Below are 141,317 nucleotides of genomic sequence, written 5' to 3' on the forward strand. Positions count from 1 at the left end.
AAGACAACCTATGGATTGGGAGAAAATATTGGCAAGTAGTGCGACCGACAAGAGCTTAGGTTCTAAAGTGTACAAACAGCTCATACAGCTCAATATCAAAAAGAACAAACAACCCAATCAAAAAATGGGCAGAGACCCGAACAGACATTTCTTCAAAGAAGACAGACAGATGGCCAACAGGCACATGTAAAAGATGCTCAGTATCACTGATTATTAGAGAAATGCAAATCAAAACTACAGTGAGGTATCACCTCACACCAGTCAGAATGGCCATCAATAAAAAGCCTCCAAATGGGAATTCCCTGGTGGTCCAGGGGTTAGGACTCTGCGCTTTCACTGCAGGGGGCGCGGGTTCAATCCCTGGCTGGGGAACTAAGATCCCACAAGCCGTGCGGCACGGCAAAAAAAAAAACAACCAAAAAAAAAAAAAAACCAGAAAACTCTCCAAATAATAAATGTTGGAGAGGGTGTGGAGAAAAGGGAACCCTCCTACACTGTTGGTGGGAATGTAAATTGGTGCAGCCATTATGGAAAACAGTATGGAGGTTCCTTAAAAAACTAAAAATAGAGCTACCATATGACCCAGCAATCCCACTCCTGGGCATATATCCAGAAAAGAGGAAAACTCTAATTTGAAAAGATACATGCACCCCAATGTTCATAGCAGCACTATTTAAAATAGCTGAGATATGGAAGCAACCTAAATGTCCATCAAAAGATGAATGCATAAAGAAGATGTGGTGTGTGTGTGTGTGTATATATATATATAAAATGGATATATAATGGAATATTACTCAGCCATAAGAAAGAATAAAATATTGCCATTTGCAGCAACATATATAGACCTAGAAATTATTATACTAAGTGAAATATTTGTCAAAGACATATATGATATCACTTATTCATGGAATCTAAAAAAAATAATACAAATGAACTTATTTACAAAATAGAAACAGATTCAGACATAGAAAACAAGCTTATGGTTACCAAAGGGGAAAGGTGGGGAGGGATAAATTAGGAGTTTGAGATTAATAGATACACACTACTATTTATAAAATAGATAAACAGCAAGGGCCTACTGTATAGCACAGGGAACTATATTCAATATCTTTTAATAACCTATAATGGAAAAGAATCTGAAAAGGAATATATATACATAACTGAATCACTTTGCTGTACACCTGAAACTAACACAATATTATAAATCAAGTACACTTCAATTAAAAAAATAGATAAGGTCTGTGGAATGAATGATCATTTCATTGAGAAAATTAAGGGCCTAGTTAAATCCCAAACTTCCTTCACTCTCCCTCACACCAAGACTATTTTCCAAAGTGGTTGCACCATTTTATATTCCCAGTAGCAATGTTTGAGAGTTCCAATTTCCCTACATCCTTACTAACACTTTTTATTGTCTGTCTTTTTGGTTATAGCCATCCTACTTTGTGTGAAGTAGTATCACATGGTGATTTTGATTTGTATTTCTCCAGTGGCTCATGATACTGAACATCTTCTCATGTGATTTTTGGTCATTTGTATATCTTCTTTGAAGAAATACCTACTCAAATCCTTTGCTCATTTTTAAACCGGGCTTTCTGTTGTTGTAAGTTCATTATATTCTGGATATTATTAGGCTCTTAGCAGACAAGTGATTTGCAAGTATTTTCTCCCATTCTTAAGGTTGTCTTTTACTTTATCAATAGTGTCTTTTGAAGTACAAAAGTTTTCAGGTTTTTTTTTTTTCGGTACGCGGGCCTCTCACTGTTGTGGCCTCTCCCATTGCGGAGCACACACGCCGGACGCTCAGGCTCAGCGGCCATGGCTCACAGGCCCAGCCACTCCGCGGCATGTGGGATTTTCCCGGACCAGGGCATGAACCCGTGTCCCCTGCATCGGCAGGCGGACTCTCAACCACTGCGCCACCAGGGAAGCCCAGTTTTCAGTTTTGATAAAGCCTAATTTATCTTTTTTCTTTTGTTGCTTATGCTTCAAGTATCACACATAAAAACCCATTGCTTGACCCAAGTTCACAAAGATTTACTACTGTTTTCTCCTAAGAGTTTTCTAATTTTAGCTCTTACATTTAGATTTTGATCTATTTTGAGTTAATTTTTGTATGTGGTATAAGCTAGGGGTCCAACTTCTTTTGCGTGTGGATATCAACAAATCCTAGCACCATTTGTTGAAAAGACTTTCTTTCCCCAATTGAATGGTCTTTTTTTTTTTTCTTGGCCATGCAGAGCAGCATGTGGGATCTTAGTTCCCCGACCAGGGATCAAACCCGAGCCCCTTGCATTGGAAGAGTGGAGTGGTAACTACTGGACCACCAGGGAAGTCCCCACCAATTGAATGGTCTTGACACCCTTGTTGAAAATCAGTTTCCCATAAATATGTGGAGTTACATCTAGACTCTCAGTTCTATTCCCCTGATTTATGTCTATCCTTATTCCAGAACCACATAGTCTTAATTAATGTAACTTTGTAAAGTAAGTTTTGAAATTGGAAAGTGTGAGCCCTCTAACTTTGTTCTTTTTCAAGATTGTTTTAGCTATTCTGGATCCCTTGCATTTCCATATGAATTTTAAGATCAGCTTGTCAATTTCCGCAAAAAGGCAGCTGGAATTTTGATAGGGACTGAGTTGAACCTGTACATTAATTTGGGGAGTATTACCATCTTAACAATAGAACAACAGAAGTCTTACAGTCCATGAACAGCTATGTCTTTCCATTTATTTAATTTCTTTCAATGATGTTTTGTAGTTTTTTATGTAAAAGTCTTGTGCTTTTCTTGTTAAATTTATTCCTAAGTATTTTTTTCTTTTTGATGCTATTGTAAATGGAATTTTCTTAATTTCATTTTTGATTGTTTACTTCTATTGTATAAAAATACTGTTGCTCTTTGTATATTGATCTTATATCCTGCAACCTTGCTGAGTATATTAGTTTTCATAGTTTGTGTGTGTGTGTGTGTATGTGTATTTCTTCGGATTTTCTGTGAATAGAGATAGTCATCTCGAATACCTGTAAATAGAGATAATTTTACTTCCTCCTCTTCAATCTGGATGTATTTTATCTATTTTTCTTGCCCAGTTGCTCTGGCTGGCACCTCCAGCACAATGCTGAATAGAAGTGGTGAGAGCAGACATCCTTGTTCCTGATTTTAGTGGGAAAGCATTCATTCTTTCACCATTACACATGATATTATCTGTGGGGTTTTTGTGTGTGTGTGTGTATGCCATTTATTAGGTTGAGAAAGTTCACTTCTATTCCTACTTTGGTGAGTATTTTTATCATGAAACGGTATTAGATTTTGTCCAATGCTTTTTCTGCATCGGTTGAAATTATTGTGGGTTTTTTTTTGTCCTTTATTCTATTGATATGGTGCATTATGTTGATTGATTTTCATTGTTAAACCAGTTTTTCATTCCTGGGATAAATCCTACTTGGTCATATTGGGTAATCCTTTTTGTACGTTGCTAGATTCTATGCATTCTTTTTTTCTATTTTAGGTCATATACCTACTTTTTTCATAGATTAGTTTTTACCCAGCTTCTTAAAATATACTTACATTATAACAATAATTCATATACACAATACAGAAATAGTAATTCTTTCAGTATAACAAATTATAACATGAAATATCAATGTATTCTGCTTTATGTTCCACAACCCAGAGGTAATCATTTTGACATCTCTGTTTTGTGGCTCTGTCTTGGGGCCTTTGTTTTTTTGGGTTTTTTTTTAGAGCAGTTTTAGGTTCACAGCAATACTGGGCAGAAGGTACAGAGATTTTCCACATACTCTTACATCCTGCACATGCATAGGCTCCCCTATTATCAACATCCCCCACCAGAGTGGTACATTTGTTACAATTGATGAACCTACAGTGACATCATAATCACCCAAAGTCCACAGTTTATATTAGGGCTCACTTGTGGTGTTGGACTTTCTATGGGTTTAGACATATTTATAATGACATGTGTCCACCATTTCATATTTCTTGATTTATCAATGTTTGACTATATATAGGGTAAGTACTTTTCAAGCTCACACTGTCAGCTCCCTTCCCACCTTTCCTCTCCCCAGTGTTGATTATTTATTTGTCTTCTCCTAGTGGTATGATAGATTGTGTTTTCAAAGTTGATTGCAACAATATCTCCCATCCCACATGCTCTCTGGCAATATTAATTTACCTTTCTTCCATAAAGAGATGGAGTCTATTTTTCCCTTCCTTTGAAGTTTGGCTGGCCTTGGGACCTATCTTGACCTATAAAATGCAAGCAAAGTGATAATGTGTATCTTCCAAGGCTGGACATTAAGAGATCTGTAACATCTGTCTTCACCTCTTGAAATGTTCCTTCTTGGAACACAGCCGTCATCCTGTGAGGAAGCCAAAGCAGACGTTAGAGAGGCTGACATGGGGAAGAGGGGCCCCTAGCCGGGGCCCCCGGCTGAGCTTTAAGCTGGCAATGAGCGCCCACTGCTAGTCATGTGAGGGAGGCTATTTTGGAGCACCAAGCTATCCCAGCTCCTCAGCTAATGCCATGGGAAGCGGAGCCGCCCAACCTCGCTTTGCTTGAATTCATGACCCATAGAATCACGAGCAAATAAAATGATTGTTGTTTTCAGCCACTAAATGTTGCAGCCGTTTGTTATACAGCAATAGGTAACTGAAAGACATGGTTAATTTATAATTTTAAATTCTATCCTTAAACTTCTATTTATCGATTCACTTCCCACTACGTAAAATTTGCTCATCCTGTTGTGGACAAAGAATGTCGCCTGCCATTTCATTAAACAAAGGATATTGTGGCCATCAAGCCAGCAGCCACCGCAGCAGCTCCCGAGGGTATAGTCTGAGGGGATTCAGGCTGGAGAAAAACAGGATACTGACTCTAGATAGTTAAGACACATGTCAAAAGAATGATTTCAATAAGCCCAGACTCTTGCATGTTTCCATAAATAGAAAAGCACCAAAGTCATTAACATGAGATGTCTGTTTTTATGATTAGCAGTAATCTTTTGATGTTCCACAACATGGTTGGGTTTTTTTTGTTTGTTTTTCAGAAAAACTGCTATATATCCTGGCTCTTCCCTTACCTCTTTGGAATTGTCCCTCAAAGCTATCTGAAACGCTATATCCCAGGCTAAAGTCCTCAGTAAGTTTAAGTTGTGCACTTTTTTTTCAGACACTGATCTTTCCCCTGCATTTCCCAACCTCTGTGACTGTATCATTATTTCTACTTTGTCAATGTTTAAAAAAGGTACGTTCTATTTTATAATTATGATAAACTATTCTGTGCATACAAACATACTCTGTGCAGTGTATTCTCTGCATTATTTAGCTTTGCTCTGTCAAACATGGTAGCCATGAGTCACACGTGGCTACTGAGTACTTGAAATGTGGCCAGTCTGAATTGATTTGTGCTATATGTGTAAAAACACACCAGATTTCCAAGATTTAGAGCTAAAAAAAGAAAAGTGAAATATCTCATTAATAATTTTAATATTGATTAAATGTTGAAGTGGTATTTTGAGTATGTTTGATTAAATGAAATAGATTATTAAAATTAATTTTACCTGTATTAAGCAGTTTGGGCTGCTATAACAAAATACTAACAGACTGGATGAATGGCTTAAACAACAGATATTTATTTTTTCACACTTCTGGAGGCTGGCAAGTCCAAGATCAAGGTACCAGCAAGCTTCATTCTGAGGCCTCTTCTCTTGGTTTGTAGGTGGCTGCCATCTCTCTGTGTGCTCATATGACCTTTTCTTTTTTTCTTTATTTAAAATTTTAAAATTTATTTACTTTTTTTGGCTGCATCACTGACATGTGGGATCTTAGCTCCCCGACCAGGGATCGAACCCACGCCCCCTACAGTGGAAGGGCTGTAAGACACCGCTTGGTTAAGCAGTGTCTTAACCACTGGACCACCAGGGAAGTCCCACATGACCTCTTCTTTGTGTGAGTGAATAGAGAGAGACAGAGAGCTCTGGTATCTCCTCCCCACACCCTCCTTTTACTGAGATATAATTTACATACAACACTACAAGTTTAAGGTGTGATGATCACCTTATCATCAAATCATCAATGTCATGATTTGATACACAAATATATTGTGAAATGATTACCACAAAAAGCTTAGTTAAAACTTTTATCACATCACATAATTACTTTTTTTTTTTCAATGGGCGAACACTTAAGATTGACTCTTTCAGCAACTTTCAAGTATGTGATACAGTATTGTTAACTAGTCAACATGCTGTACATTATCCCCAGAACTTATCCATCTTATAACTGGAAGTTTGTACTCTTTGACCACCATCACTCATTTCCTCCATCCCCAGCCCCTGGCAACAACCGATCTACTCTCTGTTTCTATGAGTTCAGCTTTTATTAGATTCTTCATACCGAATTTGCCTTTCTCTGTCTGACTTATTTCATTTAGCATCATGCCCTCAAGGTTCATCCACGTTGTTGCAAATTGCAAGATTTCCTTCTTTTCCATGGTCTAATAATCTTCCATTGTATATATAAACCACATTTTCTTTATCCATTCATCTGTTGATGGACACTTAGGTTGTTTCCATGTCTTGGCTATTCTGAATAATGCTTCAGTGAACATGGGAGGGCAGATATCTCTCTGAGATAGTGATTTCATTTCCTTTGGATAAATATTATACCTAGAAGTGGGATTGATGGTTTATAAGGTAGTTTTACTTTAAACTTTTTGAGAAACCTCCATACTATTTTCAATAGTGGCTGCACTAATTTACATTCTAACCAAAAGTGCACTGGTATCTCATCCTCTTGTAAGGACACAAATCCTATCAAACTAGCGCCCCACCCTTATGACTTTATTTAACTTTAATTACTTCCTTAGAGGCCCCATCTCTAAACACAGCCACACTGAGGATTAGGGCTTTAACATATGAGTTTTGGGGGACACAAGCATTCAGCCCATAATATCACCCATTTCTTTTTACTTTTGTAATATGGCTACTAGAATATTTAAAATTACAAATGTTGTTCACACTATATTTCTTTTTTTTTTTGCGGTACGCGGGCCTCTCACTGTTGTGGCCTCTCCCGTTGTGGAGCACAGGCTCCGGACGCGCAGGCTCAGCGTCCATGGCTCACGGGCCCAGCCGCTCCGCGGCACGTGGGATCCTCCTGGACCGGGACACGAACCCGTGTCCCCTGCATCGGCAAGCGGACTCTCAACCACTGTGCCACCAGGGAAGCCCCACACTATATTTTTATTGGCAGCACTGGACTAGATATTGGGTTTAAAATTATAGCGGGCTGAATAGTCAACACACCCACCCAAATATGTCCATGTCCAAAACCTGTGAATGTGACTTTACTTAGAAAAAACTGCCTCACAGATGTAGTTAAGCTAAGGATCTTGAGAGGAGGATATCATCCTGGATTATCTGGATGAGTCCTATTTCCAATGACAGGCATCCTTATAAAAGACCCACAGATGAGAAGACACAGAGGAGAGGAGGAGACAATGTTACCCATGGATCCAGAGATTGGAGTGATGCAGTCACGTGCCTGGAACCACCAGAGGCTGAAAGACACAAGGAAAGATTATCCTCTCGGGCCTTTGCTTACACCTTGATTTCAGACTTCCGGCTACCAGAACTGTGAGAGAACAAATTTCTGTTGTTTTAAGCCACCAAGTTTGTGGTAATTTGTTACAGTAGTGCTAGGAAGCCAATACATCAATAAATATCATTTACAGTATTAGGACACAAAATTATGATTGGATCCATAAAGAAATAAATGTAATTCTTTGTACTACACTTGTGCTGCTTGAAGGAGATGTTCTAAGAATCAGGGTCAAATGGATTCTTGTTTATGACGCTCCATCTATTTCTCAAAATGAGCTTGTTTCAGATCAGTGGCTGCTTTTGGTCAGAGAGGACTGACTGGGACGTGAGGGAATTTTCTGGAGTGATAGAAATGTACTTTATCATGATAGTGGTGTAAGTAAGTGATGTTAAACGAGATTACACATTTGTGGCAGCTGATTGAGTGGTACTGTTAAGATCTGAGTACTTTTCCAGATGTATATTATACCTCAATTTTAAATGAAACAAACAAATAAATAGCTTCTGATGGGGTTCAGGGCAGGATGCCCCAAAATATGCCACTGTGGCATGTTGACTGAGTTAAAGTTACTTGAGAAACAGCAGGTGCAAGGACACTCTGACCCTCCTCTCTGTGCCCCTGAAAGCAGGAAAGAAATCTCCCACACAAAAGGTCCCTTCCCTGCACCAGGAGGTTAAGAGACACCCTTGTCGCCAGAGATAAGGAATTCAGCGCCCAGAAGGCTGTGTAAACAAACTCTACTTTGTTTCTTCACTAATTAGTACCCAAGCCTAAATTCCTTTGTCTTGTCAGTTCTTCACAAATTTATTGTCTCTTTGTCTAAAAGATATAAAAGCTGACCTGCTTTGGTCATTTCTTTGAGTCTCATATTTCTATGAACTCCCATACATACCAGATTAAAATTAGATTTTTTCCTGTTAATGTCACATGTTAATTTAATTATTAGACCAGCCAGAAGAACCTAGAAAGGCAGAGGGAAATTTTTTCCTCCCCAGCACTTTATGTATGGATCACGACTGTCTTATACCACTTTTTGTTTTCCCTAGAGCTTTAAAAATTGCTTCCCCTTTTTTTCATTGATGGGGAGCAAAGAGCATCTCTTTCATAAACATTATCTGTTGGTTGAAATCTACTTTCTCCTTGAAAGCATTCTTCATGTAACTCCTGGACCTCTTGCTCTAACTGAGCCACTAATTTACAGGTCTGTGGACAATTGTCATTCTGGGATTTTTTTTCCCCCATTGTGCATTTCTTTTTCCTGAATTCCTTTTTCATTTTGCTAGAGTTTGTCCTTGAATTTTTTTTTCTTTTTTCCAGAAAAGGTGCATGGGAAGTCAATAGTCTGAGTCCTTGCATATCTGAAAAAAAATTTTATTTGGGGCTTCCCTGGTGGCGCAGTGGTTGAGAGTCTGCCTGCTGATTCAGCGGACATGGGTTTGTGTCCCGGTCCGGGAGGATCCCACATGCTGCGGAGCGGCTGGGCCTGTGAGCCATGGCCGCTGAACCTGCATGTCCGGAGCCTGTGCTCCACAACGGGAGAGGCCACAACAGTGAGAGGCCCACGTACGAAAAAAAAAAAAATTATTTGATCTTTTGGCTGGGCATACAATTATAGAATCAAAACAACATTCCCTGAGGACTTGGAAGGCATTGTTTCAATCTTCTAGAATCCAATATTGCTGATGAGATGTTTGAGGCTAGTTGGATATTTATTCTTTTGCAGGTAACCTGTTTTTCCCTCTCCAGAAACTTAGGATTTCTTTCTTTCTTTTTTTTTTTTCATTATCCTTAGAGTGCTGTAATATCATCAAGGCTGTGTCTAGGAGTTTTGTTGGGGTTTTGTTTTGTTCCTTTGTTTATCTTGCTTGACACATGAGTCTTTGCACGCTGAAGATTCATGCCTTTCTTCAATTTATGGATATTTTCTTCTATTATTTCCATCCTCTCTGTCTCCTTCCTTCCTTTCTCCTTTTTCTCTGGAATTTTCATATGGACTTCTCTCCTGTCCCTTACTTTTTTTTTCCCCCTGTTTTGGAATTTCTTTATTGGCTAGCCCTTCAAGTGCTGGAGTTTCCCCAGCGACCAGCCAGAGGGTCTCTTGTCACTCACCACTTCCTCTCGGGATGATTACATCTACTCCCATAGCTTACCTCCCTCCTGTATTTTGAGGCCTGTCCAAACTATAATGCCGTAAGTCTCAGGAGTTCAGACACAAATTTCCTTCTACCTGCTCAGTCCACACGGTATTTCACAGGTAACTTAAAATCCTAATGAAAATCACTTCCTTCCCACTTGTAAAGAAAAAAAACACACTCCTGTGTGTCTCCTTTACTCTCAGTTTGCTACTACAACACTTCTGACACTTCCGGTCACCATATGTGTGTTTGTGTTATTGGGGTGGGAGGTTCTCATATTAAACAATTCTGTGACACCAGCCAGATGTCCTACAATTAACTCAGTTCTGACACTATCTACCTGGAGATAACATCAGATCCACAGGTTAAGCACCGCCCCCCCCTTTAGACACCCATTGCCAGTCACATGTCCAGGTGGTCACCTGGGCTTCTGACCAACCAGCTATAAATTGGAGGTTCTCGCCACCCCTTCCTCGAGTTTGATTCATTCGTTAGAGCAGCTCATAGAACTCAGGAAAACAGTTTACCTACTAGTTATTTGTTTATTACAAAGGGTAAAGGAACAGCCAGATGAAGAGACTCATAGGGCAAGGTGCAGAAGCATCCTGAACACGGGCGTCTCTGACCCCGTGGAGTTTGGAGTGTGCCACCATCCTGGCACGTAGATGCACTCTTGTTCATCAACCCATCCTTTTGGCTTTTTAATGGAGGTTTTATTACATAGACACAATTGATTAAATCACTGGCCATGGGCAATGGAACACACTTTGCAACTCCTCTCCCCTCTGCAGAGGTTGGGGGTGGGGCTGAAAGCTCCAATCCTCTGATCACAGGGTTCGTTCCCCTGCCAACCAGCCTATCCTAGGGGCTTTCCAAAAGTCTCCTCATTAATATAAACTCTGGTGTGATTGAAAGGGGCTTGTTATGAATAACAAAAGGCATCTTGATGGGTCTTATCACTTAGGAAATTCCAGAAGTTTTAGGAACCCTGTGCCAGAAAAGGGGGAAGACCAAATATATATTCTTACCATAAATCACAATATCACACTATCCTTTCGCCAACTGTCTCCACATCCTTTGTCCCCTGTGTCAGTTAATGGCTTCACCGCCCACCCAGCCTCTCAGACGCTGGCAGACACCTGCTTCTGTCCCCTAGGCCTCGGGGGAGTCTCCTACACCCACAGCACCTGTCCCTCCCTTTCTGTGCCACGGGGTCTGGCTCTGTTCCTGCCCCGGTTCTTTACTATCACCTCCTCCAGGGCTCCCTTTCTCTGTCCCACTATTTCCATTGTCCACACTTTTGTGGAAATGAGAGAAAAGATGGGGAGGGAGGAGCGAGGAGGAGAAGGAAGTAGGACGGGAGGAAAGATTAGAGGCTGGAGGGGTGGGTCATTCCTGAAGGGGGAAGGCTGTCGATGGGCCTTGGATCCGTACACTTGTTTTTATACTGCTGGAATGAGGATAAAATCATTCTCACGGATAGCCTTAAAGGGGAAAAGAGGTCAGCAAAGGGCGACAGGCATGCTGAGGGGTGAATGTGGAAGGGGGACATAGAGAGGTCCAGGAGAGGAGGTTCTGGAAGAAGGGAAAGAGTTCCCCAGCTCACTCTGTGCAGGGCTTTTTAGAACAAGTTGGGGGGGGAGGGGAGCCCCTCCTTCTTCTCGAAACCCCCCTCACATCCCTAATGTGAACCAGGGGCCTCAGCCCCAGCAGCCCCACAGATAGTGAGGATGGCTCGGATCTGGGAATCCAGGAAAACCTGGATTGGTTCTGGTTGGACAGGAACAGGGTGGCAGAGAGAGGGACTTCTTTTTTTTTTTGCGGTACGCGGGCCTCTCACTGTCGTGGCCTCTCCCATTGCGGAGCACAGGCTCCGGACGCGCAGGCTCAGAGGCCATGGCTCACGGGCCCAGCCGCTCCGCGGCATGTGGGATCTTCCCGGACCGGGGCACGAACCTGTGTCCCCTGCAACGGCAGGCGGACTCTCAACCACTGCGCCACCAGGGAAGCCCGGGATTTCTTTTAAGGAATGGGTTGATGGGTCTGAAATTTCTAGGACAGCTGGCAGGCTGGAAACTGGTGCCGCAGAAGTTTTTCTTACCCAGGAAACAGATTTTGCTCCTACAACATTCAACTGATTGACCGGAGCTGACTCACAGGATGGAGGATCACCTCCTTTACTAAAAGTCAACTGACTCTAGTTAATCATGTCTACAAAATATTGGGCTGGCCAAAAAGTTCGTTCGGGTTTGCCATACACCGTTACAGAAACCCAAACGAACTTTTTGGCCAAGCCGATAGCTTCACAGCAACTCCTAGATTCATGTCTGATTAAATACTGGATACTCTACCCTAGCCAGGTAGACACATAAAATTAACCATCATTGTAGGTAAGGTGGGGAATAGAACAAGCAGATTTTGTGTTGCTATTTCAAGGCAGCAGAGAATCACGTGGAGTGGAAAACAGCAGTGTCTTCACATGACTCACCATTTTGAATGATAGTCAAGCAGTTTCCTGAGGTTTAGCTCCTGTTGATTTGAACGCCGGTTAGTTGGTTTCACAGAAGCCCTGATGCTTTTCCAGCACCAGTGCTTTCCAACTGGATGTTGGATAATGATGGAATGGAGACTCAGATTATTTCCGGTGTTTGAATTTTAATAGGAATAGGAAGGATAGGCCAATAGGCAAGCCATAACACCATCTTGGGGGAACACTGCTGGGTTAGTCAGCTTCCACTTGGTTATGATGCAGTAACAAACCACACCCACATCTCAGTGGCTTGGAACAGCCTTGGCTTGTTCCTCACTCACGTTACATGTCTGTGGCTACAGCTTTATCCATGTGACTGCTCATTCCAGGACCCACGCTGAAGGAGGATCTCCTATCTGGAACCTGGTATTCCCACGACAAAAAAAAAGAGCAAGGTTGCTGCAAGAAACACGCAATGGCCCTTCAGGGCCCTGCTCGGAGGTGGCATCAGTCACTTGCACTCCCATCTCACAGGCGGTGCTAAATCACAAGGCCGCATCTGACACTGTGGTGGGGAAGGTATCCTCTTCCCTTCATGGTGGGGATAACAATCCTTTCACAGGAAGGGAGGGCAGCAGATAATGGGAACCACAGCACAGTATCCCAGGCCCTGTCCTCTTGCTTCTCATAGTTACAACTGGCCTCTTTAACAGCATAATTTAACCAACACAGCTGACAGTGAAGAAAATCGTTTTATGCCAGGGAATCCATGGGAGGGAGCACAGTAATAAAACCAGGTGTTACTGACCTGGGTCCTTGGACTCTTTAACCAATAGAAATTGATAAGAAGCCAGAGAGAAATTTAGGCAAGTCTTTACTGGGACTCTGGCTGCAGCACGAGGGAGAGAAAACAAGCAACAGGACCCTTGCTTGCTCCCTGGAGGGAGGGGGACGAGCTGGTCCCTTAAATGGGGTGACTGTAGGGGCGGATCAGTGGGTCTGGCTGGAGGGACAGCTTAGGGGGTCTGCCCACCTTCTTTGTGGTGCTGTGTGCAGGGATCACGCACAGGACCCAGCTTTTGCTCTCAGCACCTCACAAATGGCAGCTGGGTTTTGGCCTTTCCATATCTCGTTCATAATTTACCCTAACTGTGCATGTATACAGTGATTTTTAGCCCCTTATAGTTCTTTGTGTTTTGTTGCTCAAGGAGATGTTTGTCCAGGTGCAAGCACTGCAGTGAAGGGTCCCAGGTCCCAGGTCCCAGCCTACCTCACAGGCACTGGGTGAAAAGGTCAGAACTTGGGCAGAGGGCTCTCTTTCCGGGTCCTGATATTCTGGTCAGGTTGTCAGAAGGAGGCCCAGCCCTCCTGGGGCTACTGGGATTTCCCTCTGGTCTGGGCTTAGGGCACTGCCCTCCCTGGGGTTATGGGTTCAGTCTGTCTGGGACCCTGGTGGTAGGATTCTTTTGGGTGTTTTGTTCCCTGATAAACAAAGTGAGGGGACAGAAAGGATGAGCTGGCCACACTGTCTGAAACCTCAGGAAGTGCTGTGGTTTGGACTGCTGTAAACATCTGGATGCAGTTGGTGGTATGGGCAGATGCAGACGGAGAGGAGAACCGCACTCTTTGGAAGCCACAGGCCCCGATTTCTCTATTTATCGTTTCCCCCTCACCCCTGCCCCTTATTTTGGTAAAAGAATCAGATTGTTAGAATAGTAGAATTTCAGATCAAAAGCAGAATTATATAATCATAAAAAGTAAGATTGGAAGGGACGCTGGGTGCAGCCTATTGAAAAAAGAAAGCCCAGATATGGTACATGACCAGCCTGAGGTCTCCCAGGGAAAACTGAGCATGCTGCATCCCGTCACCCTGGGGACCCAGCATGCAGTGGGTACTGGGTCTGTGTTTGCTCAATGAGAGAAGAATAACAAGGTGGACTCATCCATGGATCCCACTCCAGGACTTCCAGGCGACAGGGCTCCCAGTGAAGGACCAGGCAACTGTGTAGAGGTCTTCAAGATCTGAGAGTCCTCCTTTTGTTTACCTAGTGGTGGGGAAGGGCACCGTGATGCCTCCCTGATTTGTGACTCCAGCTTTTCAAGATTGTGTCAACTCGATGGAAAAGCATTTTTGGACGTCCTGTGAATAATCTATGACCCACATACCCAACAAGCAAATCAGCACATTAACTCTTGGGCCTATGGGTCTGGCATTTCTGGTGGGGAAATGGCAGAAGTGTCAATGCTGTGGTCTGGGGGAAGTGAGACTCTGAGACTTTACTTCTATTTCCTTCATCCAGACTTTCCCAAAGCTGGTGCTCTGAGATTCCACTTCAGAAGGTGAATGCGTACAGGTGGGAATGGAATGTAGGAAATGCCAAATTAAATAAAATTCAACAGGTTGTGTTAACAGTAACAAAGCCTATCTTTATTGAGCCCTTACTACCTGCCAAGCACTATTCCCAATGCTCTAAATGTACTTACCTAACAAAATGCCCATAAGGTAGATACTGCTATGAAAACACTGGGGCACAGAGAGGGTCAGGAAATTGTCTAAGGTCACACAGCTAGAAGGCAGTGAGAGCTGAGATTTGAACCCTGACAGTCAGGCTCCAGAACCCACACTCAGCCTATATCACATTACCTCTAGCAATGATTATCACTATTGATTGAGCGCTTACCTTGGGAGTGGGAGTGGGGGAGCATTCGGCTAGTGCCTTAGAGCTACCTTATTTCATTTACTCCGGAACAATCCCTTTAGGTGTGAGGTAATAGTTCCACTTAATGCATGAAGAAACAGGCTCAGAGAGATTGAACAACTCACCCAGGGTCCCAGCATTAATTTGTGGTGCGACTGGGATTCCAACATCGACTTGATTCCCAGATCCCTGCTTTCCCAGGTTCTTAAATGTTGATAATTGTTGAAAGTGGATGATATATCCAAAGGGTTTAATTTTACTATTCACTTCACTTGTGTGTATATGAAAATTGCCTTAAAACAACAACAACAACAACTATGCCCTTAGCCACTGTGTTGTCCAAATTCCACAGGTTCCGGTGTGTTTCCTTGATGGGTCAGGAAGGGAAAGAGGGGAAGGTTAGACCTGGGTCGGCAGAATTTCTTTTCCAACCATAGAACCCCTTTTTTTATTCTTTGAAGCATTGTGTGAGACAGGGATTCTTTTTTTTTTAAAGAATTAAAAAATTTTTTAAATTTATTTTTGGCTTTGGATCTTCGTGGCTGTATGCAGGCTTTCTCTAGTTATGGCGAGCAGAGCTACTCTGCGTGCCGTGCGCAGGCTTCTCATTGAGGTGGCTTCTCTTGTTGCAGAGCACGGGCTCCAGTAGTTGCAGTACATGGGCTCAGTAGTTGCAGCATGCGGGACCTAGAGCACGAGGGCTTCAGTAGTTGTGGCGCATGGGCTATGTAGTTGTGGTGCACAGGCTTAGTTACTTCGCGGCATGTGGGATCTTCCCGGACCAGGGCTTGAACGTGTGCCCCCTGCATTGGCAGGTGGACTCTTAACCACTGCGCCACCAGGGAAGTCCCAAGACAGCGATTCTGAGCCCTTTCTTTGGGAAGCGGATCTCTCTCTCTGTGGGGACACTCAGCCCTGCCTGGGTCTGTGCCATCAGAGAGCTGCCTCCTGGGTGGCTCTGGTCCTGGGGCTGGGTATCAGCAGGAAGTCAGGAGGAGTGAGGGAGCTGGGTCCCATGGAGCTGGCTGTCAGAGGATGTGCTCTAGACACTGTCCAACCAGGCACTGAGGAAGCCTCGCTGAGCCGTGGCCTGGGATGTACCGACACACCCGGGGTACAGGAGAGTGTCCCCGAGTATTTCCAGGTCACTGCGGGAGGTGGATGTGTCACGTCAGGCTGGGAATCTATTACCACAATGTGTCTTTGTCACACACCTTTTCATTTGCAAGGCACTTTCCCACACAGCAACTCACTTCATCTTCATGACACTCAAGTAAGGTAGGCCGGGTGGTGTCACTTCCTCCATTTTATGGCGCTGAGAGAGGAATGTATGTGACTCACCAAGGTCACACCATCAAGGTCACACAAGGGAGAGGGGGATGTGAGCCCAGGTGTCAGTGCCCTTGCCACTGTCTCACCCAGTATCGCTGGGTTGGAATCTTTACTTTTGGGGGATCCCTTTGGTCTAGAAAGTGTGGGTGCAGCTGGAGATCAGGTGGGCATGCTTGGAAGGGACCACACAAGCAGGAGGGGTGGACAGAGCTGGGTGTGAAATGCCTGCCTTCGGGAGAGATGGGTTCTTCATGCAGGCTCTGGTTTAGGATGGCAAGAGGCCGGATTCTTGAGCAAGGGAGGCTGGAAGTGGAGGAGGGGCCATAGGGAGGGAGAGAACAGGTGTAGGAAGGGATTCCAGGGACCCTTGGATCCTGACCGGTTTACCAGGTGTGTCCCTCTTGTGAGCCCAGCCTCCACTAGGGGCCGGCGGGTGGAGGGATGCTGAGCCTCCAGGCTGACTCACTGTTGGGCCGCCCCTCTCCTGCGTCCTCCCCTCCCACATTCCATCAGCCACTGTTCCTTTTACTGTTGTTTACTTCTGCTCTCAAACCTCCTCATTATTGTCTTGTGTTATCACCAGGGGTTTTACTATGAGTGACAATGACCTTCTCTGGTTCTTCGTTCCATGACTTTCTTAAAAAAGAAAAGAAAGAAAAAGAAAAGAAAAATAAGACATTTGGATGTTTACAAAAGACAAAAGCAAGGTAGGGTCCTGTCATCTAGGATTGGAAGGGCATAGCCACCAATTACACTTCTGAGTTGAAGGAGCAGAATTGTGATTCTGGTTTGATATTTTTTGTTTGTTTTGGTAAAATACGCGTAACATAAAATTCGCTATTTTAACCATTTTAAGGTGTTCAGCTCTGTAGGAGTTAGTACATTCCCAGTGTTGTGCAACCATCACCACTGTCTGGTTCCAGAACATTTCTTCACTCCAAATGGAAACCTTTTATCTCTTAAGGAGCCACTCCTCATTCCCCTGTCCCCTAGTCCCTGACAACCACTCATCTGCTTTTTTTCTCTATGGATTTTCCTGTTCTGGATATTTCATATAAACAGACTCATACAATACGTGGCTACTCGCGACTGGCTTCTTTCACTTAGCATAGTATTTCTAAGGGTCATCTATGTTTCAGCGTGTATCAGTACTACACTTCCTTTTATCGCTGAATAATATTCCATTGCATGAATATACCACATTTTGTTTATCCATTTATCAGGTGATAAACATTTGGGCTGTATTCCACCTCTATGGTGAATAGTGCTGCTATGAGCATCTGTGTACGTGTCTTTGAATACCTGTTTTCCATTCTTTTGGGAATATATCTAGGAGTGGGATTGCTGGATTGTATGATATTTCTCGGCTTAACTTATTGAAGAATCCTGGTTTGATTTTTGATATGTAGTTCGAATCCTAATTTTAATGTCAGTTCCCCATAGAATACATGTAGAGTGATGCCAAGCCAGGTTTCAGGACAGGGGTGCCAGGTCATACTGCTAGCAGAGTTGCCTGCCAGGCCAGGGCTAAGAGACTATCTCCCCCATGGGCCTGCCAGCACCCCCTTCCTGCCTCTGGCTCCTGGGAGTTTGGACAACAATAATGGTAACAGCTAGCATGCATTTAGTGCTTATTATATTCTAGGCACTGTTCTGGATAAAAAATGTGAATGAAAGGACACTTACCCTTCTACTTGAACCCCTGCCCATGGCTACCTACATTGTCCATTTTAATATGACTTCAGTTGTTCAATAAAAATGTCTAGGTGTGTATGGGGTTGCGAGGTTATTTCACAAGCTTTGGCTTACTATGTCCCTGCCCCTCAATCACTGTCGGAGGATCATGTGTCTGAGGTCCTGGGACCTACAGGAGAGGTAACATAGTATAGTGATTGCTAACATCTGGGTTCAAATGTGGTCTGCACCACCTCCTAGCTGTGTGATCTGGGTCAGCTTCCTTAAACTGTCTGTGCCTGTGTTCTCCATCTAGAAAAATAAGCACATCTTCACAGGGTTGTCGTGAGGTTGATAAGCCTTAATACATGTAATATACATGTGTTCGTCCTAACCCCCAGAACCTGTGAATGTGACCTTATTTGGAAAAAGGGTCTTTGCAGATGTATTTAAGGTAAGGATCTTAAGATGAGATCATCCCTGATTATCCACAGGGGCCCTAAATCCAGTAACAAGTGTCCTTATAAGAGACAGAAGAGGCAGAAACACACAGGGAAAAAGCCATGTGAACATGGAGGCAGAGCTTGCAGTGATGCAGCCACAACCCAAGGAATGCCTGGAGCCACCAGAAGCCGGGAGAGGCGAGGATGCACTCTCAACCGTGAGCCTTTGGAGGGAGCGTGGCCCAACCAACACCTTGATTTTGCATTCTGGCTTCCAGAGCTGTGAGAGAATAAATTTCTGTTGTTTTAAACCACCAAGTTTGTGGCTTGTTATTTATATTTATTTATTTATTTATTTGTACAGTCACAGGAAACTAATACCACACTTAAAAAACAGAACTCTTGCTAAGTGCTCGGTGAGTTAGCGACTATTATGTAAGGGTTAGCTATGATCTTGTTTGCTAGGTGGTGTGAACTGCAGTCCAGGGTGTGCTGGGCCACAGACCCCTTCGGGCCTTACTTTGAGACTAGGGAGGGCTCTGCAGCTTTGGAAAGGATGTGGTGGCCCACGCTTCTATCCCCAGAGGACACCCCTTCCCAGGGAACCAGGGATTGACCCAGAATTTCAGTCGACCTCTGGACTTGGGTCAGGTCCCCCAGCATCATGGAACATCTGGTCACAGGGAGATGCTCCGAGGAGCTCTTCTATCAGGGCCCAGGTCTGGGGCTGCTGCTTTGAGGGCCTTTGGGACAGTGAGGACGTTCAGCCCACACTGCCCAGGGACAGAGGGGGAGCTCTGACCTGGTACGCCCGAGGCCGGCTGATTCAGGGACCTCACTCTTGTCTGCTCATCTCCTTGGCAGGCCATGCACGAGGCCCTGGCCGGAAATGCGGCCTCCAGCTGTGTTCAGTTGTGGTGGCTTTGTTCTTGGGGGACCACGAGGCTGAAATTCAAGGAATTTCCAAATGGAAATTGGAAGCAGCTGCTACACACAGTCAGGGCTTTCTATTGTCAGACTTGATTTTAAGTCATTAAATACATTACCTTGTTAATCTTTACGACCACCCCATGCTGTGCGTGCTATTACTTTGTTGCTCTTCTTAGGCATGGATCCAGGTTTGTGAGGCTCTGAAGCTTATAAAATTGGGGGGCCCTCTTTAAAAAAATTAAATTGCAATTATATAATAATAAATACAAAATTAGGTCCAGAACCTTGACAAATGAAGGGTGGCAAAGCTTCCTTAGCTTTGCAAATGCAGAAATTAAATCTACAAGAGGCTATTTGCTCAAGGTCACGCAGCCTGTAATCAGCAAAGGGGGAATATAAAGCCAGCTCTGCCTGACTCTTCACCATCACACTGTGCTTCCCTGCAAATGAGAACACACACACGTAGCATCGAGTATGTGCCAGTACTGTTCTAAGCACTTTACATATTTTAAATCATTTAATTCTCACAACAACCCTGTGATGTACAAGTTATTTTTACTCCACACTTTTGTATCTGACATTGAGGCACAGAGAGGTTAAGTAATTTGCCCGAGGTCACACAGCAGTAGATGGGAACCCTAAGAGACTGGTTTGCTGAGACATACAGTTGGAGTTTGTGGTAAACAGAACCTAGAAGGTGACCTTGGGTCATCTTCAGTACCAAGTGCTCTTGAAAAACAAAACAAAACAACAACTGAACCTGAACCTCTTGTTTTATGGCTTCTCTAAGGCCTTAACTTGTAACCCCAGCCAAAACCTTGGGTCTCAGCCTGAACTTACGGCAACTTTGTCAAGATCCAGGGTTTAAAAGAGAATAAACTGTACCTTAAAGAGATAGGGTGGTGAGTTTATCAGAACTCATCTTATTAAATGATATGTATCATATTCTTTTTAGTTTTTAAGATTTTTTTTTGATGTGGACCATTTTTAAAGTCTTTATTGAATTTGTTACAATATTGCTTCTGTTTTATGTTTTATTTTTCTTTTTTGGGCATGAGGTATGTCGGATCTTAGCTCCCCAACCAGGGATCGAACCCTCACCCACTGCACTGGAAGATGAAGTCTTAACCACTGGACCACCAGGGAAGTCCTTGTGTCATACTCTTTTTTTTTTTTTTTTTTGCCGTACGCGGGCCTCTCACTGTCGCGGCCTCTCCCGTTGCGGAGCACAGGCTCCGGACGCGCAGGCTCAGTGGCCATGGCTCACGGGCCCAGCCGCTCCGCGGCATGTACGATCTTCCCGGGCCAGGGCACGAACCCGTGTCCCCTGCATCGGCAGGCGGACTCTCAACCACTGCGCCACCAGGGAAGCCCCTGTGTCATACTCTTTGACCCAATCATTCTTATGGTAATCTGCTCTGAAGAAATCATCTTAAGGATGATGCTTTATGCATAAAAGTGTCAACTACAGAGTAAAAACTGGAAAATAATTCAAATGTTCCACAATAGCAGAATGGTTAACAAATCATGGATGAAGAATTGGACAACAAGCCGACATGATGTTTACAGAGTTATGATAACATAGGAGAATACTTACATCATTAGTTTAGGCTTTAAAAATAGTTTATAAAAGTATATATGTAGTTTATTAGTTATATATCAAGGCATAACACATTATTATAAAACATTGTGGCTTAAAACAACACAAACATTTATTATCCCACAGTTTGTGTGAGTTGGGAATCTGAGCACAGCTTAGCTGTGTCCTCTGCTTCTGAGTTCCTTGAGAAGCTACAAAGTGTCAATCAGAGCTGTGGTTTCATCCAAAGACTCAACCGTGGCAGGATCTGCTTCCAAGCTCACTCACATGGCTGTCGGTAGGACCTCAAGGCTGTTGGGATGAGGCTGCCCTCAGTTCCTTGCTGGGTGGCCCTCTCTATCAGGGCAAGCATATGAGAAGAGCCAGAGAGAGAGAGTGCCAGCAAGATGCAATTCAGTCCTTTATAACCTAATCTTGAAAATGACATTCTGGGAATTCCCTGGCGGTCCAGTGGTTAGGACTCCATGCTTTCACTGCTGAGGTGTGGGTTCAGTCCCTGGCTGGGGAGCTAAGATCCCACAAGCTGAGTGGTGCGGCCAAAGTAAAAAAAAAAAAAAAAAGAAAATGACATTCTATCACTTTTGTCATACTATATTCATTATAAGCAAGTCACCAGATCCAGTGCACACCCAAGCGGAGGAGATTACACAAGGGTGTGACCACCCAGAGGTGGGGGTCAATGAGGGCCATTTTAGAAGGCTGCCTATCACACATGGCACAATTTTTAACTTTGTCAAAATTGCATCCATAGGACAAAGATAAAAAGAACACAGGTGGCCGAATGATGATATGGTTCCTTCTGGGTTAGAGGATTAAGATATTGTTTCTTTCCTTCTTAAAATGCTTCCATATTTTCTAAAGTCCTGATAAGGAGCATGTAATTCTTGTGAAAAGATGTTGCTCAGTTTTATTGACTGCCCAACCGGGGAAGAGTCTGACCACTGTGAAGCCATGCTCCTGTGTGGGGTAGAGTCAATGCGAGGGCAGTGGGCACAGGATCAGGCCACCTGTACGCATTGCCTTGGTCTTGCCCAGGAGTGGGAATGGAACATCCTGACTCTAAATTTGAGCAGCTGGCCCCAAAGGGAAGAGGTAAACTGACACCAATGAGTTGCGAGCAAGAATTCTGGGTGACCTCTGGCCCATCCTGGATGCTGCTAGGGGAGGACTGCAGAGGCTGGCTTTAGACCCCAGTACTCTCATCTGGAGGATGAGGGGCCAATTCCCCAAAGACAGAGCCTGCTGCCTTGGTCTCCCCAGCCGAATACACCAAACTCATTCTCAACTCATATCTTTGCTGTCATTGATCCTCCTTTGTGGAAGACCCTCTCCTTCTTTTCTCTGCTTCAAGGCTCAATTTAAGATCTACTTCCTCATGGGGCTAGATCACCCCTGGGAATCCCAGCTATACAGTATAGACTTACACCAGTCATCCAACCTTTGGTCCTCTCTGTCTTGAAATGCCTCTTCTCCCCTTCTCTCTTGCAAAACAATAGTAGCTGATAGAGCTATTGGTCAGGTGCTTCCTCTGGACAGTTTACATGCCTTCTATGGATTATCTCATTTAATCCTCAAAACAAGCCAGGCAGCTGCTTGTATCAAATCCATTTTCCAGACAAGGAAGCGGAAGCTGAAAGCAGTGTAGTATCTGACTTGAGGCCACATAGCTGGGAAGCGGCAGGGCCAGGACTCCAAGAACATATACTAGTCTGCGTTTAACCTCTTTGTTCCTGACCTATCTTCAGATTAAGCTAGAAGCTCTAAGAGGTGCCTTAGACCTCTTGATGTCCCCAAGGCACAGCTGAATGGCTAGAACTAACTGGGCATGCAATGTCAGTGGAGAAGTGGGGAAGGGAGTGTGGGCATTTTGAAAAGGTTCATCTCCAGCTGATGCCGAGCTTGGAGTTGGGAGGAGAAACCACAGATAGAAATGTGTTCCCTCTGCAAATGGGCCTCTGGGGTGAACCTGGTCTGTCAGGAGGCTAGATTCTGGATCCAACCTCATTGCCGTTAGGCCCCAGCCCAAAGTCCTGCCTTGTTCAGCCAGGGTCTGGGCCCCTTGCTCTTCTGAAGGCTGACCTTGAAAGCCAGGTCATCATGGAAGGGTCTGACTTTTACTTGGTGCCGGTGTCTCCAAAGATCTTAATAGTTTTTCTAGTTTCTACAAAGGTTCCCAAGGCCCCTGGCAACAGGATTCCAGTCCAAGATCTGCCATCCATCACTTTTAGCTGTGAGACCTTGGACAGGTCCCTTCTGGACCTCAGGGTCCCACCCGTGCCTGCTCTGCACCGTTCCTTGTTCAGCAGTGCGAGCCAGTGCACATGCGTGTGTGTGTGCATGCGTGTGCTTTGTAAACCCCACACTCTTAACACCACTTCCTGTCACGCACTGGGCATCCTGCTGGCATTTTATTTATGTTAACTCACTTTATCCTCACAGCAATCCAGCGAGGTACTCACTGCTACCCTTGGGTGTTGTTTTCTAATTCAAATTCTATTTTTTAATATATAGTAATTGAAACAATTCAAAACTTTAAAGTTCCAAAAAGTACACTCTGAAAAGTCTCCCTCCCTCCCCTGATCCTCAGCCACCCAATTTCCTTTCCTAGCGGCAATTTTTTGTTTATCCTTCCAGAGTCGCTTCATGCACACACAAGCAAACGTGTGTAAATATCATGTCCCCTCCCCCGCCTTCTCCAGTGGCGTCACACTATCCATGCAGTCTGCTCCTCACCTCCTTTACTTTGCAATATACCCTCCCCTCATTATTTTAAATAAGAGGACCCTGAGATTCCCGGGGTTACAGAGCCTGGATGGCTAATCAGGTCTCTTTGAATGCAAAGCCTGTGCTGATTCTGGGAGGGAGCATCCACTGGCCTGGGCCTCCTGGGTGTGCCTATTCAGGGCTTTTCCTCAATGGTCCTGGGCAGCTCTGATTGCCATACGTCCCGGTGCCAAGAGAGCTGGGAAAGAACCAACCAGTGGCCCAGCCTGGCAGAAGGTTCTAGGACCTGGAGATAAAAGGGTTTTGTTCTCCTCCCCCTGAAGACTGGCAGAAGTTGGCCTGTCCGGCCATGCTGCCTTTCTCTCTGCTCTCTATAAGAGCAAAAACGTTTTCTCTTCCTGCCAAGACCTGATGGCAGTTCGGCGGGTCCTGTGGTGGTCCCTCCAAGGGCCCGGCTCCCACGCCTTACCTCCTTTTGATGGCCTTGCCGGCGATGGGCAGCCACGGGGATCCCTGCCAAGGCCTGGGGACCTGGCCTCCCTGGGAATGTGCATCTGCTCCATGTCTGGATCTAATTGCTGTGCTGGGAAGGAACTCTCCGTGCCCATGGTCTGCGCCAAGCGGACTTCTGGGGTTGGCATGGGGGTAGGAGGCCAGAGAGAGCTGGCTAGCCTGGCTGATGAGGAAATGTCATTGGAGTTAAGTGTGTTTCTCTGCTTTTCCCTACAAAGAGCCCCATTGGTGGCCTCTCTGTCACCTGCTGCCCCTCAGGCTCTCTGCTCCTCAACAACACTCAGTCTGAAAGGTCCACTGGGAGGCTGCAGGCAGCTTCCTTCCGGTGCACTTGCTTCCCAGGGAGCCTGCTCCCGTCCAAGCTCGCTGGCTGAGGGAGGGTGGCCGGGCTGGAGCCTGGGAGCTGCCCACTGCTGACGGTTCTGATGAGGTTTCTTCCTAGGAGAGCCAGTGTCGCAAACCAGGATCTATTCTTTTTGCCCTCAGAGCCTGGGCTTCCAAGCAAAACACCAGCAGCTATGTGCCCAAGCAAACAGCAGGTGGGAGGTTTGTCTGGGTTGTCCTCCCAACTGTGAAATGGGCACAATGAGGAGATCTGATGACTGCGGGGGAGGCCAGATGAAGCGGGGACGGGGGCAGGCTACAGCCCGAGTCTCTATGGGGGAAGTTTGGCTGGAAAAGCAGAAATAGGGGGCCTGCTGGAGGGTGGGGAGAGGAGAGGGCTTTGTGTTGCCTGGGGTCCACACTCGCCCCCGGGGGAAGCGGGCCCTTAAACTGGCATTAGGGAGACATACCCCTAGGCATCTTCAGCAGTGAGTCTGTCCTTTGAGGGATGGCAAGGAGGGGCATCCAGTGTTTGGAGTATAGGGCCTGCCCCCTGACAACTGAGCAGCACGATGTGGTCCGAGCCCACTTCAAGGGGCTGCTGGTGGCAGCTTGAGGTCACGCAGGCCGGAGATTTCAGTAGCAGCAGTGGGGAAAATGGTCAGGGTGATTGGTGTGGGCAAGAAAGGCCCTGTCGATTCTCTGGTTGGGGGAGGGGGGATGGCAGTGGCAGGACAGCAGGTTTGCAAGAATTCTCTCGGAAGTGCTGGGGAAGCCAACTGGGGACTGTCACTCTGAGGACACAGGAGCCAGGTGCCAGTGCTAACGTTGAAGGGGGAGGGCTTTGAGACACTCTTCCCTCCACATTCATCAGGGAGGTCTGGCAACTAGTGGGCATCCACTTGCTACTTCAAAGAGGAAATGGGTTCTCAGAGTTCTGCTGAGATCCCTGGCGTTGAAAGGCTTTAGAGCTGCAGCTGGGAGGCCTTATGGAGACAGGCATGGAGTGTGCGGTGTGCGATTCCAGCTGTTTGTCCGGTCTCTGAGACCCACTGTGGTCTTTGCTAGAGTGTGTCACGGGGTCCCTGTCACCATCTGCCTTGTTAGCCTTGGATAAGCTTGCTTTCCCACTTGGCTTTGAGCCCCTTCTGGTCGCGTTTATGTCCCTTTGGAACTCAGGACCAGCCTGGAAGTTACTAAATGCTCAGCGTGAGGATGGAGAATTCAGTGAATCATCTGTAACTTTCCAGGGTCACTTTGCAAGGGTGGATAAGTAATCTGGATCAACTGTGGCTAGTAATTTGAGGAGTCCCTCCCCTCCTAATAGAAAAGAGGTCTTTTAGTAAATATAATAAGGCAGCAAAGTCAAGTTTAGAGGTGATGCGAAAGGTCTGCCTAAACAGCTGACTCTCACCTTGATGAATCTGACGGGGTCTCCTGCAGGCTACTAGGCCCCGCACATCATGTAGCTGGTCCTGGTTACCCCACCACAAAAATGGCAGAGCCACAGGTTCCATCTCACTTTGGAGGACTCAGAATTCCATGGCCTTCTCGTGTGCTAATGTTGCCTTGGGGCCAGCAGGCACTCAAAACCTCTTAATTTCCTCCTGCCCCTTCTTCTCCAAGTATCTGGGGAAGCTGGGCTGAGGTGAGGGAGAGCATCTTTGCAGAGCTGGGCAGGTGAAAGCACGCAGGTTCTGCCTTCTTCCTGCGTCTGCCCCCAAGTGAACGTCCCCATTTTCACATCCTGGGTTGCCACCTTAGAGCTGATGATTTTCACATCTATCTGTATGGATCAAATGGCTCTCAGGAGCTTTATTGCCAACTTCCTGGATGCCTTAGGACATCTCAGCTTTACATTCCCAAACACAAAGATCACCGGAAGAACGATCTCCCCCCTAACCCCCCCTCCACCCCCGAGATAGAGGGGCGAAGGAGGAGGAGGGCCACCCTCCGTTAAGGATGCAATTGCGCCTTTACAAGCAGTCACTTCAGAGCTCCAGCCGGCTCTTTGTGTGTGTAGCTGAGTGCAGCCTTTAAGGAGTCTGTTCTGGCTGGGACGCTTGCTTCCGCATCCTGGCAGCCCAAGGGGCTGGGGGCGGGGTGGTGTGAAGTTCTAACTCAGTATCTGAGGGTCCTTAGGGACATTGTTTTGTCCTCCTTAAGGGTTGGGTGGTGCTATTTCTGAGAACGAATGTTTGCCCTTTGGAAACCTGGGAGTATCTGATTCAGTAATGATGCACTGGATTAGTGGGAAAATGAAGAGGCTTTTCTGCAAGTCGCCTTGCTCGTGAGACCTTGAACAGGTCTGGGCTTGGTGGGCCAAATCTTCCCCAGCCAAAGGCCACCACACTGTCAGGAGTCCCCAGGGCATTAATCAGTATTCTAGATTCTAGAAAGACAAATAGACTCTAGAATCTTAATTCTAGAAAGACAAATAGCTTAGACCTGTGGAAATGCTGGGGAAGGAGTAGATTCTGGCTCCAGGCCTGTGTCTCAGGGAGTTCCTCAGCTGAGGTTAGCAAACACTTGGAGAGTGAGGATGGGAGGGGTGCAAGGCTAGGAACTGGCACACACACCCCCACACAAGGGTCCCCTGAGAAGGATTTAATGTTTTAGGATCAAGAGATTGGCAGTGCTAGGTAAGGGCTTTAGGAGCTCCAGGTCTTGTTGAGAACTGGAGGGTAAAACAAGATTCATTAGAAACCATTGTTGACAAGGAAAAAAACTTTTCCTCTATCCTTTTATGATCTGTTTCTGAGGGCCTGTGAATTAAACTGACAAAAGACAGATTAACAAGAATTTATTTACACACAGGAGTGCCCAGTGGTGAGTAACTCAAAGGGGGGTTACAATTAGGGGTTGTGTATTAACTTAGCAGGGGAGAGGGTAGAGGGAGAAAAGACTCCTATGGAAGGAATAGGTTTCTCTAGGAGAACTAAGGGGACATAAGAATGTTTGTGATATATTTGTCTGAAAAGGTGTGAGTGGTCTTTCTGTCTTCTTCAGAGCCCTAAAACTCCTCCAGAGAGGGGTTTATGGTAGGTTTACTCTTGGTCTCTTCCTGGGAGCAGACCCACCCCAAAGAGGGCATTTATGGCAATCCTCATTTCTCAAAATTTTCTGCTTTTAGTCATATCGGGAAGCTCCAAGAAGGCTTCTTTCTGCATCTACTGAGTTTCAGATGTCTTCAGCTTAAAATAATCTCTATACCAACTCTGAGGTTCTGAATGGGCCCTCACACCACCTGGCTTGGCAGTTGCTCAATAAATATTTTTGAATGACTGAATGAACACAGTAGGGATTAGGTAGGGAGGATGTTGATTGGTGGCAAAGCACGTGTGACACCGGGGATTGGGGCAGGAGATGTGGTCCAAATTCCCCTCTCTGGTGAGAAGGTTGCCCCGTACAGCTAAGCTGGGGTCCCTCTGGGCTCAGCAGCATACTTAGAGCCTGGCAAAGACTGGGTAGACCAACTTCTTCACTTGGCAACTTTACAAAAGTTCATCTGACATCTGCTAGGACTTGCGAGTTGAGTACTAAGAGGTTTTGGGGCCAGAGCTACAGAGTAGTAGGTTTGGAGCAAGCAATCAGAAATTTTAAGTCTGCTACTCAGTTCATTGAGAGTTAAATAACAAAACTCAACCAAGTAAATTTTAAAGATCTAATTAGCTTTATTGAACGATTCATAAATTGGGCAGCATCCCAGGTAACAAGTAGAAAGGAGCTCTGCTGAGCTGGAGAAAAGGAAAGATTTTGAAAGGCAGAGAGGGGGCAGAAAAAGGAAATTATTAGCAAAAAATGCATTGTTTCAGGCAAGGTTGCCCTCCTAAGGGGAACGGAATATCTCATTAGTGCTGACCAGGTAATTTCAGGTTGGTTAAAGATTACATTCCTGGGGGAGGTTGTAACTGCAATTAGGTTAGGTATTAAGTCTTGGCTTGCTAAAATGGGGCTTTAACACAAGTGATTCCATTTTGGACCTGTTGTCTCATTTTTTTTAACAAGAGGGTTGACTTTTTCTTGGAAGAAATGGCAAAATGAGTGTCTGACAAATTCTCCTGGGGCTGCTGACTTGAAAAGGGGGCAGCAGTAGGAGAAAGAAGACAGGTCAGAGACAAGGAACCCCTACCCTTAAAGGGAGGTCCTTTCAGCTGGAGGATGAGAGAGTGTTGCTTGGGGGTGGGGGATGGGGGTGAGGTTAGCCCGTGACAAACCCTCCTGGGCCTGTGCTTTACTAACCACCCCTTGACCCTGCCCAACCTGGGGCTCTGGCTTCAACCATCCCTGGGTTGATTTCCAAGAAAGGACTTGATATTCTTCCGGAAATGGCCTTGCTCTAGACGCAGGCAAGAGATGGGTTGTCCAGATGTCCGGCTGGCTTTGAGCAGAGCCCTTTAAAAATAGATCTTTCCAAGGCATTTCTTCCACGTCCTTTCTGCTCTGCAGACCAAATCCCCAACCCCGGTGTGGGTGTATTTCTTTTCCACACAAGATGCTCACTCGTAGAACTGCTCTGGACCAGCACGGCAACTTCCTTTCATGCCACTGACCTCCTGGGAAGGAGGAAAGGAAGCAAACTTTGAATGAAGAAAATAAATGTGCCTGATTAGCAGCTTAGTAGAGTCACCAGGCACCTAAGATGGGAAGCTGGAGCTCAAATCCAGGTCCCAGGTCTAAATCTTCTGTAAAACACCCAACTGCCTGTCTCAGAGGAGCAGACAAACCAGGTGGGGAGGCATCACAGGGTGCCACTCAACTGTGCACAGGACCATTGGCTGCTCTGAGCGTCGGAGCTTCAGGAGTTCAGAGAAGGGGAAATTAGTTAGGGTGGAGGGAGTCACCAGGGAAATTAGTGAGCAAAGTGGTCAACAGAAGTCCCAACAGAAGTGAGGAAAATCACATAAAGGAACCTCAGAATTTGGCCCACCCATTTGGTTTCAGAGAGAAAACACTTTTACATTTTTAAACTGAAAGCATATTTATTCTCCAGCGCTGGCCCCTGGCCCTTGGCCTTTGGCTTAAAAACAAAAGAAGGTTGTTCATTCCCTGGGCTGAGATATTTGCTCATAGATCATGATGTGTGCTTTGAGCATGTGGTCTTGGAAAGGGGGTGTGCATTTGGAGAGTGTGAGGACGGGACTGCTGTGCTATTCTGCTCCAGCCCATGTGACGCCTGCATTCACAGATGCTGGAGAGCAGAAGAGGAGGGGCTGGACCAGGCAAACTCTTCCTTCCTCTCCACCTGGATGGAGTTGGGCAGTGTTGACAAATACGTAATTGTAAACCGGCATCTTAGAGAGAGCGTAGACCTCAGAGATCACCTGTCCTCACTGTGCCTCTCAAACACTGTCCCCCTGACACATGCCCTTTGCTTAAATCTCTCCAGTCACAGGGACCCCACTGCCTATAACACCAATCTGTCTCCCAATGCATACATAGCTGCTGTCATTGGAGAGCATTTGAGCACTTTCTGGATGCTCCAGGCTCATCTTACATTCTCCCTGTCCTAGAAACAGCCATTTCTCCAAGGAACTCTCATCCCTTTTATTGGCGAATGGTATTGGAGACCAAGGTCTGAGCACTGAGGTGCTCATTGCTACCGGGGTGTCACTGTTTCTAGTCCCTCTCAGCAGACAGAGCTAGGAAATAAACATATGTATTATAACCCTTGTATACACACATATCTATAATAATTTCTGTACCTACCCGTCTGTATCTAGGTTAAGTTAAACACGAAGTCCTACTGGTATCTCTGATTAATGTAGTACCATGTGGATTATTCCAGCCTCCTCCCTTGCTTATCTGTAACTTCCTTCTCCAATAGTGAGAAGTCTGACTCCTATCAACCATCCATTTACTTACTTGTTTAAGCCCCAGCATACATGTGCATGTTAACCAGAATCCCCATGAAAAACAGTTTTAGTGACTTTTATTGACTTTACTGACTAGGTTTCAGGGATTATGTACAGTTCCGTTTGTCTTTAGCCTTATAGTTTCCAGTCAAAACACTGTTTTCCAAAGTTACTTAGGTCAGTTCCTCTCCACTCCACTTCTCTCCTCATATAACAGCAACTCGCACTGATGTTTTGTCATACATTTGCAATAAAGTTAGATTCTTTTGTCACAATCTGGTGCCCCCCAGCATCCTGGTTGATTTTTTTTAATTTGCATATGTTAAATTTCACTCTTTGTGCTATAGTGTCTATGGATTTGGCAGTTGGGTAGCATCATGTATCTACCATCCTAGTATTATACAGAATATTCCATCACCTAAAAACTCCCCCATACTTCCCCTTTGCAGTTAACCACTCCTGCTTCCCCAAACCCCTGGCAACCACTCATCCATTTTTCATCCCTATAGTTTTACTTTTCCCAGAACGTTATGTGAATGAAATCATATAACATTTAGCTTTTTTGGTCTGTCTTCTCTATCTTAGCAAAATGCGTTTAAGATTCATCCGTGTTGTCGTGTGAATCAATATCTCAGTACTTTTTATCACAGATAACTATTCCATCATATGGTTACGCCACAGTTTGCCAATTCACCTATTGAAGGACATCTTGGCTGCTTCCAGTTTTTGATGACTATGAATGAAGCTGCTGTAAACATTTGTGTACAGGTTTTCATGTTGACATATGTTTTAATTCACTTGGGTAAGCATCTAGAGTGTAACTGCTCCTGGGTCATATGGTAAGTCTATATTAAACTTTATAAGAAACCACCAAACTGTCTTCCAAAATGGCTGTACCATCTTGCAGCCTCATGGGCAGTGAATGAGAGTTCCTGTTGCTCTGCATCATTGTCAGCATTTGGTATGATCAAGTTTTGTTGGATTTTAGCCATTCCAGTAGGTCTGCAGTGGTATTAAATGGTTGTTTGCATTTTTATTTTCTTAGTGAAAAATTACGTTGAGCATCTCTTCATATGCTTATTTACCATCCATTTATCTCCTTTGTCAGTTTAGATTTTTTGCCCATTTAAAAAGCTGGATTGTGTGTTTTCTTATTTTTGAGTTTTAACAGTTCTTTATTCTGGATACATGTTCTTTACAACATATGTGATTTGCAAATGTTTTCGTAGTGTGAGGCTTGTCTTTAATTCTCTTAACAGTGTTTTCACAGAGCAAACTGTTTACTTTTGATAAAGTCCAACTTATCAATTTTTCTTTCATGGATCCTGCTTTTAGTATTGCATTTCAAGCTCATCACCCAAACAGAAGTCATGCAGACTTTCTTCTAGAAGTTTTCTAGTTTTCCATTTTAGAGTTAAGTCTGTGATCCATTTTGAGTTAAATTTTGTATAAGATGTGAAGTTTAACTTTGTTTTTATTATTTTTTTGGCATATAGACATCTGATTCTTCCAGTACCATTAATTGAAAGAACCATCCTTTTTCCATTGTATTGCCACGGCACCTTTGTCAAAATTCAGTTGACCATATCGGTGTATACATTGTGGTCAATTTCTGAGCTCTCTGTTCTGTTCCTTTCTCAGAGCTTTTGCTTCCTCAGATCCTTCTAAGGCTGGCTTCTTATTCAGGGTCAGTGTGAAAATTACCTTTTTAAAGAGGCCTTTCTGGGCCACCCTGTTTAAACATGTCCCCCTTTCCTCCTCCTTATTCAAATCACATCATATTGTTGTGTTGTCTTTGCAGCACTAACTAAGACCTGAAATTATCTAGTACTGGGTAAGAAGGTATTCAGGCCAAGGAGATACCATCCCACTGAACTCTAATCACATTTTTGTATTGTTCATTTCCCGTGTAAAAACTACACAAGGTTTTTGTACATTAACCTTGTATCCTGTGACCTCGCTCAACTCATTTATTGGTTTTAATAGACTTTTTTTTTTGGTGTGTGGATTCTTTAGATTTTTCTATATATGAATGTGTAATCTGTGAATAGAGACAGAGATAGCGTTACTTCTTCCTTTCCAACCTCGATGTCTTTTATTTCTACTTCTTGCCTAATTGTCCTGGCTAGAACGTTCATTGCAGTGTTGAGTAGAAGGGGTGAGAGCAGATCTCTTTATCTTGTTGCTGATTGTAGGGGAAACATTCAGTCTTTCACCATTAAGTGTAATATTAGTTGTGAGTTTTTCATAGATATTCTATATGAGGTGAGAAAGCTCCCTTTTACTCCTGGTTTGTTGATTGTTTTATCACGAAGGGGTTTTTTACCAAATGCGTTTTCTGTGGCTATTGAGTTGATCATAGGTAGTGATTTTCCTTCTGAATAGTTTTAAGAAGGGCCTCCTGCCAGTAGTTATGTCTGACTCTAGTCCCAACTTAGGTATCAACATACCTGGTAGGGGAGATATCTGGCTGCTCTTTTTTTTTTTTTTCCTGTGTCTAGTCTGACTAGAACACTATTATTAAAATTATTATTATTTTTTGTAAATATGTAATACCTGCACACGATAAAAAAGAATCATTTAGGAAAGGGTCAACCATGACAAGCAAGTCTCTTCCCACCCTAACACCCTGCTTACCTTCCCCTTTAGCAACTGCTATGCTCATTTCCTGGAATATTGAGGTGCTTTCCTGCTACAAGGGCCGAGGTGAATAGTTGCCCCAGAGACTTTATGGCCTGAAAATCCTCAAGTATTTTCTATGTGGCCCTTTACAGAAAAAGTATGCTGATTCCTTTTCTTTTTTTAGTCTCTTACCATTTCAAAGGATGCCGCTATGATATACTATGATATCGTTGTGTATGTCATTTTATACGTGTGAGTTTTGGTAGAGTGAATTCCTGTAAGTGGAATTGCTAGGTCTTACTGTCTCAGCATTTGTCATTTTCATAGATACTACCACACAGCTCTCTTGATAACTTGAACCAGTTTACATTTTCTCCCTTGAGCCTGTTCCCGTAGCCTTGCACTAACGGTGCGCTAATAATTTGATACTTGCCAATCTGATAACTGAAACATGGTACTCGTAGTTTGCATTTTTCTTATTATGAATAAGGTTTAGCATATTTTCTGAAGCCAACAGTCAAAAAATCAAAAAGCAAAGAACAAACAATTCCTTCTGAGCCCTTTCTAGCCCAGTCGACTCAGGACTCAGGGCCTGGTGACCACCAACACCACGCGGGATGCCGAGCGTGGCCGGAGCTGGAGTGGGTGGCCGCGGAGCCCTCGGTTCCCCCCCATCCCCTCCCAGCCGCGGAGCCCCGCCCCGAGTCCGCCTCTGGCGGGCCTGGGCGGAGCACGTGGCCCAGTGGGAGGTGCTGCGCTGCCTGATTTATTCCCGTCCAGGAGAAGGAGTGAGAACCGCCGGGTCTGAACAGCCCAAGCGCCGGGTCTCGGGCCCGCATCTCCACACCATGCCGTGCCCCCGTGTGCTGGCCGCGCTCTGCGGCGCGCTCCTCTGCGCCTCGGGACTCTTCGCCTTCTCCGGTGAGTCGATCGCGCCGCCCTCTCGCCCTCGCCCTCTCGCCCTCGCCCCTCCTCTCCGCGCCGCTCGGAAGTTCGCCGCCGCGCCCTCCCTCTACTTCCACTGTTTACAAACTTGGTCAAAGAGCCGGCGCCAAGCGGAGGGGCGACCTCTCCGGCTGCGCCCGGGAGGGAGGCGGGGGTGCTCTCGGCCTCTCCTGCTGTCTCCGCGCCGGAGGGCTTTTGGCGGTGATAGAGGCTTGAGCGCTGGGCGGGGACTCGGGACACTGGGTGACAGCCCAGCCTCCCCCAGGGATGTGGCTTACACAGAACAAAGGAATCCGCTGTGTTGGGCCTCTCTTTTCCCATCTGTAAAATGAGGCCATTGAACTGTGTCTGACTCGCGCGCTCCTTCCACCAGGAAGTTTCTAGGACTCTTGTATTGATAAGTCTTCTCCAGCCAACTTTCCCTGGTAACTCCCTTCCCAGCCCTGGCGGCTGGTCAGTTCACTGGAATTTTTATCCTCTGCTTCAAAGTAGGTGTCTGGTCAGATAAGCGAAGGGCTGGGGAGTCGGTGGAATGGAAGGGCCTCCAGCTGGGACCCAAGAGGGGGCGAGGAGCCTGGGGAGGGACTTGGAAAAGGGCTCCCTCCTGAGGTGGCGGCTCCTGACTACCCCCCTCCCCCTGCGGCCTTGGGCTGCTGCTTTATCTTCCTTGGTCCTCCTCCCCCGCCTAGGACGCATCCTGCCGGCAAATGGGCCTCCAGCAGGGTGGTCATGGGGATGCCCTATTCGCTTCACAGTGGGCTGAGGAAAGGGTGCCCACGGGGTGGGGGGAGATGACAAAGACTCTTCAGGCACCCCCTCCATCATTTTCTCATAGAAATAGGATTGGCTGAAGCAAGTTGGGGGTGGGTGGGTGGGTCCCAGATGAGCCCTGGCTGTGCCATCCGGTGCCAGTCTGACCCCCAGGCTTGGAGTGGAAGCCTAAGGCCTCTCCAAGCTCCCCTGAGACATGGAGAGCTGGCTGGGTCTTAAAAGTCCCTTGCCACTCCTCTCTGGCCCCAGAGCCTGAGCCCTGGCAAAATGTCTCTGGGGAAATCTCCCAAAGAGGGTAGGACACTGAAATCCCAAAGGCGGTTTTGTGGAGGGTGACCTGGCTTTGTGGGAAGGGGGAAGTACCACAGCTGCAGTGCACAGGTGAGTCAGTCAAGGGCCTGCCAGATAGGGGAGACCTTTCCCTTTCCCTTTTGCCCACTCACCTGCTTTGCCCTGGAGCAGTACAGGGAGAGGGCACTTTGGGAGGGGGAGAGAGGGGAGTTGGACCTTGCCTGGTCGGGAGCCCAGGGCTCTGGCCATTCTCAAGCCTCTGCCGTGGCAGTGCCCACCGCCTGTCAGGTCAGGGAGGGGATTAACCTGCTATTTAAAGCCAGTGACTAATAGCTCATTGGGAGCCTCCTTAAGCTCCCGAGGCCCACGCTGAGGTGGAGCTCTGAGGCCTCCATTGCTCATTAACAGTGTTCCCTTCCCTGGAGCCCCCGCCCTGGTCTCTGGGGCTTTGGGATCTCAGGAGGGCCTCCAGCCTGGGATGGCTTGACTCTGCAGTGAGGAAAAAAGATGTCTCATGTTTTACCCCAAATGACAGGTTTGGGTGTGGGGTCTGAGGCAGCCCTTCTGGGATGCTAAGTTCAGCTAGAAGGTGCTCTGCAGGCCTGGCTGACCTAGTGGGCTGAAGTTCACTCGAGTCAAGGGATTGGGGACAGGCTAACAGTACACATCTGTCAGCCAGGCCCCCAGCCAGAAGCTGTGATGTCCTCTTTAGCCCTCTTCACACCTCTACTCGTTGTCCAGTTTTTCTCAAATCTGTCCTCCTTCCTCACCCCTTCGCCTGACTTCCTGTCTTACCAGGAGGCCTGTGACAGCCTCCCTGATGCTCTCCTGGTTTCCTACCTCACCTGCTCCTGTCCTGTTTCCACACAGAGCCAGAGGGATCTTTGTGTAGCTACAGGATGCCTCCCCACCCTGGGCAGTGCATCCACATCTCTGCAGATGGCCTTTGCTTGACATTCTCCATCCCCAACTAAGAAATGGCTTCCCCACTCCCACCTCATGCTTGAGAATCTCTGACTTTTTTTTCCTGGTGGACAATGGTGGGGAGACTAAAGGAAGGTTAAGAGCCCTTGTTCTGCAGGCTGAAAAGTCTAAACTTGTCATTCTTAAGAGTCCCTACCAGTCTCCCTTTTCAGCGATGTCTTACTGTTCCCCAGCATACCATGTCCTCTGTGCTTCTGCTTTTCTGAAGAAAGTTCTTTCCTCATTCCCCAGGCTGACACCCTCCCACTCTGACTTTTTTTTTTTTTTTTGGCCATGCCACAGGGCATGTGGGATCTTAGTTCCCTGACCAGGGATCGAACCTGTGCCTCCTGCATTGGAAGCACAGAGTCTTAACCACTGGACCGACAGGGAAGTCCCTCCCTCTCTGACTTTTAAAGTAGCTCAAATGTCCCCACCTCTGAAACTTCCTGCTCCCTGGCAGAAACCATCCTCCGCTGGCCCCTCATGCAGGCTTCCGTCAGAGCTCATGGCCCCTCTTCATTATGTGGTGACTTGTCTGCGGCTTTCCTCTGGCTTCTTGAGGCCTAGACTGCATCTGATTTCTCTGTCTCAGGGGCCCAGGACGTACATGGTAGTTGGCCCCCCAGATATTTACTCAATGAACGACTTGTTCCTGACTCAGAGCTGTTATTGCAGGTGACTTCTGTGACTCCAGCCAGTGCCTGCATGGTGGGACCTGCTTGTTGGACCAGGACAGAAAACCCCCCTTCCACTGCCTCTGCCCTGAAGGCTTCACGGGCCTCATATGCAATGAGACTGAGAGAGGTACCCGCCCTGGGACATCCCTGCTGCTTCCCACTGGCTCCCAGTTGCAGCCCAGGCTGCTGGGCTGAGCTCCTCCCGAAGTGGACACTGGTCCCCAGCACCCCTCCTGTTGCCCGCCAGCTTTTCCCTGGAAGCTCCCAGGTCACTTGGAAAGCTGGGTGCTTCCTTCACTTGGGCTGACTCACCTACCCATGACCCTTCTTGGCTCCAGGCTGGCCCAGGCCCCATCGGGCAGATTGGGAGGGGGGAGGGACGAGATGGTTGGAGGAAGCGGGCAGTGGGCCAAGTTTGGGCGGAGGGTCCTTTTGGGCTTGGCCCATCTGCTTCTGCCTGTCTCCAGCTCCTTCCTGATCACCTGCCCATCTCACCTGCCTCCCTCTCCCCAGGTCCCTGTTTCCCAAATCCCTGCCACAATGATGCCGAATGCCAGGTGATTGACGACTTCCACCGAGGGGATGTCTTCACCCAGTACATCTGCAAGTGCCCTCATGGCTACACAGGCATCCACTGTGAGATCGGTGAGTATCTGGGGGTGCCTGTTCCAGGAGGCAGACCCTGAGCCACAGTCCTGGCAGCCCAGGCAGTGTGCTGGCCTTATTCCTGGGTCAGGGTGCATTGAGGCAGGGGACAGAGCCTCAGTTAGGCCAGGGTGGTGTGGGGGGGAGGGGCAGGGGACCCTGTTGTCCCTCCCCAGGCTTCTTCCTGCCTGGCCCTCTCTCCTGGGACTGCAGGCCAGGCCTGATGTCTCTGCAGGGGAGTGAGGGCTGGTGGTAACCCCAGAGGTCGTGGGAGTGTTATTTTATGTCACCATGAACCAGACACACAGCATTAGGGTAAAGTCTTTACATTTTTCTACCAAGAGGGGAAAACCAACAGATTCTTAATCTTTTGGGGCCCAGGAGATTAGTTAATAAGGTTTGAGCCTCAGGGTCTGACAGTTCTGGCCCAGGTCTGACCTCTGGCTTCATCACAGAGCTCTGGGAAGAGGGAGAGGCCTGGGCAGGCTGGGTCATCCCCTCACGGTCAGGCGCTCAGAGGCCCTGCGTGTGCAGAGGGGCTGACCCGCCTGGCCTGCTTGGTCATCCACGTGGCCACAGACCGGTGCTGGGCGGGTACCTGGCAGACCTGGCCAGCATTGTCTGTGCACGGCGTCTCCCTCCTGGCCTGGCTGGGGTCCCTCCCACAAACCAGGACTCTTCTTCACCTGCTGTGGGGCACGTGAGGCCATGTCTAGGCGCAGGGGTAGGGGGAGTAGGGGGGGCGTTGCCAGACGTCTGCAGTCCAGTGGCTCTGTCACTGAGCACTGCGGGCAGGGGGCTGGTGGTCCTGCTGTAGGCAGATGTGGGGCTGGGCTCCGGGAGGAGGAGGGAGGGCAGGGCCAGCCCAGTGGGAGCCAGCTCCTGGGGGAGAGCAGATGAAGTGCCTGTGACGCCCTTCATCTTAGAGGAGACAGCCCCGGGGGCCTGGGCCCTGGGCCCTGGGCTGAGGCCGATGTGTCTGAGATACTGGGTGAAGGAATGTGGGGGGGGCGGGGTCGCCAAAGCTGACAGAGCCCTGGGTGGGGCCAGGTGGGCCTACTAATTACGCTGCTGGGAGCCCAGGTAACCCTGGGTGTGCCTGAGTGGGGATTACTCATCTAGCCTCCTTCTTCTTCTCAGCCTGGGGTCTGTCCCAGGCTGGATATGGCAGCACCAGGGGCAGAAGGCAGGAGGCAACCACAAAGCTGGAGGAACACCCCCAGAGAGACCTTTGCAGCCCCTCCTTATCTGTTACATGGTGTGTTTCCTTGGAGCCCACCAGGACCCCACAGGCCCAAAGAATGCACGTTTGGGGCCCTCTGGGTGTGGGCATGGGGGCTGTGAGGACAGAGCAGAGCAGACCTGGCTTCAGGTCTCTGCTTAGCCAGTGGCCGGCTCTGATCTCGGGTGTATGGCCTCCCTTGTGCCTCACTCTCCCTGCGAGAATGTCAGACACCGAGCTTGGCGTGAGCCTGGGATTTTGGAATAAGAGTGGATCTGTCCCGGGTTCTCTGCTTGGGAGCTGAGCCCCAGGCACACAGGCTCAGCCCCCAAGGACCACATCGCTTGGCCAGGGGCAGCTTCCCAGATGGCTGGGTCAGGACCAGTAGCTAGAAGGGGCAAAGGGTATGAGGGAAAGCAGAATGGCACTCACACCCCATCCAGAAAACTCCTGCCAGTGGGATTCTAGAAACCTCCAGGCAGATGTGCTTCTTGCTTTATGTGCAGTACGAGTACCGTTCACTGCTGTCTGAGGCGTCGCTTCTTCCGCAGCCATCCTCCTGGGGGAGCCAGGGACCAGGCTGGGTGTGGCGGTCCTGCTGATGGGGCGGGGGCACGAAGGAAGAGGAGGCCACGCTGCTATTCACTCAGCAGCCCACCCCCACCTCGAATAATTGCTGCTCCATATCCTGTAAGAACGAGACCACCTCCTGCAGCCTGCTGGGGGACACCAGCTGCCAGTCATGGCAGTACCATGAGTGCCGGCCTGCCCTAGAACCTTCTGGCAGCCCAGGGTCCCAACCCCCAGTGACTCTGCCCGGCCCCTCTCTTCCTCACTGTGCACCTTGTCTTGGTATCTCCTCCTTGGCCTTCATTGTCCCTTCATGGTCTCAGCTCTGGGTCCCCGGCAGAGGCCACACTGTCTTGTTCTTGTGTCCTCTGGGCCCCGGATGCTCGGGTGGCCCTCTGACTGCCCCCTCCCCCCTCAGTCTGCACCTCGCCGCTGGGTATGGAGACAGGCGCTATCGCCGACTCCCAGATCTCCGCCTCGTCCATGCACTTGGGTTTCATGGGTTTGCAGCGCTGGGCTCCGTATCTGGCCCGCCTGCACCTCACGGGCATTGTCAACGCATGGACATCCAGCAACTACGACAGAAGCCCCTGGATCCAGGTATGGAAGGGACGGCTCAGGGGTGCGTAGCGTGATGGGAATGAAGAAGGTGGGATGGGGGTCACCACGGGAGGATTCATAACCGGGATCCAGGTAGCATGGTAGCAGATTCCCACGGGTGAAGTATCTTTAAGTAGAGGGCAGCTTTGGGGGGCCTGGAGTGCATGGGCAGGATGAGGGGGAGTGAACGCTAGGCTGTAGAGGGGCTCTTTGCACTGTGCGAGGCCTCTGGAAGCTTGTCCTTGTGTGCTTCCCTGAGCACTGGGCCCAAAGCCTGGAGAGGGCCGGATGAGAAAGCTGCCCTTATTTGTCCTGCTTGGGTTGTTCTCCTTCTGGGCTGGGGGAGTGATGGCGGTGAAAAGAACCTGGGAGATAGGGGTTCTGTCCTTCCTGTCCTGGTCCAGGTGAACCTGATGCGGAAGATGCGGGTGACGGGTGTGGTGACGCAGGGTGCTAGCCGTGCAGGCAGTGCTGAGTACCTGAAGACTTTCAAGGTGGCCTACAGCACCAATGGGCGCAAGTTCCAGTTCATCCAGCGTGCAGGGGAGTCAGGAGATAAGGTGAGGTTTGTCGTGAGCCCTAAAGAAGGGCTGTGGTCAGCAACCCCTGGGGCTCCAGCGCCGTTTGAGGGCCCCCAATGAGGTGAGAGTGCCCTGGATGATTGGCCATGAGGTGGGTTTTCAGGTGTATCTTGGTTTGAAGAATTTGGGAAACCCAGATTGTGCCCGTGCTCTGTGGTTAAAAGTAATAGCCCCACTTTATAGATAAGAATAGTGAGACTCAAAAAGGTTCAGTGACTCGTTGAGGGTGGCGGTAGTGGTAGATATGGGATGCATTCAGAGCCGTCAGGGATACCATGTACAGTCATACAGGTTGTATACTGGTGTCATTATTAAGTCAGCACCATTCACGTCATGTTTGTGTACTTCTATCTGTGGGAAAATTGTTATAAAAACGTCTTTTGAGAAAGGAGTACCTTTCCCTAATTTGCACGGAGGCACCCTATAGATCACAGGTGGCCCTGTGCAAAAGACGGGGCTTTATGCCCAGGCCCCATGGTGACCAAGGAAGATCTGAAAAAGGGAATCTGTGTTGAGGGCTGTGAGGTGGCCAGAGGAAGGGCTGAGCCCCTCCTGGCTCTGCTAAGCCCACCTCTGCCTCCAGGCCCAAAGAGGAAGGGGAGACCACCCCAGGAAGTGGGACTGCCCACACTGACCCACTCCTCCAATCTGCCTCTTCTCTCCTAGATATTTATGGGTAATGTGGACAACAGCGGCCTGAAGGTCAACCTGTTTGAAACCCCTCTGGAGGTGCAGTATGTGAGACTGGTGCCCATGATCTGCCACCGGGGCTGCACCCTTCGCTTTGAGCTCCTTGGCTGTGAGTTGAATGGTGAGTGCTGGAGGCTCTGTAATCCTCGGAGATGGCTTTCCCTGCCCCCTCTTTTCTCAGCCAGGCTGAGCTGAGTAGGGTAGCAGCAAGGCCCAGGAACCTGGGCTCTCACAGGAGATGGCCACAAGAGGGATCATCTGGCCATCAGCAGTCCTGCCCAGGTGTTTGCTCTTTGCTGGTTGGTAGAGGAAAAAAGACACCACTTCAATTTTCAAAATATTTTCACTTAATTAACTCTGATTGGTTCCTTGAGCTTCTAGAACATGTAGCATTAGTTCTCTTTTGCAGATGTCAGTTCCACGAGGGCAAGGAGTTTGTTTTGTTCACTGCTGCATTCCCAGTGCCTAGAACAGAGCCTGGCTCATAGGCACTCAGTAAATATTGATGGATGAGTGAGTGAATGAATGAATGAGGAAAATGAGGCCCAGATAAATTGTTTATCAGGGGCACACCAGCTGGTAGGTATTAAAAGTTGGTCTGAATTCCTGGGCTTCTGACACCTACCCATCCACTGTTTCTTCCCCCAAACCTGTAGCCTGCATTCAAGAGAAACATGGGGACTTCTAGGGTCATAGGGCTGGAGATGGTGCTTTTATTTTAAAGATTTTTTTTTTGATGAGGACAATTTTTAAAGTTTTTATTGATTTTGTTACTATATTGCTTCTGTTTTATGTTTTGGTTTTTTGGCTGAGAGGCATATGGGATCTTAGCTCCCTGACCAGGGATCGAACCTGCATTCCCTGCATTGGAAGGTTAAGTCTTAACCACTGGACCTCCAGGGAAGTCCCCTGGGGATGGTGATTCTTTTTTTTTTTTTTTGCGGTACGCGGGCCTCTCACTGTTGCGGCCTCTCCCGTTGCAGAGCACAGGCTCTGGACGCGCAGGCTCAGCGGCCATGGCTCACGGGCCCAGCCGCTCCGCGGCATGTGGGATCCTCCTGGACCGGGGCACGAACCCGTGTCCCCTGCATCGGCAGGCGGACTCTCAACCGCTGTGCCACCAGGGAAGCCCGGGGATGGTGATTCTTGTTGCTCTTTCCGGAGAGATTCTCAGATGGAGGGATGGGGGACCAGAAGGGGATAGGTTTCTTCTGAGTCATAAAAAATCTCACCACTGGAGAGGTCAGGGTGCAGAGGTTGGGCTGAGGGCCTTGTCTCTGCCCAGCTCAGCCCAGCCTTGCCTTCTCTGAGGTCTGGATATTTCCCTCTTTTTGCAGCCACAGTGCCACCTGCTGGCCACCGGCAGAACTGTAGGGCTCACTAGGCAGAGCTGCAGAGCAGAGGTGCTCGCTGTCTTTCTCATCTTAACCCAAGACCCACCCTCTGCTCCCCCTTCCACTCCCTGTGGCACCTCTTTCTGTTATCCCGTTTTAGTTACTGCCCAATACCACTCAGAGCTCAGTTCAGTGACTGTCTGGGTTTAGTCTTTTTTTTTAAGTATGAACTTGAGCCAGCATATTCTTGCTCCCAGGGTCACTGCTTTTTGAGCTTAACTGTTCTTTTTTTTTTTAAATATTTATTTATTTTGGCTGCACCAGGTCTTAGTTGCGGCATGCGGGATCCTTAGTTGCAGCATGCATGTGGGATCTAGTTCCCCCACCAGGGATCGAACCCAGGCCCCCTGCATGGGGAGCATGGAGTCTTAACTACTGGACCACCAGGGAAGTCCCCCAAGCCTAACTGTTTTAAGTGGGGAGTTAAAGACTTTGCCTTTTGCTAAAAGGAAATTCAGGCGATTGGTAAAGGACACAGACAGGTCTGGGGCCCCCCAGCCTGGGCTCCTCTCCCTGGAGTCCCTCACTACTCACTGTCATAGTCTGAAGCCTTTGGCTAATTTCCAGCCTAGGCCTGTCACAGCCAGTTACCTCCAAGGCCAAGAGAGGGTGAGTCTGGCAAGCCGAGGAAGTGAAGTTTTTCTGTCTGCTTCCCTCAAGGACTGGACCATCTCCTTTCCCTCGTAGGCATTCCGGTCACCTGGAGAGAGTGTTGGTGTGTGCCTGTGTGCACGTGCGTGGGGCTGAGGTCTGGGCATTTCTGGGCATGCCCTGCACCAGGATTCCTCTTCACCAGCGGGCAAGGTGTCCTTGGTGAATTGATTAGTTATTTAACTCAGTAGATAGACATTTATTAAGATATTTATTAAGCTCCTTCTGAGTGCCTGGCTCTAGGGAGCAATATTGGTGAGATCCCTGACCTCATGGAAATTGCATTCTAATGAGGGAGGCTGATGTGAAACAAGGATCAAATAAAAGAAAGGTCAGATAGCAGCAAGAACTATGAAGGAAACATTAGAGGGAGATGTGATGAGGGTGACTTGGGGTGAAGAGAGGGAACGGCATGGGGACTGCTGTGTTGGATGGCATTTGAGTAGAGGCTTGAATGATGGAGATCAAGCCACGTGAAGAACTTGGAAAGGGCATCCCAGGCAAGGAATTGACACATGCGAAGGCCCTGGGGCATGTGAAGGATAGAAGGGAGACCAATGGAGCTGGAGCCTAGAGAATGAGGGGTAGCTTGGTGGGTGATGAGGCTGGAGAGGTAGGCAGAGGTGGACCAGGCAGGGGCCACGTAGACCATTTTAAGGATTCAGGTCTTTATCCTGAGAACAAGGGGCAGCCATTGTGGAGGGAGTGCTAATAGGACACGATTAGAGTTGGGTCTAGAAGAGCTCCCTTATGCTGTATAGGGAGAATGGGGGCAGAGGGCCGCTGTGAGTGAGGGGAGAGACACGTGGGAAGATAAGGTGGCTTGGATCAGGGTGGTGGGGTCAATGGATTGGGCAGATTAGAGCCTTCTACTAAAGTGAGCTCCATGGACCAGCAGGATGAGCATCACCTGGGAGCTTGTAGAAATGCAAACTGCCAGCCCCACCCTTGACTTTCTGAGACTTTCTTGACTTTCTCATATTAACAAGGTCCCCAGGTGATCTGTGAGAAGCACTGCTCTGGTACCTCATTTTATAGATGGGGAGTCTGAGGACCAGAGAGGAGAGGGACTTCCCAGGGCTGCATAGCAAGTGGTGGAGCTGACAGTCCTGCTCTCGGCTTGGCGCCCCGCCCAGGGCATTTTATGTGGAAGGCTGTCTGACATGCCGTAAGTGATGGGGGCATGAACTGCTGGAAGCAGTTGATCTGTAGAAGGGTCCCCCATGGGCAAATGATGCCTTGGTGTCCTCTGCAGAGTGTTCCAGCCTTGGGCCGGCCTCATGGCCCTCCAGGTCTGGAGCCGTGGGATGAGCCACCTCCCAGCCCAGCAGCCTCTCTTTGTGGGAGCAGGGTAGAGGTTACCTGGTGCACCACCGTCACGAGGAGATGGTACGATTGGTCGGCATCAGCACACTCTGGAGGCAAATGTCTTTACTGGCAAGGGAGTGAGCGTGTGGGGAGACAGTGAGGTAAAGCACTGGGTACTATAGTCAGCTCCCAGATGGAGCCATCACTTTCCAAGCCCACTCTCCCACTCCTGACTTTGCAAAGGGACAGGCAGTTGTACAGTGGTGATTCTGCCACGTGTGAGACACGCCCTTCGTTCTTTTGGGAGTTTTATCTCCTGCCCGTTCCCAACTGTTCTGGCCATCTGCAGGTGCAGAACAGCCAGCACATTCCTGAGTGTTTGGAGCAGGCCTGAGTGAAACCAAGGCCAGCTTCTCAGGTAGCCCTCCCAGGCCTCTCTGACAGCATGCCAGGTAGTGAGTGTGTGAAGGCCCTCTGGGAGGGGCTGTGGGGCAGAGATACAGGGTTGTTCCTGAGCCCCAGGAATTCTGACTTTTCTGCTTCCACCTGCTAGAGAGCAGGAATATTGTCCTGCTCATCGCTGGGTCACCACCAGGCAGGCCTCCACGGCTCTGGGTTGGTGCAGGAATGGTGGAGATAGTGTCACAGTGTGACATGGTGATGAGGAGTGTGTGTGTGTGTGTGTGTGAGACTTGGGCACAATGCTTAATGTCTCTCAGCCTCAGTTTTCTCATCTGTGGAATGGGGTTACTAATATCCTCTTCGTTCCGGTTTTTGTGTGGTAGATTAAATGACTGAAGTCAGCACTGAGTCAGTGAGATGATTGTTATTAGCACTCTTGATGGTTATCCCAGGACTCAGCAGTGTGAATAGCAGCTGTACTGTAGGAGTGACAGAGGAAGTGCTGTGAGTCCAGAGAAGGGAGAAGTCCCACCCAAGTGAGGTGGTCAGGGCAGGCTTCTTGGAGGAGGTGTCCCATGAGTCAGGCCTTGAAGGAGGGTGGAGGTGGTGGGTCAGGGCCTGCCGTGGTGCAGAGGGAGAAGAGCGGTGGGTGATCTGTGCAGAGCAAGTGAGGGGCGCTGGGTGGGAGCTGAGCTGAGGAGTGGGTGGGGCTGTCAGTAAGCTAATAGAATGGTTGGCCCTAAAAGGTGGAAGGATCTTCCGTCTGTTGTCTAAGAGGATGCCAGAGGTCGGTCAGGAGCCACAGAGTTCTTTCCCCTTCACCACCTCACGCTCATACCCCTGGGAGGCTGTGGACCCCAGATCTGGGTGACAGCACCCGCCTTGTTGGCAGGATGCGCCGAACCCCTAGGCCTGAAGGACAACACCATCCCCAGCAAGCAGATCACAGCCTCCAGCTTCTACAAAACCTGGGGCCTCAGTGCGTTTAGCTGGTATCCCTCCTACGCGCGGCTGGATAATCAGGGCAAGTTCAACGCCTGGACCGCCCAGACCAACAGTGCCTCTGAGTGGCTTCAGGTGGGTCAGGCTCCCCCTGGGGTGCAGGGCTGGGGTAGGTTGGCGTTGGGTGGGTTTGGGTGGGGCTGTTGGATCTATGACCCTGGCCCAACCCAGGCTTCTGCTCCCCAAGAGGGAGTTTCTGCACGGCCTTGTTTGTGTTCGGCTTTGCTCCTTCTTCCTCTCATATCCCCACCTTTCTCCTGATTCTGTAACTCCAGAGGGGGGGATGGTGGGGGAGCTCAGTGCTGCTTCCACCAAGGCCCCCAGCCCCAGGTGGTGGTGAGTGTGTGTGTGTGTCTGTGTGTGTGTGTGTGTGTGTGTAGGGGTAGGGCCACCTCCATTGGCTGCCACAGGGTGATAAGGCTGAGCCCACGTACAGCAGGGCAGGATGGAGGAGGGACAGACACCTCAGGATTTCTCTGCCTGCACTCAGAGGATGCTCTCTAACTTGCTGTCTGAGAACACACCATGTGACAGCCCTTGGATTTCATTGAAATTGGGAAGCACAGGAGAGTCATGGAAAACCAGAGCATCCGCTCATTTTATAGATGAGGAAACTGGGTCCCGGCAGGGTGAGGATTTGCCTGGGGCTCACCCGCTTGTTGGCAGTGAGTTGGGTTTGCAGCCTGGGTCTTCGCACTGCCTGCCCAGGGGCAGCCGGCAGGCTCCCTGGGATGGGCAGGGAACTGGGGGGCAGGAGGGGCATCTCTAGGCCCCAACAAGCACATTAGCCTGTGGGGCAGGGTTCCGTGAGGAGCTGCCTGCCTTTGGAGTCCCTCAGGACCAATGTCAGGCTGTGGACAGCCCTGCAGGGGCCTCAGGAGCAGTTCATGTCCCTGTAGGCTATGGCCTCCCCTGTCCCTGTTCCTATCCTATAAGGGGTTGGCAGTGAGTTGGCTGGAGCCCAGGCTCTGAAATCTGAGCTTCATTGCATCAAAGTGCTTAACAGTGTCTGACAAAGTAAGTGGAATTATTTATGCCCATTTTATAGATGGAAAACTGAGGCTCTGCCAAGTGAAGTAGTTTTTCCAAAACTAGATTGTATGCCCCAGTGTGTCTGCCTTTTCCCACCTTACTGGAGATGGTCCAAGCAAAGAAGATGGGGTGGATTTTTTTTTTTCCTGTAGATTGACCTGGGCTCTCAGAAGCGAGTGACTGGCATCATCACCCAGGGGGCCCGAGACTTTGGCCACATCCAATATGTGGCAGCCTACAAGGTGGCCTATGGTGACGATGGTGTGAACTGGACTGAGTACAGGGACCAGGGGGCCGTGGAAAGCAAGGTGAGTGTGTGTCCAGCTGTCCTTCCCTCCCCACTCCAGGGATGCCCTGCGAGTGGGATCCGGGGCCCTGAGGGGAGGAAGGCTGGCTCTGGGGCCCTCCTGACCCCCTCTGTGTCTCTAGATCTTCCCTGGCAACATGGACAATAATTCCCACAAGAAGAACATGTTTGAGGCGCCTTTCCTGGCTCGCTTTGTGCGCATCCTGCCTGTGGCCTGGCACAACCGCATCACCCTTCGCGTGGAGCTGCTGGGCTGTTAGTGGTAGGCCCGGCTGCAGTGACCGCAAGGGCCGTGGGGGCACCTGCCCCTTTCCTGGTTCTCCTGGCCTTCTGGGGACCTGCTGCCTTTCCCACCCGTCCTCCTGATTGTAGCTGACCTGGGGGCGGGGGTTTCAGTCGTCTCTCCCTCCCTCCCCCTCCCACGTGCCCGTGGTGCCTACCCCTCATGCCATCCCATTTTCTTAGGCACGGTGGGAGTTGAGTGGGTCTGGGATGGACAGGGAAGGGCGAAGTAGGGCGCGTGGGTCTTCCGTAGCGCCTCTCCCACGCCCCCCATTCCCAAGGCCCTGGAGGAATAGGCCCTGAGGCCTCAAGCTGGAGAGTGCTGGTCTCCTGCCCCTCAGCCCTGGGGCATGATGCTGCCACTCTGCTGCTTCCACCTAGCCCCCCGACACTTCCCCCTCATCTCCCTGGAGACCCCTCTTGACCCTCCTCCTGAAGCCTAGAAAGAGACAGAAGCGGGTGGGGTGGGTCTGTGGAGAGATGGGGGAGGAGGTGGCTGGGCCTGGGCGGCCCTCTGTGCTGGTTCTTCACCCCCGAGTACACAGGCAGCTTCCAAAATATATTTATATCACTCCCTGAACTCTCGCTGTGGTTCATCGTTGCTCCGTCAAAATGGGCTTTGACTTGGGCTGGTGTCCCCACCCTGAGTCCTCCCCAGAGTCCCAGCATTCTTGTGTCACCTGCCCGACTATAGAGAGGGAGGAGACTACTGGGGGGGGGTGTCCCACTGGAGGGGCCGGGACTCTTCCCCTCAATTCTCCTCCTCTAGACCCATGCAGCCCCAGGGCCATCGCTGCTGCCAGGTGAGTGCCCGGGGCGGGGCCTATGCAGAGGCTGTCTTCACACATGCCTTTGCTCCCTTCCCACGCCAGGAAGACAGGCAGAGGCTGCTGGTTTTCCCCTGTGGCAATTGCCATTTTCTCTGCAACTGGAGCGGTGGGCTGGAGAAACTATTAGAAACTCAGTGAACCTGGGCTGCTTTCAGAGCTGCAGGAGCCCCAGGACGGGGTACAGTGTGGGATGGGAGGGGCCAGGGCTCTGCCAAGTGGGTGGGGCGTTCCTGGCCCAGCACACTGGTTCCTGAGAGGCCACTGGCAACTCCACTCCAGGGCTGGGAGGAGAGCTCCAGGGGTACCCCTCTCCCCCCACCCCCTTACACCATGCAGGGGCCATCAGGAGGTGGCCAGTGGGAGGCAGTGCAGGCCAGTGATCTGGAAGTGGGGCTTGCAGATAAAAGAGGGACTGACTAGCTGGGAAAGGGCATATGAAACCACCCTAGTATTCAGCGCCTTGGGACACAAGATGGATTTTCCAGAACAGACTTTGGGAGCCATGCCTTTGTACACATAGGCACCTCTAGGCAGCAGACCTGGCCATGTGGCTGCCAAAGGGAGGGTGTGGCTTTGTTGGAAGTTCATCAGAGATATTAGTCTGGAAGTGGCTCCCCCTGCAAGAGCTCCTGTTGCCAGGGCTTCTTGGCTGGGCAGGGATGGAATAAAAGGCCCAGGCTGCGGTCTCTGAATGAACTGGGTTTGTGGGGCTCCCCACCCCTGGGGGTCTATTGGCTCACTCCTTCCTGTCTCAGAGCTCTCCTCTGTGGAGCTGCATGGGTTGGGTTTGAAGTCAGTCTTTCTGGGTGGTTGCTGGCTTTAGGACTCCCTCCTGGGAGCATTTCCTACCACCCAACCTGTTCAGACCTCTCCTGGAAACTTAGCAGACAGTGGGAGAAACAGCTTTTTCCCTCCTGCATCTCTTGGATGCCTCCTCAATAAGTAACTGCAGTCGAGCCTTGTTAGAAGCAGGAGTCCCACTTGCAGAAGGGGAAACCAAGCATCACTCCCATCTGTCAATTTGTCCCTCTTTGTGGCGTTGAATATTTTCTGTGGGCCAGTCTCATTGGCTGGTTGGCTGGGTGGGCTGGTGTCACAAGCCCCCCACCTGGACCAGGAGATCCAAGGTGACTATGGAATTGCCTCAGCCACCTCTCAGTCCCTTCTTCCTGCTAATCTTTGCAGCCTTGGATGTGTTGGCCACAGCCTTCTGAAAGTCCCCTTCCTGGGACCCTGGACCTGGGCCCCCTCCCTCTTGACCCCTTCTGTCTTTGGCTTCTCTCCCTGAGCAGCCCCCTCCACTTCCACAGTGTTCACTATCACCTCCACAAATTTACTTTTTTATTCCTGACTGCAGTCCCGAGAGCCAGCTCTGAGATTCCACCTGCTGGCCAGCCCTGCCACTGGCTGGGACAGTAAACGTGCTTAGCTGTTACAAAACTGACCTTCTCTGCGGTCCATCCCTCTCCCTACACGTGTGGCTGTCAGCACTGGCATCTTTTGACCCGCCTCTCCCAGGAGTCTAGATTGCTTTCCGTTCCTGGTTTAAATATAGCGGAGTGATTGGGAGTGCAAGGCCTCAAGTTGAAGAACCTGGGTTCAAATCTTGGCTCTGAGTGACCTTGGGCAATTTACTTAAATCTCTCTGGGTCTCAGTTCCCTATCTGTAAGGTGGAAATAATAGAACCGACTCCATGGCCTTGAGACTGATGGAGAGAATGTACATAAGCACTGATGTAAAGCCTGGCCCATCAGAGGCCTCAAAAACTTTGGTCATTGTTGTTAGAAAAGCTTGCAACTTTCCTAATTGGAACTCGTGTCCTATTTATTTCCCCCTCCAATCCGTCCTGCATCCAGTGCACAGACTGGTCTCTTCCTTATGGAGGAACTTTCATTGGCTGCCTTTTGCTCATCAAGCTGGCATTCACTTTGTGCAATTTAGCCTTGTCCACCACAGCTCTTTGTGCTCTGATTTACTCCGGGCTGTGGGTGTGTAATGCGTGCACACACACACACACACACACACACACACACTGTCAAGGTGTATTTAGGAAGAGGCTCTGGGTTCAGTGACCACTTGGCCAAGGCTGAAGGACCTCCTTAGGCTTTGCTGCTGAGGAGACGAAGGGGCTGTCCAGGCCAGGCCTCCTGTTTGTCTGGAGGGGAAAGAAAACACCCTGTCCAAACAGAGGCATCCTGGGAGGTGGCTGCTTGATGGCTGTGCTGACAGATGTCAGGATTCTAAGGTAGGGTCACCCCTGTTGGAGGACCAGTCAGAAAGGCTTCTGACCACCCCTGTGGGCTGCTGGGGTTACCATCCCCCATCCTGTGCTCCCCCTCCTCCCAGGGCTCATTCAAGCCCCACCTACTAGGGGCAGCACCCCCGTGCCTGACACTGAGTTAAGAGGCGGACTGGTGATTTCCTGACGGTCAAACTCAGAGGCAGGAGGGATGTCAGCGCCCCCTTGCCTTCTATAGGGGGAAAGGCGGGTATACAGAACGCTCACCCCTCCCTCTCCTGAAGGTGGGGGGCAGCCATAGTCCACCTGCAGTGTGGAGAGGGGCTCCACCTGCTTAGTCCCAATGCTTTTAGTAAACCGGAGCGTGCTAATGAGACCCTCCCTCTACAAACGCTCCGCTTCCATCCTCCCCCACTTCCTTCCCCCAGATGTGACAGCCTCAACTCCTGGATACTCCCTTCACATCGCGGCCAGCAGCTCTGCGGGTTGGGTGGTTTCCAGCCGAGTCTGGAGACAGCCCAAGTCTGTAGCACCTCCTCCCTTTGGGCCCAGCCCGAGGGAGGGAAAGGGGCGTGTGTTCCTTTAAGGGGCTGGCCCGCCGGGAGCGCGGGGATTTGTCCGCTGCAGCTTCCTTTCTGGCCATTCAAGATCCCCAAATCCGCCTGCTTCCTCGGACCGTGTCAGCCCGCAGCCTGGAGCGCTCGAGCCGTCGAGGAGCCGCCTGGGGACGGTACGTGGCTCAGAGGTGGCCGGGCTCCTGGGGTCCCCTGTGGGCCGGTTCCTCCTTTCCCGCTTTGGGTCTCCTGCAGGCCCCACGCCTCCCGGGGCAGGGTTGGGGAACCGGCCGGAGGAGTGAGCTGCGCACCGTGGGGCCAGAGCGGAGCTGGGTTGTGATCGCCAGCGCCGGTGGGGGGGCTCCCCCGGCGCCAGTGGGTTGAGAGCAGCGCGGGGCGCGGTCTGACTTGCCTGGGACCCATGTGCATAGACCCCTGTTCGCGAGGAGGCAAATGCCGAGGGAAACCAGTGGCCTCCGAGACCACTACCCGGGTCCGCTCTTTCCCACCGGGAGCCACCGGGTCCTTTCCCGTCTCGTCCTGCCGCGGTCCTGCAGCCTCCAGCACAGCGCAAGGCCCGCCAGGCTCTGCCCCGGGGCATCTGTCCGATGCTTCCGGGGGCCGCGGGAAACCTGGCAGGGGCTGGGGACAACTCGTGAGGCAGCGGGCAGGCGGACCTGCGCCTCTCGGCCTCTTACGGCCTGCTCTGGCCATCCCAGGGCAAACGCAATGGATGCCCGTCGGTTTCAGGCCTGGGTTCACTGGGGTTTCTGTCTTAGGGACAGCAGAGGGGCAGGGAGGGCTGAGGGTAGAGCCCTGGGTGGGAGATGGGATCGCTCAGGGAGGAATTTAGGGCTTTTGAGCAGACAGGAAAGAAACAGCCCCGGGCACTTGGACCCAGCTCTGTCACCAGCTCGCTGGGTGGCCCCCAGCAGCCTGTGACCCGGTCTGGGCCTTGGCGTCCAGCGCCGACCTCCGGAGTGCCTTTGCCCTCAGCAACGAGGGGAGGTGATTGAGAGGGGCCCTGACCCCTTTCCCGCGGCCTTGCATGGGCCAGTGGGCTGGGAATGCTGGTAGGAAACACCTCCAGCTTCCACTTTCCGGAAACCGCAGGTTTCAAAGGCCCTTGTAAGCCTTGCCCAAACAGGGGGCACCGAAGTCAAATTCCTCTCAGGGAGCCGGGGCTGCTGCAGACCTGGAGGGCAATGCTGCCCTCTGCTGGTGTCTGGGAGACCTGTACTCCACAGCTGTGTAGTCGGGGTGGTCCGGTGGAGCTCCAGCTTCCTTCCAAGTCAGGGTTCAGCTTATTCGGGTGTGTGGAGGGGTCCCAAGGCAAGTGGTGCTAGGAAAAGCAAGGAGATGGGCCGTCAGGAGACCTGAATTTTCTCTAACCTGTTTTCCGAAGATAAAGCCTTGGGTCTTCACCTCCCTTGGCCTCAGTTTCCCAACAGTGGCTGCTTGTCTTCTAGACGATGAGACAGAACAATCTACTGAAATCTTGTGAGACTCACTTTGTAAACTGTTAACAGTAGTAATCGTAGCTAATATTTTTTGGGTGCTTGCCCCCTCCAGGCAGTTTTCAAAGAACTCAGTAGCCATTCTCTTCCTTAATCTTCACAAAAAGGTTTTCTGGTTGGTATTATTGTTGACTACCACTTTACAGATGAGGAAACTGAGGCTCTGTGACTTGCCCAGCGACAGACTGTTAGTAAGTGGGTGGAACCAGAACTGATTCCAGGTGGCCAATCTGATTCTAGAGCCTGAAGCCTGTCACTGTGTCTTCCGCCAATATGTATTAGCTACTATTTGTTGAGTGCCTGCTGTGTGTCAGGGGCTGAACAAAATTCATCTTTATAATTCTCACCACAGGCCCATAGGGAGGTGCTACTATTATTATTTTTTACAGGGGAGGAAGTGGAGGCCCAGAGAGGTTGAGTAACTTGCCCAAGGTCACACAGCAGGATGCAGGTGTGTCCAGCCCTAATGCTGGGCCCAGACCTGTGTGCCCAAGTCTGGGCGCCTCAAATCAGCTGGAGCCACTCACTGCCAAGGTGACTGGGCTGGACTTGAACATGGGCCTTCCAGCTGGTGACATCTCTGTGGTGGTCCTGAGGGGCTGATGGCGGGGTAGCCAGCCTCAGGGAGCAGAGGCCATCCATCGCTCCCCTTGGTGGTTGTGGTTGGGGATTGGCCCGGGGCAGGGCAGCAACTAGGCAGCAGTTGCCACCCCTGATTCACACCCAGGACTCTGTTCTGTGTTTTAGCCTTGACATTCAGGGTGGTCCTTGTCCTCAGGCCCTGAGCCTGTTAGTATTCTGTTAGTATTCTCTGGAGACAAGGAAACTTCTGTGCAGATGAGTCAAATGACTTGCCCAGGGTCAGTACTCCTAAGGAGGGTCGTAGCTCCTGGACACAGGCTGATCTTTTCTTCAGACTCATTTTGTTTTTCCTGGCATCCCCCCCACCTATTCTAAGGTTGCTTAACTGCTGGGTTGACATCCCAGAGGGATGTTAACCAGATCACACCTTTCCATTTGCAGCTGTGTTAATAAGCCAGGGAGTGAACCAAGGTGGGTGCTCAGACCGGAGGAGTAATGGAGAGAACTAGGGCTGTTTGTAGCTGAAAGAAAGAGCCAGGATGAGGACATGCACTTGACTGAGGTAGGAAGATAGCCAGAATGATCCTTTTAGAATGTAAATCAGATTCATGACACTCCTCTGTGGAAAACTCTTCTGTAACTTCCCTTCAGGGCTACAGCCTGGGGCCTGTGACTGCTACTTGGACCTCATTTCCTGCCACCCTCCCTTTCTCTATCTCTGGGCTCCAATCTTACTGGCCTTCAAGCTGCTCCTGCCGTAGGCTTTTGCCCTTGCTGTTCCCTCTTCCTGCAAAACTTTTCCCTGGGATTTTCAAAGCTCATGCCTTCACTGCCCATCTGCTTCTTAGGGAGGCCTTCCTGACCCATCCTGTTGACAGGACACCCCCACCCCCTGCTTCATCCTCTTCTGTCACGAGCCACATGTCCATTCACATCACATTATCCCACATGGTGTTTATTGTCCGTCTCCCTGACTAGAGTGTAAACCCCACAAGGACCCCTGGTTTGTAATCCCAGTGCCTAGAACCATGCCTGGCACATGGTAAATGCATGATAAATATCTGTTGAGTGAATGCGGTCAAGTCCCAGCTCCTTCATCTATTACCTGGGTAACCTTAGCCAAGCAACCTAGCATTTCTGAACCTCAGTTTCCTGGTCTGTACAATGGGGATAATTCTGACATTGTGAGGCCTATAAGCAATGATGTTCATGAAAGTGTGTTGACAAGTAGAAGGCAGCCCTTCAGTATGATAGATTGTTAAGGAGATTAGCTAAAAAGAGTTCAACAGAGTCCTGCCTCTACCACCTCCAGGCTGTGTCACCTTTAGACAGTTGCTTCATGCCTCGGTGTCTCTGTTCACTTAATTCACTTGTGGATTAATTGGGGAGAATGAAATTCTCCTTGCTGATCAGGGTGGGGGCGGGGAGCTCTTGGGAGGATCAAGGGAGCTGTTGGATGTGGAAGCCCTTTAAAAGCCAGGGAGAAAGTGTGGTGCCCAGGCTCAAGGTTGTGAGTGTGTGCCGGGGTCTCTGAGGCTGGGAAAGGGTGCCTCGGAGACTTACACTCTGCAGTTCTGGAGGGCAGAACTCTGGTTCTGGAGACACCAGAAGGTGCAACGGTCTGTTCTGCCTCAGCTCATGTTTCTGAACTGTAAATTACCTCATCCATGGTTGGTAAGAACCCTGGGGGAACAATGTCGGTAAAACATGGAATCGCATTTGTCTGGTGGTGATTTTTTTTCCAGCTTGCTAATGTATTGGAGTGACTGAAACAAGAGTTCTCACAATTAAAGAGAAAACCTTAGCAATGTATGAATTCCTTAAGATAAATGCCGGCAGTCCTGCAGAAAGTGCTTTTCTTTAATACAGATGTCCCTCGCTATCCAAATGCTTGCTATTCACTGTCCAACACAGAAACCAAATAGATTTGAATAACACAGCATCCCTCCCTATCTGGATCCCCCAAATTCTCAACATCCAAACTCTTGCCATCCCAACTCAAGGATGCAATAGATTTGGTGAGGGAGGAATGCCTGTACAGCTGGTTTAGCTGCTTAACAGAACTTAGCGTAAAGTTTTCTGATAAAAGTTGGAACCAGCTGAAGAAGTTGCAAAGACATTTCCTCTGTGTTAAAACAAAACAAAACAAAACAAAACAGAACATTGAAGAAGGTGACTTCACCCTGTGTCAGATTTTTAATTTTGGTAAATCCATTGGAATTTACCAAAATTGGAATCCAATGCCCCCTAGGACCTACATGTTGAAGGAAGAAGCACTTGCCCCAGTGGTGGGTGAAGTCTGCAAAGGACTGATTGATGGGACGTGGGTGCCAGTGTCAGTGGAGTGTTAACGATGCTGGTGTTTTTTTTGTTTGTTTGTTTGTTTTTAGAATTGCTCTTGTTTTTGTTAGTGCTCTGGTTATAAAGTTGCATATGTTTTGAGTAGTTTGCCCCAAACTTATTTTTCCCCTAACCTTGTTATTTTTTAATGCATGATTTTACAAAAATACACATTTTTTTTCCAGGCAGACGAAGATCACTTTGTGGCAGAAATGCCTGCATTTGCTCATCCTGGGGAAGCTGTTTCTCACTGGGGAGCATCTGTACTAGATGAGGTGCTGGAAAGAGGCTGGAAACGTTGCAGGCGGAGGCTGGGGAGCCCCTCTGCTCCAGGAGGCTCTGGGTGCCCAGGGACAGGGCGGACCCTGGGACATCCAGCCTCTCCAACCTCATTCCACTTTTCTCTGCATTCTAAACATGGAAACCAAGGAAGGGAAAGGAAACTAACTCCTACGAGGACCTGCTGTGTGCCAGGCAGTGGACTATGTGCTTTATACATGCCACTTTCCCTAGTTTGATATTGTGGTTCCAGGCTTTGTAGCTGGAGTGCGTTCAAATCCTAGCTTTGCTGCTTCCTAGCTGGATGACCTTGGGCAGATTATTTAATCTTTCTGTGCCTTGATTTTCCCATCTGTAAAATGGGGATACCAATAGGTCCCTCTCTAGAGGTTGTGGTGAGAATTAAGTGAGATAGTAAGTGCTCATTAAAGTCAGCTGTTAATATTTTTATGCCGATCATAGTAACCCTGTGGAGTTATTTTTTAGGCCAAGTGTGGCTAAGCTACGTTCATGAAGAGACTCAGATGTGGTGGCTTAAATACAATAGGACTTTCTTTTTCTCTCATGACACAGTGTAGGTAGGGGAGATCCAGGGCTGGTGGGGTGGCTCTGTCATTAAGCCTGTGGTTTCCATCTCTGAGTCTAAGGTGGCTACTCTGGCTGCCAACAGGTTGGGGGAAAGAATACCAAGGAAAGGCATCCCAGGTCGTTTTCAGTGTAAGACCTGCATGTGGCATGTATTATTTTTGCTCACAAGCATGTTAACTGTGAGCATATTAACTGCACAGCATACATATAACAGAAAATTATTATTTTGCATTATCAGGGGTCCAAACTTCTGTATTGGGTTGTTTGTGCTTAGGCTGCCCAGATCCAAGTCACCAAGAGGCTTTGTGGGTGTCACCTGGGGATTCCTCTTGGACAAGAAGCAAGGCTCATGGTGTCCTCCTGTTGTGCAAGGCACGGAGGGCAAGTCTGGGCCTTGGGCTCTCTGCAAAGAGGCCTAAGGGAACAGTGGATTCTACCCCTCAACTTCCTTCACATCCATTCCTTCCTCTCCAGCAACAGCTCCTAACTGTTCTGGAAACAAGAATGTTTCCCCCACAATCCCACCACCCTTACAGGCCAATGCATTTCTTTTCTTTTTCCTCCCTCCCTTCCTCTCCCTTTCTCTCCTTTTGCTGCTCCCTCCCCTTCTGGTTCCTGTTCACAGGCATTCTTAGGGCCACACACTTACAATCATAGCAGAGTGGCAAGTCTATGTTCTGCCTTGTCTATTCTAAATGATACCCTAAGCACTTTCCACGTTGCTGCATGGTAAACAGTCATACTTCCAAATGCCTGCTGTCAACTCTGGTCTTGCTGCCCTACTTTCCACTCAGCCCCCAGAGGGATATTTCTAAGATGTAGGTCTGATCCTGTGGCTCCCCTGCTTAAAGCCATTACTGGCACCCTAGGGCTTTGGGGACAAAGGACAGGCTGCTGGGTCTGACACACAAGGGCATCTAGACTCTGGTCCTGCTGTGCCCTCTCCCCTCCTTTCCCCTATATCAGCCAGGGCCTTGGCAGGAAGCAGAATTCACCCTAGATGTTTCCAATAAGAGATTCTAATGATGCGATGACATTTAGAGAGGAGAGTAAAGTCAACAAACTAGGGAGTTGGGGCGCAGAGACAAGCAATGGCAGTCGATGCCCCCCTGGCCTCGAGGGGAAAGGGGAGGAAAGAGTGTTACAAAGCCATGAGAGCAGTGTTGGGGAGAGGAGCCGCTCGGCGGAGTTGTGATCGTGACGGGACATGGGTACTGCAGAGACACAACCTCTCTCCCCTCCTGCCCATCTCCTGTGTGTGCCTCCTGTTGGCTGAATCTAGCTGGAAGCCAGAGGGCCTGGGGGCCTGGGAGGAGTGATCAGTGCAGGGCAGAAAAGAGCAGAGATGGACCAGGGAGTGTCGGGGGGGGGGCACAAATGGACACCTGGCAGCACACCCCAGCCCTCCACATGCTCTCTGGCCTCTGAACCTTTGCACTTGCTGTGCCCCCTCCTGGGCAAACCCTGCTGTCCTTTTCCACCTGGCTACCTCCTGTGTCTTCAAGTCTAGTTTTCTGTACCTTATCTTTGTACTCACCACACGATATCTCCTGCCTATGACTCTGCCCCTTCCCTGGACGGGGCTTCTCCAAGGTGTGACCCGGCCTTTTAATTGTTGAGAGTACTCAGTAAAAGGCAATGAGCAGGGCAGGGATGGGGGGAGGTGAGTGAGGCACTAGCTTCATGTGCAAATTTAAGGGAGGGGAGTGTGTGTGCAAAAAAACTCAATAATCAAGAAATAATATTTTGGGACTTCCCTGGTGGTGCAGTGGTTAAGAGTCCGCCTGCCAATGCAGGGGACACGAGTTCGAGCCCTGGTCCGGGAAGATCCCACGTACCGCGGAGCAACTCAGTCCATGAGCCACAACTACTGAGCCTGCGCTCTAGAGCCCTCGAGTCACAGCTACTGAAGCCCGCACGCCTAGAGCCTGTGCTCTGTTACAAGAGAAGCCACCGCAATGAGAAACCTGCACATCGCAATGAAGAGTAATCCCTGCTCGCCACAACTAGAGAAAGCCTGTGCAAAGCAACAAAGGCCCAACGCAGCCAAAAATAAAATAAAATTTAAAAAGATATAATATTTTGATGCAATACAAAAAAATAGAATCAACAAACTACAGCCCATGGGCCAGCTGCCTATTTTATTTGCATGTCCACTGAACCTGGAATAGCCCCCCAGAAGTACTCTAGCATGGTATTAAATTTTTTTTTTTTACCTTGACCCAGGATAAGAAATAATTTCACACTGTGACCCCCCCCCCCACCAACCTCATCCCCACAGATATTTCTGGACTGAAACAAAAGCTCTGCAGTGCAGGACTCATCTTCACTAACCATGAATGCAACCTGTTGTTTTCTAGTCTAATCTAGTCTCTTGGTTGTCATTAAAAAATGCTGCTCACAACTTTTCCAATTCAATCCCGGTGTTTGAAAAATGGTGATACTGTCATATTATCCTGCTTAATTTTCTCCATGGTCTTTTTGCTGCCTCCTAACTCCTGTTTAGGACTTGTTGGCTTGCTTGTTGCCCATCTTGCCTGCAGGGTGCAGTCCCCTGAGAGCAGGGACCTTGTCTAGCTCATCACCACTGTCTCCTTGGCCTCGAGAAGGGTGCCTGGCACACAGAAGATGCTCTACAATTTCCTGTCGATCGAGTGAATGAGTGGGTGCTGGAACCCAGGGGTCCCCGGCCCCCCGCCTCAGGGCTTCTCTCACTGGCTTGTTTTTCTCCTCTTCCCAGTTTGCCCCAGCCCCCAGCCTTCCCCGACGCCTGGGCGCTGCCACGTGCGGGACGCCATGGGCCTGCCGCCGCTGGGCCTGCTGCTCTCGCTGTGCTGCGTCTCGGGCCTGCCCTTCTACAACGGCTTCTACTACTCCAATAGTCCCCACGGCTGGAACCCGGGCAAGGGCCACGGCGAAGGTGGGTGGCCTCCTGGGTCGACTTCTGGCTTGGCCAGGTGACGAAGACCTGTCCTGGCCCCTGCTGTGTTGTGTAGGTTCCAGGCTGGGACAGGGGCGAGGGTAAGAAGCCAGCAGCCCCTCTCCCAGCTGTGCAGTGGTCCAGCCTCGTTTCTAAGATGAGCAGAAGAGGTGTGGTTCTGTTACTCCGTGTTTGCTGGCCCCTCAGATGTGGAGCCAAGTGCACTGTAGGACAGTCATTTTTGCTTTTTATACTTTCCCCAAAGTCCTGCCGAATTTTCCAAGATTCTGCTTAAACATGACCTCCCCAGGTCTCCCCATTGGAAAGGGGGTTTGGGGTTAGGGAGATGTGAGTCTGAATCTCAATTTTGCCACTTCTTCGCTACGTGGCTTTGGGCAGGTGACTTTTTATCAGTGGTTTTACACACCTACTATGTGTCAGGCATGCTTCTAGGTGCCTTACATATGTTACCTGGTATGATCCTCACAGAAACCCTGACATAGGCGAGGCCTTGTTAGGTGTAGCTGTTTTTCAGCATGAGCTCCTTTGCAGGGAGCCTCCCTGTCTGTCTCCTGCTTACCCCCGAGGCTACCCCCTGCCCCCACCCTGTGTACCTCCAAGGTCTCAAGTCCAGACCCAAGGTCCTGAGACCATGAGGCCCCTATAGAGGGGCTCAAGTTAGAGATGGGCCAGCCGTAGCCCATAAACCTGGTTCTTGTGGTGCATGGGAGGCTGTGTTTGTTTGTCCCCCTGAGCCCTGACTATAATCTCTAGAAGTCCTACCCTAATCTCACTTGTGTTTCCGGGTGTTTGGGAAGAGTCGTGGTGGACAGTGGACAGAGAGTGAAGGGCAGGCTGTGGTCTCCTGTGGCCAGTGTGTTCGGGAAGGAGACTCAGGGGGATTAGAGTCCCAGCCATCCACCCATCTGGGGTGCTGCCTGCTACACCAGTTTGCTTCTTCTTTTTTAAAAAGATATTTTCTATTTTATCTTTTTTATTTTTGGCTGCGTCGGGTCTTAGTTGTGGCACGTGGGATCTTCCTTGCAGTGCACGGGCTTCTCTCTAGTTGTGGTGTGCAGGTTTTTTCTCTCTAGTTGTGGCGCGCGGGCTCCAGAGCACGTGGGCTCTGTGGCTGTGGTGTGCAGGCTTAGTTGCCCCACGGCATGTGGGATCTTAGTTGCCCGACCAGGGATCGAACCGGTGTCCCTGGCATTGGAAGGAGGATTCTTTACCGCTGGACCACCAGGGAAGTCTCCCAGTTTGGTTTTTTTTTACATCTTTATTGGAGTATAATTGCTTTACAATGGTGTGATTTTGGGCTGGGCTCCATCTCTTCAGTCTTGGCTGTGCTACTTAATTGATCGTGCCTGCGGTCGGCAGGCAGATCAGCCGGGGGCTGGTTGGTCTCGGACGGCCTCGGCTGGGATGGCTTGTCTCTGCTCTGCGTGTTCTCACCCCGCAGATGAGCCCAGTCTTGTTCTGATGGTGGTTGGCAAGGTTCCGGGAGAAAGAGTAGCCTCAGCAGGGCCTCCTGGAGCCTCGGCTCAGAGCAGGCACCACAGAACAGTCACTTCCACCATATTCATTCGGTCAAAGCAAGGGGCAGGGCCAGCAAGGATCCAAGGTCGCAGGGGGGCGGGGCATAGAGTCACCTCCTGATGGAAGGAGATGTAAAGTTGCGTTGCAGCGCGTGTGGATGCAGGGAGGGGTGCAGCACTGCAGCCATTCTTGCAATCTGGAACTCCTGGGCCTGGCGGGAGCTGAGAGTGAGGGTGGGTTGGCCTTTGCAGGGGTACAGATGTGCTGCAGCGGGTCCCCATCTGCACCCGTCTCTCCCCCCAGGCATCTTCAATGGAGTGAAGCTGGTGGTAGAGACGCCTGAGGAGATCCTGTTCTCCTACCGTGGGGCCAACGTGACCCTGCCCTGCCGCTACCACTACGAGCCGGCCGTGGTCTCTCCTCGGCCCGTACGCATCAAATGGTGGAAACTGTCGGAGAATGGGGCCCCGGAGCAGGACGTGCTGGTGGCTATTGGGCTGAGGCACCGCGCCTTCGGAGACTACCGAGGCCGGGTGCATCTGTGGCAGGAGAGGGAGCGTGAAGTGTCACTGGAGATCCGGGACCTGAAGCTGGAGGACTATGGGCGCTACCGCTGCGAAGTCATTGATGGGCTGGAGGATGAAAGTGGCCTGGTGGAGCTGGAGCTGCGGGGTGAGACCCCAATGGGGGCTGGGTCCTGGGAACTACAGGGAAAGGGCTCTGAGAAAGCGTCCAAACCTCTGTGCTTTCGGCAGATAAACATTTAATCCTCAGAACAACCTCAGGAGGAAGCTGCTCTTATTCTCACCCCCATTGTACAGCTGAAAAAACTGAGGCACAGAGAGGTCAAGTCACTTACCTAAGGTCACACAGCTCATAAATGGCCGAGTAGGGGTTTGACCTCAGGCAGTCAGGCTCCAGAATCCACTACTCTCTACTCCCTCTTGCTCACATCCTGTTCAGAGAGAGGGGGACAAGAGCGGGGCACACAGCTGATGGAGACAGAGCTGAGATTCATGCAGGGTTGGCAGGCAACACAAGCAAATGAGGCAGCCCCGGGCGAGTGATAGGCAGTGGTGGGGACTGGGGCACACTCCTGAGCCCTCATCCATCCGAAAGGAGCTGCTCTATTCAAGCCCAGCCGATGATGCCACATCAGAAGCAGGCCTAGTGCAGCCAGATTTTCTGATTTGAAAAGAGAAGCTTATATTTTTATGTGAAATCTAACTAAAGAAAAAGCAAACCAGTGCTATGCAAGCCAGCCAAACTCTACACACTAGATCTTATGTATGGGTCCCTGTTGTGATCTCTACATGACTCCTACCTTCTCTGTCCCTAGGATGGGGCTCTGTGTCCTCATATATCTCCCACCTGTTAGGGAGGCAGCTGGGGGGTATGTAGAGAAGGGTGACCTGACTCCATGTCCATCCCATCCCAGCTGTGGTACCCTGGGTCAGTGCTTCACCCCCAGAGCTGCAGTCCCCTCACGTGTAAAATGAAGAACAAGGGCAGTTCCTCCTTTGCCTCCTTTGAGGAGATGAGGATGAATGTGAGTCAAGGGCCTATCAATCAGTGCAGCTCTTTGCCATCAGCAGCCACATCCCCAGTCCACGTGGCTTAGATGGTGGCCCAGAGGTGGCCTATGATGTTGGGGATGGTGGGGAATGGGAGGGAGCCTGTGAGAGCCATTTGTCTGGGGACCACAGAAGCAGCCTATAGAAACAGGGAGCCCTCACCGTGTTCCTGCGGCTGGAAGGGCTGGGAATTTGGGACGGAACCAGGCATGAAATAAGCCCCCTGCAAACACACATGGAGGTTGTGCGCTGATTGTCAAGGCCCTGGGGCCTCTCTGCCCCCTCAACCTGGCTCTGCCCAGGGGACTGGCTTCCTGCCCCAGGTGATATTGGGGGTGTGGGGCCCAGATGTTCCCAGGCCCCTGGCCACAGGAAGGAGATTCTAAGGACTCCAGGCCCTGCTTCTAAACAACGTCAGTCTGAGGCACTAGGGACACCGCCTCTCCTTAAGGTTTCATCTGACTTGGTAGAGACTGGATCTAGGGTGTTTAAATTTTTTTTTATTATGGTAAAGTTTCAAACATGAATGGTGACTTTTGAGGGAGCCTATGGTACCTAAAAGCCTCTGGCACCAGAAAGGGAAGCCCCCTGCCCAGGACCTCCCTGACCTTGAGCCTCCCCTTTATTAAGACCTTTTACCATCCCTCCTCTTCCCCTGAATTCCGTCTGTCCCACATGGAAACTTGTATTCTCCTAAGAAGCTTCCACATTAATGTTAGTGTTAATGTAGATGATGAGGTCTCAGCTACCGACAGGGAGAGCCAGAGTCCAACAGTGCACCCTCTCCTGTAGATGGCAGTACCTCCTCACTGGTGTCTTGGCTCAGGCTGCTGTAATAAAATACCGCAGTGTGGGCACCATAAACAACAGCAGCAATTCATTTCTCGCAGTTCTGGAGGCTGGAAGTCCCAGATCAGAGTGCCAGCGTGGTCAAGTGAGGGCCCTCTTGACCCTTGTCAAGTCTTGCAGACTTCTCGCTGTGTCCTCACACGGTGGAAGGGGCTGGGGGTGGGGGCTGGTCTCTGGATTCTCTTTTAAAAGGGCACTAACCCCATTCATGAGGACTCCACCCTCCTGACCTAATCACCTCCCAAAGACCCCACCTCCTAATACCATCACATTGGGCGTTAGGATTTAAACATCTGAGTTTGGGGGAACACATTGAGACCATAGCACTGGGGTTCTTGCAACAGCCCTGTGAATTAGGCCTTAGTCTCATTCTGTAGCTGGGGATATTAGTTAGCTGATTAATTCATTACCTTAACAAGCTAATAGTTTTCTGAGTACTGCTGTGTGCCAGTCTAGCTCTGGGAGGGAGGTGTAAAGCAGATATAGGCTCTGCCTCAGATTTGGATATTGGACAAGAGATGACAGGTTTACAGAGTTTTTCTGAGGGATTTTGTGTGTGTGTGTGTGTGTGTATATGTGTGTGTGTGTGTGTGTGTGTGTTGAGGGGAGCATCTCTCCCAGTAGATTTGGGTCTTCAGTCAGCTGGGCCCGGCCCACCCATTCAAGCTGCTTTTTCCTCCCTCCCCAGGTGTGGTCTTCCCTTACCAGCACCCCCAAGGGCGCTACCAGTTCAACTTCCACGAGGCCCAGTGGGCCTGCGAGGAACAGGACGCAGTGGTGGCCTCCTTTGAGCAGCTGTTCCGGGCCTGGGAGGAAGGCCTGGACTGGTGCAACGCAGGCTGGCTGCAGGACGCCTCTGTGCAGTACCCCATCACGCAGGCCCGACACCCCTGTGGTGGCCTGGGCCTGGCACCTGGCGTGCGCAGCTACGGCCCACGCCACCGCCGCCTGCACCGCTATGATGTGTTCTGCTTTGCTGCTGCCCTCAGGGGTGAGTGGAATGGCTGAGCACAGGCCTGCGGGTGGAAGGGCAGTGTCTGGGGAGCTTTCAGACCTCTCTGCCCACCCTGCTGGCACCTTCACCTGGAGGTCTGGAGCACCCGCACATGTTGAAGCCATGTCCAGCTGAGTTTTTTTTTTTTTTTAAGTTTCCTGGTGTTCATTAGGGATGTTCTTTATTTTATTTATTTATTTTGGCCGCGCCTTGCAGCATGCGGGTTAGCTCCCCAACCAGGGATTGAACCCATGCCTCCTGCATTGGGAGTGTGGAGTCTTAACCACTGGACCACCAGGGAAGTCCCCCAGCTGAGTTTTGAGTGCTGTGCTGCTGTTGCTTCACACGAATCATTGGTTTAGTCATTCATCAAACATTTCCTGAGTGCCCACTATGTGCTGGGGCCAAGGCTAGAAACTGGTCATCATAGACAAACAAAACACAGTCCGTCCTCACAAAGGAGCTCATTTCATGGGAAGATAAATGAATAAAAACAAATTGGTTCCGTGCCATATCCCAAGCACTTAGAAAATTGCCTGGCACATAGTAGGTGCTCAGTAAATGTCTGAGTGAATGAGAGACTCTGATGGGTCCAGCAGAGGTGGGGCACCAACCCAGGGTGCAATTAGGGAAGGCTGGGGTGGTGTACTGATATGACTGGAGGAGCCCCAGCCCCATGGCAGGTAGGATGGCACTCTCAGAGAGGGAAGTTATCCCCCAACAGTATCCACTGCAGATGCCCATAGCCTGGCATCTCCCTAGGCTCAGAGAGCTGTCAGGTCTTTGGGGGCTGGTTGGTGGGGTCTGGATGGGCTGGCATTGCTCCAGGCCCTGTTGTCTTCTCTGGCTGCCCACTCCACTGCGCAGCTCTCACGCCCCACATCCCACAGGGCAGGTGTACTACCTGGAGCACCCTGAGAAGCTGACACTGGCAGAGGCAAAGGAGGCCTGCCAGGAAGATGGTGCCCAGATCGCCAAGGTGGGCCAGCTCTTTGCCGCCTGGAAGTTCCACGGTCTGGACCGTTGTGACGCTGGTTGGCTGGCAGATGGCAGTGCCCGCTACCCTGTGGCTCACCCACGTCGCAACTGTGGGTCCCTGGAGCCTGGGGTCCGAAGCTTCGGTTTCCCAGACCCACACAGCCGCAAGTATGGCGTCTATTGCTACCGGCCACGCTAGCGCTGGGCTCCAGCTCTGTACTCACGCCTACCCCATCCCCTCACGGGCTGTATCTATTGAGTAGTTCATTTTCCCTTGCAGGTTGGGGCAATTTTCATTTTGTTTTTATACTTTTCAACTTAAAATTTTTTTAAATACTATTTTTTTTTGTAAATCCCACAGATCCTAGATCTTCCCTTTACTCAGGTAGACACTCCAAGGCTCTCCCCCTCCACGAATCCTCCTGCCCCTCTCCTCCAGGACACTTGAGGTTCATGGGCTCATGAGGGTGCTCTCTGCCATTGCTGAGTCCAGCCCCTTTTCCCTGCCCCTGGGAGGCTGGCGCCCAGAGCTGGCAGTGGCATGAGATGCCAGGGTGTGGTGGCTGCAATCCTCCCTCCGCCTCAGCCTGAGGGAGGAGAGGGCATCCAGGGCGGCTGTGGAGCTGGGCTTTGGGCCTTGCAGCCTCCTGCCCCCTCGTACTTCTTTGGCAAGCAGCTGGCCCACATCAGCATGGCGGAGGAGCTAGGGCTGGAAGTGGGTCCCTGGGCTTCTGTGTGACATCCCAGGGAAGAGAGAGACTTTCCTCCCCATTTTTTCCTTTTCTTAGTTCCAAATAGTCCATATTTTGTTCTCATTTTTCCCTATTTGGGGAGCAGCCCTCAGGTGTGTGTACTTTTTTTGGACAATAAATGGTGCTGTGACCCCTTCCTCCACCCCGAGTCCCTGCTCTGGGTCTCACTCTTTATCTCATTCAGTCTTAGGGCCCAGCTCCCTGCCCGGTGGGAATGGGGGACCATTCTGTCCCAGACTTCAAAGGTCGACTGGGTCTGTCCACTGGAGTGGGTGGGAAACACCATGGGCTGCACCTTTGGGCTGCCGTGGTCTGGCCTTGCCTGCCCTGGGGACACCCTGCCTCGGGGGCTGGCCTAGCAGCTGGAGGTGCTGGCTCGCTCTCCCACCATCCCACTCCCGGCTGTGAGTCTGTGCGGACACAGCACAAGAGTGGGAGGTACCTCTCGGGGGACCAGAGGAAGCTGTGCCCTGCAGAGGATCTTGGAGACCAGCCCTCTCTGTGCCTCACCTTCTGTCCCTACCGCCCCCCACGTCAGCCTCAGGAAACCAGACCATTTGCCTCTGCATAGGCACACCTCTGTCACCCACAATCAGTAACGCACTCTATCCTTCACGTAGCCCAGTGCTTCTCAAAGTGCGGCCAGCACCACCAGCTTCACCTGGGAACGTGTTCGAAATGCAAATTTCTGGACCCCACCCCTGACCTGCTGAGTCAGAAACTCTGGAGTGGGACCAGCACAAGCCCTCTCGTTGCTGATGCAGGCTCAAGGTTGAAAGCTACTGACACAGTCGTGTTCCCAATGAATCAGTTAATTAATCAATAAATTGCATGATTATTGCGTTCCTACTATGTGACCATTGCTGCATCCTCTGCTTTTGTCCACTGATCCTTTCCAGATCTGTAGGTAACCTAGGTACACAAAAATACTTACCAACAAATACTCAACCACACACGTACACACCCAAAGAGACACTAGCAGACTCACACTGGCACACACTAACCAACACCCAGACACCTTCATAAACACAGAATCAATGCCCGCTGAGCAAGTGTGATGAGAGGGTGGCGCCGACCTGGCCTTCTAAGGAGGAGGCTGGCGGAGGGTCACTGCCTGGAGTGCACACTCCAGCTCGACTCAAGGTCTGTTGAGGGAAATCCATAAACAGTCGAAATCGTTTTCGTTGGTATCCTACAGCCTACTTAAGGGCAGGATGCCCAGACCTTTGTGCTAGCGGCTAGCTAACCATTTGACCTCAAAAATGTATAAGCAAGATTCACTGTTCCTAGGCTGTCTGCAATTTTTTTCTTCCCTCTTATAAATCCTGATTTTGCTTCTGTTCTTGGACTCTCTCTACCGATCGACTTTTCCTATGTGAGCAAACAGTGTAAATCAAAGGACCAAACTCCGGATAGTGGCCAGATGTCTCACTTGAGTTGTTCTTTGACAGCATGCCAACTGGCAAATCCATACACAGCACCCGTTGGCTGTCACACACACACACACACACACACACACGCACACAATCCATCATCCGCACAGGTACACTTGCGAAAATAAAGCACCACAAGTGTGAGTGTCCCAGGCTTTCTGATCAGGCAGGATCTGCAAGAATTCGGGGTCATTTGATCAAAATGTGTCCCCACTGCCCCCATACCTAAGAGCCCCTTCAGTTGACCCTGGACCATGGTCGCCTTCTCTTTAAATTAAGAAAAGAAGGGAAAAGAAAAGAAATAGATCTCTTCCAATGTCTTTATTATCATTATAATTATCATAATCTTTAGTTTTCAAAAATATAAATAGGTGCACGGAACCCTGGTGCCTGCACGGTCCCGGGGGGTGGGGGAGGGAGGGGGGAGGGTTGGGCGGCACTCCCACTGGGAAGGAAATGCCCCCCTCCCCGCGCCCAGCCCTGCCAGAGATCGAGATCGACACCCGCTGGGGTGGCAGACCTGGGTGAGAGGACTCTGGAAAAGGGTCCCTCGGAGGGAACCCGACCCCCACGCCTCGGAAGATCCCTCGATGGCTCTCTGCTGCCCGCTCACCTGCGGCCGGAAGCCACCCCCTCTCCCCCAGGCTTCTCCCCCGCACAGATGGTGCAGCCCTCCGACTCCGTCTCATCCCATACATTCAGCTGCGGTTCCGTACTCTTCATGCCCTCAGGCCTCTGCCCCGTCCTCCCTCCTCCCTAGCTCTCCCTGGAGGTGAAAGAACCAACGATTGCACTGCTCTTGGATAAAGTCAGGAAACAAAAAATTACCTTCTTTATTTAACTTAACTCCTCCCCTTCTCCCCCTGTCCCTGCGCTGGTCCCTGGAAAGGCACAACGGGAGATTAAAGAAACGTCTCTAAACTCAGTCCACGGGTTACAATACGTTTGCGTTGCTTTGGCATTTGGGAGGAAAAATTAGATGCAGTTTTGGCGATTTGGGGGGGTGGGGGGTGCATACACAATGTGGGATTTATTTTTTTTCCTTCTTTAATGGAATTCCTTATATGACAGAAAGCGACAAGGAGAGGACACCATCCCTGTGGGATGTCAGCCTGGCAAGGCTCCTGGGCACATCCTGGAAGCTCAGGATCCTCAGCATCCTGGGCACATCCTGGAAGCTCCTCTCAGTGGGCCGTGCTGGGGCGGCTCCTCCGCAGGGGCCGTGAGCTCCGCTTCTGTAGTCTGCGCTTGTAGGTAGAGGCTGGGGTGAAAGGGAGATGGAAACATCTGGGTGAACCCTGGGAAGAAAGTGGGCCAGCCCAGCCTCTCCCCGTCCTGACCCTTCTCCGCTGGCTCCCCTCCCTGCAGAAACCATGGGCTCTGGAAGGCAGCCTGAGGCTTTACCCACTTCTTGGTTTTGACTTTTCTTGGAACCACCTTGGGCTAAGGGGCTTCGGGGCTGGTGTTGAAAAGGAAAGTGGGCCACCTGCTTTCATCTTCACCTTCTCAGTGCAAGTGAGCCCTCCCTGGGGGCAGCGGACATCTGTGATTGAGCCCACGGACGGTGCAGACAGCGGGGGGCAGGGAGGAGGATGTGTGCGGTATCTAACGCTGTGTGGGGCGATGCTCACGGTCTGTGCAGGTGATCCGAGGGTCCTCCCAGTGCCCGCTGGGCTGGCACCGGATGGTGGGCACATGGCGCTGGACAAAGCCCTCGGTGCACTGGTACCGCACCAGGGAATTGATCTCGTACCGGTCCTTCTTCTGCCCGAAGATCCTGGCGTGCTCCACCACGGGGGGCTCTCCGCAGGCCACTGAGGGGCAAACACCCTTCAAAAAGGGCTCTGAGAGGGTCTCCCGTGATGCCATGCTGGTCATGAGCCAGTATGGCCCCCTCTGGCTGTGAGGAGATGGGCTCAGAGTCCAAGGAAGGGGCACGGAGCCTGAACACCCAGCACTGAGCCCTGACTGCTGGGGAAGGGGTGCTTTCATGCCGCACTAAGAATCTGGAAAACACTGGTTCTAACATTTGGGTTCCTCGATGATTTAGAGCAGCAGTAAGGGAATAAAAGGGAGAAAGGTGGGGAAAGAGGGCGAGAGCTGGGCAGACTGTCTGTGACTTCTCTATGAAAACAGTGATGAGGGGAAAGTGGGAACTAAACGAGGCCTCGGGGGGCAAGGGAGGGGAACGAGGCCAGGAGCGGGAACAGGTGGGGAGTGTCCTACCCGCACCTAGGTGTCCACAGACTTAAAGCTGATGATCAAGGCTGACAACTCAGACTCTGCGACTGACGGGCTTGGGAACCCCAGAGAGGGAGGCTCCCAACCTATGTGTGATTGTGGGTGACTTTCTGTGCTGATATCCAAGGCACCGTATGTGTGGAGGGGGTCTGTCCTCCTGTGACCTTCACTCTCTTCCTGTCCCTAGTGGGCTGGCCCTTTCCATCAGCTCTGGGATGCTGGCATTGGGAGTGGCCCCCCAGGTCAGCTCCAATCTGCTAGTTGGGCGGGTGAGGTGACCTCAACAGCCAGGAGTCCGGGTGACTCGCCCCAGGTCACACAGCAGGAGCCTGGAGTCTTGATTCTCTCCACGCTGCTTATCCCTCCCAGGCTGCTGCTTACCTGTGCCCTTTTTACACGTGAAGGGCAGCTGGTAATTGCAGGGAACATCATTCCACTCGCCCTTCTCATGCCAGATCATCACCACGCAGTCCTCCCCAGTGGCAAAGAAGTTGTCCGGCTGGTTGGGGCGCCAGTTCTCAAATTGCTGTGGGTGGGAGTGGGGAAGGGGTGAGGAGGGGGCAGCCGCAGTACAGCTTGGCCGGACCCCTGCTCTCCCTCTGCATCAAGCCCCTTCCTGGCGGGGGCGCAAAGACTGCTGGGAGTCTGGTCAGGGCTGTCCCAGGTGCCACGGAACCCACGGGCCCTCCAAAGAACTGCTCACACCACCTGGCTGTGGTCCTTGCCAGGAACTCAGAGCCCCCAGGACTCACAGTCCCTGTTAATGAGCTGACAACACTCTCCTCTTCCATATGGGCCAACGGGGCTGGTCACCCAGGCTGCCTGCTTGGGCAGGACTGGGAGGTAGAGATATGGCTCGCAAGTCCAGCCTCTGCCATCCCAGGCTTCTCCCTCTAGCCTGACTCAGGGACAAACAAGTTCCCTTTCCTCTAATGTAACTGCTCCCCTCCCCCATGACCCTGTTCATATTCGCCTCTTCCGGGGAGCCTTCCCTGAGGTCCTTTGCTGGCCTCCATCATTTACTACGTGTACTGTTCGGCTGGCAACTATGTTGCTTCCATCTGTCTGTCTGTCTCCTTGAGTGGACTCGAGTCCTCTGTGGGCAAGGAACCACTCTAAAGCTTCCACGTTCCCTCTCGGTGGTTTGCCTTCGTTCATTCATTGCCTTCCTCATCCCTCAAGCTTCCACGTTCCCTCTCGGTGGTTTGCCTTCATTCATTCATTGCCTTCCTCATCCCTCACCCTTCCTTTCATGCCATTATTCAGTTGTGCAGCCCTGGCCTGGTCTCTAAAGGGACGAGAACGAGACACAATCTCTGATCTCAGGGCTCCCAGTCCAGCAGCTGCTCAGTGAATGTTTGCATGTGATTTGAATGTGTCTCTCTCTGGGGGTCTTTATTCATCTCCTCTGGGCCGCCAACTATCCCGCGTGCCCCCAGCAGAACTCACCAAGGAGTGTCCATCTGACCAGCGGAAGTCTCCTTCGATGGTCTTGTCATTCAGGCCGATCCACTGATAGTCCTGAGCATTGTCTGGAGAGAGGACGTGGGTATGGGGCGCCCTGAAGGTGTCTGAGAAACTTGAGCTCGTAGAGACAGAGGGGATGGAGGGGTGGCAGGAGCTGGGTGGGCTCCTAGGAGCGTGACACCTGCCTCCACGGTCCTGACAAGGGTCTTAGCACCTGCATGTTTGGAGTGCATTTGGACCATCTCCCTGAGCTGACATGGACTGGTGACAGACTCGGGGTTGATCCAGGGCTGACTCTGACAGACAGTGGGCTGTCCTGGGTGCAGCCAGAGCCGTTGGCCCCTCAGGCGGCGGAAATGCCCTTCCCTCCCTCCCTGCCCCCGACCCCTGCTGCCTCACTGGGCCCAAGTCCGCTGACTGCTGTCAAGGGAGATCCTTCGCCCACGTGACCGTTCTCCGTTTGGGCCCCTGAGGCCCGGCGCACTCACTGTTGACAAATTCCTGCTCCTCAGGGGTGACGATGCTGCTCAGGTGTGACTGCTGCTTCCGGCACTGGCCCTCGGCGTCCACCCAGGTCGCCCGGTCGGGGAAGTGGCGGTAACAGTGGCCCTGGAACTTGGTCCAGCCCTTCTCACACAGCTTCTGGTCTGCAACACAGGTCAGGGGCTTGAGGAGAGGGCCTGGAGGCCGACTGGGGATGGCGTCTGCTGCCAGTCTCAGGGCAGGGATTCCTGCGTTCACCCTGCCTTCCGTGTCGCTCCCCAAAGGAAGGGAGAGGCCCGACTGGATCGGGGCTCAAGTTGGAAGCCAAGAGGCCTGGCCCTGCCCCCTCCTCCCCCAGGAGCCTCTGGGAAATGCCAGGGACCCTTTCTTTTCCTGATATTGCCTCCCACCCCCAAAGCTTTTCTCCTGTTGAAGTCTGCTCTGCAGGGCTGGCAGAGCTCAGCAGCCAGGTAAAAAGAGATGGGAAGGTAGGAGGTGTTGAGGCTTAAGGAAAAACATGGCTCAGAGGCTGTGAGGGGCTCCAGGGAGAGAGGGAGCTGTGGGGAAGTGTGTGAAGGGGGCAGCAGCAGGCGGTGCTGGGGGCATGAAATGGAAACTTGGGTGGGGACAGAGGAGCAGAAATGTCTGCTTTGGGTCCAAAGAAGACACAGAGCTCTAAGTCTACCCTATCAGAGCACACGATACTGCCTCAGGGTCCACGACCCAGGGACCCTGGCTTTTCATTCTATTTCTTGGTGGCAGATGGGAAGAGGGGAAGGGCTTCTCTCCTCCCAAGCCTACATTGGTAATGGATTCTGAGTCCAGCAGAAGGCACTGATGTGGAGCTCTTGGAGCAGAGCCTAGAGGGACAGACAGAGGCAGGTGGTGCTGGAACTGGCCCCTTCAGGCTTGGGAAAGCCATTAGGAGTGTGTCTTCCCAACTCGGCCTTTATTTTTTTATTTTATTTTATTTTATTAATTTATTTATTTAACTATTTTTGGCCGCTCTGTGCGGCATGCGGGATCTTAGTTCCCTGACCAGGGACTGAACTCATGCCCCCTGCAGTGGAAGCGTGGAGTCTTAACCACTGGACCGTCAGGGAAGTCCCCAGCTCGGCCTCTAGTGACATTACATTGGTAGCTTTAACTGGCCCTCGTGAGAGCGTTATACCCCAGAAATTGGCAGATGCTACAAATCAGGGATCCTCCTTCCTCTCTGAGAGTCAGTTGTTAAACACCTGCCAGCACGGTATGGGACAGAGGGAATTCCAAGACCCTCTTTTCTTTCTTCCCCTGGTGCCTCACAGGTGAAGGGCTGTCCCTAGGGCCCCGGGGCTGAGTGTAGGGCCATGAACCCCTCAGGCTGTATGGCAGTCTCCCTGGTCTGGCTGTTCCAGGAAGAAAGGACCAGTACCTGAAGGGAAGGATGCTTAAGCTGAAGGGGTGGATGCTTGGCAGGGTTGGAAGACAGACACTTGGGAAGAGCAGAGAGAGAGAAGGGTTTGAGGCCAGCAGCCTTTGAAGAAAGAGGCAGAGCAGCAGGAAGGCTTAGGAGCATGCTGCCAATGTCTTCCCCAAGGGTTTGGAAAGAAAGGCAGAGAGACTTCAGAGGTAGCTGAGCACCTGAGGCGGCCAGAGACATGTCATCCCAGGGCTGATTGTGGGGTCCATTTTTGGGCCACCTGAGTGCCTGAGGGCTGAGTTGGGTGGGCAAAGCTGGAGGCAGCAGCTGTACTGGGAGGGACCAGGGCCATGCAGGATGGAGGCTCTGGGGAAACAGCAACACAATTCCAGGAAGGCTGCAAGAAGGAGCAGGGCCAGAGCCATGGCTTGAAGCACCCTTGGGGTGGTGAGCGCTCAGGATTGGAGTAGGAGAAGAGATGCAGCCCTGCTCAGTTGGGCGCCCAGGCCCAGGGCCCGGTTTGGGGGCTCTGGCACCCTCTCTCTGCTCTATCAGAGTGCAGAGCCCTCTGCGGGCCTGGCCTCCACTCCAGCAGGGCACTTCCTCTCCCAGTCTGACACCCAAGAGCTGTTGTCTGCGTGGACATTCCATGCCCTTCTCCCTGTGGCAAATATTCTGGCACCCTGGGGAGGAAATCCTTGTAACTTTCCACTCCCACCCCAGACAAGACCCCATGCACCAATTTCTTGGAGTCTTGGGGTGAAGGTGGAGAATGGGAGGCTGCAGGGAAGGAGGGTCCAGGCCAAGTCTTTTCTTCCAGAAGTTCCCCCACCAGTCTGTAACCTTGGCAGTGCCTCCAAGGAACATGCAATCCAAAACTACCTTCCCACTCTGATTAGGAGTTTCAGTTGCTGTCTGGAAGTTTCTGGGATGTCTAAATTGAGAGTTCATTGAAAATGGTTTTGAGCCCCTAAACACTTCCAGTTCTGCACGGACCATTGCTACTAGCAACTGCAAGCTCCACCTCCCCATTTATGAGACGGGGTGGCCCTGAGATGGGGAGACTAGGAAACACTGAAGGTGAGCAGGCTGTGGGCTCAGTCTGGCCTCAGGAAGTTCCTGGCCCACAGCTCCCCTTGGCAGGGCCAGGCCCAGGTGCAGAAACTGAGGGGTTGGCAAGGCCCAAGAGAGGAAGCTCAGAGCCCTTGCAGCGAGGCTCTGTTCTCTCTGGCCAGCCTTTTGCCTTGCACAAGGGAGGGAGCAAGGAAGCGTGGACCGGAGTGGCACTGACGTGGCAGCTGTCACGGTGGCAATGAGGACAAGGTGACATGCAGCTGTCCTTGTGCATGCATGACTTGAGCATGCTGGTGACACGGGAGCTCTCAGACAGACAGGCCATAGCTCTTGCCAGAGAAGAAGAGGAAGGCAGCTTGACCAGTGTGGCACGGTGGCTCCCAAGGCCATGGAGGGGCCACAGAGGTCCCGTGGGCAATACGGCAGGCAGACACATGCCCATGGCCATGCTGGGAAGATCCGGGGCTCTCATCCGGAGCAAGAACCAATGACTCCCACCCATAGTGTCCTTCAAGACAAATGCATGGAATTGGCCCTGTCTTCTTAGTCTGATGCATGCACCAACTTTGCTGGTGGCATCTGGAAGCCCTGGAGCAGGTTAGTGTTTGAAAGGTCCCCCAGAGCCCCACCTTCCAAAGTGCAGGCTGGCCCAGCCTGCATGTCTCTTCTGCAGTCAGATCAGCCAGTGCCCCAGAGGAGGGTTTCCGCAGGGAACAGCAAGAGAAGGCGTGAGAGTGAGTGGGGCCGACTTCTCACTTGTGGCCCCTGAAGTGGCTGTCTGGATGGATCTTGGGGGCCCCACAGGGCCTAGAACCTGTGGTTAGCAGGGAAGGATGAGGGAGGAAGGGGGGGTGCAGCAGTTAGTAACATTAGCTGAAGCCGAGACGGTCGTACCGATCTCACACAGGTCCCCTTGGTAGCTGGGAAGGCATAAGCATGTGAAAGAGTCGATGGCGTCCACGCAGGTGGCTCCATTCAGACAAGGGCTTGAGAGGCACTCGTCAATGTCTGCAAGAAACCAAGGGCCACCATTAGGACTCCTGCCGGCAACTCCAGCTTCACAATTGCACTGCAGCTTCTTTATGGGTGGCCAGCCCTGCTGCTCTCCAGAGCCCTGGATTTCCTAAGAACTGTTGCTGCTGCTGCTGCTGCCGCCATCTTGGAGTGCTGAGCCAAAGATCCAACAAGGGTTTTCTTGGATGTGTGTGGTTCTGGATGGGCAAGCTTGGAGCATGGGAGCCAGGTTTCCCAGTGGGTGAAGGGATCTGCTGCTTCTGAGGGCAAATGCCTACTGTGAGAGTGAGCTTGGAGTTCCTCCAGGACGTCTTCTCTTGTGAATATTTCAAGAGGCCTTGAGGTCTGAATTGGCTCTCAAACATGGTGGTGCGCAAGGACACTGGAATTCCAGTTCTTGAAGCTTGTTTAGAGCTCTTTCTTTTCCTAGCTTCTTCTGTAGTTATGAACCAAGGAAAGAGGACAAGGCCGTGCAGTACTAGAACAAACAAGCTAGAAGTGGTTCACAGAGTATAGGATCGTGAGAAAATGGCAGTGTGGGATATCCACATGAGATAGTTAGTTTTTTTTTTTTTTGGTTGCAGACACCTTCTTTGTCTTCAGTAAATTAGATTCTAGAGTATCTTATAAAGATGAAGCCAACATTGTTATCTTGGGGGGAGGGACAGAGACCCAGCCTAATATTTCCCCATGTAATCTCCTTCCAGTTTAAGGCCTCAGAACATGGACATCTCCAATGAGTCATGATTTCTAGAAGGGCTGCATCCTGGCCAGTGGGAGACCAGTGTTTGAAGCCAGTGAGGCACTTAGTAAGTGGCCACCCACCAGCACCAGCCTGGGATACTGTCAGGTCCCCATCAGCCTCTGTTCCCCAGAAGACTCTTCTTTCCTTCTGTTCTTCTGGTCCAGGATGTTCTTTGTGATCCAACTTCTTTGTGGGACTTACATTGGTAAGTCATTGGCCTTTGCCTCAAATTTTCATCCGTTAGCCAAGGTGAGAACTGAAACTCCTAACCTGGTCTTTCTGCACTTTCAGAGAAGCCAGAGACCTAGAGGATCCTTCTACTCTCTTTGTATTCGTTCTCCAAAAACACCGGCTGGGTTACTTCCTCTGGAAACATTATAAAAGGTATTGTGAAGCTCCTCTTCCCAGGGGATTAATAAAATTCTGGCATGAAAGGGTTCCACTGGCTTATGGGGGCAGCATGATATGTACAGCTATGTTCATACAACCTTCAGGACCTGGCGTGTCTGTGGGTGGTCTCCATGTAGGCAGCTCCCTAAATATGTTCCAGGACTTAGTTCTTACCTCTCATAAGAACTGACTAGATCTTAACGTCAATCCTCTGATAAGAAGATAAAAGCACTTTCTTCTGGATCCTTTTCACTAGTGCATAGCCGATGTTATCTAGACCAGAGCTGGGTTTGTGCAATGGGAGGCCTGAAAATCTCAAGTCCTCAGGTATGTCTCTCTTCCCACGAAGTTCTTGACTTTATTTCACGGAGTGTACACCATGGGCTAGAAACCAACAGTTCCAAGTTTGAAACTGTTCCAAGCAAAACCAAAATGCATGGAGGAACGGACTGAAATCCCAGCATGCACTTGGATTCCCAGCATGCACCAGGATTCCCAGCAGCAGCAGTAGCAGCAATAGGTCAGGCCGGTGGGCGGAAGCTGGGGGAGGTTCTCCTGCTTCAGAAAAGCTACTGTTGTCTTTCGTCCATTAGCGTCATTATGGAAGATGGGAAGCACTGGGCAAGGGGGTATTAAGCAAATGTAGGCGCTAAAGCAGTTGTACAGAGCAGGGGACAGGAGTGGCCCGTGGGGAGAAGAGCCAGACATCAACCCTGGGGCCTCTGGCCAACCCATGCGGGAGAGGGTGGGAGGGCGGAGGCCCCGAGGGAGGTCAGGCCAGGTAGCTTCCAGTGGTCCCAGAAGCTTATTTCACATCACTCGCCCCCACAAGGCGGCCTGAGGACTAGGACAGTTTTCCTTTGGTGTTTGGCCAGGGCACAGGATCTGAGAAGGCTGCAGGGACTGAAACTCAAGGAACCAGGTTCCCGGGCTCAGAAGCTGTTTTATGCAGGGCCCTGGATTCACAGATGAGGAGGAAAGGAAGGGCCATAATCCTGAAGACCAGAGAGCCTGTGAGTGGCTCTGGAGCAGCTTAGAGAGGGCTTCAACAGTAGGGAGAGGGCTGAGCATCCTGTGTGGGGCCTTCTCAGGCTTGTGGTGCATCCTCTCCCCTTCCACTGGCTGGAAGAGCCACTCTGCCCCTGATTTGCCCACCTCTTTCTGTGAAGGCAATTGGAACATTGCTTGTCTTCTGGAACCATGAGAAGAGTTGGGCTGGGCCCTGCTGTACTTTGGGTACCCCAGACAAGGTGACAGCAGATGGAGGACAGGAAGGGCTTTGGGCAACAGGCAGACTGTATGAAAGAAGAGAGGAAAGAGAGGGAGCCAATATCTCCCCAAAATCTTCTCTGAGCCAGACACTATGTCTCACACACACTTATCCTCCCAGCGGCCCTATGCATGGACGTCGCTGGGCCATTTTACAGATAAGAAAACAAATGAAGTGACCTGCCCATGCTGGTAAGTGGGGGAGACAGATTGGAGAAGATGGAGGAGAGAATTAGACCATGAGGATGAAAGCTGGGCCTCTGTTCCACATGGAGAGAGAGAGAGAGAGACACTGGAGTCCTGGATCTCAGCATCTCATTACCATTTCTGCTGCCCCAGCCAAGGGCTCACCAGTCATCACTAAGCAGGGACTTTGAGTCCTCTTTTCTCTACTCTAACCAAACAGGATGGTTTGTTCCTGAGCAAGGTCCTCTAGTGATATCTCTAACTTAAGGGAGAAAATAACTGAGAACCCTGGTAAAGGTGAGGGTTCTGAGTTGGAGACCACAGGTCTCCACCCTGAAGGGGTCTTGTCCAGCTGTTGCCTGGGTCAGAGCCCAGGATTTCCAAGTTAGAGCTTATTTTGTTCATAGAAAAGGTTGAATGAAGTGACAGTAGGCGCTTTTACTCAAGGGATACCCAACCAAAGGGGTTGCCACTCGTAAATAGCATGGTATGAATGGTACCCCTCAAGTTGTTCTGTGTACAACCTGTGCAGCTGTATGTACTGACCCTGGACATGACTTTCCTGGACAAGGATAGGGGGAAAATCTCCTCAAGAAGCACAGAGACAATTTCTTAGCTCAACAGATGCTCTGCACCCTGCAAAGACCTAGGATCAATCAGGATGAACAGAATTGAATACGTACACTCACTTTCTGGTGTATCACAATCGACAGAAGGATTACAAGAGCATATTTATCAGTTCCAATTTGCTTTAAAAACAAACATGATTAGATTAAAAGTATGTTATAGTTATTTATACTATCAAGTTGTTTATATTTTTAAAGTTTGATCTTGAATGTAACTTTAATATCCTGCTAAATTCAATAAGTTGCCTGCTAAAATCTGCCCATGGACTTCTTGGTTAAGTCAAGAAGGTGTAATTTGTATTTTCACTTGTAACCCTGTATTTTCACTTGCTTGGAAAGCACTTCCCCCCACCTCCCAGGGATAAGGTGTCACTGGAATTCAAACATCACCCCACTAGGGGGAGAGACAGAGTCAGGTCATAGATCAGAACCCCAAGTCCACAAAGTAAAAGATGTCAGTTAAACAGAAAAGAGGCTGATTAAATTTTAAGTTCATGCCCTTCTAACCAAGGAGTTTAGAGAAATCCAGGCAATGCCAGTGATTCCTGGGAAATTGGATGTGAGATCTGATTTCTCAAATTTAGCTGCCCGTTAGAATCACTGTGGTAGTTAATCTTTAGATTAAAAAGAATTACCACCAGCACCAGAGTACCCGCACCCCCCCCACCCCCCCCCACCCCCCCCCACCCCCCCCCCCCCCCCCCCCCCGGCCCCGACCAAGTGAATCAGAATAGCTCAGGGCGGGGCCCAGGTGATTCTAAGGAGTAGCCAGGATTGAAGCCTCAGAATCAGAAATCTAATCCCCACAGGAAATACTGTACTAGCAATGGAGGTGGGGAGGATGCTTCTGGTTTTTAAGTGGATCCGAATAGGATAGTCCTGCTTTTCTTTTTTGGCCACGTTGCTAGGCATGCGGAATCTTAGTTCCCTGATCAGGGACCAAACCCGCGCCCCCTGCAGTGGGAAGCGCAGAGTCTTAACCACTGGACCGCCAGGGAAGTCCCCAGTCCTGCTTTTAATTGCTAAAGAATCTAAGTATTCATTAAACATATTTATTTTGATGTAAAGAGTAGAGATTAATAATTTAGCAAGAACTTATTTGTGGAACGCTGACTAAACAAGATGACACTGATCTATACGGTCTTTTAACAACCTGTGGTTCCCAGTTCTAGAGCCAGATGACAGGTGGGTGATCTGTGGATACTGGACACCTTCTGCAGTCCTTTTGGAAGCACCAGATCTTGAGACTTAATTGAACAGGAGCGACTTGGGACCCCACGGGTAGAGTCATGGACCCCAGATTTTGCATGTGGATGACTCTTACCACTTGCCCTTTAGAGATGACAAAGCTTTTTGTAATCAGTGGCTTGAGAGATGGGGAAGGGGAACTGGTCAGATGTACACAGATGGTCTTAATCCTCATAGCAGTGTTTCTCAGCTCTGACTGCACACTGGAGTCACTTGGGAGTTAAAAAAACCCCAGTGCTGGGCTTCCCTGGTGGTGCAGTGGTTGAGAGTCCGCCTGCCGATGCAGGGGACACGGGTTCGTGCCCCAGTCTGGGAAGATCCCACATGCCGCGGAGCAGCTGGGCCCGTGAGCCATGGCCGCTGAGCCTGCGCGTCCGGAGCCTGTGCTCCGCAACGGGAGAGGCAATAACAGTGAGAGGCCCGCATACCGCAAATAAAAACCCAAAAACAAAAAACAAAAAAAAACCCCAGTGCCAAGGCCACAGGACCATTCCAATCAGAATCTGCGGGGGTGAGACCCAGGCGTCAGAATTTTTTTGAAGCTGAGAACCGCTACCTTTGACCCTATTTACAAATGAGGTAGTGAGGGCTTGTCTGTGAGTGTCTAGTTGGACCAACTTCAATTCTACAGCTATTCTTCATTCTGGTTCCCCTGAAGTCTGGCTTCTAGCTCTTTAAGACCGACAACCGGTTGTTACGTTCAAGAGAAGGCTTCTTATTTAACCGAGTGTGTTAAACAGCAAACACCTCAGTTCTTGATTGGACTTGCTCAGTGAAGTTAAGCAAATCACCTAACCTCTCTGTGCTGCAGTTTCAAATGGGGATGATTACCAAGCTCTCAGAGCTGCCTAGGAAGAAATTGTGGGAAAGAAAGCCCTTTGGAAATATACACCATTAGAGAAAAGCTGTCCTTATAGCAGATTAGTTAAGGGCCATTGTCACCTACTTCTAATTTCAGAGGTGCCAGGACATGAGCCTTGCTGTGTGACTTCTGATACCAGCGTCACATTTTTGCTTCAAGCATCAGGTTGGGGAAGCAGTTGCTAAGAATGGAGAGAGGTGTCAGAAGATACCGAAAGGGGGCAAGGGGGCTCTGGTCCTGGTGGCTGTTCCCACCCCGGAAGTCCTGTCAGGCTCTGAGTCTGTTCCTCACTGACCCAGGATGAGCTGGCTGACAGAGCTGAGCTCCACAACACTTCACCCAAGATGGGCCCCCTGCTGCTCTCCACCTGCACACCCAGACCCAGTGGGGGACGTGTCTGCACACCTGGCACGATGCCCTCCAGGGGCACTGCTCACGGGACAGACAGAGCCACTCCCACTGCCGACTGAAGACTTTGTGTGCTGGAAAGCGCACAAGGTGTCCCCAAGTTTTCATAAGGGGCGGGCTCTCCCAGGACAGAGGCAGTGCTCTGCTTTCCCCTTGGGGGTGGATGACAGAGGGGTATGTCTATAGCTCCTGGGGTCACTATGGCTCAGTGGAAACACTGTCCCCTTGGTAGAAAGGCCAGGACCTTCCTAGGAGAGCCTACCTTCTCTGGCCACGGAGGCCCATAGTGTCCTCAGTCACGGCCCCCCACACGTGGGCAGAGGCTGACCCCAAATCGGGAGAGAGTGAATAGGTATTCACCTTAGTGCCTGTTTATATAAACATATATATTTCCTGTCTAAGTGCCAAGGATACAGCATCTTTATATTATGAGTATATAATGTATTATGAGGTGTTATTTTGCATATATATTAATGTCTATAAACACAGAATGCTTCTTTGTGTACGATGTAAAGGTATTTTGCATGTGTCCTAGGTATGAAGCCCTTTTAGGGAAGGCCTTGGGTCTCTGATGCCTGACTTCAGACAGGGCGGGGCTGAGGGCCTGGGAGCAGCGCAGAGAGCTAACCCAAGAATCTGAGCTTGGAGGGGACCGGGCGTTTCTTTTCTCAAGGGTGGTGATGTTCATGAGCTGAGATGTCCTCATGGCCACAGGCCTCAAGGTGCTCAGGGAGCGACAGGTAGATTCTAATCATCTTGTTTTCAGGGCCACCTTCAATCAGAGGATCCCCCAGGCTCCTCACTCATCCCACAAGCTGCTTGGGCAAACAGGGGTCCCAGGGTGGTGGGTGCCCAGGGGTAGGGCACTGCTGGGTCACAGCTGACCTGCAGCCATGAATCCTGGAGCTGGGAGTGACAAGCTCTGTCTGTGTCATCTCCTTCAGGGCCAGAAGGGGACCCAAACCCCGCCCAGACGCAAGCATGGAGGGGACCACAGGGTCTTTCCTGGAGGGCTCCACTCTGCGTGATGCAAGACAGCCTCCATGGCGATTCCCTCCCGGGAGCTGTGGGGCATGATGGGGTCTCCTCAACACACACCCTAGCTCAACATTTCTTTGAAGTCTCAAGTTTTATCTTCAAAATTCCAGCACGTTTTACATTCTACTCATAAAACAATCATTGGCTTGACAAAAAAAACGAACTATTTCTCAGTTTAATTACTTGACTTTTTTCTCCTAAACCTCCATGTAGACCGGACGCTCTAGAAAGACGTGCCGTGTTTACCCTGTGCCTGCTACCCAGCACGTCACTGTGTACTCTCCTTCCCAGTGTGAGAAGCCTGAGCCCCAACTGACCTTGGTTGCCTCCTCCCAACCCCTCTGTCTGCACCCCCCATGGCCGACGAGGCTCTTACCTATGTCTCAGCGCTTGCCAGTGTGGCCAGGGGGACACAGGCATGTGATGTGTCCCTCTGTCTCCTGGCAGGTCCCAGCACCACAGGGCTCCTTGGCACAGGTGGTGGGGTCTGCAACCCCTGGGGAGAGGCTGAGCATCAAGAATGTAGATGCCTGGGGTACAGCGCAGCCTCTACGACCTCGAGGGTGGGGCCTGAGGCCCCAGAAGCCCACAAGGCTGGTTCTGGGTCAACACGCTTCTGAGGACCCTGTCCCTCCTGAGTCCCAGCATCTGGGAGTGGTTGGGGGCTCTCTGACTGGGGGAGGTCTCTCAGTACACAGGGGGAGGCAAGGGATCCCAACGCAAAGAGCAAAGGAAAATCATCGGCCTCTGGTGCCCAGTGCCAGGTTTGTGTCAAGGTGAGGCCATCACTACAGTGCAGAGGATTCACCCGCACAGGGTGAGGGTGGGGAGGCAGGGTCTAAAGGCAGGACACAGCCAAAAGGACACTTCATAGTTCCTTGAACTGTGCAGGTTTTCACCCTGCACAAAGCAAATGCTGGGGGCATAAATGTCCTCAGCAGATTCATTCTCTCATCTCACACTCACTCCATGGGAAAGGGGCATAAGCAGAATTTCCAGCACTATCTAAATAGTGCTTCCCGTGCCAAGTACAGACAGCTGAATTCACATATAAATGTTTGTGTCATGTAACTCCACTGTAACAATAATAATCACGAATCTACAAGTGTGCACTGTGTGCAAAGTATGACGCTTGTTCTCTACATATTTATATCTTGCTTAATCTTTCTTGGTACTATTCCCGTTCTACAGATGACGCTCAGAGAGGTTAAGAAAATTGCTTGAGGCTGCACAGCTCATCTGTCCTCAGAACTTGAATCTACACGGCTACAGTCTGAACTACCCAAACCCATTTAAAGGAAAATAATCCCAACAATACCTGCCATGGTTGCCTCTGATTCATCTGTCCCTCCTGGAGAGTTTGGGATGGAAGCATCAGTTGGGGAGGTGGGTGTTCCGGCTGTTTGGGTCTCTTCTCCTGAGCGCACGGGGCTTGAGGACTCGGTTTCTCGACGCGCCTCTGCAGGGCTCTGGGTCTGCTGAGCCCACTTGGATTCCAGGATGGTGGTGCTGATGACAACATCCAACCCCGAGGTGTGACCAGACAGGTCTCTGCTGATTTCCGCCCTGTCTCCAGAAGCCATGGGAGTGGCCGAAGGTGAGCCTGATGCCTCTGTGCCCACATCATAGGTGGTGGTTGACTCTCCGCTCACTTCCGGGGCAGCCGAGCCCTCCCTGGGGCCTTCCCGAAAGGCTGAGGTGCTACCTGTCACTCCCAGGCCGGAGGCTCCCTCCAGATCAGCTTCATGGAAGGCGGAGGTGGTTCCACTCAGATCAGGGGACCTGGAAGTGCCTCCGCTGGCCTCGGGGACAGCAGATGCTCCCACCTCAGCCTCAGGATAGGCAGACGTCTCGCTGCTGGATTCTGGGACTGATGATGCTTCTACCCCAGACCCGGGGAACCTTGGTGCATCCCCAGATGCAGAGGCTTCTCCACTGGACTCAAAACGCTGGGGGGTGTATGTCACAGGGGGTCTTTGGCCCAGTTCCTGGGAAACAGTTGGTTCAGTAACACCCTCCACGAACTCAGAAATGATTAAAGTAACTTCTGGAAGTCCTGAGGCCTCCCCACTGGTGCTCGTGGGTGCAGAGGATTCTCCGCTTACATCAGTGGTGCCAGAAAAGTCCCCACTAAAATATGGAGTACTTGATGGCTCTCCACTGGGCTCTACCAGTCCAGACTGAAGTCCACTTAGGTCCAAAAGTCCTGAATGGTCTCCAGACATGTCTGGTGCTCCAGACGGGGCACCACTAGGTTCCAAAATGCCCGAAGGCCCTTCTCCTGCTTCTTGGGCTGTTGGAGCCTGGGTTACAGATTCCACCAAAGTTCTGTCTACAAGAGAGACAGTGGAGAAACCAGATGGAAGTCCACGGCCGTCATATGCTCCGGAGGGCTGGCTGCTCCCAGTCTCAGCTCCAGAGGACTCTCCACTGACCTCAGCTACTCTGCTTGGCAGGCCACTGAATTCTGGAGGCTGGGGTGTAAACCCACTGGAGTCAATTACTCCAGAAGAGAGTCCACTGACATCCACTATCCCAGATGTGCCTGAGAGATCTGCCTTTCCTGAAGGGAGGCCACTGAGTTCCACGGACCCTAAACCTTCTTCTTCTTTAAATGTAGTTGGGGTCACTTCAACCAAACTGGTGTCCACGAATGTAATGCCAGAAGATTCACCACTGCCACTCACGGCACTGGAAACCAGGTCAGGGATTCCGGATGTTGTCCCACTGAACCCTGGTAACCCTGATGGCTGCCCACTGAGATCAGGGATCCCGGACGTTTCTCCACTCAGGTCGGTTATGCCAAATGGTGGACCACTGCCAGAAAGAACTCCAGAAGCTTCTCCACTGATTTCTGGTTGTCCGGAGGACAGTCCACTAAGCTCAGTCACACCAGATGTTTCCCCAGAAAACCCTGATGGCTGCCCACTGACCTCAAAAAGTCCAGATGTTCCCCCACTAATGTCAGGAAACCCTGATGGCTGTCCACTGACACCAAAGAGTCCAGATGTTTCCCCACTGATGTCAGGAGTCCCAGATGCCTGGCCACTGAGTTCAGCTCCTGAAGAGAGTCCGCTTGCTCCTCCACTAATGTCCAACTCACTGAAGGGCAGCCCAGATGTTTCTCCAGCACCACTGATGCCAATGGTTCCCCTTCCTTCTAGTTCACCTGCAGTGGTGGCTGTGACCACTTCCACCAATGTAGTATCCACTAGGGAGACAGTTGGGAACCCAGATGGAAGTCCACTGAAGTCAGGAAGGCCAGAAGATGGGCCACTTCCAAGGTCCACCCCAGAATACTCACCACTAAATCCAGAGGGAAGGCCACCTGCTTCTGGAGCTTGCCCACTTCCTAGGGTTCCAGAAGGTATTCTGCCAAGGTCCAAGACTCCAGAAGCTGACCCAATCAAGTCTTCTTTTCCAGTAGTCAACCCACTAAGATCCTCAGCTCCAGAAGCAGAGATCTCCAGACTTTCCCTTCCAGAAGGAAGTCCACTAAGGTCCCCTACTCCAGGAGCAGAGGTCTCTAGATGATCCTCACCTACAGAAGGAAGTCCACTGAGGTCCTCTACTCCAGAGACAGAGGTCTCTAGACCCTCTCCTCCAGAAGGAAGTCCACTGATGTCCCCTACTCCAGAGGCAGAGATCTCTAGACCCTCTCTTCCAGAAGGAAGTCCACTAAGGTCCTCTACTCCAGAGGCAGAGGCTTCTGGACCTTCTCCAGAAGGAAGTCTGCTGAGATCCTCTATTCCAGAGGCAGAGGCTTCTGGACCTTCTCCAGAAGGAAGTCCACTAAGGTCCCCTACTCCAGAAGCAGAGGTCTCTAGATGATCCTCACCTACAGAAGAAAGTCCACTGAGGTCCCCTACTCCAGAGACAGAGCCCTCTGGGACCTCACCTCCAGAGGGCAACCTGTCAACTTTAGGAGTGGTGGTCCACGTAATTCTATCTTCATCTCCTGAAGCCAGTCCACTTTCCACAGGCAGGCCTGAGCCCACTGTAGAGGTGAGCCCACTGAAGTCAAGGTCTTCAGAGGGCAGTCCACTTGCAATTTCCCCTGAGGGCTGCCCACTGGAGTCTAGGTGTCCTGAAATTTCGCCACTGCCTGTGAAGTCACCACTGACTTCAGGCACCCCAGATACCTCCCCAGAGCCTGGCAGCTCAGTCCTGCTGGGCACTGGGGCTGAAAGTGTGGATGGCTCCTCTGAGGGGAACAGCTCCTCTGAGGGGAACGGTTTCTCTGAGGGGAACGGTTCCTCTGAGGGGAATAGCTCCTCTGACGGGAATGGTTCTTCTGAGGGCAACGGCTTTTCTGAGGGCAATGGCTCCTCTGAGGCTGAGGGCACTTCCGTTGCAGAAGGGCCTTCTGTGCTCTCCTCTGTTGCTGTGCTAGTGGGAAGCCATGTAGGAGGGACTCCTGGAGGAAAGGAAGAAGAAAGATGAGGTGTGGATTTAGTAACTCTGCCCCATTTTAAGCTCATGCAGAGAAGCTGAACTCCATTCCTTCCACAGTAAAACCTTTCTCTCAAGTGCTCAGAGATGTGTCCAGACATTTTCTAATGGAACCTTGCACAGCCTCTTGGGAAGGATGGGGACCAGGAAACTCCCCGCCACCCTCAGGCTACGCTTTGTGAGACCCTAGGGGGGTGCCATTCACACTAGTTACAGAATGTGGGGGACTGGCTGCCACTGAAGACAGTCAAGGTCACTTTTCAAGTACTTCCACATTATTACCTCATTTATCTAAAACCATGATTTGTAAAGTGTGGTCTCCAGACCATCAGCACCAACATCACCTGGGAACTTGACAGAAAAGCAAATTCTCAGATCCTACCCCAGCTCCATTGACTTAGGAATTCTGGGGCGGGACATGGCACTATGAGTTTGTTTTTTTTTTTTTGCGGTACGCGGGCCTCTCACTGCTGTGGCCTCTCCCGTTGCGGAGCACAGGCTCCAGACGCGCGGGCTCAGCGGCCATGGCTCACAGGCCCAGCCGCTCCGCGGCATGTGGGATCTCCCAGGACCAGGGCGCGAACCCGTGTCCCCTGCAGTGGCAGGCAGACTCTCAACCACTGCGCCACCAGGGAAGCCCACACTATGTGTTTTAATAAGCTCTCCCTACCATGCTGATACTCCTTGAAAGTGGGAATTGTTCATCCGGACCCATCCCTCTGAGGCTGAGAGGGCCAGGTGATGTTTGCAAAAATACGTGAACTTTTTCAATTCTGAGAGCCCTATTACAGAGGACTTGGAAAATATAGAAAAAAAAGAAAAGAACAGAAAAGAAAACCCCACCATCCTAAATAATCATGGTTACATTATTTTCTTTCTGTCTTGTTTCCTTTGCCATTTAAAAATAACTAGCTGGGATTATACCTTGCATGTATTTTTGGGCTAATTTCCCAGGCAGAGAACATGAGCACAGAAGGTACTGGGTCCCAGTGGGCAGGTTTACAGCCTACTCTCACTTAAAGGAGAATCCTGGAGCGGGGGTGGGGAGTGCGATATAGCAGTGGTGACGTGTAAGACGATTTTAAATGGATATATATACACACACACACATACATGTATTGGGTTGGCCAAAAGTTTGTTTGGGTTTTTCGATAAGAGGCTATGGAAAAACCCGAATGACCTTTTTGGCCAACCCTATATATATATATATATATATATATATATACCACATATCAGAAAATAGACACTTACAGATATGATATAACGTTTCTCTTTGAAATACATCTACATTTCTTTTCAAAAGGAGGTCAATTTAAAGAAAAAGATACAGAGTTAATAGCAGTAGAGATGGTTCCCCGGTATGGCTCAAATCAGCGAGGTGGTGGGGAACTGAAGAAATATTGGAAAACATTTCTATGGGGCCACTGGAGTCCCCTCCCATGGATAACTCCTGTTAGTGGCTGCCCGAGTCCTGTGCCAAGCCACACACTCATGCCAAAGAGGCCTTGGTTATTCTTGTCCTTGTGAAGGTCAAGGAAAGGGCCTCAAGCAGGTATGCCTGCTGGGTGAGGTCTTGGGGTTAGAATCCCACCTGCTCCACTGATGCACCTTTACCTTCTGGTTTTGCATTTCCAGCACCCAGAGGAGCACTTGGTGTGGCCAAATTGCTTGGGAACTGTGCACTGAATGACTGGATAAATTAGTGGGAAGCTTTGATATATCCCTTTCTTCAAATGCATGTACCCCTGGGCGAGTTGACTCTAAAAGGTGCACACAGGTTACTGTGCATTGCTCTAATTCAGCCTTACCCAAAGTGGGCCATGTTAAAAATGCTCCGTGAAGGGGCTTCCCTGGTGGCACAGTGATTAAGAATCTACCTGCCAATGTAGGGGACACGGGTTCGAGCCCTGGTCCGGGCAGATCCCACATGCTGCATAGCAATTAAGCCCGTGCACCACAACTACTGAGCCTGCGCTCTAGAGCCCACGAGCCACAACTACTGAAGCCCGTGCACCTAGAGCCCGTGCTCTGCAACAAGAGAAGCCACTGCAATGAGAAGCCCTGAGAAGACCACACACTGCAACAAAGAGCAGCCCCCATTCGCCACAACTAGAGAAAGGCCACGTGCAGCAACGAAGACCCAACACAGCCTAAGTAAATAAATAAATTAATTAATTAATTACAAAAAATGAAAATGCTCCATGATAAAAAAAGACCCGCTGATCAGATTCGTTTGGGACACACTGAATATATTGCCCCCCTCTGCCTTACAGTGCATATTAGCATATCCAAGGCTCTGAGAAGGTCTGCAGTGGGGGAAATCTGTATCTTCCTGTAAGCCAGGATTTCCCAAACCTTATGGCTAGAAAACGCTTTTTCCAATAGGGTTTGGGGGTCTCCCGATTTCATCCCATCAAGTCCCATCTGATTTAATCATAACAGATGTTGCTCAGCAAGTTCTGACTGGGGACGTCTGGCCCAGAAGAGGGACACGGAAGGAGAAGTGGGGCAAGGAGACAGGTCACAGTCAGACTGCCCACAGCCACCCCCTCCCAGGCCCTTTCCCCTCTACTGGAGCTCCCCCTGCAAGAGAGTTTTTAAGAGGTTAGAGAGTAGGGGTGTAAATGCAGGAGCACAGAGTGAGAGCCCTCTGATTGACACAGTGCTGGGCATTTGGGGTGTGTAGCTGGAAGACAGTGCGGAGAGAGAGAGAGAGAGACAGAGAGAGAGAGAAAGGGAGAGACAGAGAGAGAGGGAAAGAGGTGTGTTTTATGAACAAAGCTGCCTTTTCTCTCCCTTGGGGTTGGTCCTAGAGGCCCGCTGAGGTGGCCGAAGTTGCCCACAGCGGCACACTTAGCTAGTGTAAGGGCTGGGGAAACAGAGCACAAGTTCCAGGGGGAGACCACCCTGCCCTCCCCCCACCGGGGCACACCCTAGGCTGCCAGGCGTGTGACGCATCAGGACGTGGCCCGGAGCCCGAGCCACACAGACCTGGCAGTGGGGAAGTGCCCGCTGGCGTGTAGGCGGGCTCCCATTCCGTCTGGTTTTCTGGCTCAGTGGTGAAGTCTGGGATTGCAGTTGTCTCCTCCCCAACAGGGACAGCAGCCACGCTGGGCCCCACTTCAGTAGTGATCCAGTCTTCCACCTCAGGGTGCTCTGTGGGTGTGCTACCCTCCTCTTCTCCTGGAGAGGGCGCCGCTGGGATGCCTAAAGGGCATGTGGGTGGTGAGGGTTCCTTCTTACCAGTGACCCAATCCAGGCTGGCCCTTCTTGAGGGGAACTAGGGGATCCTGAGGTGGGCCAGGCCAGTACACAAACCTTACTGGTCCTTGGCCTCCCACCACCCCACCCAGTCCAGTAGGATGGCTCTTGTCCTCAATTAATAAGAGCCGTTTGCATCAGCTATATCGATATGCACACACCATTAGCACTTTATTTCAGAGTGGTCTGGGGCACCTCTTCTGCAGAATCTATTATGCCTGCCAGGCGTTGTTTAAAGGTGTTATGTATATAAAATCATTTTATCCCACAATGGCCATGTGAAACAGATACTGTTATCTCATTTACAGATAGGGAAACTAAGGCACAGAGGTAAGTGACTTCTCCAGTGTCAGTGTCTTCTAAGTGATAGATCTAGTCTTTGGACCCAAGTATCTGGTGCCAGACTCTCTGCTCTCAAGTACTGCAATGATGCTGCTTTTCTTGGGGACAGAAATTATATTCCAAGTGTGTCTGGATCAAAATCAGGAGAGTGCTATTTAAAATGCATGAAGCCATCCTGGCACTGATGGCTGAAGGCAGGATTCATTGACTGGGGGTAATTGTTCTGGTTTAGTGGGCTCGATTGGGAAGGAAGCCAAACTTCTTGGCAGCTATATAAGAGGCTGAGTTTACAGAGGGTTGGGCATGGATGGTGGAGATGCATGGGAGGAATTTACTGGGAGGCTAACTGGCTTGGCTTCTAATTCCCAGAGCAGGGAGAAGGGTACTGGGGCAAGAGCCTCATCAAATCCTCTGGGAGGGGATTGGCTTTCTTAGGCTGGCAGAGTGGGACTGAACTTTCTTTGAATTAGGTTTTAAAAGGGGACCTGAAAGTCTGGGAAACTTTGGGGTTCTCAGGGTTTTTTTTAAAATTAACTTTATTTTGAAATAATTACAGATTCATGGGCAGTTACAAATATACTGAGTTTTGATGTATAATATGTAAAATATGGCGCAAGCCATTACCACAATCTACATTCTAGGCAGTGCATCTAGACCCATGGACCTTGTGAGAACTCATCCATTCAGAACCCAGCAAGGCCTTGGCCATGCCCTGGCCATGCCCACTGAGTTGTTTGATGATGTCACTCTCAGAACTCTGGTAACATGGCATCGAGTACCCAGCATGGGTCAATTTAAAATGTGAATTTTTGGTGCTTGGTGAAGAATAATAATTTGACTAAACTCATCACAGAAATATTTAGAAGGTGAAAATTTGACAAAGGTGTACAAATTAAAACAGTATATGAATATATATATGTGTGTGTTATTTACTTATAATAATAAAGGTAGCATTTATTGAGCACTTACTATGTCCTAGGCACTATGCCAAGCATTCTGTGTGCACTACCCTTGTTAATCCTTCCAGCAACTCTTTGAGGTAGAAACTATTGTATCACTATTTTATAGATGAAGCAGAGGAACAGAGAGGTTAAGTGACTTGCACAAGGTCACATAGCTACTAAGCAGCAGAGCCATGATTAAAATTCAGGTCTGCCTGATCTTAGAGCCCAAGTTCTTACTCATTTGTCTCTATGTGTCTCTGGGAGCATTTTAGAAGGATGTGCTTGCCTTGGGGTCAAAGTCTAAGGTCATGCTATCTCCAGAGCTGCCCTTGCCCAGAAAAACTGACTTTTTCCTCTTTGCTGTGATGGATGGACGGAGGTCAGGGGGGATGAGCCGGGGGAGTCACCACCCCAGACAGAAGGGGTGCCGGAGGAGAGGTGAAGGCACATACCTCGGAAGCAGAAGGCGTGGTGCCGGGACAGCGGGTCCAGGAGGCCTGTCTGGTTGGGGTAGAGATAGACGGTTCTCACACCTGGCTTGTCCCCGCCACAGGCAGGCCTTGGGGTGACGATGGGGTAGCGGAGGCTGCCGTCAGATAGCCAGCCAGCGTAGCACTTGTCCAGGCCGTGGCTCCAGGCAGCATAGAGCTGGCCCGTGGTGGCCAGTGTGGCGTTTTGGGTTTCACAGAACTCCTGTGCTTCCTGGAAGGTGAACTGCTCCAGGCGTGTGGCGAAGAACACCTCCCCTGGGGGCAGAGGCAGATGGCAGGGGTGACCCTCCACCCTCACGGCCAGAGCAGCCTCTGCTCACCCAGGGGCAGGGCAGCTGAAGTAAGATGAGTTGGTTTCTCACCATGGGAAGAACCTTCCCACCTTTCTGGATTCTCCAGTCACACTTAGACACCCCCTCCTCTGGCTAAGAGAAGAACTCCCTTGGGCACCCCGTGCTCCCCCTAACCACAGCACTTAGTCACTGAGCACTGAATGCTGTGGACCTGCCAACCCACCCGCCCCACTGTCATCCCCACCCTGTGAGCTCATCGAGGGCAGGAGGTGGGGCCTGTAGCCGCTGTTGGGGGTTGGGGTCCCAATACCCAGAACAATACCCGGGTCTCTGTCTGATTTCGGGGAAGGAAGTTCACATTTACTGAAAACCTGCTTATATCAGGCACTTTTCATACACGTCTTATTTAATACTCAAAAAAGTCTCTGACATAAGCATAAATCAGCCACATTTTATAGATGAGGAAACTGAGGCCTAGGAGGTTAAGTAACTTGTCCAGTTCCCAAAACAAGTGAGTGGCAATGTTGAGATCTTTCTGAATACGAGCATTTCCAAAATTGGGTTCACTGGAACGGTAATTTGGTGATTTTAATTGAAATGAAAAGAAATGAAATAAGACCAAACAAGGGTCTGTGTTTTTTGTTTTTTTGCGGTACACGGGCCTCTCACTGTTGTGGCCCCTCCTGTCGCGGAGCACAGGCTCCGGACGTGCAGGCCCAGCGGCCATGGCTCACGGGCCCAGCCGTTGTGCGGCATGTGGGATCCTCCTGGACCGGGGCACGAACCCGTGTGCCCTGCATCGGCAAGTGGACTCTCAACCACTGTGCCACCAGGGAAGCCCCAAGGGTCTGTGTTTAACTAAGCTTGGGCAATGCTTGGTTAAGCAGAGTTAAAGAGATATTTTTTACTGCAGGACTTGTCAGAGCCTTTGATTTGTTCATAGGCATTGGGATTCTCCATGAGGCAGAAGGTATATGTAATACTTTTTGGTATAAGTAAATTAATTCATTTATCCTTAGAACTTATTGCTTTTTCAAGAAACCAACGCTCCCCCGCAATGCTGGGGAATCCACGTGAACCATCTGGGAGGGAGAGGAGGGGCCTGACCTGAGAGACTGGCTGGGAAGCCCTTCTTTCTTTAACAGGATCCTTCCCCTGCTCCCCGCCCAGGTGGGAATGGGATTAGGTGGATGGTAATTCCCGCTTCTCTGTGTCACCCCGTCAGCCCCCTGCCTGTCTAGAGACCAAAATGTGAGAACGTGGTCTGTACCATCGAGTCTGTCCACGTAGCAGTAGACATCGTAGGTTTCTGATGGTGGTCGCATGCCATAGGTCCGGACCCCCGGGCTGCTGTCCTTGTCACCCACACATGGGGTCCGTGGGCTCACAATGGGGTACCTGCAGAGGATGATGGGAAGGGCGGATGAAGGCCTGTTCCGGGGCCTGGGGATGCAGGGCCTCAGAGTGTGGACGGCAGGTCACTTGGGGACTTGGGCAGGGTGTGTCTTCTGCTGTCCAGTGGGATTCAAACCAGGAAGGAACCTCTCAGGCAGCACATTCCCTGTGTGGCTGGGGGAAGGGTCTGGGGGCCGCTGGGGGATTCCTGGCTTCAGAAGAAAGCCCACGGCATGGAAGGGCCAAGCTGGGGAAGACTGAGGGGCTTGACAAGGAGCTCTCTCTTTGTCTCTTGAGGTGAAATGACCAAGGAGTTAATGTCACCTGAGGCCCATCCCCACTGTCTCAGAATATGCCTTGATTCTGAGGGAGAAATTAAGGGATTAGCCAGAAACCACTAATTAATGGGCATGCAGTGTGGTGGGTGCCTGCTCTGGCTCCCCAAGCCTGACCTCTCATGGTTGGGTTTGGGTTAGGAGGGAAACCCAGCTAGTCTGTCACCTGACGGTCTGGTCCTGCAGCCAGCCAGCGTCACACTGCTCGTAGCCTGCTTCATAGGCGGCCTGGAGCTGTTTGGGCGAGGCGATGACGGCCCCGGTGCGCAGGCAGGCCTGCTGGGCCTCCTCAAAGGTCAGTGAGTAGCGGGAGGAGCCCGGGCGGTAGTGGAACACAACTCCTGGGTGGGGAGGAGAGGGAGAGAAGGAGAGACAGGTCAGGCTCAAGGCATGGACCAGGTGCCACAATGCCAGCGACCATGGTGCCTGGTTCTCAAGGCTTTGCAGGTATGGAGGGAGCCCTGGCTCCTTGAGGAATGACCTCCCTTCATCCCCTCCTTCCTTTCCTACTCCCGATCTGATTCCTAGTCAAGCTAGTCCTCTCTGCTTGTTCAAACCACCTCCTTGAGAGAGCCTTCTAGGACTCTTCTGCCGTAAGTCTTCCCAACCCTCCTTTCTGGACTCCCCACTCCTAGGCTGCTCATTTTTCCCGTTACTCTTGAAAACAAATGCATTTTCTCTTATTGTGGAAAGAATAAACAATCATTACAGGGCATTTGGAAAATATAGAGAAGGATAAGGAAGAAATCAAACAACCACTGCATTTCTTCCACTTGGCCCAGGGTCCAGGGTTCAGGGGATGGGTGGTCCTCCTGAAAGTGGCTGCAAGAGTTTGTGTGGGTGCACCGGGTGTACTTCTGGGGAGTGAGCTCATAGCTTTTGCCAGATTCCCAAAGGGTCTGGGCTCCACACAGCTTATCCTGGAGCCCCTACTTACTCTGCCTCCCCCATTGCATTCAGCTGGACACACATTTGCTTTTGACACTCCCGTGGATGACTGGCCAGTTTATGTCACAGCTGTGGATCCCCAATCTGAGTCTGCCCCTGTTCTGGGTTAGCTGTTCATGTGTCCATTGGCACCTTCCCATGTGGTGGCCACGTGGAGACAGTGAGGGTCTCTCCAGCCCTGGGCCAACCCTGGGACTCAGCTACTGTTGGTGTTACTCCAAAACTTCTAAACAATTCTTCCTTCTCAACATGCTATATTAATCTGGGCAATTCAGGCTGAAATCTCACTTGGTGGTATCGTGGGTGTGATGGTGGATGGCAGTGTCCATTTGCCCCTCCTCCAGGAGGGGACACCACCAAGGTCCTTAAGGAGGCCACCCCAGTATGTCCTTCCTGATCACGGACTTGAGTCTGGGGACCAGCTGGGCTTTATGTGATGTGACATTCCAATCATCCAGACACTTATTAAGCACCTGAAACACCATCACCCCAGAACTGGGGTGGCAAACGTTTTCTGGAAAGGGCCAGACAGAACACATTTTAGGCTTCGTGGGCTAAATGGTTTCTGCACAACTATTTAATCCTACCATGATAGCCCTAAATGGCCACAGACAACATGTTACCAAATGGGTGTGGTTCTTTTTCCAATCAAATTTTATTTGTAGACATTAAAGTTTGAATTTTATATAATTTTCATTATATGTCACAAAATATTCTTCTTCTTTTGACTTTTCCCCTCAAGTATTTAAAAAGGTTCTTAACTCTTAGTTCATGGGCCATATAAAAACAGAGGATGGGCTGGATTTTGTCCACGGGCCAGTTTGCTGACCCCTGTCCTGGAGGGTCAGTGCTGTGAGAGGCCCAGGGGTCACCCAGTGCAGCCGACCTCAAGAGGTTCTATTCTGTGGAAGTGCCTGATGGGGCTAGGAGGGCCCCTGGGAAAAAGAGCCCCCATTCTCCATCACACTTCACCTCTACCTGTTGATATATACCACCTATGACTTCACTGGAAGGAAATGCTTTGTGGCAAAAGAGCCATAGACACACAAAAGAGCATGGGTATCACTGGTCTGGCCCATCCCCCTTGTTTCACAAATGAGGAGAGTCAAGTCTGAGAGGAGGGAGGCTTGTCCCACGTCCCAGGTTAAGCTAAAGGTATAGAAGACCCCAAGGCCAAGCTCTTTCCACCTACCCTCGATGTAGCCCCCCTGAGGGGTGGGCACTTACCCCCTGGCAGTCGTGGCTGCCCAGGGACCTCGGTTGCACCTGGGGCTGCGGTCACCTGCACGACGAGGTCCTCGCTGGTGAAGGCCGTCGGAGCGCCCAGGCCAGGTGTGGACTCCTCGGGAAAGGCCCAGGGCCGGGTAGCCTCTCCAGTCCTGTTCTCAGCCTCAGAGAAGGCGGTGGCCCCTACTTCGGGGGCAAAAGTGAAGGGCTCCTCGGGCTCCAGGGCGGTAGGGGTGACGTCAAAGACGGGTTTCACCGTGAGGATCACGTTGCCTCGGGCTTCACCCTCGGTGATGTTTCGTGGCAAAGGCAGCTCCACATCAGGCCAGGTCACCGTCTGGATGGTGATGTCCTCCTCACCACCCACCCCGAAGAAATTTTCTGGGATGTCCACAAAGTCTTCACCTGGGGCCGGGAGTTAAAGACAGGCATTAGTGCTCAGCCTGGGGCTGGCTTGGGGGAGGTGAGCAACGGACTGCCTCCTCATCTGCTAAGGAAGGAAAGCACCTACTGTGTGCCTGGTACCTGGCTAGGCCCATTGCAGGGGTCCTCAACGATTTGAGTATTTATTATAGGGGTGCCCACGATTTCCGGACTGTAAGAGAATGCAGTTACCAGAGCACAAGACTGACCCATCAGCTCACTGCTTGTAAAGCCATCTTGTTCCAACATCCCTTCCTGATTAATGCCAGCCAGTTGTCTCCTTACCTATCTTGTGAGTATCTGTTGACCATCTGATGTTATAACTAGCCAACCGGACAATGTAAATCAGCTACAAAGAGAAATGGAAAAAATCTTCCCAAGGATGCAGGGGCTCATGAAGTTGATGAAGGTGCCATGAGAAAACTGCCTGCCTCAGTCATGAACAAATGGGGGTCTGGCAGAAACAAGCCATTTAGTAATTAACAAAGAGAGCAACCATGAGGATGCTAGAACTTCAAACAGGGTGGTAGGAATATTGAAAGGTTAAGAGAAGTTTTGGGGGAAATTCTAATTATTTTTGCACAGGTAACCCTCTTCATGTAAGATCAGGCTGTGGAAGTTAAACATGAAATGAGCTATGTTGTTGTGCTAGCACCAGTTTTGTCATAAAATTTACTCAACTCCAAATTATTCATTGTTTTTTTTCCCCTCCAATAATTAGCACTTAATTGTAAGTATAACCTAGACTGTGTAAAATATAAGATAAAAACATTTTTTAAAGTTTTAGTTTAGTTTTAGTTTTAAGGCTGGGTACGCTGCAGCCTTCAGTGCTTCTACCTTAGCTCCCCTAGGAACCCGTGAAAATAGGGGGTGCTAAGACAAGGGGTTCAGGTACCCAGTGGTCCTTTGGAGGGGGTAGAAACCAGCCCCCCACTCTAAGATCTCATCCTCTGGGCCCGAATTTCGGTGGCACGATCCCCTTTCCGGCCTCCAGCCCAAGCCCACCTGTGTAGCAGATGGCGTCGTAGCGGGATGAGGGGTCGGGGTATCCCGTCTGGTTGGCGTGCAGGTAGACAGTCCTCACGCCCAAGAGGTTGCCCCCGCAGTTGGGCCGGGCCTTGGAGATGGGGTAGCGCACGCTGCGGTCGGCCAGCCAGCCGGCGCTGCACATGTCCATGCCACTCTGCCAGGCCAGGTAAAGCTGGCCCGTGGTGGCCAGCCGGGCGCCCAGCCGCCGGCACTCATTGGCTGCCTCCTGGAAGGTGAACTTCTCCGGGGATGTTGCATAAAAGACCTCGCCTGCGAAAGACACAGCCAGCAGGGTGAGGCGCTCCCTCCCACGCCTGCCCCATGTCCCCAGGGAGATCCATGTGGTTCCCTGGGGTTTGGCCTCTAACTTCTCAAAGCCCTGGTCCCACATGTCTGTATTTCAGATCCTGCCCTCCACTTCCTATGGGCTTTTGGGTGGGGTGATGTCAGTTTCCTAAAACAGGGACCAATAAAGAAGCTGCCAAAAAGACAAAGAAGTGAGGAAAGTGCAGAGCAAATGTGAGGCCCGGGAGGAAACTCCTGCCGGAAAGCATCTTCGCCCACACTTTTCTATGGAACTTCCTACCACCGGGGCATCTCTCCTATGAGTCAAGCATTGCCCACTGGAACAATCCTTTTTTTAACTGATTTTTAAAAAAATATTTATTTATTCGGCTGCGTCAGGTCTTAGCTGCGGCACATGGGATCTTTGTTGAGGCATGTGGGATCTAGTTCCCTGACCGGGGATCTAACCCACAGCGCCTGCATTGGAGTGCAGAGTCTTAACCACTGGGCCACCAGGGAAGTCGCTGGAGCACTCCTTTTTACAATTCCACATTCTGATGGGAAAAGCAGGCATCAGACTTTGACCTTAATAGCAGTGTTTCCCAAACTGGGGTCTCTAGGCCCTGAAGTGTCCATAAGGGCAATGGTGGGGGCCTGTGGGCTCTTTTTACTGTTTTTGAAAACCTAACAAGGTTGTGCTGCAGGGAGGGATAGGGTGGTGGGCATCGCTCCCGGGGGTTGTTCTGTCTGTCCCTGCTCAGTGGCAGCTCTGGTTGGCCCTAATCAGTGTCTTTAATTAGCCCAAAGTGGGAACACAAATATTCGTTACTTAATCTACCGGCTTGGGCCCTGGGGTGAGAATGAGGAAAGGGGTCACGGTGGTGAGGAAGCTGGGGACATTCCCTGCCTCACAGTGGTCATGTTGTCAGCCCTTCTCCTGCCTGGGCGCAGCCGTGATCTCGGGGTAGGGGTGGAGGTGCAGAGTTTGCAATGTCAAAATGGGTGAATCAGTGCTGATGGGGGAAGGGGTGTCATCCACTTGCCTGGGTAACTTGCTCAGCTCTGACTGTGATCAAACTTAACTCCCTTTACAAACCAGAGAAAGACTATAGGTTCCTTCTCGCTGCCCCTGGTGCTCTCCAGAACTAGCTCATTGGAGTGGCCTGGATAGGGCTGGGGGCTGGCAGCACAAAAGCTGCGAGAGGGTGGCTGGGAGGCCAGCTCTCCTGGGAATGACATTTCTGATAGGCTCTCCCTGGAGTGGCCTGGGTGGGAGGGGGTCCTTTGTGAGGGTGACAAGGCTGAGCTGGGCTTTAATTGTGCAGCGGAGCTTGGGACAGTGATGGGCTGGTCAAGCAGCGGGGGTCCTGGCTGGGAAGAACAGTCGCAGGTGAGAGACCAGCTATAAATATTCTTGGGCCCAGTGATGGCCCAGTTTGCAGGTACCTGGGGCCACTGAGGCCCTCCCCCAACGTGGGGAGTGAGGGGGCCAGACCCTTCCTTCCTTAACTCTTCCCTCCCCCACCCACGCTGGGCATGATGAGGCTGGGGGCCAGGGAGGGGGGCGGGGCAGGGGCGGGGAGGAAGGGGGTGTTGAGGGTGTGATGTCCTGGGTCAATGCCCTGCCCAGGAGGAGGCCCCTGTGATCCTGAGGGTCAGCAGGATGAAGGGATTGGGGAGCCGGCTCTTGGGAGGTGGGGGGGTTGGTCTCACCCTCCATCTCCTCTGCGAAGCAGTACACGTCATAGGTTTCATTGGTGTCACGGATGCCGTAGGTTCTTACACCGGGAAACTCATCCTTGTCCCCATAGCAGGCTTCCCTTGGAGTGTGGATGGGGTACCTGCCAGGAACCCAAAGTAGGGATGTGACAGTCAGGGGATGAAGGGGGCCAGTGGCCCGTGCCCTTGTATCCTCCTCCCTTGTGGGAGGAAACGGTGACTTACTGATGTGTTTGCTGAGATCTGCCTAGATCTGTGGGCTACTTGTTTCTACAGCTTTTTCCCCAGCTTTATTAAGATATATGTTTTCACCGTTACTGGTGATTAAAGGCGGACCCCTTTACTGAATATTTATTGGTACCAAACATGTTCTATCAGGAGCTTGCAAATCTTTTCTGTGAAAGGGCACATAGTAAATATTTTAGGTCCTACAGGCCATAGGGTCTTCATTGTGACCTTGCCATTGTAGTGTGAATGAAGCAACCACAGACAAAATAACAGGAGTGGCTGTGTTCCCATAAAACTTTGTTTACAGAAACAGGGGGTGGGTTGGATTTGACCCATGAGCCGTAGTTTGCTGACCCTTGCTCTGTATCATTTGAGTCTCACATCATCCAAATGAGGTGCTATTACAACTCTATTTTAAACTGGAAGAAACTGGGGCCCAGAGATGTTAAGCCATTTGTTCCAGGTCACACAGCTTCCAAGTGTCAGAGTTGGGATTTGAGCCCAGCTCTTTCTGAGGCTGAGGTGTGGGCTCTTGCACTATGCTAGGCTGTTGTCTTATCTTGCTTTAAAAAAAAATGGCTAATGGGTTTTGTGTCCTAAGATCTTTTGCCTACCCCAAGATTACAAAGGTATTTCCCTTTGTTTTCTTCTTGTGGCTTTGTGGTTCTGGCTTTTGCATTTAGAGCTCTGATCCATCCCCAAAGAATTGTCTCATCTTGCTCTTACAGGCTTGATCACACAATTGCAGTCCCTTGAAGGCAGGGCTCTGACTGTCCTGCTGCGTAACCTATTCCTCAGCAGCTGTGCTCAGGGAAAAATGCACCAAGAAGCTTAATTTACCTATGTCTTGCCTTATTAAAGACAAACTGAATGTAAAGTGGTTTACAAAAATGTATAAACAACAAAGTTTTAAAAAGATGTAAGTGAAGAAATCATGGCAAAGGGAAAAATGAGTAGGAAAAATAATCATGTGTAACTTGCATGGAGAAAATGCTCATGTAGCGCAAAGTTGCTAGTGGCCACTCACTCCACCGCAGGACAGAAGACCAAGGATTTGGGACAGGTCATCGGGACCTGACCTAGAACTGGTCAAGGCATCCCTTCAGCCCCAGCTGAGGTTGGGCTCTGTGTCTGGCTGGCACCAGCTCAGTACTGTTCAACGTTCCAGCCCATCACCCACCCTACTCCTATGGTAGCCTGGGGATCACCTGACAGTCTGATCTGCCAGCCAGCCGGCGTCGCACTGGTGGAAGCCGTCCTCATAGGCAGCCTGCAGCTGCTCGGGCGTGGCGATGATGGCGCTGTTCTGCAGGCAAGCCCGCTGCGCCCTGTCGAAGTCCAGGGTGTAGCGTGTGGAGATGGCTCTGTAATGGAACACGATGCCTGCAAGACACGAGACCTTAAGAGAGCAAGTCAGGCACAGCCTCCCGTCACCCAGGCCCTTGCAGAATTAGGGCAGGAGTCAAGGGGATGTAGAGACATCTGGTCGGGCCCCTAGCTGATGGGTGGCTCCTGTCTCCACATTTGCATGTGGTCCTTCTGCCTTTCCTGGAACACCTCCGGTAATGGGGAGCTCACTACCTCACAAGGCATCTTTTTGGAAACCTGTGATAATTCTGATAATCAGAAAGTTCTTTGACTTGAACTAAAATCTGCCTCCTTATAATTTTTTCTTGTCATTCCAGGTCCCTATATTTGCTTTGCAGAAAGAGACACTTAGAGCTCCATGCACCCTCAGTCCAGGGGCATCCTAGTGGGAATCCTATTTAAGGCACAGGTAGGAGTGGATCGTCTTTGGCAGAGTCACCCAGCAGAAAAAATCTGGTGCTGACTGAAGTCCTAGAGCCAACCAAGGACAACCATATTCCTTGGTCCATCGAGAGCAAGGGAACCAGGGTGTCCTCATCCCTTTCTTTGGCTTCTGGAACTGGAGATGGGGGAGGGAAAAGACACCTGGGTAGAGAGTCAGGAGACTGCTCTGGCTCACTTCCAGGGAAACTTCATTCAGGCAAGTCACCTAACCTCAGTTTGCTTGTCTGTAAAATGGGGATGATCACAAGGCAACCGAATCACAGGATTGATGGGAAGAATAGACTGTCATTTTCATGCGACTGTGGCCCTGAAGAATTTAATTCGTTTAAATTCCAGAGAGAGTGATGTTACCAGCTCTGTGTTACAGGGCAAGCAACTGAAGTTAAGTAACTTGACTGAGGTGCAAACCATCAGGGTGAGGAGCCGGGATTTGAAAGCCAGACAGCCTGGCCCGAGAGAGGATGCCATTCTGGTTCTTCCTGCAGGTGAAGCAGGGCCCCTGTGGGAGGAGGCTCTCACCTTTCACCACGACCTCCAGGGTGGCCTTGCTGTCCTCGATGCCGTGCATCACCTCACAGCGATAGATCCCAGAGTCATTGGAGCGCAGGTTCTGGATTTCCAGGGTGGCGTCGCTGGGGATGGCCGGGTAGTTGGGCAGCGTGACCCTGTCTCGGTAGGCACTGTTAACCCGCACCTGCCCTTCAGTCGCCACCAGCAGCACCAGCTCCTTCTCCTTGGAAATGCAGCTCCACTTGATTCTTGGGGCAAGGGGGGCGGTGGAGGGGGCGGTGGTCACGGGGTGCATGGGGTCGATGAAGTAGCAAGGGATGGTGAGGGAGCTCCCCAGGAGGACCCGCAGCGGGGACGGTTCAGGGATGCTGACACTCAGCGAGTTGTCAGGGTCTGTGCGGGAGACACGGGGGTGGGAGACAGACCTGTTAGTGCCCAGAGAGGACCACCCAGCCTCCCTGTCAGTGCTTCTGGAAATGACAAAGTCCCACGAGTGTGCTGGTGTCTATCCTGCGCCATATGGAATTCCCTTTCCAGAGCAGCTTTCTCAAGACCTCTGGTCTCTGTGCCTCAAGACAGGAACTATGGAGCCAGAAAGGGCTGCAGAGGAGGGCAGGGGAAGCTTCAGAGGGGAGACTACCTCTCTGTTTCTCAAACTGGGGTACCCAAAGCGATGCCAAGCCATAGGATAAACAGAACCCGTCTTCCTGGAATGACAGCTTGACTCAAAAATTGGTAAAAAATTATCTGGGGATAGAAAAAATTATTATAGGGAGGAAAAAATATCCACACAACTTTTTAAGCTAAGATATAAAAATATCCAATACTTAAGGAGTATAGCGAGGCCTGCTATAAAGAGGTCTGCTTCAGGCTCCATCCTGACCTTGCAGAAGGGTGAATCATGCTCTCCTGCTGTTGGGGGATCGGGAACCTATAGCTGGAGAAGCATCAGAGAGGATCAGACGTTTAAGTCTGCAAAGGGTCAGACTGGGGTGGGGCGGGATACGATTAGACTCCACAAAAACACATGGAGAGCATTGATAGGGAAGATGCAGCCTGTCTGCCAAATCCTGTTAGAAGTCAAAGATCTTCCTGGAACTGGAAAGAAGGTGCCTTTGAAAAAATAGCACCTTTCATGGAGATTCATACACTTATTGAATCTTTTTTTCCAGGAGAACCTAGAGGTTGAAAATAAAAATGTTGCAGGTATTTGTGGGTGGCAGATACATAACAAGGCAGGGAAAGGGGAGCCAGGAATGTTTGGGGTGAACTCTAACCTTTTGATGGCCTGGCCGGTCACCACCAGGCCCTTCACAGAAACCTCCCTCTGATACTCAACCCTAGCACGTGACACAGTGTGGTTTTAGTGGCGGTGGTTCTCTGGGGACAGCTGGAAGTGACAGCAGCGCCTGGCTCTACAGTTTTGAAAGCTCTCAACCAACCCTCGTGAACTGGGTGGCCTGTGTGGGCAAACCACCCCAGGTTATAGCCAGGGGTCCCAGAGCAAGAGTACAGATGGAGACCCATGGACCATATGTCTAAATATTTAAAAGCTATAAGTCAAGCCAACAGATTGTTAAGTAAAACATGTTCTATCTTCTTATTTGACAGTGATACTTTTCAAAATGAAAAGCCGGATTCAAATTTAGAATTCTTGGATTCCTTAGAGTTTTGCATTGAGATGTGTTGGCCAAGCTGGAGGAGGGGAAATCAGGGCCCCTTCTCTTCCCACCACAGCTCTGCACTTTGAGGGGTCTGTGTGTACCCCAGTCCTCACATCCCAGCCCTGTCTACACTCAGACAGCCACCCCTTCACCTCTCAGACTGGAGGCATGGTTCCTCCATGGGAGGATGGACTCAGAGGAACGAACCATGAAGCCCTGGAAGTGACTTGGGTCCAGCTGGACAGGGAATTCTGGGCGTTCTGGGTACCCAGAGGGAGCATAGATCTGAGCGGACACATCTCACTGGCCCTACAGATTCCTCATTCTTTAGGGAGCTTTGGGGCTGGAGGAGGGTAAGAGGGGCCTCTAGGGTGATGGCCCAGGGTAAGCACCAGGACTGGCAGGACTAGGCTCGGTTCCCCCATCCCCAGAGTCCAGTCCTCAGTGCCTGCTAGGGAGATGAGACATGAGTGGAAATGTCCTCACCTGAAACTTCTACTGAGATGGCTGCTGCGATGACTCTCAGAGTCAGAAACACGAAGAGTAAAGTGGTCATAGTTCACCTGGAAGAGAGGAGTTATTCGGAGGTTCAGATACAGTGAGGTTGAGGGTCATGTGTCACATGACAAGTGTGATAAACTCCTGGCCTGTGGATCTGAAATTGCATCTGGATAAGGAGGCTATACTGTATAAGCACAGGGAACTCTGCTCAGTACTCTGTAATGACCTATATGGGAAAAGAATCTAAAAAAAGAGTGGATATATGTATGTGTATAACTGATTCATTTTGCTGTACAGCAGAAACTAACGCAACATTGTAAATCAACTATACTCCAATAAAAACGAAAAAAAGAAAGGTAAGGAAGCTGCATGTGACTCGAGAGATATCTTCTCCAAGAGTCCCCTCCTCACAAAACCTTCACGGATCTCTCAGTTTAATTACTGGTGTGAGGCTGGAAACCTCCTCCTACCTTTTCTAGGGAACCTCTCATCTTCCGACCAACAAAGGCTCATCCTAAAGGATCCCTGCAATGGTTGATTTTATGTCAACTTGACTGGGCTCCAATATTTGGTCAAACGTTATTCTGGGTGGGTCTATGAGGGTGTTTGGGGATGAGATTAACAATTTTTTTTTAGATTTTTCTTTTTTTTTGATGTGGACCAGTTTTTAGTCTTTACTGAATTTGTTACAATATTGCTTCTGCTTTTTATGTTTTGGTTTTTTGGCTGTGAGGCATGTGGGATCTTAGCTCCCCAACCGGGGATCGAACCCACACCCCCTGCATTGGAGGGCAAAGTCTTAACCACTGGACTGCGAGGGAAGTCCCAAGGATGAGACTAACTTTTAAATTGGCAGACTGAGTAAAGCAGATTGCCCAGCTAATGGGGGTGAGCCTCACCCAATCAGTTGAAGGCCTGAGTCAAACAAAACAGCTGAACCTCCCCCGAATAAGAGATAATTTCTCCTGCCTGATGACCTTCAAACTGCCTTCAGACTCGAACTGAAACATTGGTTCTTCCTGGGTCTCAAGGCTTCAGACTCAGGCTGGAACAACACCCTAGCTCTCCTGGGTCTCTAGCTTGCCAAAAACCTCAGTAATCATATGAGCCAATTCCTTAGAATAAATCTCTTTCTATATGTATACACACATCCAAATGGTTCTATCTCTCTGGAGAACCCTGACTAACACAGTTCCCCAGGCCCAGAAAAGTGACATGAGTTACCCAACCTCCCTGATGAAATCTGGACCTGCCACCAATTTCAAATTCAGGAATCTTGTGCGTTTTAGGATGGAGGATGCTCCAAGATTTGGGGCACAATTCAGGGGCCTGGTTCAAGTCAGGGGAAGGATGCTCACCCAGAGAGCTCTGTGGGATGGACAGATTAATAATTTAGGAGAGAAATGAGAGCCCGGGATCCCTGGAGCCCTCTTGCTGGCCCAAACAATGACTTCATGTGAATTAGAGAAACAAACTTTCCTTATTGCCATCTGCTGGAAAACTGTCACGCTAAGTATACTAATCTTTGAAGGGCATCCCCTGCATTACTGGGATCCTGACTCCAAGTGGGCGAGTGCAGGTAGACCCCAAGAAAACCCATCTGAAGTTCCAAGAGATCAACCAGAGCGGTGGTTCTCAGCTTTGGCTGCACGTTGAGATCACCTGGGCTTCAGCCTGGTCCTCAGACGTTTTAAAAGCTCCCCAGAAGGTTCTAACGTGCAGCCAGGATGTGGGCAGTCACACTGCCGACACCTGTGACTTGCACCCCATGACACGTGCCTGAGGATGTTTACTGAGCTGTTCTGTTGGACGGACCTGCATTGGCACCTTCCCTGCCCTCCTCTCAGTCTGTGAGCGTTTAGTCTTGGTTTAATGAGTGTTTGCATGCTCCGCCGGAAGGAGGGAGGAAGCCTGGAACTAAAGACAAGAAGGGAGCTTTCAGAGGCTCAGAGTAATGCCCAACTGAGGCTGCGGCCAGTGTCCCTGACCTCGACTCTGTCAGCGTCTGATGGCCCAGCAGGCGTCGCTATTGGCTCAGTCACCATCAGCTGGGGCCGGATGGATGTGAGGATGAGGGCCTCCCGTGGTCCCCATCTCTGGAATCTGTGCGGGAGGGGCGGGCAGGGCCCAGGACTCTGGGGACCCTCTTGGGTGACCCCAGTCTGTCATTTGAGTGATCTTTCCACTGCTATCCTTCATTCATTCCACATACATTGGGCACCTGAGGGATGAAGGGCCGTCCGTACGGGTGCTGCTGGGGCCACAGAGATGGAGCCATGAGGCACAAAATGAGTGGGAAGTCTGGGAAATCCCAAAGGCTTAAGAAGCAGCCCCTTGCTTCTCCTCAGGGATGTTTCTCCTTAGAGGCTGTCTTCAAAAAGAAAAATCTCTGGGGCTCCAGGTTCTGGCTCTCTCAGGTCCAGTGTGATCCGTCATGACCAAGAAATATTCCCCTGGAGGCTAAAACAGTCAGGTGTCTCCTCCACTGTGAGGAGGGGGCTAGATTTGCGGGCCCCCCTCTTCCCAGAGCCTCAGGGAAACCGTGTCCAGACACAAGGCTGCCTGTTCTTCTTCCCTCAGGAACACCCTTCACGGGGAAGTTCTGTGTATGTTTTCAGAGTTGTGCTTCTTTCCTCACTCTCTGAACAAGCCTGACATTGTCCGGGAGGCAATGGTTCTCTGTGGGGCTTGGGCCCGCTCTGTTTTTCTCCCTGGCCTCGGCCAGGAATGAAAAGGGCAGGGAGTGGGCATGGGGGAGGCGGGGTGTGGGCAGAGAAACTAATTTTATTTCTTCTTTTTTTTTTAAGACAAACTTTGGGATAGAAATATCGCAATAAATATGCTCTTGTGTTTGCGTGTGTTTTCTCAGCTGTAAAGAAAATAGGGAGAAATTCCATTCTGTCTGGATTCCAAGTGTCTCCAGGACTCACTGAGCCTTTATGTGATGAGATGGACTTTGCCAGTCCGTCAACAGGGAGGCCTTTCTCCATGGGAGGCAGAGTTAGTTGTGGCGAGGGGATTGGGTAGCTGGGACTGAGGAAGGGGGAAGGGGGCATCTGAAATGGAGGGAAAGAGGAGCCTGGAGAGTGGGAAGTGGATGCTGGGTGAAGGCAGGGGTGTGTGAGTGGAGCTTCTGTGGGAGCCATGTGCGTGAGGTTGGGTTCATCATCAAGGAATCGGCTTTTTTAGGAGAGAATTGTTAGGAGGCTTGATGGGAGAAAGTAAGCTTGCTAGTGCTTTGAACCTGAGCTGAGGCTGCGTGTGTGCGTGTGCGTGTGTGCGTGTGTGTGTGTGTGTGTGTGTGTGTGTGTGTGTGTGTGAGAGAGAGAGAGAGAGAGACCCATAGCTGAACACAGGAAAACCCACCTCCTCTTCAGCTAGACTCTGTCCCATGGTTGCCAACCCAGCTGGGCCTTTGACCTTTATTCCATCAGATTATGGGATTGAATGGGCAGCTTGCCTGCTTGTCCTGAATTCCTATTCCAGCAACGTGCAGTGGAGACCCCCAGACCTGGGTCCCAGTCCTGGCTCGGCCACCTCCTGCTCTAATAAGACAGGACCCACCTCCACCGCTGTTTCAGAGACCGAGTAGGATAAGGTGCCAGGCAGGCCCCGCTTCTGGAGGGCGGGGGCTGTGTCTCTGGCTTGGTACCCAGCCCAGGGTCTGGCACTCAGCAGGCATCCACCAGCGCCACTCTCTTCCCACCTCCCTGGCGTCAGGCCCGGGTGAGCCCCTCAGAACGTGGGGACTGGAGAGGGTTTAGCGGTTACAGGGTGGCTTCTTGCCCTGGGATGAGGGTTGGACTAGGTGACTTTCTATAAAGAATAAAACTGCGTTTGCTTCAAAAACAACATCACCACCCTACCAAACTTTGGAAAATAAGAAACTAGAGAAAATAAATCACCATAATCCTCAATCCTAATCCAACCATTATTCGTGTTTTGATAGTTTTCCTTCTGGTCTTTTTCCTTAGGCATCTACTTGCGTTTCATGGAGTTGTAATCTTTTTGCATCCTATTTGCTTCTTCCACATAGCACGGTGGACCAAATGACTGCTTTTGGTTCCTTCAGAACTGATGGCTTTGGGGTTTTACAATCATGACCTCACTGCCGGAAATCCTTTCTATGTGGCCGGGACAGGTGGTCTTCAGCCTCTAATCGAACAGGAAGTGCTCATTCCTTCACGGGGTGACCCACCCATGGCTGGACAGCTCCAATTGTGCTCAATATATTTCAAGATGGAGTCAAGGTGACCCACCCCTATTACAATTTCCACCCATGAGTTCTACCCTCAGGGACCACACTAAACAAGCCCACTCCTCCTTTATGGGACTCATGCTAGATCTTCAGGGGTCTAATCTGCTCTCCCATCTGCTGTTCTCCTATGGAGACATTCCTAGTCCCTTCAAATGTTCCTCATGTGGCTTCTCCTCCCTCCCTGGAGCCACAGAAGGTCAAAGCTGGGATAGACTTTAGTGAACATCAAGTCCAACTCTTCCATTTTACAGGTGAAGAAACCGAGGCCAAAGGAGTGATTTGCTCAAGGCCACACAGTAAGTTGGAGATGGAGCCAGGACCAGCGTTCTGGTCCCGAGTTCTCAGGACTGGCTGTCTTAATGCCAGGTTTGTGAGCTCCACAAGGCGGCGACTGTGTCTGCTTGTTCCTCACTGTCTCCCTGGCCCCCAGCAGAGTATCCAGCAGACAGAGAGGGCAATTAGGAAATATCTACCAAATGAATGAATGAATGAATTGAACAAATGGAGGCCCAAGAACCTTAGAAGCCACCTCCTTCAACCCCAGGCCTCTGAGGGAGGAGGCTTGGGCTGGAGGCCCACATTTGTTGAGCACCCATGAGGGACACAGCCCTTTGAGGTAGACCATTTTGCAGTCAATAAATCTCAGCTAGAGACATATATTGCTTGCTTGTGATGTGCACAGCAGTAACGATTAATGCTAGTGCATCAGTACAGTGTGTGACAGTGTGTGACTTTGGGAAGGTCATAGTCCAGGTGCAGCCCAGGAGTGTCACCCCCCCAGGGTCTTCCCTTCCCAGGGCTCCAGGGAGAGCCAGTGCTTGAAATTGGTCACGATGGGAGTATCTACACCATGGAAATCAGGAAACACTACGAACAAGGGCTTTTCTTTTTCTTCTTTCCTTTTCTGAGAGTGGGCTTACCAGCACACTCCTGGAAGTCACTAACACTAAATAAAGAAGGCAGCCGGCAGAAGGGTAATGAGCACGTCTCCTTTTCTAATGAAGCCTTATTCTTCCTTCGTTTTGCTGTCCTGCATGAGTTCTGAAGCTGACCCTAAAACCAAGGCCAGTTTGCCAGCCTGAGGGCAGGGTGGGGTCACAGTCATCTCCATGTCATATTCCCAGGCCCAGCCTGACAGCTACATTAGTGTGGACTCAGCAAATGTTTGCTGGTTAAGTGAATGTATCCACTCCCCCTTCCCTGACCCTGCAGGGCCCCCGTGTCCTCCGCGAAGTCTCATCAGGCCCTGCCCCTCACTTCTGCTCTCCCAACTGTGACTGCTTGTACAGCCACTTTAGCACTTATTTTTCTCTATTGTTTTACATACGTTAGCTTGGCCTCATCATGCAGACTGTGACCTCCTTAAAGTTAAAATCAAGCCTTAAGTGAAAAAAAAAAAAAGTCCTCCTGTGTTAATTCACACAGTGCGGGTCGGGTGGGGAGTGGGTTGGGGGTCGGGAACAACAAAAAATGGTATTTGACACCTACTTGTTAAACGAATGGGTGGATGCTGGAATTTAGTAGACGGGTTGACCAGTAAGATTTGTCAGTACCCAAGAAGCTCTGTGTCTGTGACTTAAGTCCTGAGGAGAGATTCAAGAGGACCAAGGTCAGCCATTCCCCTAGCCACCAGCCTCCAGCACATCATTTATTTGCAGGCTAACTTCCCAGTGGTGCCTCTTCTCTTACCACTCATGGATCCATGCATACAAGTGGTGCCATATGCACTTGAGATTGGAGTTTTAAACCCAGCATAGGGGAAGTGGTAGGGCTCCCACACCAAGGACACATCTGGCCAGAGTGACCCCAACTGCAGCTGCTAATTTTCCACATATTCTAAATAGACATGGTGGGGGGTGGTGTGCAAAAGGGGAGCCAGGAAACTGATTCCAGGAGAACATATACAAGCCCTCAGTTTTCCTAACTGCAAACTGGAATCAGAATGCAAGCTTCACCCCAGGAACACTGTGAAGGTAATTTTCATGGATGCTAATACTGTTTTTGTATTTCCTCCTCTTTCTCTTCTCTCCCTTTTCCATATTCTCTCTCCATCTATATCTTTTCCCATATAGTTGATTTCCTTATTCCTATTGTGTTACTTGCTTGGTCATCACCAAAGCAAAGTAAATTCTGCAAATGTTTTCCTGCTTTCTGGGCAATTAAGTGGGTCCTCTGAAAAAGGCTGCTGGCAGTGGGTGGGGGGCTGTAGATCGACCTTTCAAGCCCATAGTTTTGTCTAGGATTGGCCTCAAGCAGCACTGTGCTTAGACAGAAGGGCACAATGAGGTGGGGAGGAAGGGTTTTCCTCTGAGTTGCTTATAGCCTAGCAGATGGAGACAAACCTATATCCAGAGATAGCAGACATCAGTGAGTGGGCACTGGATCCTCACCTTGACCCTGCCTAGAATGACTGTATGACCCCGAACGTCAGTTTTTCCATCTTTGACATGGGGCAGAGTGGGAAAATTGGCCCTGGAGTTCTCTGAGATTCTAAATGCCAGCTCCACACAGTTCAGAAGACAGACTCATTTGATATGGGGTCAGAGTGAGTCACATCTCACAGTCACATCACAGCCTCCCCCATGGTTAAGAACCAGATCATCTGTTACTTGCCCCTGCACCAAGAACAGCATTATCTGGGAAAGTTCAAGCCCACTTGGAAAGATGTCCTTTGTGCCCTCAATGTGCTGGGGAAGAAGTGAGGGGCAGCAGGATGCAAAGAGGGGAGCTGTGAGGTTGTGGGGGTCCTTTCTAAGTCTCAGAGGAATTAGGGGAGGCTCTAAGGAGAGGAGCAAGGCTCAAGTGGTGGAATTGGGAGAAAAAATAAAGAAATCAAGAAATGACACAGGTCCATACCTGGTATCTCTGCAAATGTGGCCATGGGCTTATCTCCCAGCAGTGCCCTTGGCTTGGGTCTGGCCCTGCACTTTCCCATCCTTCCTTTTGCTCACACAGTTTGTTCTTTCCAGAAGACTCTACATCTGTAGAACAGCTCTACATCTGACCTAATCATAGCCTTCTCTGAACACAGGGCAAATACTACCTCCTGGGAACTTCCAGGTACCCTGGCCTGAAACCATCTCCTTTCCGCCCATGTTCTTGTCATTCCTTGTTGTTACCACCAATTAATTAACGAATACATCCCAGCTTGTGACTTCTTTCCCACCGCTGGTTTAAACTACCAGGCCAAGCACTTATGGGGGTGTGTGGGTGGCTGGGTGGCTGGGTGGAATGGCTTGGGTGGAGGGCAGTACTGTGTAGTGAGAAGATGGCTGTGGAGTCACATAGATGCTGTTAACTCGCAGTCCTGATACTTATATGGGAACATAAAATCTTGGCCCAATTATTTAACCTCTTGAAGGATTGGTTTCCTTACTTCTAAAGTGCTGATCAAATAGGATCTATCGCATAGGGCTTTCGTGGGGATTAAATGAGAGACACTGTGTGGCTCTCAGTAAATTTTGTCTCCTTTCCTAAGTCTTGTCCAACTGAATCCTCCCTCACTGAGGAAGGAGAAGAGAACAGCTGCATCATGTACACCCATCACGGCATTCAGTCTAGCATAGATGCACTGAGCACCTGCCGTGGTCGCTGAGGACAGGGCTCTGCATGTAGTAGCTCCACAACCAACACGTGCTGACTTGATAAGAAGTTACACCCAAATACAGTTTATGCCTCGATCTAATTTAAATGATGGCCCATGAGGATGGGCTTTTGATCTGCAATGATAACAAACCATGGGACCCCCTCCCCCACCAACTTGGTTAACCTAGGCTCATTCCTGCATTCGCACCAAGCCTGGGCACAGGATGTGGGTTCAAGTAAAATTCTGGACTGTAAGTAAGATCCTAATGCTGCTGGGGTCGTATCCAGTGACACAAGACCTGTCACTCTCAGAGCTTCTCCGTGTTCACTGACTGAGGGCAGCCCTCCCGGTTCCACCCTCCAGCAACAGTGAGTATCTTATAGTCAGAATCAGCTTATACTGTGGTTTCAGGGACCATCTGAAGACTACCTTTATGAAGGGCTTACTATGTGCCAGGAACTATACTCTGATCATAATGGTACATAACGCCATGCTTAAAAAACCTTTCAAAGATTGGTTTTGTTATCCTCACTTTACAGATTGTGAGATGACTGCTCAGAGAGGTTAAGCAGCTTGCCAAAAGTCACACAGATAGTAAGTGGCTGAACTTGGCTTGGAATCCATGTCTTATGGCTATAAATTCCATGTTTCTTCTCAACATTCCCAGCCCCTCTACATTCATTAGTTTTACTCATTCATTCCACTCTTCAGTCAACAAACATATTTAAATTAAGGAGAAGATAGGGGATGTTCTCATTGAATTTCAGATCCAGAGGGTTTTAGGGATTGGTAGAGCGTAAAATGAGTCCCTAATTAGTTCATCAGAGGGAAATCCACATTTACTCCAGCTCTGCCCAGGACTACAGAGCACCTGGAATATGGGCAGGGCTGGGGGGATCTTGACAAAGATTAACACAGGGTCCAATCTGGAGAAGGTGAATTCCCAAGTGAGAGTCCTGACCCACTCTTGGACCTTCCATCAGCAGGGAGATCCCCAGCCAGAGCTCCGAGTCCTGTCTTACCCTCTGTGCCTAGAAGTCCAATGGAGGAATGGCCCCTGCAGCCCAACATGGCAGCTCTTCCCCAAAGTCCTTCAGGCAAATTGCCTGAGGGGGTCCAAAAAAAGATGGCCACTACACAAATCCAATTCTGCTCTGCTGGGCTGCAGGCAGCCCTTGTTAACTTCTTTCCAGGGGTCTTCAGGGCTGGTTTTTAAAAGAGCTCCAATCAAGTCATTCTTGATTGAATGTGCCATGTCTCAGCCAGTGCCTGCAAAGGCATGAACATCACTTGCTCATGAATAATTGGCCTCCTATCAGCCAACTCACCAGAAAAGTCAGTAGAGCCCTCCCTTGGGCTGGGTGTTCTGGACCTTTCTAATGTCCCACCCTGCTATGTGAGGACCCTTGCCTCCACCAGCTAGAAGAACTGGCCAACTCCTCGCAGGGAGAGGCGACTCAAGGGAAGGAAGCCCTTTCTGAATTTCAGCTTCAGACGTCAGCCCAATGAGCTATATCTGCCAACGTCAATCTGTGGCAAAACTCCCTGTCCTTACCAGGGGCCAGGAGAATGCTGGTCCCACAACAAAGACAGCACTGGCCTTGGTTTGCTGAAGGTCTATGTAGGTTTGAAGGTAAAGGCCCTCCCTGCGGAGGTGGGTGATGTGCACAATGGGAAATTGGAAGGAGTAGACCCTGGTTCAGGGCATAGAGCACATAAAAGACTTTAGAAAACATCAATTTCTCCTCTCTCTGGCCTTTCTGTCGTGATTCCTTTCACCCACCAATAAAGGTCCTTGCTAGTAATAACTGATCTATTGTGACAAGAGATATTCTGTTCTTCATCTTCTCTCTGGGGTCTACTTTGAACCCCATGCAATTTCCTCAAATGGCCTCTTCTCAGTTTCCAGGGAGACAATATGGTTTGGGAGAAGGTGGGTACCTTAAAAATACGACCTGAATTCATACCGTTGACTCATCACTTGCTATCTGGGTGAGCTTGGGGAAGTCTCTTGGCAGCTCTGGCCAGAATATCCATGGATGAGGCCTCTGGAAATGGCTAATTTCCAGTTAGGAGGAGAGGCAGGGAATGATGATTCCCATGACAAATTGCTCTAAACTTCTAATTTCCTTTAAATTATCAAACAGAAGTCTTTATGTCCCCTGAGTAGTCTGGTCCTGTCGGGTGGTGTGGCAGGAGGAGATAGAGGAAGGGAGCTTGTATCACACTGGAACCTTGAATGAGTCAGGGATGCTGAGCTCAGGTCGGGAGGGACAGCTAAAGCAAAAGGGATCTTGGCCTGGGCTTCCCTGGTGGCGCAGTGGTTGAGAGTCTGCCTGCCGACGCAGGGGACACGGGTTCGTGCCCCGACCAGGGAAGATCCCACATGCGGCGGAGCGGCTGGACCCGTGAGCCATGGCCGCTGAGCCTGCGCATCCAGAGCCTGTGCTCCGCAATGGGAGAGGCCACAATGGTGAGAGGCCCGCGTACCCCAAAAAAAAAAAAAAAAAAAAAAGGAATATTGAACTATATTTCATGGCAGAACAGGACAAATGTCCTTAGAATGAAGTCCAGCCCGTCCTCATGGCCTGTAAGTATCCTACATGATATACCCTCGCTCCTGCACACACCTCATCCTACCTCTATTCCCAGTCACATTCTAGCTGTTTCTTTCTTTCTTTTTTTTTTTTTTTGCCGTACGCGGGCCTCTCACTGTTGTGGCCTCTCCTGTTGCGGAGCACAGACTCCGGACGCGCAGGCTCAGCGGCCACGGCTCACGGGCCCAGCGCATGTGGGATCTTCCCGGACCGGGGCACGAACCCATGTCCCCTGCATCGGCAGGCGGACTCTCAACCACTGCGCCACCAGGGAAGCCCCTAGCTGTTCCTTGAACATAAAAACTTGTTTCCCTCTAAGGGCTTTTGTACCTGCACTTCCTTCTTCCTGGTACACTTTTCTGGATCTTTCCCTAGTTGGCCACTCTTCATCATTTCAGCCTCAGTTCAAAGGTCCCTTCCCTGACCACCTTGTTCCCTCACCCCTACCCAGTGCCTCCCTATCATGTCACCCTATTATTGTTTATTTGTATCATTATCATTAGAAATTATTGCCATTTTCTGTTACTGTCTGTTTCCTCTCCTAGAATATACACTCCATGAGGGCAGGGACTTTTGTCTGCTTCACTTACTACTCTACACACTTCAGGTGCCTGGAACAGTGCCTGTCACATAGCAGGTGTTCAACAAATATTTGCTGAATAAATGAATGAATGGTGCTTCATGAATGGGCAATGTTCTTTCTGGATTAAGTTCTGGAATGGAAGGAGTGTTAAGCTTAAGACTGATCATAACTGTTGCAAGTGATTTCAAAGCATTCTTGCCTCCGCAGTCCTGGAATATGTTAGAAGCTCTAGGAGGAAGGGTAACTCCAAATGCGGCTAACAGGGGTAGCCTAGAGCATGCCATGGCCCCTGGAAAGATTCATCCACCCTCCTCTCCTGTTAAGAGAGGACCAGGAGTGGTCAGGATGGGCCCAGGGACCACCAAGCAGGGAGTGGTGGGTGACCCAGGAGATAGCATCCAGGGACAAAACAGAACTCAGAGTCATGCTGGAAGCCTGATGAAGCCTGCTTTTCTAAGGTGCCGGGAGTGAGCCAAGTCCAGAGCTGGGAAGGAAGGCCAGCCATGATGGAACTTCCCAGGGTGGGAGGGAAGCAGCCAAACCTGGCCCTGAAGCCTATGACTGGACCAGGGTGGGCACCAGAGGGAAGAATTCAGCTCAACACCACCAACCTTTCCCCGTTATTCCCACCTCTCCCCACTCCCAATTGCAATTTCCTTGTAAAACCAGTTTAAAGTGGATAGTGGTACACGGCAAGATTAATGGATCCTGATTCACTCACCCGGGGACTAAGCTTTGCCCTGCTCTCTTTGTGGAAAAAAACCTGGTACTTGGGACATGCCCCTTCCTGTTCTCAGCCTTCCGTTCCAGCCCGGGCACTTCGGAGGTTTTCTCTGCATTAATTTCAGACGTTGTGTAAATATCAGGCCTGGGAGTTTGGAAGAGTATCCTTCAGCCCAAACTTTCCATCAGGCACAAGCACCTTTCTTGGGGCAGGAATCTTGGGCCAAGAACTGAGTTCCCTCAACTTGGCGCTGACCACCAACCTGGCAGGACAGAATGCTCCTTCCTGCAGGAGTTTGGGAAGGGGCTAGGGGACCAAGCATGACTCCTTGGTGGCCTCTCTGGGTAGAAACTGAGCCCAGGTTTCAAAAATGATCTTCGGTAATGGTTTCTAGAAGCCGAGGGTCCTTGCCAGAAAGGGCCACCAGCCATTTGGGGTTACAGCCAAATTCCTGAACAAAGCCGAGGGCCAGGTGCCTGAGATGCAGCTGAAAGGAAACAAGGGGCAACTAGCCCAACCTCTTAAACTCTAGGGGCGGATGCACGTTCTTGGAGTTTAGTCCTGGGGTCCAGTCATTTGGAATCAAACCTCATTCTTTTGACTCTAGTTTGCATGCCCTGATTCCAGGACTGGGAAGACTTCATAGAGAACATCCACTTAGCTCCTTTTGGGTCATGCTTCTCTTTGAGAGCCAATGGGAGCTGTGGACCTGGCTCCCAGAAGGTAATCTCTAAGCCCTTATTTAGCTGGGGGCCTTAGGCCATGCTGGATAGTCTATGCTAACAGTGTGATTTACGGTGGGGGTCTTGGGTCATGTGATATCAACTTGACCTCTGGAGGGGCTGGAAACTAAGGTCAGCCATGTGGGTGGTCAGCCATGTCTATATGACCAACCTCCAGTGAAAACCTTGGACAGCCAGGCTCAAGTGACCTTTCCTGGCTGGCAACACTCTGTGCATACTGTAACCCATTGTCGCTGGGAGAAGTAAGCATTGTCCACAAAATGCCCTGGGCGAGCACATCTGGATGCTCATGCCCGGTCTCTCTGGGACCCTGTCCTCTGTGCCTCTTCCCTTTGCTGATTTTGATCTGTATTCGTCTGCTGTAATAAACCGTAACTTGTGAGCATAGCAGCTTTGCTGAGTTCTTTGAGTCCTTCTAGTGAATTACTGGACCAAGAGGAGGTCTTGGAGACCTCCTGAAACTGCACCTTTCTGCTACATCAGGTTAGTTTGTCCTGCCCAGGGTGGTTCAGTGTGGGTTGAGTGGACAAGACAGTGGACAAGCCCTCTTCTTCCCACAGCCGTCCGTCAGTGACACTGCTTTCCCTTCTTGGTGCATGTGCTCTGAAGAGCCGAGCATTCTTTTTTTGGCCCTCATGTGGAAGGAATAATTGCCTTTCATCTGGAAAAGTTCCAAGGACTTCTTGGCCCTCCTCCCTCTCTCGTTTCCTCTGTCAAACACCCACCATGTGGAAAACTCTGCAGCAGGTGGTGAAGGGGATTTAAGGAAGGACCAGTGTGAATCCACCCCTGGGGCTCACTGTGGGAGATGGGAGATAAGATATGGGAATAAATCCTACAGTACAAGGGGGGAGCCTCTCTCAATGAGAGGGCTCCAGAAGCTGCGATACAGAAATCACTCCTGTTGGGAGGACCTGAGAGAGCTTTGAAGAAGAGGTGGCTTTTGAGCTGAGCCTTGAAAGATGAGGACACTCTGGGCATGTGGAGGTAGGGAGAGGGCATTCTAGGAGGAAGGGATCACATGAACAAAGGCATGGCAAAAGGAGTGGATCCAACTGGTGAAGGATCAAATAAAGTTAGAAACAAAGTTGGGCCAGATTCTGAGGAGCCTCCATGATTGGGCTAATGAGTTTGGCTTTATTCTGTAGGTGATGGGGGGCTCTCGGGGGTTTGGAGAATGACCCGATCTAAGGTGTATGTCAGGAGGAAATCACAGCCCCCACTATCTCTGCTGGCTGATCCTTACTCTGTGAAGTTCCCATGGTGATCAGGTTCACCTCCTCCATTACAGCAGGAGCACATGCTCCTAGAGCATTTGTCTTACTCTGCAGGGAGATTTCACCCACTGGGCTTGCCCATCCTTGGGCCTCCCTCACCCACGAGCACCTACCATAACTACTTCCTCTAAAAATGTCTGTCTGTTGAAGGTTGAGCCCAGGCCGGGCATGGTGCGCAGCAGCAGTGTGAACAAACAAATCATGTCATTCAAGGCTCACAGTCATCCTGGGAGGGGCACCGTTACTAGTCCCATTTTTAGAAAGGAGGATACCGAGGCTCAGCATGGGTAAATGACTTACCGTAAATCCCACAGCCAAGGAGTGGCCGAGCCAGAATTCAAACCCAGATTAGTCTGACTCCAAAACCAGTGCTCCTAGCCAATTCTCTGCTTCCCATGCCCATGCCAGGGATGGGGGCAGGTGCTGAGGATGCAGCCTGTCACGAGTTTGTTCTTGTCACCCAAAGACCTTTGACAATCTGTGGCCTCAGCTTAAAAGCATGATTCAAAGAACGGACATTGGTTGTGTGCCTACTACACGGGGAGCCTTCGCATTTTGACTCGAAGCACCAAGGCGCCTCGCTGCTGTAGAATAAGACCTCACGAGAGGCAGAGAGCTTGCTCTCTGAGCCCCTCACAGACCTCTCTGACTCTTGACTTGTTCGAGAATAGCCGGCGAAGAAGTGCAAACATTGACATGAGATGATGCTGCCCCCACCCCGTTCCCGTTTCCTCCCTTTCCAGCTGTCCCTGGCGTGTCCCCAGTTCTCCGCCAGCTGTTCCTGGCTGTGTAACTGTGCCCTGCAAGGCTGTCAGGATTATGGTGCCCAACAGCCTCCCGACAGGATGCCAGAGCAGCAAGCTTCATGAAAGCGCCTTCTAGGGATTCATGCCATCTGCTGCCTCCCAGTCAGGGTTTCTTCAACAACATTGTCCTCACAAGAAAGTTACCTTTCCCTTTTTAACAAATTGATCTCCTTTTTTAAAAAGCTGTGATAAATACACATAACATAACATTTACCATCTTAACTATTTTCAAGTTCACATATTTTATAGTTCAGTGGCATTAAGTGCATTCACATTGTTTCTTTTTTGCAGTACGCGGGCCTCTCACTGCTGTGGCCTCTCCCATTGCGGAGCACAGGCTCTGGATGCGCAGGCTCAGCGGCCATGGCTCACGGGCCCAGCCACTCCGCAGCATGTGGGATCTTCCCGGACCGGGGCACAAACCCGTGTCCCCTGCATCAGCAGGCGGACTCCTAACCACTGCGCCGCCAGGGAAGCCCTGTTTCTTAACCATCACCACTATCCAACTTTAGAACACCTTTCATCCTGCAAAACTGAAATTCTGTACCCATTAAACAATAACTCCCATTTCCCCTCCTCCCCTCTCGCCCAGCCCCTGGCAACCACCATTCTACTTTCTGTCTCTATGAACTGGACTACTGACTTTCCTTTTGAGGAGGCAAATATATATCCGTAACTGGAAACATCTAGAGATCTTTCCATGCTATTTCTATTGGACAGGTTCCATGTTTTTCTGGACTGTTTTTTATATCCAAGGAGGCCTTCACATACTCAGGGCTCTCCCGGGTACCACCTGGCCTCCAGCATCCTGGGATGCCTTCACATACCCCAGAGAAGAGCTGCATCTTCATGGGGTTGGGCTCTAAAGCCGCACACAAGATGGAAACTAGGTACAATCAAAACTCACCCTGAAAATCTCTTAGGAACGTGTCATGGTGGAGCCCCCCACATTCTCTCCTAAAGAGTTGAACACAATCATCTTTCTTCCATTACTGGGTGGGACTGTTGTTTATCTGAGCAGCAGATGAACTGCTTGTTAGGAGGGCCATGCTGTATGAGAAATACATGTCATGAAACCCTAGATACACGTGTGGTGCCTCAAAATGCTCTCACTCAGAGAAATGAGGGAACAGAGGCCAACTCTGGGAGCAGCAAATTTGAGCCCCTTGTCTCTGGCTCACTGGGAACACAGACCCATCAGCGGAATGCCTGCAGAGTTTCTTACTAAAGCATGGTCTCTCCCAGTGACCACCACTGCACTGTAGCTGAGCCTCCAACCCAGGATAGCCTGATGCCAATTTCCCTTGATGGAAAAATTCACTCACAGCTCCACAATCAGCTGTACGAGGGCAAGGAACTAGGGCTCTCTGCATCACATGACGAGCACACATCACTTTCTCCGACCTAGCTTGTGGGCTTTCCGGAAAGTCAGGGAAAACTTTTAATTTCTCCTTTTGTATTCCTTACTCTGTCCAGTAGAAAGCCTGGCATGTAGAATAGTCCAATTATGGAAAACTGTTTACTGACTTGGAAACATGTTCACCCTATATCATAAAGCTCAAAAAGCAAGTTGCAAAATAATATGTAGAATGCAATTCCATTCTGTTCTTACGTATACCTATTCACAGAAAAAAGACCAGAAAAATATATAGAAATTTAACTCTGGTCATTGTTGGGGGAGAATTTACAATAGATTTTAATTTTTTCCATTTTGAGCATTTTTATTTCCTAAACTTTCTATGTTGTTCTCTATTATTTTTTAAAGGAAAAATGTTTCTAAAAATAAAATGAAATTTTATATCCTTTAAAAATATCTAGGGCTTCCCTGGTGGCGCAGTGGTTGAGAATCTGCCTGCCAATGCAGAGGACATGGGTTCAAGCCCCGGTCCAGGAAGACCCCACATGCCGCGGAGCAACTAGGCCCGTGAGCCACAACTACTGAGGCTGCACGTCTGGAGCCTGTGCTCCGCAACAAGAGAGGCCCTGATAGTGAGAGGCCCGCGCACCGTGATGAAGAGTGGCCCCCACTTGCCGCAACTAGAGAAAGCCCTTGCACAGAAATGAAGACCCAACACAGCCAAAAAATAAATAAATAAATAAATAAAAAGCTGAGCTTATGTCCTTCTAAAAAAAAGAATCTACATTCAGGACAATCGCAGTAGAAAATAAGTTCCAGTCCTGCCAGGCCGTTAGGAGAACTGGAGTTTGTGGGTCAAAGCCAATGGACTCCCCAGTGACCAAGGTGACAGCCAATTAGAGTTGGTGTGGGGAGGTGGGGAGGAGTGTCTCAGGGAGGAAGGGAGGAGGGAGAAAGTTGTCTATGTGTTAGAAGTCTTGGAAACCTGCTGGGAAACAGAATTTTCTTCTGTCACAGTGAGTGTTCAACAGACTTTGGGCCCAAGGTCTTTCCAGGTCATGGCTCCCTCTCCTGAAGGTGGCCCTGACTCTGAGCCAAGGAATCCCCATGAAGTTCAAGGGCATGGTGTGCAGGAATAAACAGGGCTTTACACACACCCCCTGAAGGACAGGCCCCAGACTGGGTAACAAGCCCTGGTGCTTCTCTTTCTCATGCTAGATGTCAGGGTCTGGTCTGGGAAATTCATCTTCTCTCGGGGCACAGTGCACAGAATAGCCAGGAAACCATGAACTTTATGATCAGAGAGTCACGAGTGCAAGTCCTGGCCCTACCACTTACCAACTTTGCCTCAGTTTCACTATCTATAAAATAGGGATAATTAGACCTACTTCAAAGAGCTTCCTGCTGACGCAGCATGAAGTGTGTGTACATGGAGAGTTTGGTTCAGGTCATAGGAGGGCATTTATATCCTTTGTACTCAACTTGCCCAGTCTCTAGTTAGCTTACACACACTGACCTATTGGAAGATATATCATTTATTTAATCTGCCTTCCCTGATAGGAATTCCTTTGTATCTTACAAATGAATCATAGATCTAAAATATAACAGCAAGTCAATAAAGGATGCCATAGGCTGAATTTTGTCTCTCCCCCACCCCAAAAGATATGTTGAAGCTCTAACCCCCAGTACCTGTGAACGTGACCTTATCTAGAAATAGAATCTTTGCAGATATAATCAAGTTAAGATGAGCTCATTACAATGGTACAGTAGGCTTGCTGCAGTTTCCAGGTGTGTCGGGAGACTTGTGCTAGCTTCAAGGTGGCAGGGAACATAAGGCTCTTGTTGCATCCCTCAGGTCCCTTCCTGCTCCAAGCTTGTATGACTACCTTAAGAGCATAAGTGGGCAGGAAAGCAACTGAGGAACTTCAGTTTGGGCAAGAGGAGGCAGTCACATGATCAGCCAACCCACTGCTACAAAACGTCAGGTTCTGAGACACCAGGAACGGGTCCGGGGATATTCATGATGAACAGCTTCGAGAGTGTTTCGAGAGCACTTGCTCTGTGCTACGTACCTTGGTTTAGCTATGTTATCTTGCTTTATCCTCCCAATAAACTTATGAGGGGAGAGTCATTATACCCAATTTGCAGATAAGGAAACTGAGGCATGCAAGACTAATCAACTCTGGCAAGGTCACACTGCTGGCGAATTGGCCAAACTGGGCCTGGAGCCCTTTGACCTGACTCCACCCCTGGAAGACAGTGGCCTGATGGATTTCCTGGTGAGTCCAAGTGCTAGATGTCATCAGGAAGGGAACTGGGAATAAAATGTAGGTGACAATGCGCTGGACTCTCCACCACAAAAGAAAGACAAGGTGGAGCTGGAGTTCAAGGAAGGCCCAGAGTGGGCGGGGCCTGAGAGGACAGGTGCAGAGCTGGTCGGGGGTAATGTTGCTCAGTGTGGACAGTGAAGGTGCAGAAGAGCTGCCCACTGAGATCTTCAGAATCATGAAGACGCTGAGCCCTGAGGCCAAGGAAACCTCGTCTTTTTCTCTATGCTCTCCCCGGTGCCTGGCCTACCTCCTACCATGTCATGGGTAGTGCTGGGACCCTGCAGCTTGAAAGATGTACAGGAAATGAGATGAAAGATAGCCCATGGTCCATGTTGGGTGGCCCAATGATAGAATTTGAAGCTCCAAAGGTGGTAGAACCTAAAAATGTAAATTTATTTCTAGAAGCAGCTGCTCCCCAAGACATTCGATTCATCATGAACTGCTAAGGAAAGCTTGGAAGGGGAGTGGCCATTCCTCTCCTCAGCTGGGTCCCGCTGATGGCAGAACATCAGCTGGCCCAGGTGACTATGCAGAGTCCCTGGGCCCTGGCCAGGGTGGGATGGGGCTACTAAGGAGGCTGCGCCAGTGGGGACTGTTCTTAGACAGCCGCCATGTTCCGGAGATAGAGCATTGGGAGCTGGGAGACTGGGCCCTAGTTCCAGCTCTGACAGCCACACCTCTAGCCAGGACATACTCTTTTCTAAGTCCCAGCTTTCATATCTATGACAAGAGAAAGATGCACCACACGATGGCTTTCAAAAGACATAAAATCAGAGTTGTTCTCATAGAAACTGACACAGAACCTCACAATCACTGCCCCTCTCAACTCACTTCTGTGGCCCCTGAGGGGTGTCAGAGACACCCGCCCCCCATGCCGACTCCTTGTGGAGCATGGTTTGAAAAGCACTGGATTGAAGTCACTCAGCAGACTTTGACTGGGCACCTACTGCATGCTAAGCATTTTCTAGGTGTTGGAGACAGAAGATGATCAAGACAGACAGGGCTCCTGTCCCATGCAGCTTTTGTTCTTGGAGGGGCTGGGAAGGGGGCAGACAACCACCAAGGGAAACAACCAAGCAGCAACTTTTAGATAGTGCTAAGCTACAGAGAAAATGCAACAATGGATTGCTGGGGGCATTGGGGTAGAAGTGTTCATCTTCTTGAAATTGGGTGGCCAACTTAAAGGCTTCACCGAGGAGGTGACATTTGGACCTGAATGACCAGAATGAACCAGCTACGCAAAGTGATGTGGGAAGGGCATCCTGGCAGGGGAGACCATGTGGGCAAAGGCCCTGAGGTGGGAACGAAGTGGGAGGCCAGTGGCTGGAGGGTGGTGGGTGAGGGGAGAGTGAATCGTGGATGCTGAGATGGCAGGGAGACAGCTCCTGAGGGCCTTGGGCCAAAGAAGGGGATTGGGCTTTATTCTTAGTGTGAGAGGACCACATCTCTACGGCCTTCTAAGAGCCTCTGCAATCCACAGAAGGCTGAGGCAGGCGTGATTGCTGCCTGCATCTAAGGGTAGGTCATCCCACAGGGTACTTGCAGTGACTGAGGAGTAGTCCAGACTAGTTGCCAGTTTCCAGCCATCGAAGTTGCCTGAGCCTTATTTGGTGTATATAAGAGTCTTGCTGACCCCCGTGGGTAAAGCCCAGGCGCCCCCAGGCACTGAGAGGGCAGAGGGAGCTCCTGAGAGACAAGCGATGGAGGCCGAGGTGGGTCGAGGGGGCAGTAGGAGACCAAGGCTCTGAGTCAGTGCTAGGAGCTTCCTTGACTAACAAAGCCACTCCAATCCCCAACCCGGCTACATAGCAGTCCTCTCCCTCAGGGATGGGTTTGAAGACAATCTAAGCAATCAGGTTCCCTCACACCAGGGGGACCCTGTCTCTTAAAACATCACCAAAGCGAGTTACAGCAGAAGCCACTGCAGGCTGGGCTTAGGAAGCAAGTAGGAATCCCAGAATGAGGCTGCCCTAAGGGGAATTAAGGGCTGAGGAAAGGGCTGAAGAAGCCCCCTGGCTGGGCTGTGTGGGCCTGGGTGGGGGTGATGCCCACCGATGGAGTGGTGAGGACAGGGGACAGAGACAGGTAGGTAGACAGGGCACCTCTTTGCTCAGCTCTGGGGCTGCCATTCCCCCCGGGGAATGCTACTCACTGAGACTTCTGGGAGACTGGTGCCCCCTGGAGTCGGACAGCCAGTAGAGCACACAGGGTTAGGCCTGCAGCTGATGGGGTAGGAGGCAGGGCAGTCAGGTCTGGAGAGAGAAAGTGTACAGATGCAGGACTCAGCCAAGGAGCCAGGGCCCCACCCTCCGGAAAACCACACTGAATGTTCTACCTCTCTCCCCACTTTTCTTTTAAATCCAGGAAAAAAAAGGAACTAAAATGAGCGTCCAACATGACCACCCTTTAAACGGAAGGTAGCAGGTAGGAGGTGAAAAAGGAGAGGTTGGGTCCAGCCTTGCCCTGGGGGTGGAGAGGGCTTGTTGGGTCAGTGACTGCATTTGAACTTTAGGGTTTTAAGCTCTACTTGGTGGGGTCTCCCTTGTACCGGGTTGGCCCTGGGGCCCTGGTGCAGCAGCCTCATTCCTGCTGCAGCATCAGACCTGGCTGACTGCCTAGATCAGCATCTCTAGACTGAGTCCCTCACTCTGCTCTAGGGAAGAAGAGTTCTCTGGTCACATTCAATGTGAGGAACTTGATGGAGATTTCCAATGCCCCTTAGCATATTGAGAAGTCCTGCAAGAAACGGCACTTTTTATTCTGTTTAACCCTTAGGGATGAGATCCTTTTTACATGCAATGCTACTGACATCCCTGGAAGGAATGTTCTACTTTGGGGAACCCTGGCCTAGCTTTTTCTGCCCCTTGGGACAAAGGTACTTTAATCCAGGGTCAAGGACAATTGTGTTAAGGAAGAAGGGCCCCTGCCTCAGGCAGCAGAGGGGAGGCAGGCTTCCACTTTCTCACTCCCCTAAAGGATAAAGGTGAGGCCAGAGGCTGTAGTTCTGTCTGCAGGGAAGGGAGGACAAGTCACCTTGAGAGGCAGGGCTAGAGGGAGGGGCTTAGAACCAAACGGAACAAGAGGAACTGTTTTGGGCTTTAAACTAGGGGTTCAGAATCAGGACTGCATTAGAATCACCTGGGGAGATTTTGAAAAATGCAGATTACTAACCTGCCCCCCACTATCAACAATCTGTGGGGGCACATGAGGCCTGGGAATCCTTGTTTCTCAAAAGCTCCTTAAATGTTTCTGATTCTAGGGACAGAGGTTACCTGTGGTGACAGCCTTCCAGGCCCCTTTTTCAGTGCCTCGTAAAACTGGCAAACATCTGCTACATCCCTGAGTCATCCTAAAATCCAGGTGTTCGATGATGGGCGCTTAGGTTGTTTCCATCTCCGGGCTATTGTAAATAGAGCTGCAATGAACATTTTGGTACATGACTCTTTTTGAATTTTGGTTTTCTCAGGGTATATGCCCAGTAGTGGGATTGCTGGGTCATATGGTAATTCTATTTGTAGTTTTTTAAGGAACCTCCATACTGTTCTCCATAGTGGCTGAACCAATTCACATTCCCACCAGCAGTGCAAGAGTGTTCCCTTTTCTCCACACCCTCTCCAGCATTTATTGTTTCTAGATTTTTTGATGATGGCCATTCTGACTGGTGTGAGATGATATCTCATTGTAGTTTTGATTTGCATTTCTCTAATGATTAATGATGTTGAGTATTCTTTCATGTGTTTGTTGGCATTCTGTATATCTTCTTTGGAGAAATGTCTATTTAGGTCTTCTGCCCATTTTTGGATTGGGTTGTTTAAAGAAGATGTGGCACATATATACAATGGAATATTACTCAGCCTTAAAAAGAAATGAAATTGAGCTATTTGTAATGAGATGGATAGACCTAGAGTCTGTCATACAGAGTGAAGTAAGTCAGAAAGAAAAAGACAAATACCGTATGCTAACACATATATATGGAATTTAAGGAAAAAAAATGTCATGAAGAACCTAGGGGTAAGACAGGAATAAAGACGCAGACCTACTGGAGAACGGACTTGAGGATATGGGGAGGGGGAAGGGTGAGCTTTGACAGGGCGAGAGAGAGTCATGGACATACACACACTAACAAACGTAGTAAGGTAGATAGCTAGGGGGAAGCGGCCGCAAGGCACAGGGATATTAGCTCGGTGCTTTGTGACAGCCTGGAGGGGTGGGATAGGGAGAGTGGGAGGGAGGGAGACGCAAGAGGGAAGACATATGGGAACATATGTATATGTATAACTGATTCACTTTGTTTTAAAGCATAAACTAACACACCATTGTAAAGCAATTATACCCCAATAAAGATGTTTTAAAAAAAAAAATCCAGGTGTTCCCCTGAACCATCTGAATAAGCATGTCAAAGTGAGGGGATTTGGTCGGGAGGCGGAAGGAGCACCCTTGATGGGGAAGGGAAGTAGCGGAGGGAAGGTCAGGGAAGATCCAGGGTTTGTTGGGGAAAATACCCCTACATATGACCCAGGGTGGTGGCCAGGACAAGGAAGCCCAGGTTTCTTGAGAGAGACGGGAGTCTGGGCTCCCCCTTTGCCTTGGACATTTCTCTTCTAAAGGGTTTTCTTCTCAAAAGCAACCCTGGGGCCAGGAAGGACCCTGGAAGGACAGAGTCAGAAGGTAGCCCAAGGGTGGGCAATGGGTGGTCCCAGGACAAAATGTGTCCACAGTTGGATGGGATGGCACAGTGTTTATGTGACCTAGCAACTCCTGTTACTGGTTTGGACGTGACATATGATGTGGAGGGAGGAGCCTCAGAAGCCTGGTTAAAGCCGTGGCTCTGCCAAGAGCAGCCCGTGCCCTCCCAGTCCAAGGCCCTCCCCTCTCTGGGACTCAGTCTCTTCACCTGCATGATGAAGGAGCCAGGTGATTTAAATGTCTCCTTAGTCCCCCCCTGTGCTCTAACGCTTCATGATTCTGAGAAGGCTCAGGGAAGTTTGCTGATTTCCCAAATCCACCCATTTGGCTAGTGGCTTTCAGTTAGGCCTTAATTTGTTGTGATTTCAACTCCATGTGGTTGAGTAATGGTTCCATTTTAAAGAAAGGAAAATGGAGGTATTCAATGACGTGCCTGCACTGAGATAAGTCTCCAGGTTCCTGATCCTGATTTGGTCCTCTATTCAGCAGCTTCCTCAGTTCTGATGTCCCATTCCTACCTCCCTCCCCCCATGGGGATCCTGCTCTTGGGACTGTCACAGCTCAATGGCTCAAAGGCTGTACCTGCAGTTCCCTCTAGAGGGCGCTGCTGCCTGGTGCAGTAACCTGACCCTAGCAGGCACTGGGAACCAGAGGTCCTGGCTTCTGGCTTTCTTGGGATAGAGTGGCAAAGTGGAGGATGCCTGTTTGGGTGTTGCTGGCACTTTCCTTGTCAAGAATTGAGAGGAATTTATAGTGCAGTGGTCCACTGGTTTGTTCATTCATTCATTCAGACTGTGCCCAGCACTGGTTTGGGCACAATGCACACCAGATACAAAAGAGTCCTGCTTGGGCTTCACAGGCACCCCTTCACAGGCACCCCTTCCTGGACAGTAATTTCTCACTGGATCTCGACCTATGAGGGCAGGGCTTAGTATATCCATTTTACAGATAAGGAACCTGAGGCTCAGAGAGGTGAAACAATTTCCCCACATCACACAGCCAGTCAGTGCCCAGTTCATGTGACTCCAAGTCAGTGCTCTTCCCCCTGCACACACTGGAGGATGCACACATTGGGCTTCTTGCTGCAGCTAACCGTTCTCCCATCTTCTCACCCCTTGCTGGGAGCTGTGTGTGTGAAGAGGTGCTGACCCTGCACCCCCAGAAGCAGAAGGCATTATTGTGGCAACCGTGTCCCAAACAGCAACCTTCTTTGACCTCATGATCACATGTCCGTACCTGCTGATACTGTAACTTTCCATAGTGGGACCTTTAAAAACTTCAGATAATCATAACAGCTGCTATTTTATTGTAGGCCTACTCTGTGTCAAGTCCTTTATTTGCTTTATCTTGAATTCTCTCAGCTGTCTCACAAGCCCAATTTCACAGGTGCAGAAACTGAGGCTCAGAGAAGATGACTTGTCTAAGTGCTCATAGTTCGGATTTCAACCTGTATCTGGGCCACCAGAGTCCAAGTTCTCTCTACTTTACCTCTGTGCCCCTGGCTCTTTTTTCATTTGTTGTCTCCTCTTTATTGCCTGCCAAACTCTCCCTTCTTGCCCTCCTACCCCCAGCTTACCTTCCTGCTGTTACACACAGTTGGGCATGGCCTGACCCAATGACTAAATGAAGATCTGGAGCAGAGTTTCTTAGTCTTGGCACTAGGGACACTTGGGGCTGTATAATTCTCTCTTGTTGAGGAGAAGGCACTGTCCTGTGCATTGTAAATGTTTAGCAGCATCCCTGGTCTCTACCCACTAGATGCCAGTAGTATCGCTCCTCTCCCACGGTGACAACAAAAATTGTCTACAGACATGACCAAATGTTCCCTGGGGGGCAAAATAGCTCCCCAGTTGAGAACCACTGCTTTATAGAAATGAGGGGTCAGGGTCAAGTTGATTATAACCTGTCTTCCCCTTTAGACCATGAGTGGCTGGAGGGCAGGAAGAGTGAATTGTTTTATTCACTGCTGTGTTACCCACACCTAGTGCTGTGCCTGGCATGTGACAAGTGCTGCTGAAAGAAGAATGAATGAATGAATGAATGAATGAGTAGTTTCCACGGGCATGGTATGTTTCAGGATGAGGGCCTGAATGCCTAGGTTCCCTTCCAGATCCTCACTGACCTGCACTGGGCTGGCCTGGAGCACAATACCTTTTCCTCTCTAGGCCTTGGTCCCCTTTGCCATCTCTTAAATAAGGGTCCTCACTGGCCCTGAAGCCCTGGATGTCTGTGGCCTGGGAACTGCCATGTTCCACCTCAGAGGCCCAGAGTCCAGGGGTTGAGGAGAGGGGCTGTCTCCCAGGCTGGACATTAAGATCTGCCCAGTCTTGAGTTTCTCCTTCCTACTCTTGCTCCCCAAGTCAAATCAATTACAGAGAGACGGGGAGTACCCCCCCTCCCGCCCCAAGACCATATGCAGCAGAGGTGGCTCCTTTTTTGGGTGTGTGTCTTAAAAGGAAAAACATGTAACCTCAAAGGTAACCAAATATCCAAATCACGGTGCCCAGCATCACACACCCCAAATCCACCTATTCATGAGTTTAACAAAAAGCTTCTTTAGGATACACTGTAAGGCCATTGAGAGGGAGAAAAGTCCCCTCTTACACGCCCAGGCCAGCCCACAGGGCCGCCCTCCCAGCACACACATACACACACTCACACACACACACACATAGTCGGCCGCTTACAAGAAGGCTCTGAGTTTTTAAAAGTAAACTCTACCGTTTCCGTTCTTGCCCTGGATTCAACTTTTGAAAAAAGGAACCGTTTTACCGTTTTCCCTACAAATTCCCGTCTCTCTGGTCTTCCCTTTGCCTCAATCCCGCTCCCTCCCTCTACCCCTACCCTTGCCCACCCCCAGCAACCCATCCTCTTCAGTCACCACTCCAGCTCCCACCGTGCCCAGGGACCCAGACCCCCTGACAGGGATGGGGCTGTTCTGTTAGGTCAGGGGAAGGAGAGCAGCCTCCCCAGGGGAGATGCCACACGGACAGCCCAAACTTTGCCCCCTGGAACAGGGCTTTCTTGAGGAAGCAGGGTGGTAGTAAAGCTCCCATCAGGACCCAAAGCATGGCCCACAGGCAGCCTGGTGACAGCAGGAGAGGACGGCTCCCGGCTCCCATTTCAAGATGTGTTCCCATCCACAGACCCCCTTTACCAGGGCAGTCCATTAGCCCTGTCCCTTCTTCTGCTCCACTTGTAAGCAGGCTTGTCCTCTTCCTTGAACTTGCCCTTCACTCCCACCTCCAGCTTCCATCCCTCGCTGCCTCTACTCCCATGATACTTAAGGGTTTTGTTTCTATAGGGGCAGCAAGGATGCCCCAGCGCTCGCCAGCTGGAGCCACGAGGCAGGAATTTCTCAGAGACAGAAATATCATCAGGATCAGAGTCTTCCAAATTCTTTTGATCACAACCCGCAGTAAGAAATACATTATACAAGTACCAAATTTGTGTCTATTTGTGTGTATACATATATATTATCAACATATATACACTTATGTAGACCTGCATAAGTATATATCAGAAAGAAAAGTTTCCAGAAGCAATACTTACCTTTATGACATGGGAGGCACTATGAGATTATTCTTTCCTATTTCATTAAACTTCCACGAAATTAGTTTCAAAACCAGCAGTTGGACCACTCCTGTTCTAGATGTTCATGTGGGAGTGGACTAAAAATGACACTCCGAACAGGGTCCTGCGGGCTTCCCCTGGCTCAGCTGAGGTCTTCCTAGTATCCAACAAGAAGGGCCTTGGGGGGACCAGGTTCTAGCAGGGATCATTAAAAAAATCCACACCAAAAGTTGGACACATGGTCTTTTACTAAGACAGAACTGGGACCCCAAAGGGGCCTAGAAACCACTAGAGGAGAGGAATTCAGGTTTGTGGTACCTGCTGAGAGCCAAACAAGGCACCCACACTGGGTCTTTTAATTCTCATAAAAATCCCCAATCGGAGGTTTTCATCCCCTTTTTAGAGAAGAGGAAACTGAGTTTCCTTTGTCAAGGAAACCTTGCTTGACAAAGTCATGTAGCTAGTAGTTGGCCGAGCCGGGATTTGAACCTGGGTCTGCCTTGGCCGGCAGGCTGCCTGCCCACCCACATGGCTCTTTCCCACCAGCTCAGCAGGTGAGCTCTCTCTTGGACTCCCTCTCAGACTGGGGAGTCTGACAGGCCATTCTGGGTCTGTGAGGATGGAGAGTGCCCCATCTTGGCAGGCGGGGGTACAGGCTGCCTGGGATAGGAGTGTGTGTGTGAGAGGGTGACAGGGGCAAAATGTGTACCTGGGTGTGAGGAAAGGCATGGGGACAGGTGTGGCTCACACCAGACAGCGCAGGAGCTCACCCCTCAAGCGCACAGACTTCCTCCAAAGAAGTAATAATATATGTTGTTTTCCCCTCTGGATTCTTTGCTGTTGTGTTGATCAGAGGGCTTTCAAATAATAAAGGAAGAATGCCAATTTAAGTATGATTTTCACTGAAAATTCTAGGAAGGAAAAACTTCTACTTAAGATTAAAATCAGTAATAATAATAATATCGAACAGCTTTGAGTACTTGTCCAGTGGCAGGCACTGTGCTAAGAGCTTTGCTTGGGTCACATCACAGCTTCTGTTTATTGAGGACCCGCTATGGGCCAGCACTGAGCACAGAGCCTGGCACCTAGGTGGTGCTTAGTAGATGTCAGAGAATGAATGAATGAATATACCAGGCATTTAGCTAGAAACTGCACAGAAATACATCAAATTTAAACACAACTTGATGTAACCTGAGGAATTGCAGCATTTCTCTGAGAGATATTTTCTTCCTTTTGATAATTCCTCCAACCAAAACTTCTTAAACTGGAGAGATCTTTTGTTCTGTAATTTTTTCTTTCAGGTTAGAAGCGTCTCCCCAACCCCACACTCTCACCCCTAACAAGCTTTTGGGTTTTCTCCCCCATTGCTTTTCCATTCCTGAGTAGTCTCTTCCTGGCTCAGTGACTGACAGGCCAACATGCCAACATGGATCTTCACAGAGCCTCCTAAGCCCCTTTGCCCCTTCTCCCTGGCAGCCCAGAAGACAAGGAAGAGAGAGGAGGATTTGATCCCAGACCTCCGGACCCTTCAATCAGTACTCGTGATCAACTATGGCCTCAGAAAACCTAGATTCTAGTCCTACCCCTACCCCTAAGTCACAGTGCAACCTTTAGTGAATGATCACACCTTTCTAGGTTCACTTTCACTTATCATGAGATGAGATGAGTGTTTCAGACTGTCAGCTACCCGCCCACCGCAGCATCCAGGAACCAAAATGCCACACTAACCCAATTCAGCTTTGCATCTTCCTCCCTTCCCTCCTGGTAGCCAGCCACCGCCCCCACCCCTGCCCCGGCAGAACTGGAATTTACACATCAATCAAAATGCAGAGACCTGGGCTCCTTAGTGGTGAAACCCTAGAAAAACCCCATCAGAACCCCGCTATGACTGCAAGGAGGAGAATGATGAAGAAGTTTGGGTTGGATCTTGTCCCCCAGTAGGAGATGACTCCCACCCCTACAGTTTGCTGTAGCCTAGAATGTGGCTTTCATTGGCATTGACAACTGCCTACCCAACCCCAGGGGTAGAAAGGGTTCCTGCTCCACCATCACTGGCTTCTTCTGCAGAGGGATCCAGAGATGGAAAGGCAACCCATGGCCATGTGTCCTCCCCTCCTCTCCTTTTCCTTGAGAAATGCCCCTTCTTGGTGGCATGTTCAGAGTGCTGCTCTTGTCTCCCTTGCTGGCAGCTCAGAAGCCCTGTCCCAGGCTCTGCCAATTCCTCCTGGCTTTCCCCCACCCCTCCGGGTGCCCAGTGGCCAAGGAAGTGGGACCAAAGGGTTCTCTCAGCCTCTACTTAGGCACCTGCTGGGTATCTGACACACTGCCGTGTCATTTCGTTTATTCCTCAGCCACTCTGCTGCTGAAGAGGCCTCCTCCTTCCCCACTGACAGAGGGCAGGCCAAGGCTCAGGAAGATGAAGCAACTCCCCCAGCTCAAAAATAGCACAGCGGGATTTGGACCCACAGTTTCCTGACTCTGGAGCTGCTACTCTGTCCACTATGGCTCCTCCCAAACCCTGGGGCTTGAAAAGTGGGTCCCTTAATTCTGGGGACCAGGAGACAAGAGCCCCTCCTCACGTGTCCCTTCGCCCCATTCACTCTGAGTCTGCAACAGCCAGAAAGTTTGCTCAAGTCCACTGTGGACGCAGCCGGTGGATGTCGGGGCCCCCAGCACACACCTCCCAGCGGGGTGGGGGAGACGGAGGCAGCACAGCCTCCAGCACAGAGGGGGCAGCCACAGCACCGCTCCCGACTCGCCAGGCGCCCTGGGAGAGCCTCTCTCTGGAGGGCAGGAGACGGTTACCTTGAAGAGTTGGGCTCCCTTCTCCAAGAACTTCAGTCCCATACACTTGGCGAGGCAGCGGGGTCTCCTGGGGCCAGGAAGCCCGGGTCTCGCCGCGCAGAGGCGGAGACGCTCTGGGAGGGCGCTGCGCACCCCTCCTCCTGCCGGCGTCCTGTCCGCAGGTCCCCTCAGGCGGTGGCCGCAGCGGCAGCGTCTGGGTTGCGGAGTCCCGGCCGGCCTAGGGAAGGGACACTGAAAGGCGCCCGGAGCCCCCTGGCACCCGTGTCAGATGCCGGCCGGCGAGGGTGCTGAGAGAGAGACTTGAGCAGCGCCGCGCGCGTCCTCAGCTCTGAGAGCCCCCTCTGGAGCAGCGGGAAGGTAGGTGGGCGGGCGGGCACGGCGCGCGGTGACACATACATAGGGGAGGCGGGGGAGGGGAAGGCCCAGGAGCGGGGCGGGAGGGGGCGAGCGCGAAGGGAAACCCCACCCCCGGGGGACCGAGGGGCGGCCGACAAAGGGAGGGGAAGGCAGAGGCGTCTGGAGCGCGCTGGTCCCCAGCTCCGGACCGGCGCGCGGCTAGGGAAGCCGCCGGGCGCGCAGGGCGCGAGAGGAGCTCTCCCCGCCGCGGCGCGGCCCCGGCGGCCCCGGCGCCCGCCGGAGGACGGCGGCGCGGGAAGGGCTGGAGCGCCCGCGTCTGCAATGCGGTCGGCCTCTCCTCAGCCGGAGGGGCCCGGGCGGGCCGTACCCTCACTGGTAGCCCCTGCGGGCCCGGCTCTGCAGCCGCCGCGGCCGGACAGGGCTCCCCGGCGCCCGCGCGGGGGTCTGCAGCTGACGCCCCTCAAGATGCGATCGGGAGGGGCGTGGCCCCCTGCTCCCAGGCCACAATTCGGAAGGACCCTCCTGAAGAGCTGGCTGAAAGCTTTTGGGGATGGGGTGCGGCGACATGGCAGGGGAGTGCGGAGCGGGGCTGGTGGTGGCGGTGGGGAGGAAGTTAGGGGAGAGCTGGGAGGCGTGCTGGGGCTGGGAGCCTCAAGACCAAAGGCTGAGGGTTTTCAAAATCTAGGAGAGACCAAGGACATCTCAAATGAAGCAGGAATTCTCCAGTAGCTGCAGAGACCACCCTCCTTAATTTTGTTTCCACGCAAAAGAATAAAAGAACTAACAGGTTTTGAAGACCTTCTGAGCTGGTTGTTTAATACACATTAAAGTCTCATTTAATTTTCTCAAAGAGCCCAATGAGGTAAATAAATACACGTAAATATTACAACTAATCTCCCCTTGCAAAGAAAAAAAAAAAAAAGATGTGAAAACTGGGGCTCAGAGGGTAATGGAGTTACCAGTCAAGGTGGGGTTTGAATTCAAACCCAAGGTCATACTCTCTGCTGCTACACAAGCTGCTGGTTCAACCTTAGCACTTTGGGGGACCCAGGCTGGCTGGTGGCCTTCAGGGTCCTTATGGAGGAAGCTGCTGGTGATTGACACTAAGATTTAGTGGCCTTGGTCAGTGTGGTAGAAGCCGCTAGACCCCTCATTGGGCAGGGACTGAATGGAGAAAGACAAGAAGTTGGATCTTTGTGGGCTGCCCATTACAGAGATAACAGACCCAGCTTTTCCTTGGCTAAAAGGAGTCGGAGTGCCTCACTTTCCCCAGCGTGAGTCCTCTGGAATTGTGTGGGTATTTTACTGGCCATCTCTTCTGCGGGGCAGGACTGGCCCTGGCCCAGCACATTCTCTGGAGCTGGCCCCCAACCCTTCCCTGCACAGGACAGTGAAGCCTAGGGAGGGTGTGGTGCCCACTCCACCCGCTGGTCCGGGGAGCTGGGGTTAAGGTGTTCCACTGGTTGGCGATTCTGGCTTCACCAGTGTTCTACCTGAGTCTGTTGGCTTCTCCGAGTCAGGTCTCTAAGTTGCAGAGCACTTTGGGCACTGCTGACAGGACAGTGACCAGAACCCCTTAGGTGGAAACAGCAACTTTCAAAGAAATGGGATGAAATCTTATTAGTTACTGGCCCTAATGTTGGGACCAGGGGAAATGACCCTTCTAGAAAAAAAAAAACTTTAAAATTCCCACAGGAGGGTCATGAATGCTCATGTCAGTATTCATTCATCAGATGCTCTTGGTGAGAACAAACCACACCCTCATCTGTGAAATGGGGCCATATCTGACATATATCCCAGGACACGTGGGGTTAGTGAAGGACAATTCAATTCAAGGACAAATATTAATTAGGTAATTAATCTTTGTAATGAAGGGAATGAATGTTTATTGATCATCTAGTTTGTAACGAAACTAAGAAGCATATAATAGGCACCTTTTGTGTGCCAGACACTGCTTGATACCACGGCCTGGCAGGTGGCTCTTATTACCATTTTACACACTAAGAAGCTGAGACTAAGAGGCCTCCCAGGTAGTGAATGAGTGCAGGTTGGCATGACTCCACACTGCCTACCTTTACAGGCTGCAGAAAACCCAGCACGATGGGAAAGCATTTGGATACTTTAAAGACCGTGTTGAGAGAATCAAAGGACATGAGTGTCTGAAAGCCCTTGGTGGCATATGGACGTTCCCCTATTCAATGCAGGAGTCTACACAAGGGAACTCCTTGTGTAGTATTTCTGATCCTGGTTATCTCTCCTCTGCTCAAATACTTTGTAGCTGCCCACTGCCTTTTCCAGGCTGCCTGACCTGGTCTGCTGTCATAGGCAGGTTCTAACTTCTCACTGCTCAGAGTAGTCTACAGACTAGCACAGTCAGCTGGGAGCTTGTTGGAAATGCAGACACTCATGCCCACCCCAGACTCAGAATCTGCATTTTAATGAGACCCCCCAGGTGTTTCCTATACCTGCTGATGTTTGAGAGGCACTGTGCTGGCATTGTTCAGCAGGTTTACTCATTACAGAACAAGAGAATCTCTGAGCTAGGAAGGGCTCTTAGAGAAGGTTGAGGACAACTTTTTCTGGGTCTTCACTCAGCCTGGGACTGAGTTCTAGGGCAGGGCACTGGAGACATCCCTCCTAGGATGCCATGGCTCCATAACCCAGTAATTATGGCTGTGTGTCACATCACCCCAAAACTTACTGGCTTAAGACTCATTTACTATCCCTCATGGTTTCTATGGGTCAGGAATTTGGGAGAAGCTCGCCCAGGCAGTTCCGGCTTGGGCTGTCTCATGGGGTTGCAGTCAGATGTCAGCTGCAGGCCCATCATCTGAAGGCTAGACCCAGGCATGAGGATCCAGGTCAAAGGTGGCTTACTCACATGGCTGGCGAGTCGGTGTTTGCTGTTGGCTGGAGGCCTCAGATCTTCTCCATACAGGGCCTGCTGGTGGAGCTGCCTCATGGCATGACACCTGACTTCCACCACAGTGAGTGATACAAGAGCACAAGGGGAAGCCACAATGCTTTTATGTCCTAGCTTTGGAAGTCACACATGGTCATGTCCACTGTAGTCTATTGGTCACATAAGGCCAACCCTGTATTAGTGTAGGAAGGGACATACAAGGGTGTGAATACCAGGGCATGGGGATCGCCGAGAGGCATCTTGGAGGCTGGCTTCTACCCTCCATTAAACTGACTGTTAGAAGATGGCCAGTCTCCCAGTCCATCTAACTGTATCATCATGTTATTGTCCCTTACATGGTGATACCATGTAAATGCCTCACTAAGTCCAAGTGTAAGGTGTTTTCAGAATTCCTCTGAAGCATCTCTCCAATACCCCTGTATGAGTAAGGGGTCTAGCCTGCTCTCTGGGACAACACATCTGTCTCAATTTCTGCAGGACAGGCTTCATTTAGCCCAAGGGGGTTTTCATATCATCCCTCTATGTCTCTCCACACAGCAGAATGCCCTCAGGTCCTTCAACTATTTCCCAAAGGAGTTTCCTTCTGGCTTCCTCACTCTCTGGAAACTCCTGTTTGTGGATGCCCCTCAAATGTGTAATTCCCAGCATTGGATGCCCAGGCTCAGCTGTGGACTGACCAGGGCAGAGCCAAGACAACCTTTCCCTCTCACCGTTAGGGCATTCTGCTCCTACTGGCACCACCAAAGATTGGTGAGTCTTTGAGCTTATGCTTTTGGTTGATATTGAAACTTGTGGACAGTTGAAACCATCAAACTGTTTTCATGCTGGCCACCACGAAAGGGCTTCCTGTGTATCTCAAGCAACAAAACAGGGTTGAGGAGGGGAAGGTTCCCTGTATGTCCAAGAGCATTGGATGTGAATCCCATGTCTGGCACAGAGATCTTGGGCAAGTTTTGTAAGCTCTCTGGGTCTTGGTGTTCTCATCTGAAAAATGGAGCTACCTTATGGAATTGTTGTGAGAATTAGAATGAGCTAGGATGTCAGCACCTAGCAAATGATCTGGCTCAAGGTGCAAGGTAGTTAGTTTTCTTCCCTGCTGCCCTTCTTTGCAGTTTGATGTCCCTGAATAAGTGCATTCTCTTCTGTATGCTGGTTTCTGGGTTTGTAAAAGAAGCTAAAAATACTCACCTCATAGGAGTGTGGCAATGATTAATACTATATGTAATGTGTGTAGAAAACGCTGTGATCCTTTCTGGAAGCAAAGGGCCATAGAAACATGATAGAGAAAAGCGTTCTTATTGCAGAACTGGGCCGGGGAGTGGAGTCTTCTGAGAACTAGTGGAACATTTGAAAAGTGCCGTTTTATTTCTTTAACACCGTGCGAGTGACAAACTCAGAGGGAAGTGGGGTGTTACCGTGTTGGTTTCTACCATCATGGTCATCATCATCGTCACCAATTACAAAAACACTTTTCAAGCAGGTCTGGGGGAAGAAGAGGTGTAGAAGGATGCTTCCCTAGGTAACTCCAGGCCCCAAAGCTCCTGAAAGCCTCCCCATCTTGCCTTTTCCCCACCCTGCATCCTATGGGGCACCTCCCACACCCGGGCCTGAGCTGAGCTGGCTCTTCTCTGCTCTTCCCTTTATTCCAGCCATCAGAGTCTTTGGGGACTGACCACCCAGCCCTTGTCACACTGGGCTTGATGTTTTCATTTTCTTTCACTGGTAAACATTGTGTCATTCTGGAAAAGTTTTCCTAGATTTTTACGCATAATAGTACAGATACAAAATATGTATAAAATGAACAAATATGGTACCCCACAAACAAATGCTTGCTAGAAATGAAATATAAGAGGAACAGACAGCAACTCCATAGTTTGGAAATGATCTGCTAAGACACAGGCATGACTTTCCCCCACAAAACTTGGTACTCATTTGATATACGGTGCTGGAGAATAGTCATCTTGACATTTTGGTTGTTTCTCCTGATCTATTTGGTTTTTTAATGTGTATGCCTTCAAGAGGAGAAAACCAGAATATATAAGAAAACTCAGAATATGAGAAGAAGTCTTATTTACGTAGATTACCTTTTATTAGGACATTTACTTGTTAGCATTTTAATCATGAAAGAGTCATAAAAATAGGCATTAAAAATGCTGGAGGGTTCTCTGACTGGTCTCAAAAATCCCAAGTTTAAAAAAATGCGATTTCAGTTTCTTCATGGGCTAGCGCAGCCTCATCATCGTGATAATATTTATTGGTTTGTTTGTTATTTATAATATTTATTATTGTGGTAAAATATAAGTAACATAAAATTCATCATTTTAACAGTTTTAAGTGTTTAGTTCAGCATCCATCCCCAGAACTCTTTCATCTTCACAAAATGAAACTCTGTACCCATTAAATAGTAAACTCCCCGTGCCCTCTCTCCTTCCAGCGCCTGGCAACCACCACTCTACTTTCTGTCTCTGAGTTTAACTACTCTAGGTACCTCATATAACTGTAATCACACAGTATTAGTCCTTTATTGACAGCTTGTTCATTTAGCCTAATGTCTTTAAGGTTCATCCATGTTGTAGCAGGCGTCAGAATTTTCTTTATTTCCCAGTAATATTTACTGGGTACTTACCCTACGCTAGGCCCTGTGCTAAGTGCTTTGTTAAACCTCACAATGATCCTGTGAGGTCTTGTTGCCTCCATTTCACTGATGAAGAAACTGAGGACAGGGAAGTTTAGTAAGCTGCTCAAGTTCATGTAATTGCTAAATGGTAGAACCAGGCATCTAATCCAGGCCGCCTGGCTTCAGAGCTCTCATACTTAAAGAAAATGTCAGTATCAGTCATTTATTGAGCACCTATGTGCTTGGTACTAGGCTAGGCATTGTACCATTCCCCCCCCTTTCTTTCTTTTGATATGTAATTTACATAGAATAAAGTACATCTTAAGTATGCACTTTATTCTATGTAATTGTTTTACATCGACAAACACCACTGTAATCACAACCAAATCAGGCTGTAGAACATTTCCAGCTCTTTAGAAGGTTCCCTTGTGCGTGTTCTAGTGACTACACCTTCTCCTGCCCGCTTCCCCCCTCGGCCCCTGCCCCAGGAAGATCACTGTTCTAACCTCACTGACAGACCAGTTTTGTCTATTTTTTACTTGATAGAAATGGGATCTTCACATGAGTACTCTTTTTTTTTTTTTTGCGGTACGCGGGCCTCTCACCGCTGTGGGCTCTCCCGTTGCAGAGCACAGGCTCCGGACGCGCAGGCCCAGTGGCCACGGCTCACGGGCCCAGCCGCTCCGTGGCATGTGGGATCCTCCCGGACCGGGGCACGAATCCGCGTCCCCTGCATCGGCAGGCGGACCCTCAACCACTACGCCACCAGGGAAGCCCGAGTACTCTTTTTTTGTCAGGCTTCTTTCACTCAAACCAGAGGCAAACTGGAGAGGGTGTGGCCCACCCAAAGGGACAGCCACTAGCCAGCTCCAACTAAATGTTGCCATTCAGGAGTTCAGGCTCAATGTTGCTGGGTCATGTAGTAGTAGTAGTAGTAATAGTAGTTATTATTGTTGTTTTCCTTGAGAAGCCAAATATCTAGATTTTTATGGAATATCAAATTATGATTAATTTGAAAAGTTATAGTACATGTCAAAACACTGAAGGATAAGCAAAATTCATCTATGAGTGGTTGGATGAATACTATGGTGATGGCAGTGAGAATGGACAGGAAAGGACATCTGAAAGGAAGAATCAGAGACCCTGGATCTTGAGGGAGAGAGAGAGAAGCGAGAATGAAGAATGGCCTCGGGACTTCCCTGGTGGTCCAGTGGTTAAGACTCCATGGGGAACTTAAAAAAAAAAAAAGGAATGGCCTCAACCTTCTGAAGCTGAATGACTGGGAATGGGGAGTCCCTGTCAAGAGCCGGGCAGTCTGGAAGGGCAGCTGTCTTGAGGAGAAAAGACAGGGAGTCCCCTTTGTAGCCAAGTTGGGTTTTCCGAGGTGGAGGGACATCCAGAAGGAGGTGGCCAGCAGGCGGAGAGGAATGTGGGGCTGGGGCTTGGAGAAATGCTTGGCCTGAGATTCCACACGTCTGCTTTTAATATAAGATCAGGGAACATTAAATTCCAGTCGACAAATGCTAAAATATACTTTAATTTCATACTGTAACTAATTAAGGGAGAGAGTAGAAGGGCAGAAAAGAGGGAGGAAGAGAGGCTGCTGGAGAGAAATGCGAGGATGCGCAGAAACAGGAAAGGAATGCCAGAGACCCTGACGCACCAAGGAAAAGCGATGCATGTAAGGGGGTTCTAGAGAAAAAGAAATGTGGACAAGTATCAAGCGGTGAGCTTCCATCAGCCGTAGACAAAACTAGGGTTTGACTGCATGACAGCTGCATCTTGTGGCTATTAGGACCTTGTAGCTAATGAATTTTTAAATTCATTTTTTGAATGACTATTGCATTTTTGCAGCTATAAGCACAAATACAATATGAATCTGATGCTTCGTGGCACTTACTCCTAGGCCCAAATAAATGAGATCAACAGCTATGACCTTCTTATATACACTGGCCAGATCTCACCATGGAACCATGGCATCAAGTCCACCTTAGGTCCCAGATCAAGTCAGAAGTCCAGCCCTGCAGAAGTCACCCCAGCCTTCCTGAGGATCCCTGGCTTAATAAGGGCATGTATAGCTCAGGCTAGAAGTTCTCCACAGAGTTGTGTCAGAGCCAGTTTAACCTTTGAGAGATGAAGAAAAGAGACATGGTAAAATTCATTCAGCTTAGGGGGTGGTGTCATTTAATTGTTGTTCTTTCTTGCCTCCCATCTTCCACAATTGAAGGAATAGGACCATTGAGTCCCACTATTGTGCCTACAGAGTAAAATGGACGACCAGGTCCTAAGTTGTGTGTGTGTGTGTCTGTGTGTGTGTGTGTATGTGTGTGTGTGTGTATGTGTGTGTGTGTGTATGTGTGTGTGTGTCAAAGGAATAGTAGCCATACAGCTACCAAAGGGACACTTACAATTGAATTCAAAAGCAGAAAATTGACAAATGAGAGTGACTTAAAGCCATAACAAGCAAATATGTATATATAAGAAAATTAATACTCAGTAAAACTCCCTGATTGACAGGTGATAAATGACAGAT

At 50.3% G+C, this 141,317-nt stretch overlaps 3 protein-coding genes across 4 annotated transcripts; 2 read left to right on the plus strand and 1 right to left on the minus strand.

The window, feature by feature from the left end:
- The first annotated feature begins 33,696 nt into the window (after nt 1-33,696).
- Nucleotides 33,697-48,047, plus strand: MFGE8 (milk fat globule EGF and factor V/VIII domain containing). The gene is made up of 9 exons (XM_022564031.3): nt 33,697-33,866; nt 36,594-36,722; nt 37,109-37,240; nt 39,451-39,632; nt 40,037-40,192; nt 40,880-41,024; nt 45,551-45,735; nt 46,845-47,000; nt 47,122-48,047. Exons 1-9 carry the CDS (start codon nt 33,794-33,796, stop codon nt 47,257-47,259), a joined length of 1,296 nt encoding a protein of 431 aa, XP_022419739.1. The 5' UTR covers nt 33,697-33,793; the 3' UTR covers nt 47,260-48,047.
- Nucleotides 48,048-50,979: 2,932 nt separating this feature from the next.
- HAPLN3 (hyaluronan and proteoglycan link protein 3) lies at nt 50,980-67,199 on the plus strand. Of its 2 annotated transcripts, XM_022564042.3 has the most exons (5): nt 50,980-51,081; nt 58,952-59,131; nt 60,974-61,342; nt 63,782-64,084; nt 64,978-67,199. In XM_022564042.3, the coding sequence occupies exons 2-5, from the start codon at nt 59,008-59,010 to the stop codon at nt 65,262-65,264; spliced, it is 1,083 nt and encodes a 360-aa protein (XP_022419750.1). In that variant the 5' UTR covers nt 50,980-51,081; nt 58,952-59,007; the 3' UTR covers nt 65,265-67,199. The 2 variants fall into 2 exon arrangements, with proteins under 2 accessions (XP_022419750.1, XP_022419749.1); XM_022564041.2 differs by lacking the exon at nt 50,980-51,081 and having other exon boundaries at nt 51,093-59,131.
- A 169-nt stretch (nt 67,200-67,368) lies between these two features.
- On the minus strand, nt 67,369-104,392 carry ACAN (aggrecan). The gene is made up of 17 exons (XM_089906817.1): nt 103,548-104,392; nt 101,407-101,790; nt 100,284-100,458; nt 98,842-98,969; nt 96,820-97,113; nt 95,392-95,796; nt 93,383-93,557; nt 92,757-92,884; nt 91,155-91,448; nt 89,147-89,362; nt 83,022-86,120; nt 74,812-74,925; nt 71,447-71,605; nt 70,941-71,023; nt 69,873-70,017; nt 68,882-69,064; nt 67,369-68,511 (listed from the first exon to the last, which is right to left on the minus strand). Exons 1-17 carry the CDS (start codon nt 103,615-103,617, stop codon nt 68,435-68,437), a joined length of 6,129 nt encoding a protein of 2,042 aa, XP_089762943.1. The 5' UTR covers nt 103,618-104,392; the 3' UTR covers nt 67,369-68,434.
- Nucleotides 104,393-141,317: the final 36,925 nt, after the last annotated feature.

Source organism: Delphinapterus leucas, chromosome 2, assembly GCF_059928025.1.
Source record: "Delphinapterus leucas isolate spDelLeu-1000000601 "Yukka" chromosome 2, BTC_Dleu_Yukka2, whole genome shotgun sequence".
In the NCBI taxonomy this organism is placed as follows: domain Eukaryota; kingdom Metazoa; phylum Chordata; class Mammalia; order Artiodactyla; family Monodontidae; genus Delphinapterus; species Delphinapterus leucas.

Coding starts and splice junctions, on each gene's coding strand:
- MFGE8 (XM_022564031.3), top strand. CDS start 33,794: ATGCCGTGCCCCCGTGTGCTGGCCGCGCTCTGCGGCGCGCTCCTCTGC. Junction 37,241..39,450: donor AGGCATCCACTGTGAGATCG/GTGAGTATCTGG, acceptor CTCCCCCCTCAG/TCTGCACCTCGCCGCTGGGT. Junction 47,001..47,121: donor AGGGGGCCGTGGAAAGCAAG/GTGAGTGTGTGT, acceptor CTGTGTCTCTAG/ATCTTCCCTGGCAACATGGA.
- ACAN (XM_089906817.1), bottom strand. CDS start 103,617: ATGACCACTTTACTCTTCGTGTTTCTGACTCTGAGAGTCATCGCAGCA. Junction 101,791..103,547: donor CATCTCAGTAGAAGTTTCAG/GTGAGGACATTT, acceptor TCTCCCGCACAG/ACCCTGACAACTCGCTGAGT. Junction 100,459..101,406: donor CCTGGAGGTCGTGGTGAAAG/GTGAGAGCCTCC, acceptor CGTGTCTTGCAG/GCATCGTGTTCCATTACAGA.
- HAPLN3 (XM_022564041.2), top strand. CDS start 58,870: ATGAGTGGGTGCTGGAACCCAGGGGTCCCCGGCCCCCCGCCTCAGGGC. Junction 59,132..60,973: donor GGGCAAGGGCCACGGCGAAG/GTGGGTGGCCTC, acceptor CTCTCCCCCCAG/GCATCTTCAATGGAGTGAAG. Junction 61,343..63,781: donor GGTGGAGCTGGAGCTGCGGG/GTGAGACCCCAA, acceptor CTCCCTCCCCAG/GTGTGGTCTTCCCTTACCAG.